General features: G+C 39.3%; 4 protein-coding genes across 12 annotated transcripts; 2 read left to right on the plus strand and 2 right to left on the minus strand.

The window, feature by feature from the left end:
- Window positions 1–20,640: 20,640 nt before the first annotated feature.
- RAD1 (RAD1 checkpoint DNA exonuclease) lies at window positions 20,641–28,611 on the minus strand. 5 transcript variants are annotated; one of them, XM_037799212.1, is made up of 7 exons: window positions 28,493–28,549; window positions 27,994–28,151; window positions 27,248–27,497; window positions 26,164–26,272; window positions 24,140–24,398; window positions 22,123–22,221; window positions 20,641–21,805 (listed from the first exon to the last, which is right to left on the minus strand). In XM_037799212.1, exons 3-7 carry the CDS (start codon window positions 27,443–27,445, stop codon window positions 21,622–21,624), a joined length of 849 nt encoding a protein of 282 aa, XP_037655140.1. In that variant the 5' UTR covers window positions 27,446–27,497; window positions 27,994–28,151; window positions 28,493–28,549; the 3' UTR covers window positions 20,641–21,621. The 5 variants fall into 5 exon arrangements, with proteins under 5 accessions (XP_037655140.1, XP_037655142.1, XP_037655139.1 ...); XM_037799214.1 differs by lacking the exon at window positions 27,994–28,151 and having other exon boundaries at window positions 28,493–28,611; XM_037799211.1 differs by lacking the exon at window positions 28,493–28,549 and having other exon boundaries at window positions 27,994–28,481.
- BRIX1 (biogenesis of ribosomes BRX1) lies at window positions 28,226–37,150 on the plus strand. The gene is made up of 10 exons (XM_037798938.1): window positions 28,226–28,432; window positions 31,660–31,771; window positions 32,949–32,992; window positions 34,327–34,397; window positions 34,675–34,724; window positions 34,837–34,910; window positions 35,080–35,130; window positions 35,274–35,375; window positions 36,523–36,651; window positions 36,863–37,150. The coding sequence occupies exons 1-10, from the start codon at window positions 28,274–28,276 to the stop codon at window positions 37,148–37,150; spliced, it is 1,080 nt and encodes a 359-aa protein (XP_037654866.1). The 5' UTR covers window positions 28,226–28,273.
- A 17,227-nt stretch (window positions 37,151–54,377) lies between these two features.
- DNAJC21 (DnaJ heat shock protein family (Hsp40) member C21) lies at window positions 54,378–109,647 on the plus strand. Of its 5 annotated transcripts, XR_005210943.1 has the most exons (14): window positions 54,378–54,684; window positions 59,095–59,188; window positions 60,750–60,873; window positions 61,163–61,285; window positions 61,747–62,051; window positions 62,954–63,105; window positions 73,171–73,258; window positions 75,747–75,905; window positions 76,320–76,362; window positions 79,648–79,820; window positions 80,184–80,395; window positions 82,439–82,498; window positions 93,640–93,715; window positions 94,283–94,329. XR_005210943.1 is itself a non-coding variant. In XM_037799173.1 (12 exons), the coding sequence occupies exons 1-12, from the start codon at window positions 54,588–54,590 to the stop codon at window positions 94,445–94,447; spliced, it is 1,599 nt and encodes a 532-aa protein (XP_037655101.1). In that variant the 5' UTR covers window positions 54,380–54,587; the 3' UTR covers window positions 94,448–94,766. The 5 variants fall into 5 exon arrangements, 3 of the variants coding, with proteins under 3 accessions (XP_037655102.1, XP_037655101.1, XP_037655103.1); XR_005210942.1 differs by lacking the exons at window positions 80,184–80,395; window positions 82,439–82,498 and adding an exon at window positions 109,511–109,647 and having other exon boundaries at window positions 54,380–54,684; window positions 94,283–94,679; XM_037799173.1 differs by lacking the exons at window positions 80,184–80,395; window positions 82,439–82,498 and having other exon boundaries at window positions 54,380–54,684; window positions 94,283–94,766.
- Window positions 109,648–118,391: 8,744 nt separating this feature from the next.
- On the minus strand, window positions 118,392–121,695 carry LOC119506033 (ferritin heavy chain-like). The gene is made up of 2 exons (XM_037798939.1): window positions 121,668–121,695; window positions 118,392–118,966 (listed from the first exon to the last, which is right to left on the minus strand). Exons 1-2 carry the CDS (start codon window positions 121,693–121,695, stop codon window positions 118,392–118,394), a joined length of 603 nt encoding a protein of 200 aa, XP_037654867.1.
- Window positions 121,696–134,637: the final 12,942 nt, after the last annotated feature.

A 134,637-nucleotide genomic window follows, 5' to 3' on the forward strand; every position in this document is an offset into this window, starting at 1 on the left:
CAACTGTGGCTTTATAATAAGCTTCAAAGTCAGGGAGTGTAAGTCCTCCCACTTCGTTTTTCTTTTTTAGAGTGTCTTTAGCAATTCGAGGCATCTTCCCTTTCCAAATAAATTTGATAACTAGCTTTTCCAAGTCTGCAAAGTAGGTTGTTGGAATTTTGATTGGGATTGCATTGAATCTGTAGATGAGTTTGGGTAGAATTGACATCTTAATGACATTTAGCCTTCCTATCCATGAACATGGAATATTTTTCCATCTTTTAAGGTCCCCTTCTATTTCTTTTAGTAGAGTTATGTAGTTTTCTTTGTATAGGTCTTTTACATCTTTGGTTAAGTTTATTCCTAGGTACTTGATTTTTTTAGTTGCTATTGAAAATGGTATCTTTTTCTTGAGTGTCTCTTCAGTTTGTTCATTTCTAGCATATAGAAACATTACTGACTTATGTGCATTAATCTTGTATCCCGCTACTTTGCTAAATTTGTTCATTAGCTCTAGTAGCTGTATCGTCGATTTCTCAGGGTTTTCTAGATATAAGATCATATCATCTGCAAACAATGACAGTTTTACTTCTTCTTTTCCAATTTGGATGCCTTTTATTTCTTTGTCTTGCCGGATTGCCCTGGCTAGCACTTCCAGCACAATGTTGAATAACAGTGGTGACAGCGGGCATCCTTGTCTTGTTCCTGATCTTAGAGGGAAGGCTTTCAGTCTCTCACCATTGAGTACTATGCTGGCTGTGGGTTTTTCATATATGCTCTTTATCATGTTGAGGAAGTTTCCTTCAATTCCTACCTTTTGAAGTGTTTTTATCAAAAAGGGATGTTGGATTTTGTCAAATGCTTTTTCAGCATCTATTGAGATGATCAATTGATTTTTCCCTTTCGAGTTTTTAATGTGTTGTAATACATTGATTGTTTTTCTTATGTTGAACCAGCCTTGCATGCCTGGAATGAACCCCACTTGGTCATGGTGTATGATTTTTTTAATGTGTCTTTGGATTCGATTTGCAAGTATTTTGTTGAGGATTTTTGCATCTATATTCATTAGGGAGATTGGCCGGTAGTTTTCCTTTTTTGTAGCATCTTTGCCTGGTTTTGGTATTAGATTGATGTTAGCTTCATAAAATGAGTTAGGTAGTGTTCCATTTTTTTCAATGTTTTGAAAGAGTTTGAGTAAGATTGGTGTCAGTTCTTTCTGGAAAGTTTGGTAGAATTCCCCTGTGAAGCCATCTGGCCCTGGGCATTTATTTGTGGGAAGATTTTTGATGACTGATTGGATCTCTTTGCTTGTGATGGGTTGGTTGAGGTCTTCTATTTCTTCTCTGGTCAGTCTAGGTTGTTCATATGTTTCCAGGAAATTGTCCATTTCTTCTACATTATCCAGTTTGTTGCCATACAGTTGTTCATAATATCCTCTTATAATTTTTTTAATTTCTTCAGGATCTGCAGTTATGTCACCTTTTTCATTCATTATTTTGTTTATATGGGTCTTCTCTCTTTTTGATTTTGTCAGTCTAGCTAGGGGCTTGTCAATCTTGTTGATCTTCTCAAAGAACCAACTTTTGGTGATATTTATCCTTTCTATTGTTTTTTTGTTCTCTATGTCATTTATTTCTGCTTTAATCCTTGTTATTTCTTTTCTTCTACTTGGTTTAGGATTGGTTTGCTGTTCATTTTCTAGCTTCTTCAGTTGATCCATTAGTTCTTTGATTTTGGCTCTTTCTTCCTTTTTAATATATGCGTTTAGTGCTATAAATTTCCCCCTTAGCACTGCTTTTGCTGCATCCCATAGGTTTTGGTATGTTGTGTTCTCATTTTCATTCGACTCTATATATTTAGCAATTTCTCTTGCTATTTCTTCTTTAACCCACTGATTGTTTAGGAGTGTGTTGTTTAACCTCCAGGTATTTGTGAATTTTCTAAGTCTCTGATGGTTATTGACTTCTAATTGTATTCCATTGTGGTCAGAGAATGTGCTTTGAATAATTTCAATCTTTTTAAATTTATTGAGGCTTGTTTTATGTCCCAGCATATGATCTATTCTGGAGAAAGTTCCGTGAGCACTAGAAAAGTATGTGTATCCTGGTGATTTGGGATGTAATGTCCTGTAGATGTCTGTTAAATCTAATTCATTTATCAGATTGTTTAGGTTTTCAATTTCCTTATTGGTCTTCTGTCTGGTTGATCTATCTATAGGAGAGAGTGATGTGTTGAAGTCTCCCACAATTATTGTGGAAACATCAATTGCTTCCTTTAGTTTTGCCAATGTTTCTCTCATGTATTTTGTGGCACCTTGATTGGGTGCATAGACATTTACGATTGTTATTTCTTCTTGCTGAATTGCCCCTTTTATTAGTATGTAGTGGCCTTCTTTGTCTCTCAAAACATCCCTGCATTTGAAGTCTATTTTATCTGAGATTAATATTGCTACACCTGCTTTCTTTTGGCTGTAGCTTGCATGAAATATTTTTTCCATCCTTTCACTTTCAGTTTCTTTGTGTCCCTGTGTCTAAGATGAGTCTCTTGTATGCAACATATTGATGGTTCATTTTTTTTGATCCATTCTGCAAATCTATATCTTTTAATTGGGGAGTTTAATCCATTTACATTCAACGTTAAAACCGTGAAGGCATTTCTTGAATCGGCCATCTTATCCTTTGGATTATGTTTGCCATATTTTTCCCTCTCTCTATTAATATCCTTTATTGTACCCATACCGAATCTCTTTAGTACTGAACCTTTCTCCAAGTCTCTCTGTCCTGTCTTTGTTTCTCTGTCTGTAGGGCTCCCTTTAGTATCTCCAGTAGGGCAGGTCTCTTGTTAGCAAATTCTCTCAGCATTTCTTTGTCTGTGAAAAATTTAAGCTCTCCCTCAAATTTGAAGGAGAGCTTTGCTGGATAAAGTATTCTTGGCTGGAAATTCCTCTCTCTCAGAATTTTAAATATATCGTGCCACTGCCTTCTCGCCTCCATGGTGGCTGCTGAGTAGTCACTACTTAGTCTTATGCTGTTTCCTTTGTATGTGGTGAATTGCTTTTCTCTTGCTGCTTTCAGAACTTGCTCCTTCTCTTCTATGTTTGACAGTGTGATCAGTATATGTCTCGGAGTGGGTTTTTTTGGATTTATTCTATTTGGAGTTCGCTGAGCATTTATGATTTGTGTATTTATGTTGTTTAGAAGATTTGGGAAGTTTTCCCCAACAATTTCTTTGAATACTCTTCCCAGACCTTTACCCTTTTCTTCCCCTTCTGGGACACCAATGAGTCTTATATTCGGACGTTTCATATTATCTATCATATCCCTGAGGTCCATTTCGAGTTTTTCAATTTTTTTCCCCATTCTTTCTTTTATGCTTTCATTTTCCATTCTGTCATCTTCCAGGTCACTGATTCGTTGTTCAACTTCCTCTAGTCTTGTACTATGAGTGTCCAGAATCTTTTTAATTTGGTCAACAGTTTCTTTAATTTCCATAAGATCATCCATTTTTTTATTTAGTCTTGCAATGTCTTCTTTATGCTCTTCTAGGGTCTTCTTGATTTCCTTCATATCCCGTACTAGGGTCTCATTGTTCATCTTTAGTTCTTTGAGTAGCTGCTCTAGGTGTGTCTCTTCTGGTCTTTTGATTTGGGTGCTTGGGCTTGGGTTATCCATATCGTCTGGTTTTTTCATATGCTTTATAATTTTCTGTTGTTTTTGGCCTCGTGGCATTTGCTGACCTTGATAGGGTTCTTTTAGGGTTTGTAGACCAGTTGAAGTCCTTATCTCTAATTTATCAGATCTACAGCTTCGTGGAGTACACTTTCTCTAACTAACCAGCAGGTGGCGACCACGAGCCACCTGTTCTCCACAAGCCAGATCTCCCCTGCTTAGCCTTTTTGGTGAGTGGGGGAGTGAGTCTTGTGGGGCCCAATTGGTGTCCCAAGCTTGCGTGTGTAGTTGGTGTTGCCTGTCCTGTATGTGGGGCGTGTTTCTGGGCACTCGGGGAGGGGGGGTGGCCCTAACAATCAAATCTCCCTGATGATCCTAGAGTTTTAAAGCTGCTGCAATAGTCTAATCCTTCAGTTCAGTCCTGCCACAGTTTGTCTCTGCCACTGACCCACAAGTCTTTGGTATTGGCGTATGGCTCCTGAGACTTGCAAGTGGGCCCCTCTTCCAGGCTGTGCACCCCGGGTCCTCTGTTGAGGGATGACTGTGCTATGTCACAGGTGAGTGCCGTCCCCCCAGGGCAGTTCTGGGCTGCTGGGCTGTGTTGGGAGGCTCCCAGTCTGCTCAAATGATGGCTGAATGGGGCTCTGTTAATTCACACTGCTCCCCCTTCCCAGCTCTGGGACATTCAGCTGAGGTTGCAGGGAAGGCTAATGTCCATGCCCAGTTTTGTGGTGTGTGCCTGTTATTTGAAGCACTTCTGTCACACTGGGTTGTCTGGGGCAGCTCTGGGCTATGGGGCTGGCGATGGGCAGGAGTGTTTCCTGTCCACCAGGATGGTGGCTGTGAGCGGACACCCCCCTTTTCTTGGGAAGTTGTGTTGTTTAGTGAATTTTCTCAGCCACTGGATTATTGCCTTTTGTCTCAGAGCTCTCTTAGTTCTGCTCTTGACTTGACGTGCCCAAATTTCAATTCTTTGAAGCTTTCTGTATTGAGCTTCTTAGAGTAATTGTTTTAGAAAAAGCAAAAAGGATTTAAAAAAAAAAAAAAAAAAAAAAAAACACCGGCCCTCCTCAGAGATCTAATGGGTTATTGAAATGCTAATAGACAAAGCAACCAGGGCCATTAAGGAAAGGTGCACAGGGCAGAGAGATCAGCCTTTCTTCGGGATTTGCATATGCGCCTCAAGGCCTGATCTCCGCCCTTCCCCTTTCTGTGTTCACCAGAACTCCAAAAATCCTCTGCTTTTACTTTGGAGCTTCTCGTGTTGTTTTCCTTCTATGCCCGTCTCCTCTCTGCTGGGCTGGCTGCTCTCAGAGTCTCTGGTGTCTGGCCTCAGTCTATCTATGGTTGGAGTTTGAATCAGTAGAATGAGTTTCCGATAAGAGCAGCCACTGCAATTCTCCCTTCTCCTTCCTGGAGCTGACAGCCCCTCCTCCCCCGGGACTGAGCCTGGCAGGGAGGGGCACGGGTCCCCTGGCCGCAAAAACTTACAGATTTCGCTGATCTCAGCAGTTCCACGTTTTCATGAGTGTTGTATGAAGTATGTCCAAAGACAGATTGCTCTGTGGTGTCCAGTCCACGCAGTTCCTGGCTTTTTACCTACTTTCCTGGAGGAGTAACTAAAACATACAGCTCACCAGTCTGCCATCTTGCCCCGCCTCCTTTCAGCTTTTTTTTGACAGTGGCTGTATGCACTAATACTGACATTCATATCTGCCGAGCTCTAGCTCTGAGTTTCAGGTGTCTCAGAGATATGCATTGTTCCAGAGACCAATCAGATTATACGCTAGGGGATCAGCATCTCAAAGTTTAGAGATAGGCATTACAATTCAGGGATAGAGTTAACTGCTGTAAGAGCTTACAATCTAGGGACTATTACAATTGTTATGTCCACGTTAGGCTATGTTCTAAGATTCAATTCTGAGTTTACGCATTGTAGTTAGTCCATATTGGTGAGGCATCATCCCTCTCATCATGTTTTCTCCAACACTTTTACTCCCATATATATATATTTTCCTACAATTTTATAGAGTTATATTCACATACCATACATTTATGCACAGTGTACAATCAGTTGTTCATGATATCATCATAAAGTTGTACATTTATCACCATAATCAGCACTTGAACATACTGATTACTACAAGAAAAATTGGTTTTTTTTTAGCATTAAGAAAAAAATGATAAAAAGAAAAATAACATGTCATACAATACAATATACTAGTAAGGACAGAAAATAACACCACTACCAAGAATCCCATATTCCTCCCTTATATCCCCCTCTCATATACATTTAGCATTGGCATATTGCCTTTGTTACATTTAATGGAGGTATATTACAATGTCACTGTTGACCATAGACTCCAGTTTGCTTTGATTATGTTTTTTCCTGAATACCATCCCCTTTTCAACTCTCTACATGGTTGACATTCATTTGCTTTCCCACATGCAAAAACATTTTTGTATTTGTATATTTAGTAACAGTCATTGGCCACTCCAGTTTTTGCCAAGTTATACAGTCCCAGTCTTTATCATCTATCTTTACCTCTGGTGTCATACATTCTCCTACCCCACCTCTTTCAGCTTTAGTCACAGACATCTTTGTTCAGTGTACTTACAATACTGTGCTACCATCACACAGTATTTTGCTATCTATTTCTGGATCTATGCAGTTAATCCTAAACATTCTGTAGTCCTTCAGCATCAAATGGCTGGTCTCTGCCCTCTTTCTATCTCCTGGTCACCTGTGTTGTCAGCTTTTAACTCCCAAATTTTGTTCATTAATGTCTGTTCATATTAGTGAGACCATATAGAATCTGTCCTTTTGTTTCTGGCTAACTTCACTCAACACAATGTCCTCAAGGTTCATCCACATTATTACATGATCCATGTCTTTGTTCTGTCTTACAGCTGCGTAATATTCTATCTTGTGTATATACCACAATTTGTTTATTCACTTGTCCTTTGATGGACATTTGGGCTGTTTCCATCTCTTGGCAATTGTGAATAATGCTGCAATAAACATCAGTTTACAAATGTCTGTTTATGTCTTAAGTTTCAGTTCCTCTGAGTATATACACAGCAATGGAATAGCTGGGTCATATGGCAAATCTATATTTAGCTTCCTGAGGAACCTCCATACTGTCTTCCAGAGTGGTTGCACCATTCTACATTCCCACCAACAATGAATAAGTGTGCCTCTTTCTCCACATCCTCTCCAGCACTTGTCATTTTCTGTTTTTTGGATAATGGCCATTCTGGTAGGTGTGAGATGATATCTCATTGTGGTTTTGATTTGCATTTCCTTAATAGCCAGTGAAGTTGAACATTTTTTCATATGCTTTTGAGCCATTTGTATTTCCTCTTCAGAAAAATGTCTGTTCATGTCTTTTGCCCATTTTTTAATTGGATTGTTTGTCTTTCTGTTACTGAGATGCAGGGTTCCTTTATACATTTGGGATATTAAACCCTTATCTGATATGTGGTTTCCAAATATCATCTCCCATTGTGTAGGTTGCCTTTTGACTTTTCTGACAAAGTCCTTTGATGTACAAAAGTGTTTAATTTTGAGGAGATCCCATTTGTCTATTTGTTCTTTGGTTGCTCGTACCTTGGGTGTGAGGTCTAAGAAACCACCTCCTATCACAAGATCTATAGGATATTGCCCTACATTTTCTTCTAAGAGTTTTATGGTCTTGGTGCTAATATTTAGGTCTTTGATCCACTTTGAGTTAATTTTGGTATAAGGTGTGAGATGGACATCCTCTTTCATTCTTTTGGAAATGGATATCCAGTTCTCCAAACACCATTTATTGAACAGGCTGCTCTTTCCCAGTTGCTTCGGCTTCACTGCCTTATCAAAGATCAGTTGTCCATAGACGTGAGGGTCATTCCATTGATCAGTATATCTGTCCTTATGCCAGTACCATGCTGTTTTGAGCACTGTAGCTTTGTAATATGCTTCAAAGTCGGGTAGTGTGAGACCTCCGACTTCATTCCTCTTTCTCAAAATATTTTTGGCTATTCGGGGCAACTTACCCTTCCAAATAAATTTAGTTATTGGTTTTTCTATTTCTGTAAAGTAAGTTGTTGGGATTTGAATTGGTATTGCATTGAATCTGTAAATCAGTTTAGGTAAAATTGCCACCTTAACTATACTTAGTCTTCCAATCCATGAACATGGTATGTTCTTCTATTTTTTTAGGTCTTGTTCAATTTCTTTTAGCAGTTTCTTATAGTTTTCTATGTAAAGGTCTTTTGTGTCCTTGGTTAAGTTTATTCCTAAATACTTGATTCTTTTGGTTGCTATTGTAAATGGGATTTTTTTCTTGATTTCCTCCTCTTGTTGCCCATTACTTGTGTATAGGAACACTACAGATTTTTGCATGTTGATCTTGTAGTCTGCTACTTTGCTGTATTCATTGACTAGTTCTAGTAGCTTTGCTGCAGATTTTTCTGGATTTCCTACATATAGAATCATGTCATCTGCAAATAGTGAAAGTTTTACTTCTTCCTCTCCAATTTGGATGCCTTTTATTTCTTTTTCTTGCCTAATTGGTCTAGCTAGAACTTCCAGCACAATGTTGAATAACAATGGTGAAAGTGGGCATCCCTGCCTTGTTCCTGATCTTAGAGGAAAAGCTTTCAGTCTCTCCCTATTGAGTGAGATGTTAGCTGTGGGTTTTTCATATATTGCCTTTATCATATTGAAAAAGTTCCCTTCTATTCCTATCCTTTGAAGTGTTTTCATCAGGAAAGGATGTTGAATTTTGTCAAATGCCTTTTCTGCATCAATCGAGATGATCATGTGGTTCTTCTGCTTTGATTTATTGATGTGGTGTATTGCATTAATTGATTTTCTTGTGTTGAACCAGCCTTGCATACCTGTAATAAATCCCACCTGGTCGTGGTGTATAATTCTTTTAATGTGCTGCTGGATTTGATTTGCAAGTATTTTGTTGAGGATTTTTGCATCTATATTCATTAAAGAAATTGGTCTATAATTTTCTTTTTTTGTAGTATCTTTGTCTGGTTTTGGTATTAGGGTGATGTTGGCTTCATAGAAAGAGTTAGGTAGCTTTCCCTCTTCAATTTTTTTGAAGAGTTTGAGCAGGATTGGTACTAATTTGTTCTTGAATGCTTGGTAGAATTCACATGTGAAACCATCTGGTCCTGGGCTTTTCCTTTTTGGTAGCTTTTTGATGACTGACTCAATCTCTTTACTTGTGATTGGTTTGTTGAGGTCATCTATTTCTTCTTGAGTTAATGTTGGTTGTTTATGCTTTTCTAGGAAGTTGTCCATTTCATCTAAGTTGTCTAGTTTATTAGCATATAGTTGCTCATAGTATCTTCTCATTATCTCCTTAATTTCTGCAGGGTCAGTAGTTATATTTCCTTTCCTAATTCTGATTGAATTTATTTGCATCTGCTCTCTGTATTTTTTTGTTAGCCTAGCCAGTGTTCCATCGATTTTATTGATTTTCTCAAAGAACCAACTTCTGGTTTTGTTGATTCTATTGTTTTCCTGTTCTCAATTGCATTTATTTCTGCTCTAATCTTTGTTATTTCTTCCCTTCTGCTTGCTTTGGGGTTAGTTTGCTGTTCTTTCTCTAATTCCTCCAGGTGAGCAGTTAACACTTCAATTTTTGCTCTCTCTTTTCTTTTAATATAGGCATTTAGGGCAATAAATTTCCCTCTCAGCACTGCCTTTGCTGCATCCCATAAGTTTTGATAAGTTGTGTTTTCATTGTCATTTGCCTTGGAGTATTTACTAATTTCTCTTGTAATTTCTTCCTTTACCCACTGGTTTTCTAAGAGGGTGTTGTTTAGCCTCCATATGTTTGTGAATTTTATGACCTTCTGCCTTTTATTTATTTCCAACTTCATTCCATTGTGGTCTGAGAAAGTGTTTTGTATAATATCAATATTTTTAAATTTGTTGAGACTTGCTTTGTGACCCAACATGTGGTCTATCCTAGAGAATGTTCCATGAGCACTTGAGAAAAAAGTGTATCCTGCTGTTGTTGGATGTAGTGTTCTATAAATGTCTGTCAAGTCTAGTTCATTTATCATACAATTCAACATATCTGTTTCTTTAGTGATCCTCTGTCTAGATGTTCTATCCATTGATGAGAGTGGTGTATTGAAGTCTCCAACTATTATTGTAGAGGTATCTATTTGTCCTTTCAGAGATCGCAGTGTTTGCCTCATGAATTTTGGGGCATTCTGGTTTGGTGCATAAATATTTATGATTGTTATGTTTTCTTGATGAATTAACCGTTTTATTAATATATAGTGTCCTTCTTTGTCTCTTTTAATTGTTTCGCTTTTGAAGTCTAACTTGTCTGATATTAATATAGCTACTCCTGCTTTTTTCTGGTTGTTGTTTGCATGAAATATCTTTTTCCAACCTTTCACTTTCAGTCGATGTTTGTCCTTGTGTCTAAAGTGAGTTTCTTGTAGAGAGCATATAGATGGGTCCTGTTTTTTAATCCATTTTGCCAGTCTGTGTCTTTTTATTGGGGAGTTTAATCCATTTACGTTTAGTGTTATTACTGTAAGGGCAGTACTTTCTACTACCATTTTGTTTTTTGGAATTTATATGTCATATCTTATTTTTTCCTCTCCTTTTACCTTTCCTGATAATCTTCATTTCTGCACTCTTCTCCAACTCTCTCTCTCCTGTCTTTTCCTATCAGCCTGTAGCACTCCCTTTAGTATTTCTTGTAGTGCCAGTCTCTAATTCACAAATTCTCAGTGTCTGGTTTGTCTGAAAATGTTTTAATCTCTCCCTCATTTTTGAAGGAAAGTTTTGCTGGGTATAGAATTCTTGGTTGGCAGTTTTTCTCTTTCAGTATCTTAAATATATCATGCCACTGTCTTCTTCCCTCCATGGTTTCTGCAGAGAAATCTGTACATAGTCTTATTGACCTTCCCTTGTATGTGATGGATCACTTTTCTCTTGCTGCTTTCAGAATCCTCTCTTTGTCTTTGACATTGGACAATCTGACCAGTTAGTGTCTTGGAGTAGGTCTATTGGGATCTATTCTATTTGGGGTACGTTGTACTTCTTGAATCTCTAATTTTCTGTCTTTTACAAAAGTTGGGAAATTTTCAGTGAATATGTCTTCTATTACTCTTTCTGCCTCTTTTCCCCTCTCTTCTCCTTCTGGGATACCCATAACACGTATATTTGTGCATTTCATGTTGTCACTCAGCTCCTTAAGACCCTGCTCTTATTTTTCCATTTTTTTTCACCATCTGTTCTTTTGTGTGTATGAATTCGAATGACCTGTCTTCCAGTTCACTGATCCTTTCTTCTGCCTGTTCAAATCTACTGTTGTGTCCCTCCATTGTGTTTTTCATCTCCTCCATTGTGGCCTTCATTCCCATGTCTTCTGCTATTTGTTTTTTTAAGTTTATGAATTCTTCTTTATGGTCATCCAGTGTCTTCTTTATATCCTTCAGCTCTTTTGCTATATCTTCCTTCATTTCATCAAATTTATTTAGCATTAGTTGCCTCCACTCCTGTATCTCAGCTGAGCTATTAGTTTGTTCCTTTGGCTGGTCCATGTTTTCATGTTTCCTGGTATGGCTTGTTATCTTAAGTTGTCTAGGCATCTGATTTTCTTGATTAGTTTATTTTGGAGCTTGTTTTCTGACTTTTACCTAGTGGTTTTCTTGTTGGTTGGCTTTGTTCTCTGGCCTCTGTTATTCAGTTCAACTTATTCTAGACCTCTAACTTAGGTTCTGTTTAGTTGATCAGAATTTTTCCCCTCTTGTTTTTTCCTGTTTCTTGCTCTGCCTCTATGTAACCTTTTTGTGAGTGGGTCTCCTTAGATATGGTTGGCCCTAGTCAGATTTTCCCAGTTTAGTGAGGCCCAGGTCTCATTGGGAGGGTATGGAGTTTTCCTGAGAATGAGACCCTCCTATGAGGCCTTTAGAATTGGTGCTTTTCCTCTCCTGTCCAGCAGGTGGTGCTTGTCAGCCCACTCCCCCACCAGTGTAAGGAGGTATGTAGACTTTAGTTCTCCTGGTGACTCTGATCCTGTCGGGGGCGTGGCTGACTGAAGCCGGAATCTGAATTCCAGCCCCTGGGGTCTGAGTTCCCGGAAGGAGGGCTGCCAGTTGAGCTGGACCTCCCTCCACTCTCCCAATCCTCAGAACTCCAGTTATCTCTCAGGGGCACTATTCCCTTCTCCCCTCTCCTCTTTGGGGCCTCTCCAGGTAGATTCCTTCGTCAGCCTGAGTTGCCAATTAAAGATGGGGGTGGAGGCCTTCAGTAGTGAATACGGAACTCAAAGACACTGTGGGTACTCTGTCTCCCCAAGCCCAGCCTAGTCCCTCAACCTGGGCTTTCCGATAGAAAATAGCCACATACATTACTTCTAGTTAAAAAAAAAAAAGAAAAAAAAAGAGAGTCTCTTTTAAAAGTCTTTCCCCAGCCTGGAAGTTTTGTCAGTGTCAGAATAGAGCATTTAAAGATATGCTTTGGGCTATTGTCTTATGATTACTCTCCAACAGCTTCAGTTCCACCCCTGCCGGGGGGCTATTGAAATGCAAAAAGATAAGGGATCAGTGAGAAGCCAGAAGGGACAAAATGTAGGAGGAAAAAAAAAAAAGGCTTTTTTGGAGTCTGGGAATGGGTGCCCGCTTTTATGTGCCCCCATTTCTCAGAGCCCAGCCCTTCTTTAGCACCCCAGCTCCCAAAATTAGTTAATTAATTTGTTTAATAAATTCTGCAGTTGAGGCTGGGTTGAGCCTCCCTTCTTGCCCTCAGCAGATTGCTGTTTTTTGTTTTTTTTTTTTCTCCCTTTCAGGGAGCCGGCAGCAAGACAGTCTGTGAGGTCTGGGTGGAGAGGGTCGCCAGACCCCTGGTCCTGGGAACTTACAATGTTCGCTGTGATCTCAGCTTTTCCCCCAATTCCAAACTTGCGTCCAATGTGTGAGTGGTTACTGGAGACCCCGAAAACACTGTTTCATATAGTTCTTGGGTAATTGCCAGCTGCTCTAGGGGAGAGACGAAATTCTGCTCCTCACCACTCCGCCATCTTGCCCAGCCCTCCCCCTTTCCAATTCTTAAGAGTCTGTGAATTTATCTTATCATGGTCATCCATAATTTCCCTACTGGCATATTGAAAGCAAATTACTTTAAAAAACCCATAGTATGTGTATGTACCTGAAGTCTTTAGGAAATGGTCAGTGGTTTAAATTTTGGCAAACAAAACCATTCACTTCCAACCAAAGTAGGGAAACTATGGGTGTGGCACATGCTTGAGCTGAAGGTACAAGAATACTTTTATAGTGTAGTAAAGAATTGGGGCCTCAATTCAGGACATAATAAAGTCTTTATGAACAATGACTAACTCACCAACGAACTATTTTATCTGATCATAGAAACATGACTTAAACACATCCCTACAAAGTAACTTTTCTTTATGATTTATGGTGATTAAGAGTTCTAGTTCAAACCCCCAAACCACCCCTTTCTGCTGTGTGTGACCTGGTTTCCTTCTCTATAAAATGGGATGAGTATAGTACTAGTCTCTCAGTGTCACTGTGAGAATAAACGAGGCCATTTGTGTAAAGTGCTTAACAGAGTGCCTGGGACTATTGTCATCCTGTCATAAATTTATAGCTATTTTTAATTTTTATTGAAACTTGGGCTTTGTTATTACCTTCTAGTTATATTATTGGTGCATGAATCAAAAGGAGATAGTGGCTGGTTACTGTGAAAAGCTGCCACCAAGTGAGTAGAGAATATTTTGCTGGTTAATACCCTAAAAGTGGGCTAAAGCTTATTACCCCTAGAAACATAGATAATGTTATAGACAAGACAGTCTGACACAATCACTTAAATCCAAAGAAGACGATATATACACTATGGAAATCAGTTGGCCACTCAGCAAACAGATTTCAGGCAAGAGGATCCTGCCATCTTGTGGTGGGAGAGTAGTCGGCCCAAGGCTGATTTCTAGTTACCATCCCTAGCAGAGTTTCAGCCCTCTCAGAATTTTATGAGACCCTTGGGCAATTGACTTAATCTGTGCCTCTTTCCTCTTCTAATCTGGAATCATATTATCTCTTGCTTTATTGAGGAGGTTAAAGTACCAGATAGTTTTCTGTATTTTAAACAGCCTAGTAGCCTTTAGGGGGATTTGCATACAAGACCTTATATTGTGCACAAAATTTTGTATCTCATACTTCCGTGGAAAAAAAAATTTTTTTTCAGGTAAATACAGGCTAAGAAAACAAGCCTTTTTTGTTTGTTTGTTTTTTTGTTTTTGTTTTTGCCAGCTTGGGGTATAAATAGGTGATAGATGAGAAACACTTAATACAAACTGTGTATCTGGGTCACAGTTCTTGGACCATATTACTTCTAATTCTAGCCCTTCTGTATTAGGAAGTCCTGATGGCTGGAAATGGGAAAAATAGATCTTTTTACCACTTACAGGGGCTCTGGGCTCTTAATCTCTGTGCCTATGAGAAGAAATCATCTGAAAATCAGGAACTTTTTAAAGGCCCCGAATTAGCAGATTTTCCGCTGTGATTAAAAGCAATCCAGGTATTTCAGATATCCTTGGCTTGCCATCTGAATCATAGCCAAGCTCTAGACTATTCTCTTGTCTCAGATTAAATGGTGGAAAAGCTTTCTGTTCTTTAGGGAGAAAGCCCAAGGCTCTGGTACCATTTAGGAGGCCTGTCAGAATTGTCAGCTTTGGGGGGATATGGCAACCTGGTGAAACAGTCAGTTGCCTCAGGCAGAGTTCATCCTTCCAGCTCAGGTAAGGCTGAGTGACTACTCTGCCGGTGGAGGCAGGGTCAGTGGCGGAGGAAGAGAAGGCAAGACCCAAGAAAAGTGCACAAACGGTTTTCTCCTTTCTTTCTCGGTCATCTGATATCAGCAAAGAGGAAAAATCTATTCCAGACAGACAACAATAAAGCCATCCTTGTTGATAATAAAAAAACTGGACCACAAAATGTGTTTATCAACACTGATAGCTGGGGCAGATCAAAAGCAGAGGAGCAGTTTTCGTTAAGGACTGCGGGGGAGGGGGAGGTGAGGGGAAGGCCCACTTAGCAGCAACATTGCAGGTAAAATACCCCAAAACCGTTAGAAACCAAAATCCTGATCTATAATTTGGGGCATAGAAATGTTGTTTTAGACATATGCTTTGTTATAGTTTCTATGTCATTGGAACCCCATGACTTCTCATTTCCTCTTTTCTGCCTCTATACCCTTCTTTTCAGTTTTGATTTTTTATTTATTCTGGAATACCTAAGCAGTTTGCGAACTGTTTTTTCCACATGTTATACACATGCATGTATTCTCAGAACCAGAAACTTAATTTGACTACCATCAGAAAGTTATCCTTTTTTTAATTCAATTTTTTAGATATATTCACAAACCATAGTCATCCACAGTGTACAGTTGTTCACAATACCATTATATAGTTGTGCATTCATCATCACAATCAATTTTTGAACATTTTCATTACCACACACAGAAAAGAATAAAACTAAAAATTAAAGTAAAAAAGAACATCCCAAAACATCTCATACCCCACATCCCTCCCTATTATTCATTTACTTTTTGTCCTCATTTTTCTACTCATCTTTCCATACACTGGATAAAGGGAGTGGGAGCCACAAGGTTTACACAATCACATGGTCAACAGTATAAGCTATATAGTTATACACTCATCTTCAACAATCAAGGCTACTGGGTTATAGTTCAACTGTTCAGGTATTTTCTTCTAGCTACTCCAATACACTAAAAACTAAAAAGGGACATCTATGTAATGCATAAGAATAACCTCCAGAATGACTTCTCGACTCTATTTGAAATCTTTCAGCCACTGAAACTTTATTTTGTTTCATTTCTCTTCCCCCTTTCAGGCCAAGAAGGCTTTCTCAATCCCACAATGCCAGAGTCAAACTCATCCCCATGAGTCATATCCCATGTCATCAGGGAGATTTACACTCCTGGCAGTCATGTTCTATATAGGGAGGAGGGCAGTGACTTTACCTGCAGATTTGGCTTAGAAAGAGAGGCCGTTCTCTGGGGGTGACACTTAGGGCACAATTTTAAGTAGGCTTAGACTCTCCTTTGCAGTAACAAACTTCATAAAGGCAAGCCCCAAAATCGAGGACTCGGCCTTCCAGATTGGTAGCCCCCAATGCTTGTGAGAATATCATTAATTCCCCATGTGGGGAAGTTTAATATTTCCACATTTTCCCCTAGTCCTTTAAGAGATCTTTGCAAATACATTCTTGTTCTCTGCCCAAACTATCCTGGGATGTATTGGGGCTTCACACTAACCTGTACAAACCAACCAGATTTTACTCCCTATACAAAGTTCCATGTAATTATGGTGTTTGAATAAACTGAGCATACAAGTTAAATTATATAGCATGTTACAAAAAAATATAGGTTTTGCACCTAATAAACATCTCTTCCTTTGGTCAGTACCAGTATCCTTTGGCAGTATCATCCTTTATCCTTTAGTCTGATTTACCTTAGTCCTAACCAAATCTATTTCATTCACATTTTTTATTGAAGTCTGATCTCTTTTTTCAGACTCTTTAACATTTAGCTGCCAGACTCTGGCTCTGAATCTCCGGTGTCACACAGATACCCAGAGTTCCAGGGACAGACCGGGTTATACACAAAGAGCTCAGCATTTCAGAATTTAGAAATAGCCATTACAACTCAGGAATAGATGTAACTGCTATAAGAGCTTTTCTTCCACAAAGAAAGAGGAAGTGGCAAAAAAAGAAGAAAAAGAAAAAGAAAAAAAAATGACAACTAAAATGCAACAAAAGAAAAAATAAAATTAAAATAGAATATGATAAAAACCCAGACAACACCAATGCAAAGAATCCCATACCCCTTTCTTATATCCCCCCTTTATAGTCACTTAGCTTTGGTATATTGCCTTTGTTACAATTAATGGAAGCATATTACAATATTACTGTTAACTATAGACTCTAGTTTGCATTGATTGTACTTTTTCCCCAATACCATCTCATTTTTAACACCTGTTCTCCCTCATGTAAAAACATTCTCATATTTGTACATTTAATCACAATCATTGACCACTCTAGGTTTCACTAAGTTATAGCATCTCAGTCTTTATCTTCTATCTTTCCTTCTGGTGTCCTACATGTCCCTAACCTTCCTCTTTCAACCGTACTCACAGTCATCTTTGTTCAGTGTACTTATGATATTGTGCTACCATCTCCCAGTGTTGTGCTATCCATTTCTGAATCTATACAATCAATCCTGTTGAACATTCTGTATTCCGTCAGCATCAAATGGCCTATCTTTACCCTCTTTCTGTCTCCTGGTATCTTAATTTCTACACTCTTCTCCAAACTGTTTACTATGTATTTTCCTATCTGTCTATAGCACTCACTTTAGTATTTCTTGTAAAGGAGGTCTCCTGTTCATTAACTCTCTCAGTGTCTGTTTATCTGTGAATATTTTAAAATTTCTTTCATTTTTTGAAGGACAATTTTGCTGGATATAGGATTCTTGGTTGGCAGTTTCTCTCTATCAGTATCTTGAATATACCATATCACTGCCTTCTCACTTCCATGGTTTCTACTAAGAAATCTGCACTTAGTCTTTTTGAGCTTCCCTTGTATGTGATGGATTGCTTTTCTCTTGCTGCTTTCAGAATTCTTTGTTTTTGACATTTGACGATCTGATTAGTAAGTGTCTTGGAGTAGGTCTATTTGGATAAATTCTGTTTGGGGTACACTGTGTTTCTTGGACCTGTAATTTTGTGTCTTTCATAAGAGTTGGGAAATTTTCATTTATTCTTTCTGCCCCTTTTCCCTTATTCTTCTGGGACACCTATAACACATAGTGATGTGCTTCATGTCATTCAGTTCCCCGAGCCCCTGCTCATATTTTTCCATTCTTTTCCCTATCTGTTCTTTTCTTATGCTTCTAGCTGACCTGAGCCAACATGGTCATGCACAATTCTTACATTCTTTTTAACTAGCTAACAGGCACTGAAAGATTTCAGGTGGGTTACGGTTAACTACTTTCCTACAATCTGTACTAAGTTAGAAAAATAAATCAAGCCCAGATCAAACTGCCCCACAAGCAGATTTTATTAGAAAACTACTGTTCTAGTTTGCTAATGCTGCCGGAATGCAAAACACCAGAGATGGATTGGCTTTTATGTAAGGGAGTTTATTTGGTTACACAGTTACAGTCTTAAGGCCATAAAGTGTCCAAGGTAACACATCAGCAATCAGGTACCTTCACTGGAGGATGGCCAGTGGTGTCCGGAAAACCTTTGTTAGCTGGGAAGGCATGTGGCTTGTGTCTGTTCCAAAGTTCTGGTTTCAAACTGGCTTTCTCCCAGGACGTTCCTCTCTAGGCTGCAGTTCCTCAAAAATGTCACTCTTAGTTGCTCTTGGGGTGTTTGTCCTCTCTTAGCTTCTCTTAGCAAGAGTCTGCTTTCAATGGCCATCTTCAAAGTGTCTCTCATCTGCAGCTCCTGTGCTTTCTTCAAGTGTCTCTTTTGGCTGTCGCAAGCTCGCTCCACTGATCTTATATAGTGTGCCAGTAATTTAATTCAGACCCACCCAATGGGGGGGGCCAACACCTCCATGGAAATTATCCAATCAGAGTCATCACCTACAGTTGGGTGGTGTGCATTTCCATGCAAATCTAATCAGCACCAAAACGTCTGCCCCACAAGACTGCATCAAAGATAACGGCGTTTGGGGGGACATAATACATTCAAACTGGCACACATACAAAAACAAAACAAAACAAAACAGTTTATGCATCCTGTTTTATAAACTAAGTGAAGCCGTACTTCTCTGTTTCGGTAGTTCACCTACTATTGTGCATGAAAGATTCATTTAAAGTAGACTTGACTATAATTCATTGACAGGGCACTCCTAACTCAGTCAGCAGCATGCAATCAGAAATCCTTGGACAAAACAGGAGGAAGCAAAACCATTTAGGGATCAAGCCTCAGGCACCACATAAATCCTTTTCAAGCAGGGATAGGGACCTACTCTGAAATAACTGTCAAATTGCATATCCTGATTTCCCCAGTTTTACTAATGAAAGCCACTTTTAATATCTATTATACTGATCAACAAATTATTAATTTAAAAAACCTACTTCAAACATTTATTCTGCTAATTATCAAAACCACTGGTGTCCACTAAGAAACGGATACCAGAAACACTTGTAAAAGGTGATTAGAATATTAGCTGTCCCTTCCTGGCATGGGAATTCCAAGTTAGAGCTACTCACTGCTGCTCTGAAGTGAATGAAAGCAATTTGCAAATATAAATAGGAAAAAAACACTAGAAAACTTCTCTAATTTCTCAGGATCCAAAAGATTTTGTTTCAGGTACAGGCAGGCAGAAGGCAGTGTGAAGATAGGGAAGGGAAGAAGGGAATCTACATTGCTTTGAAAAATTCCCCACCCCAAACTGTTGAGAATACCATAGGCTGCTCTCTCAGCAATCACAACTAATTCTTATTGGACTGCTTGATACCACCACAGAAATCCTGTGGCTTCTTATTAAAATGATTGCGTTATAATCCTTATTTTTATTAGAAAAGTAGAATTTAACAAATTTTTATTATTTTGAAACATGTCATACATTTGGGGTGGAATCAATTCTAGAGGAATAAACAAATTAAAAATGGGGGAAAAAATTACCTATTGCCTAATGGTAAGCACAATTTTCCTGAAAAGAAATGAAATAAACCTCACAAAGACAAAACTGAAGTTCTTAAAAATAAAACCGTATTCCTCCATGTGCTACAAAGGAAATGAATTTGCAGTTACCAAAGCGTCACCTGCTCTGCCTGAGGAAGTGCTTCCCGTAGTGGTCATTCATGGGATCTAGAGTAAAGTTAAAGAAGTAAAAAATCCCTAGGTCAAATAGAAAACACATAAAAAGCAAAGTATTTAATCAGTACCTTGATGTTTCAGTGATTCTGAAAGAATTAAATTCATTAGTTTCTACATATTGAATAGCTGAAGATATCACCCAAAATGACATTTTAAAATACGCAAACATGTCAGTCCTTCCTCATTAAATCAATTTAATTGTTTATAGAGGTTCGACCTTTGAAAAATACAATGTTTGATCAAAATGAAATCCAGAGTTAAATAACCAGAATTAAACAGTGACTAATAAGATGCTAAAAGATAATCTGAAAGTGGAGGTTCTTTCATCTAATATTTATTGAATGCCTGTTATGTACTAGGCACTGTTGTAAGTACTAAACACACCACTGAACAACTACAAAAAACATCAAAGCTCAATTTTAAATTTAATGGAAAACTGTAGATCTTAAAATGTTGACTGATTAAATACTATTATAATCATGTTTTAAATTTGTTCTGTTCTTTGTAATATTTGACATTTAGTAGATTCGTTCATTCCCTTCTTGCATATACTACACTTTACAAATCTCCATCTTATTTTGGGCCAGCTGGGCATCCTGACATTGCTTGGGAAACTTGTTATCAGGTACTCACCTGGAGCCAGACGCCCAGAGTAGCACATGTGCCTATGAACCAATGCCTATAGCTGTTCTGAAAGAGTCCTTCCCTGAGGTGCTTCCCTACCATACACTTCAAACCAATTTCCTGTCTTGCTAGGTGGCCTATTTTTAGGTAGGGCATTCTAAATATACCCTCAAATTTTGATGGATATCATTCAATGGTTCTCAGCCATCAATAGTTTGGGGGCATTTTTGTCTGTGGTCACAATGACTAACAATAGTGGGTGAAGGTCAGGGCACCTAAATGAATCCTGCAAGGGGATGACAGTTTTCCAGTGATGAACTGTCCCATCCAAAAGGCCAATAGTGCCTGCCCACTGAGAGACACTGAGCTGTTGTCACCTGGTGCAGTACAAGCACAGAAACTTCATTATATATAAATATGTATATATATATATATACTTTTTTTCCTTCCTAATAGAGAACAAGTCAGAATAATTTTAACAATATATTTTATTAAATACAAAAATATCTACATGGCACAAAAATTATTTCAGTGAAAACTATTTAGAAAAGTACAAAATCTCTTAAGTGATTTTGATTTTCTATTCCTTGGTTTAGTCAGGAAACTCTCATAGGCAATAGAAGGTATCTTATAAGTACTTACTGCAGTACTAACACATTGAACAGTTTGACAAGAAAATCCATAACTCTGAAGACTGTTATATACCCATTCATAGATTTTTTCAAAAGGCATACTTTAAAAATATATAAAGAATTGTTCAGACTTGTTTGGTGATGCCTAAACTTCAGAGTATTTCAAATTATGGCTGTGAATAAATCACATGTAAAACAAGCCCTTCAATGCAATTAAATGCAATTTTAAAAAAATTAGGACCCTTTAAAACAGTGGTGCTTAAACTTCAGCATGCATCAGAATCTTCTGGGGGGAGGCTTGTTAAAATAAAGATTGCTGGATCCCACCCCCAGAGTTTCTGACAAGTTCCCAGATGATGCCAATGCTGCCCATCTGGGCACCACACTTTGTGAACCACTGCTTTAAGATATATTCTCCAGAATTCATACCAAGCAATGCCCATATGCCTTTGTTTTTCCTAATGGTAAATAAATAAAAGAACATCTCCAATATACCTTCATCAAACTTTAAATCTTTAGGCTCCTGAAATGTCCTACTAAGAGCAGAACACATAATTTATTCATCTTGGCTCGTAATGATTCCCATGAGTTCAAGAAACAGAACCATAGCATAGTATAATACAGGATGATGCATGACTACATAGAAACACTTCTTTACAAAATACCTAGCAACTATTAGGGCACAGAGAACTTGCTCCTATCTCCTCTTAGTTTCTCCCCTATAGAAAATCCAGAAAGAAATCGTAAGGGTCCTGTACCCAGAATGAGAACATAACCTATCATGAATGGCTACATAAAAATCGCAGTCAGTTGTCATAATTAAGACTCAGATTCAGGAACAATTTCATCAGGGCAGCAGTAATATTCCACAAAACATATTTGTCCATCTTCATTTTTAATCATATACTGTAATGAGAGGAATCCTCGGTTATCAGTTCGAATAGACACCTTGCAAGATAGGACTAATGCTTTTGTAGATGGTTTCAGTAAGGAAATCTTGTAGCTGTGGAAACATAAATAAAAGACAGTGCTTATAACTCCAAGTAAAGGACAAAAATTAGCCAAGTACTACCAAGTAGCAAACGTAATAATAATATCAAATACTTGTCCAATTTGCTAATATTTTCTTGATTTTTAAAAATTTTATCCACTATTATAACCCCAAATCCCCAAGTATAATCCAGCACCCTACCATTCATTTTTTATAAAATGCTGTGCATTTTATAAACAAACTGAAAGTTTGTTACATTTATTTGATAGAAATTTGGTATTTATCTTTAAATTCATCACCAGTGGCAACCTCTTCTATTAAGAACTGACCTGTTGACCTGGGTCTGATTACAATGAAATGCTTCCATCAAATCAGAATCTTTGGGATAGTCAAGGTGGGAGCTTCCTGCGTTTCCAAAAGTAGATAACCTATAATGGAAAACAAACAACTCATTTATTCATTGGTCCAACAATAGCCACAGTAGGACCCAAATAAAACATTTCCTTAAGAAACTCATTCTGGTGGATAAAACAGACATATAAACAAATATTTACAATAGATTATAAACAAGTACCATAATAAAGGTTCTTACAGGTTGCTGTGTGTGTACAGGGAAAGGAGCAACTAGGAAACAGCTTTGGGAAAAAAAAAAAAAAAAAAACAAAAAACCCACAATAGAAGTCCAGGGGTGCTTGCCTCAATTTCATTACCTTAATCCTACTGATATTGACTTTCCTCATCCCTAAGTTAGAAATATCTAACAGAAGAGAGTGTAGGGGTGATAGAAGACCCTGATCTAAATCACCTGTAAGTCTTGGTCCTAATCCTCTATCTTTACAGACCCACCAAGCAATTAAGGATTTTCTGTACCTTAAGGCTGTTGTATGGTTTCCCTAGCTTGGTAATATCCATAGTTGTGTGAAGACAATTTATAAATGTTTGTATGTTTATCTAATTACAAGAATTTTTTGATCAATTACTATGTGGTTAGCACCTCATACTACATAGCACAGTAGCATAAGGCCTAGATATAGCTTTTCCCCAATCTCCATCTTCTCTCTCCTCTTCTAACATAACCTATTTCTCTGAACTATCTCATTCATAGCCAACTGTGATGATGGTTCTCAAATCTAAGTCTCCAGCCTAGACTCATCTCCTGATCTGTATACCTATACATCTAGCTACCCTCCTGTGTCACAGGCACCTTAAATATAATATATTTAAACTCCAAATCCCACTCTCACTCTACTAAATCATTTACCATCCTGGATTTGAAAGACACATGATCTATCTAGACACCCATACTGAGAGAGAGAATTTAGAAAGGCAGACTGTGAAATACTGTTTAAGCACCTGGAATTTTAATTCATACCACTGATTAAGTAAAGGTTCCACTGATTTATATTTTGGTTAACTGACATTACTTTAACAGACCTTGAGCAAAATTTTTAACTGCCCAATGTCACAAGAATGGCCTGCAATTGTCCTAAAGAAGATGCACAAAGAACAAGTTATACCTCTTATTCCTCATGTATTTAGCTCCTTTACTCCTTAATACTCTGAAATGTTCCAAAAGGGAAGAAACATTTCAATCTTCTTGATAAACTGACTCTAACCCTGAAGAGACTTGCCATTTTATATTTTGCTGCATCAAAATATCAGCAGTTTGATGTTTTTTGACATATTCCTTCCGAAATCTACCCTCCCCTAGGAAACTTATCTTGTCTACTACTCCCCAAGTACCTATGTAGTATTTCCCTAAGTACCTGTAGATATTATTTTGGTCCTTACTGGCATGCAATTTTGTTCTTTCAATGCTGTTTCACATATATCCTCTTCACCTTGATTTTAAGCTATTCCTCCCCATGCTGCTTAATGTGGATATGTACCCACTAGATGACCAACAGATATTTAGTGAATGAACACCTGTACAAAGCCAACTACTTCCTTTTGAATCCTATAGTAACTTGAAAGGAAAGAAAAGTAAGGCACCATATACTCCAAACACCTTTTCTAGAAGTTTAAACCCAATTTCCCTCATGATGTAACTTGATCTACAACAGGAAATGGAACAACAATGAAAAAAAGCACTAGTTTATGAATTAAGAGATTGGGTTTCTCATCTAGAAATTAACACTACCTAACTATGAAACCTTAAATAGTGCATTAACCTTCCTGGGTCTTAAGTTTCCTGATCTGTAAAATTATGAGGTAGGATTAAAAGCTCTCTAAAGTTCTGAAAATTCTAGGAACGTATGTAATAAAAATTCCACACATTAAGCAAATGTGTAAGGGGGAAAATGGTGTATAGAATGCATTAACTATAATTGCACTGCTTTCAAGTACCTGAAATAAGGCTTGTCAGGAGACATGGTGATCTGCAGGACCTCACTCGTCATATCCAGTTCAGAAAATGCCTCACGCAGTCCCTCTGACTGCAGAATAATTTTATTAATCACATTGGTGCTGCAGAAATCAAAATCCAGAGTCTCCTCAGGCTCCTGAGTATTGATTTTACAAACTGTCACCACTCCTCCTTCTTCTAGAAATAGCATTAAAGGGTAACCATAACCTTGGTAACACATCCGAAGTGCAGTTAAATTCCCTGCAATGAAAACAAACCACACTTTGGGCTTAGCTCTAGCTCTGGGTTCAGCTTCTACTCAATGATGAGTAAAACTCCTCAAGAATAATTTATTTTGCCTATTTTCTAACATATAAATGTATCTCCTTATGAAACAGGATTACCTCTTTCCTGATGACAATTTTGTGTGGACAATTCCAAAGATAATTGCAAGAAAATTAAGAACCTGAACTAAAATGTAATATAACTTCTTGAAATAATTTTCAAGCTAGCCAAAAACACCTCAGAAATAGCTTATTGATTTTGTACATATAATTTCAGGATTGAGAATCAACTCGGACCAACACTCAAAGTAAGAATTAGTTATACTATTTCTTGAAGTTTCAATCTGTGCAAAAGTGGATTGCTTTGATATCTTCTCTATATGTCAGTGTATTCACTATGGTAAGGATTTCTCAACCTTTTCTATTGAAAGATATTCTTTACATTTCCTTCAATTTTAACATCAAATTGGAGGAAAAAGAGGGTGGTTGATGGTGGTGTGAGAATGGCCAGAAAATTAATTTTAAAATTGCAAACCACCAGAGAAGAGGGGGAATATGATAGGACACTCTAGCTCCTTCTCCTAACTTGTTGGAGAGCCACAGTGAGGGAGATGGGGAATGCAGATGCTTTTATGTAAAACTAACTGGGGAATATTGCATTAGAAAATGTATAATTAATAATGGTGGTACTGTCAGTACAAATTAAAATATATTTTTTAGAGTCATAACTGAATTTTCCCCAGCTAATCTCTGGATTCCTTTCCTATGAAACAAAATCATTTTTGGGGGAATCCCTTGTACTTTAAATCCATAGCAATTGAATTTCACCATTCTTAAAAATCACTCCCTAAATAAATGAGAAAAATATATCTTAAATGAAAGCATTTGGTGAAATAGACATAAGGATTCATAATGTAGAGCTTAAAGAAAAAAGGCAAGCAAACTAAACATAGTAAACTGGGAGTCAAGAAAACTGGTTTCTGTTTTTCTCTGCCACTAACTAGCCATTTATTTCTAGACAAGTCAAGGAAAAGTAAACATATTTTACAAAGTTAAAGATATTTAAAACATGTTCAAGGTCTTTTGGTCAGTTCAGATTTAAAATCCCTGCAAGACGTGCAAATTAAAAAAAGATTGATAAGTATAATAAAAAATAGCTCCTGGGTTTTCTCAGAACCAACACACAAGTTAAATTCTCCAAACCAGCATAGAATTATAAGACAAACATCTTCTTTGGAAAGTCCCTTTCAGGACATTCGACCTTAAGAGCTAATTAAGACCCTAGTTAAGCATATTCAGATCAAATAAAAATATAGCCCCACTTACACTATAAGACTAACAGGTCCCTGCCCCAACCAACAAAACCTAGCCAACTTCCTTCTTTCTGCTTACAAAACTGCCCACCCACAAACTTTCCAGCCTTGAAGTTGCTTTTGCTTTTTCAGGTGAAAAACTTCCTTGCTACTGTAGCAATCTTGGTGTCCTGAATAAAATGCTGTAAACTGCAACTCAACTCTGAATTGTCTTACGACAAGGTAACTGGAAATATTTTTGCAAGCAGGAAAAGAACCATAAACACACCTTCTGTTAATATTGTGAAAAGTGGGAATAGAGTCTATGATTGTGACCAATGAAAAACGAATTGGCAACTTTTAAAGAGATGTTTAAATTTTAAATGACTTTCCTGAATTTTTTTGACCATAATGCTTGTATGTCGTTATAATGATAATAAGATGGTTCACCTGGCATAGGACTTGATCCAAAAATAGATAAACAGTCTAAAAGGACAGTTAAATTAATTCGAAATGTAATAGACTCTTCCTGAACTGTAAACTCTTGAAATATTCCAGCCTACAAAAAAATAAACATGAAAATGTAGTTATATGTATTAAAGAATGAAAGCTCCCATATAAGGTTGTATATTTCATGTTGTAAGTTTTAATTATATTGCACTAACACCATAAGAATAATTTCTGATTACCAATCAACACATCTTACTTTTTTCAACTATTATTTGAACACTGCTACTCAATGGTAAAGGTATAGCAGGGATTTAGGTTCCATGCAAACTTTATGAAGGGTCCTTCCTCTAGCTTCCTGGATCTAAAACTATCCCCCACGTGACTCTCATCTCCTTTTTGTGCCCATCGATATCACTAAGGTCACTTGGAAAACAGTCAAACAATTTGATAATATATGCATGAAATTAGCTTTCAATTTTTTCTGAAAACAGGAACTATTTCTCATTTTATTCCTCTATCCCTGAGGTCACTGTGCTTGGCACTTAGGTGTTCAAAAAATGCTAAATTGAATCTGAAATCCTATCTGGATCATAAAAATATTACTTTTTAAGAACAAACAGATTCTATTACAATAAATAAAGTCTTTTTTTTAACAGTAGGGAGGTAGTAAAAAGGCAATGTGAAGAACATAAACGTTCTGGGTTCTCATCCCAATTCAGCCACTTACCTAGGGCAAATCACTTAAAACTCCCTGTGCCCCAGGTTACACAAATGTAAAATGGGAATAATATGGACTATTGTGAGAATTAAATGAGTTAAATATTTAAAACACTCAGAAGAGTGCCTGGCCTATAGTTTAGCTTAATAAATATTAGTCCTTATTCTTAGCTTCATAAATATTAGTCCTTATTATTAACCATTATCTCTGAAAAACAAAATGGAAAAGTAATTTGCTTCCAGGAGGCAAAAAGAATTCAAATAATCACATTTTGCTCTCTAACTTAGACTATGTACATTAAGACCTGAATTCATTAAACTGGGTCAGGAATATCATGTCCGGGTTTAAAGGCGCCTATTTCCATACCTGAATGAAAGCATTTGCTTGTACACACTTTGCATTTTCCACTGTGACCTTGATTCCATTTTTTGTAGCAAAACATGTGGCATGTTCTCGAAAATGAATGGCTTTCAAGATATTGGAGAGATTCCTAACGTTGTCAAGGCTGGCCACTAAGCTGTACTTTTCATTCTCAGCTTGGATCTGTTGGGTTAGGAGCGGCATCTTTCACTGCATATTCAGCGACAAGGGAAGCTTCTGGGGCCAAGGCCTGCTCCTGCAGATAACGAAACACTTGAGATTAAACAAGAAAAACGCCCAATTAATGCTGGCGAGATCCGGCGATCACAAACGGCGCTGAGGCGATGAGGCGAGGTGGTTAGGGACCTGGCTTTGAACTCGACCGACCAGGGTTTGAACCCACCTCTGCCACTTGACCGTCTCTTAACTTTGGAAGAAATTACTTGACCTCTCTTGGTTAAAGTATCTTCGTCTCTAGTATGGGGACAACCACTCCTACCTGAAAAGCAGCGAAGAATGAAAATAGGCAACTGACACACAGTAGTTCGACTTGAGGCCAGTTTCGCCAAGGCAATCAGGGATTATGTATCCCCACAGGGTTTGTTTTGCGCTGTCCCGCGCCTGACGCTAACAGAACAGCGGAGAGAGCCGGCCCGGATTCCGCAGGAGGACCAGATAACCCCATCCACCAGTCCGCCCGCGGGAAAGCATCCGTTTCCTTGCCCCGGAATCCCAGGGCGGAGAAGCTCTACCTTTGCGCAGAGGTCTGGCCAGAGGACTCCCCTCGGCCAGTTCACAGGGAAGCGATCGCCAATTCCCGGGAAAACGGGGACGAAGTGGAGTCCCTCTCCCTTCTCTCTCCAATCCTACACGCCGCCTCGGCCACCGTCACCACAGAGCCGGAGGAGGGCTAGAGAGTCGAGACGAAGGTACCACAGAGACAGGAATGAGTCACTACATTACCATAGAGATCGAAAAAGGAGAGCGCGACAGAACCGGAAGGAAGACAAAGAGCAACGACTGTTAGGCAAGATGGCGGTGGCCAAGAGAAAACGGCGTGGAGGCCTGGCGATCCAGGCCAAGAAGCCAAAAAGAAACGAAAAAGATGCCGGGTCGCCGGCTAAGCTACGAGACGTGGCAGAGGAGGCGGAGGAAGAAGAGAGAGATCGTATCCCAGGCCCTGTTTGCAAGGTAGAAGGACCTATCCTCGGGTTGAACTTGCCGCGGCCTCACGCGCCTTTCTTTGCTTACTTATCTGACTTCAGCTCGGTTAGCTTGGGAGTAGCCCGTATGTCACAGGGACTCGGTCTTCTCTTTCCTCCGGGCGGGACTGCGCTGCGCTTGGTCTATGCTGCGTGCACATGGCCTCTTCCGGAGGCGGCGGGCCGAGCAACTGGGCGGGCTTTGGAGTGCTTATCGTGTCACGGGGAAGCGACTTACCGGGTACTATTCCCGTGTTCTGTCCTCTAATTACTTAGTTTTTTGGCAAGGTAGTACTTTTCTTTAGTTTATTTGTCTTTGAGTATATATCCTGTGAATAATATTCTCATATTCTGCCTTAATCGGTCACTGTCACTCAGGGGTCTCGAATCTTGTTTTTCGGTCCTTTAAAAAGTCACTGTCCTTGAGACTGTGACTCTGACTTGTCTGATCAAATCTTTAACTCTAAAAGGATATTGAGAGCTAGACTAGATAGGATGAACTTTGCGTCTATACAACCAACTTAATGTGCTAGGCACTATACAAAGTTTAGGCTTTCTTTGGCTTTGGGATTGGAAAGGTGACTGGAACGGGACCTCTTTCTCCGAAATTTTGGAGTTTAGAAGGAAACTAAGAATGAATTGACATAAGTTGATAGTTTTCATTTAAAAGAAGGTGAACACAACTTGTTGGACTTCACATTCATTCAACTGAGAGCTAAGTGCTGTGGGGACTAGTACTGCTTTTGGTTAATTTGGCTCTGCTGCGTTTACCGTAGTAACAGCATATTGGTAGGTGATAAGTAAATGAGATAAATGTATGCATAAATGTTATTGCATGCTCTGTGTGTTGTAGTGGCAGGCTATAGGAAAGGAGAGAACTCTGAAGAATGAAAAATGAGCGTAAATTCTAGCCCTGCTCTTCATTAACTGCGACATTCAGAGCTCTTTTATCTGCAAATTGAGAGGAAGAAAACGTGAATTACTTTTTGTGCTAGATTTTCGGTATATGTTAGTGCCCTCACTCTTTCCTTAAGGAGCTAGAAAGCAATACATTGTGTATCATCTGAGTCACAATGTGATAAAGTCTTGGAGGTGTAGAGGATAGAGATTGCTTTTTCCCTGGGATAATTAGGTGAGGAATCATGAAGGACTTAGCCTTTGAGCTGGATTTCAAAGGAAGGGTAGGATTTTGACAACCAAAATGGGAGAGAACAGTTCAAGGGAGAGGAATAGACCTGAGCAAAGGTGTTGAAGTGGGAAAATGCTGAAAATCTAAAAAAATAGAGCCAGGTTAGCCTAAGTGTAGGTTGATTTGGGGCAATAATGAGGAAAAATGAAAATATACTTTAGAATACAGTTTTAAGCTTAAATCATTTCTGACTTTCTTTAGAAAGCCTTGAGAGGTAAGATGCGATTTTAGCAGTACTTAAAAAGATTATATTGGTGCTGGTTTGCCATATTGATTGGAGGGACTCTTGTCTGGAAAGTCTTGCCATTTAGGAGATCTGCAGTCAATATGTGGTTATAAGGATCTGATCTAAGATAGTGAGAGTAGGAAGGGATTCAGAGTTGTTGCAAAGAGAAAGTGACAGCATTTAGTAGTGCTTATGATATGGGAGAATAAAGGTAAATGAAGACTGACAAATGACAGAAATACTAAGCCTGGGGGACTGAAAGCATGGTGATATCATCAGAAAAGAAGCATGGATAATTACCCGATTTAAGGTGTAACGTGATGTTTTTAGTATTATAGAGGTGACTTTGAGGTGTTAGTCAAATACTTGGCTGGAGAGAAATTTTCTCACTTTATGTAGAGTTGATAATTGAAGTTGTGGGAGTGATTATAAGATCTGTGTTTTGGAGAGAACAGAAATGAAAAAGAGGGCTAAGAAAGAATTTTGGGGTAACACCCTATTTAGGGTCAGGAGGAGAAACTGGAGAGGTTGAAGAAGAAAATCAAGAAAGGAGAAGAAATCAGTGGGGACATTGCCGAGTGGCACCTGTGGTCAGTGAATGCTAATGAGAGATTGAATTGAAGGGATCAGGATGGTTTGACTTGCTCCTTGGAACTTTTATGAATTTTATGGTCTCTGTCTACTTATCTATAAGGAGTTCCCTTTTCCATAGTCTGTTATGGTATTAGAAACTAGAACTGTTGTTAGCATATCATGCTGTTTCACGCCTCCATGTCTTTATGAATTTGCTCGGTTATTGTCTTTTGTCTGTTTTCTGCCATAAGAACAGTGCTTGGCTTCTGTTAGGAACTTAGTTGATAGTAAATTAACATTAAAGTTCTATTGTGCAAGAAATTTTAAATGAGCCCATTTTTATTTCAGGAGTGGAGAGATTTTAAACTTTCATATACTATAATGAGGTTTATATACAGACATGTTCCAGTTTGCTAATGCTGCCATTATGCAAAATACCAGAAATGGATTAGCTTTTATAAAGGAGGTTTATTTGGCTGCAAATTTACAGTCCGATGGCCATAAAAGTGTCCAAATTAAGGCATCAACACGAGTATGCCTTCACTGAAGAAAAGCCACTGGCATCCGGAAAACCTCTGTTAGCTGGGAAGGCATGTGGCTTCCTTGTTGTGTTCCAACTCCTCGGCTCCTGAGCTTTCTTGTTCTTTCTCCCAGGATGTTTCTCTCCAAGTGCCTGGGGGTCTTGTCTTGGCATATCCTGGAGCAAACTCTAGGCTTCATTTTTTAGCTAAATGTCCTTCTGTCTGCATCTCCAAGCACGTCTAAGCTTTGGTCAGTAAGCATCTGGGCCTGTGTGGCTCTTTTTACAAGTACTTCAGTAAACTAATCAAGACCCATGCTGAATGGGTGGGCCCACACCTCCATGGAAATAATCTAATCAAAATTATCACCTACAGTTGGGTGAGTCGCATTTCCATGGAAACAACCTAATCCAAATATCCCACAAGATTGGATTAAAACATGTCTTTTGGAGGGACATAATATATCCAAACTGGCACAAGACATTACAGTCTTATTTTCTTGTATGTTTCTGTGTAGTGAAATATCTCAGTTTCCCAAATTACACACATGGGAGAAGAAGCAAAGTTGCCACTCTGCCTTAGTCTTGATACATTAAGATGGTGCATTGTTGGAAAAGCTAGATACTTTTTTAAACTATCTTTTAAAAAACCAAGGTAGATTCAGTATGACATTTTAAAATTTTAACCTTAATTTTATTTTTCTTTAGGGCAAGTGGAAAAATAAGGAACGGATTCTCATCTTTTCTTCCAGAGGAATAAATTTCAGAACAAGACATTTAATGCAAGACTTAAGAATGTTGATGCCTCATTCTAAAGCAGGTGCCTTTACACTGTATGCTTTAAAATTTGTATTTATAAACTTGGCTATTTATATAGTTCACTAAAGTCATACTTCATTTGTTTAGTCTTGTCAGGAAAGAACCACAGCACCTCAGAAGCTTATCCTTTCAAATGCCAAGTTTTTCCAATTAAGATTTTGTTAGAAATTTTTTCTGGAATCTATTAGATGTTTTCTTTACTTTGTTAAACAGAATATCCTAATTTTAATTGAAACATTTCAAGATCCAGGAATGCCTTCATTGTGATGTCTTCAGAGATCGTAAGATACATGGGATGCTTTGTCCTTCCAAATGATTTAAGACTGCAATGTATTGCTTTCTGAGTATTGTGTTGTTTTTTTTTTTTTTGAAACCAGGGATAGGATTTGATTCACCCTTAAGTTGGGGCTCAGCCTACTTTTGAATACCAAACTATTTTTTTTTTGCAATGGGGCATATTACAGGAAAGTGAAGAATGTCTAGTCTCAAGTTTAGAACTGTGGTAGTGCTATTATGCAGCTGTTTTTGTGCCTTTGTTGGGAGGTGCTTTGGGTTTAATTCCAGGTAATAATTTAGTTCTTTAGACCAGTTTTCTCAGACTCTAGGTCTGCTGTTGTATCTTCAGATCTCTGAAACTAATAAGAAAAATTTTAGTATGTTTTCTTTTTCTGTGATAATCTAAAACCAGTTTATTAAAATCCATTTTCTTTGGCAATGATGATTCAAACGGTTTTTAGTTTTTCTAATGCTTTCTTTTTCTTTTTTTTTAATTCAATTTTATTAGATATATTCACATACCATGCAGTCATACAAAGCATACATTTAATTGTTCACAGTACTATCTAATGCTTTCTTAAACTGGGATCCTTAAACATACTCATTGGTTTATGGAAATTTTTCTGCTTTTAAAAGAGATTTGATGAATACTTAAATCTGAAAAACAGTGCCTTTAGACTGTTATTCTTAAAGAATTTTTACTCATTTATTTTCTCTGCATTTAACAAAGAATGAAGATTTTTAAAGAAGTCAGTGTTTTCAGGTCTTATCAGTTTGACAATAGTAAATTTTCCTTTAAATTGAGAAAGGAAAAACACTTTAAATTACTTTCTAGATAGCATATGTGAGTTAAGGAAGTAGCTGTGAAGTCTTTTGTTTATTTGCCTTTTTTCTTTTTACAGATACTAAAATGGATCGTAAAGATAAGTTGTTTGTTATTAATGAGGTAATTTTAGAAATTAATTACAATAAAATATTCCTAAAATATTTAGTATTCCTAAAATACTAAAGACAGTTCCTTTATATCATAAGTCAGTTATTTTTAAATTGTTCTGTAAAAGATATTCATGCAGATTTTATTGACTCTTTGATAACCTTTCTTTTAAATTTTTATAATCCTCATTGTCTGTATCTCACAAGTTTAGTGCTCCAGTATATTATTTCTAAATCATTCCTGTGTCTTTCTTATCTTAAGCATATTGAAATTTTCTGAGGAAAAGGATTCTATTTTATTCTTTTATTTTCCCCATAAAGTCTAGTACAGTGCTAAATTCATAGTAAGCACTCACAAAAACTATCAATCAACATGTATAATTTTTTTTTCAAACCATAATTAAATATTTGCAGAAAAGCCACATTGTAAAAAACATTTTGCCAGTATTAAAAGGGATGCATGTGGTATTTGCTCTTAAGGAATTACAAACTAGAAATAAATAGTTTAAATTTTCAAAGTATTTTTAGAGATATTAAACTTGTATTTTTTAAAGTAATTTAGAAGAATTGTATTAAGATAATTCTAGCTATTAGAAAGTCTCCTTTTATTCATTCATTTAAAATGCACCAATATTTTAACTTCTGCTATGTGAAGGCATTATTCTAGGTGCTGTGGAAATAGTATTCAACAAAACAAAGCACCTGTCATCATGAAGCTATTCTAATGGGGGACAGGCCATAAACAAATATTATAACTTCAGGTGGAAATATGGAAAATAAAGCAGGGTATGGGTTTGTGGCAACTGAGGCTTGACTGGAAAGGCCTTTCTGAAGGGACGACATTCAACTTAATATTTGAGCAGAGACTTAGTAAAGGAAAAAAATGGTGGTAAAGCATTCTAGGTAGAAAAAATAGCAAGTACAGATGCCCAGAAGTGGTGCAAACTTAATATTATTTATGTTCTAATATTAGTAGGAAACAAAAGACCTAAGAATTTTTAAGTCATTAGGTTTAAAGTTTCAAGTAGTTTAAATACAAGACTTCTTTTCCTGTATTGTTTTTGTACATTGTAAGTGTCACTTTGTAAACCTTCCAGACTTTGAATTTTAATTTAACTCAGTATAGTTCCACTTTTCACCAATCCCTTGGTGATTTTACAGATTCAAATCAGCAGAACTGATAGTATAAATGAGGAAGAAAAACTTAAATTTCTTGAACTTAAGATCAAGAAGTTAGAAATTAAAATAACCATCATAACAGGTATATTTGATTATATTAGGACTGTATTTTCATGAAATTGGTAGGGCTAATATCTACTTCACTTTTCTGCACTTCGCTTCACCTAGGTCTGTGAAATGAAAAACTGCAATAAATGTATTTATTTTGAAGCCAAGAAAAAACAAGATCTTTATATGTGGTAAGAAATGTATTAACTAAAATTTGGGTGGAACTCATTTGTTTAAGTGGATTTATGCTTTGAACCTTTCATGTTATAGACTCCTTTGAGTCTATATGTAAAAAAAGGGAGGGAGGGGGAATAAAACTCATTTGATTTTGTAAATCTTTGAAACCCTTAAAGAAAAATATATGAATATTATAAAAACATGTGGTGTCTTCTAACTGTGAATAGATAATAAAGCTTTTAATACGTTTTATTTCCAATTTGTTGTAAAAGCTTCCTTCATATTTTTTAGGCTTTCAAATTCACCTCATGGGCCATCTGCTAAATTTCTTGTTCAAAATAGTAAGTTGATGCAATTTTAATTTTTTTTTATAAGAATATTAAAACCAATCTTTTGGAATAATCATGCCAGAGTTGTAACTATCTTTTTGTTGTTGTTATAATTTTTTTCCAGTTCATACCTTAGCTGAACTAAAGCTGACTGGAAACTGTTTGAAAGGTTCTCGGCCTCTTTTGTCTTTTGACCCTGTAAGTTTCTTATTCGGTGTATGAATCTCATTTTCTTATTCTGCATGGTTGGTTTTTAGTGGATATAGCTGTATAATTCAATTTAGCTAACATTTTTTAAATGTGCGCAGTATCTTTAAATAAAGCACTCTGCTTGATGTCCAATGATATGTTCACTTTATTTTTATAGGTTTTTGATGAATTACCACATTATGCTTTGTTAAAAGAACTCTTAATTCAGGTAAATATCTTTTCTAGGTGGTCTTTTTTAGTAATATATATTATGAATGAATATCTGCCTTTGAACTTTTTTTAATGCACCTATCTAAAACATACGAGGTATGTCTAGGAATAAGGCACTAACATATGCTTTTTTTCCACTAGATTTTTTGTACACCACGGTATCATCCCAAAAGCCAACCATTTGTGGACCATGTGTTTACTTTCACCATTTTGGATAATAGGATATGGTTTCGGAACTTTCAGGTTAGCCTTACTTAATTTTTAATTATTCTTTGGTTGGGATATACAGGGCTTGTAGATACAGAAAATGCAAACGATAAATCCTTTTGCTTTAAATAGCATCCTTTTTCTCCTACAGAGACTTACAGCAAGTAATGTTGTAATATCTCATTTATTAAGTGATCTCTATCTGCTTCTTTTCATTGCTGATCAGCTGATATGGGGTATAGGTTTCCTAACAAGCTACTGCATGTTTAGTTTTATAAAAGGAAATGAGCCTGAAGATCCATAAGCAAATAGGGTTCCAAATTTTTGCTAGTGCTGTAAAGGATACAGCAAAGTAACCTCTCACAAGAGGTTAGAATCTACCTGTGGGATTAAGATCTAGAAAAACATAACTCCTATAGAAGGCATTTAATACTACATGTGTCATACGATGACTCATTCATAAGGAGAGGGGATTCTCGAAATCTTCAGTCAGGAAATTTTGGCAGGTTAGTAAGTCTGTAGAAAGAGAGGTAGAAGGGAACAGCAAGAACAAAGTATCGTGCAGCATTAAGAATAAAACTGGACTTCTGCATGTATTGTTACATTGGGTACCTCAAAGAGTGAGTTAAACATTTCCCCTTAACTTCTGAGGGCAGACATCCCTGATCCAACCAGCAATGTTAAATTTGTAGTCAGAAGTTGACTCTTAATTTTACAGGCAGTAGCCATTCAGAAGTAAATTTCACCATGTATCTTTTTGTAATACCTTTTAATCTAATGTAAATTAGATTTATAGAAACAATTTGGGGGTTGATTTAAATTTTAAAAGGATTCCCTATAGCGTGTGTTAGTACATTTTTATAGTGGTGGTAGTTTTTAAAGTCCATTTTAACCATTATTTCAGGAACATGCAGACTGTGAGAAGTAAGAGACTTGTTTACCAAATACAAATTATTCAATTTTAAAAGAACACACACAGAATCTTATGTTTTCCATTGACAACTACCTGTAACTAATATACATTTCAGAAAATGTTGATTATTTGGCACGTGGCAAATTTCATCTCTAGCTTAATTTTATTGAGTATCACTTCTTTTAGATACATTTGTAATGAGATTATAGTCTGTATATCTTTCAAGAATAATATAGATAAACCAAAATGAATTGTTTTCTTTTGTTAAAGATTATAGAAGAGGATGCTGCTCTTGTAGAAATAGGACCTCGTTTTGTCTTAAATCTCATAAAGATATTCCAGGGAAGTTTTGGAGGACCAACTTTATACGAAAATCCTCATTACCAGTCACCAAACATGGTAAGCTGTTTTAGTTGTTCATTGGTTTCTTTGGCCAAATGATTCTGTGAAGTGTTCTATTAACCGTGAAATTAAAGGGTTTGGTTTTTTGCTGCATATAGTCTTGCAAATTACTGTTTTTTTAATGACATGGGAAATAGGGTCATGAGTGAATGCCCTTGCCTTACATAAAATGTTTACTTCAAAGCATGTAATATTTTTCGGTTTTTAGCATCGGCGTATCGTGAGATCCATCACAGCTGCAAAATACAAAGAGAAACAGCAAGTGAAAGAAGTGCAGAAACTGAGAAAGAAAGAACCAAAGACTGTTCTTCCACATGATCCCACTGACGATGTTTTTGCTATACCAGCTGAGGAAAAACCCATAGAAATACAGTGGGTAAAACCAGAGCCAAAAGTCGATTTGAAAGCAAGAAAAAAAAGGATATACAAAAGGCAAAGAAAATTGAACCAGAAAGATGAACAGGGGGGAATGCAAAATGAATCAATGGATAACTAATTTGTTTTTCAGTTATTTTATATTTATTTTGTATTCCATGTGCAAATACTTTCATTTTCTAGAACTGTCTAATAGCTAATTGGTGTGGCATTTAAAAGAAAGGAAAAATAATTGCCAATGATTTCTTTTGACTTCAGTGGTGTCTATGTTTTTCTAAATAAAATAATGCCAGAACTCTTCGGTTTTGTCTTTTCAGAGCTCATTTGGTATTAGAAATTTGGCACACTTAAAATTTAGGCCTGCTTTCTTGGATTAAAATGTTTAGTTTAGCAAAGCTTCTGAAGTTCACACAGATTTATTGGGTCACTGTTACTTGTATGACAAAGCATTAGGCACTTTGAGAGTAGTTTCTGGATTATAAAGTAGGGATAGATGGATAGAAAGGAAAGCATCTTAATGAGGTTTGAATGCCTGAGTTGCCACATAATGAGGCCTTGGAAAAGTCAACCTCTGACCTTATTTTCTCATCTCAGAAAAGATTACAGTAAAACCTGTTAGGATTTTCAGAATCAAATGGGTTAATATATGAGTTGATCTATGTGTTGGCAAGATTTTGTAAATTAAAATTTTATTTTGGAATCAGTGGGCATAGATTTCTTCTTAAATAAATTAATAGTCAAAGAAGAAAAAAATTAGTAGTTAGAGCACAAGAATACATGAAGTTATCCCTCATGAAAACGAAAACTGTGGTTATTGGAAGCAAAGGGAGCACTATCCTTCCTATCTTGAAGGTAGATTAGTACCAGAGAAAATATTCTGGGTGCTGGTGACCAAGGAGATTGGCTGTTGAGAGGATAGGTAGATAATAGGTATTATACATGCATGTACATAACTGGGATGATGCATATCCTATTTTGTCACCCACTTATTTTTACATCATAGTGATCATTTTTCCATGTTTTGTTTTACAGCATATTTACTACATAGTATTCTACTCTGTATCATAAGGTATAAAACTGATAGCGCTGTTGGATAGTTTTGTTTGTTTTTGCTGGTAAGGTTCCTGTAATTGAATATTTTTATACATAAATCTCTTTGCTTAACTCTTGTGGTTTCCTAGAAATGGAACTTTGGGGTCAAAGGTTATGAAATGTTAATGCTTTTTGATTGCTTTCCAAATGATTGTACACATCTAGATATCTGAGTATTTGTTTCCTTGCACCATTGCCAGAGATGAAATAATCTGTCAATTTGATAGGTGAAAAAATGATTACTAGAAACGGGTGATTAGTTTTTTGTTAGATGTGAACTTTTTTTTGTGACTGGATTAATTGTTGTTTTTCCATGGTAGGGTTTTTCCTCTTTTTGATTTGTAAGAGCCCGTTCATAGTAAGATTATTAACTCTAGATATACTTCCGAATTCATTTGCATTTTAATTTGTCTTATTTTACATCTTTAGGCAAAACTCAATCTTCCATTATATTTTTTTTCTTAAAAATTTTATGTCAAGAGAAGACCTTTCTAAGTTTGTCTAAATAGGCTACTAACCTTGATATAGTCTAAATAGTGCGGGTAATTCATGTTAGAGGTTCACCAGAAATACTTGTATGTGGCTAAAGCCAGGTTTTAGTAAGTACAAAAAAAAAACAAAACACAAAATGACCATTATTTAGTTTATTTGGGCAATTGAATATAGCCTTGGATGAAAATAGACAGTCATATTCATCTCAAGAAGTTTTTAGACAACTCAAGAGGTTAAATATAAGTTATAAACAAACTGGGTCAAGAAGTGAGTTGGAATAAAGAAAATACTTTTTGATAGGTATGAAGAGTAGATTTTTAGTGGAATCACCAATTTAATAAATTTGAATTCTCAATTTCTGTATAGATAGTATGTACCAAATTACTTCCTCTTCACAGTCATGTGAACGCCTCATTTGAAAGGATTCCTCTGACATGGATTGTCTCACAAGTCAATCCTGTTTAATAAAGTTCTTTAGACTGAAATTTATATTCCATGTAGTTCTCTTTGAATTTTTGTCACTTTTTCTGCTCTCCCAATTCCTTTTCTGGGTGGGGAAAGATCCCATTTCCCCCATGTTCATGTTTCTTATTAATCCCTATCTATTAGCAAGTTGCCAACTAACAAGTCCATTATAGAATCTTCTTCCTTGGAAAAGAGGCAAGTATATGAATTTTGAGTAGCAAGTTGTTTGGACAGTGGTGTGTTGAAAAATCTGACAAGGCTTAGAGTTGCTTTGTTTTGATTGTGCAGGGCTGGATTTTAGGAACAGAAGGGACAATATTCCTAAGCTACTTTGGTACCCCAACCCTGTACAATAGATGTTTGTTAGCAGCCATCACAGCTAACCCTTGGAACCCTGTATGGTTTATAAATATAACCCACCCCCAACAACTGATGTATGTAAACATTCTCTCCACGTTATAATGAAATATATTGGCACCTGAATGCATTTTATTTATTTTTTTTATTTTTTTTAAATGTAATTTTATTGAGATATAATCACATAACATACAATCATTCAAAGTGTACAATCAGTTGCTCACAGTATTGTCATATAGTTGTGCTTTCATCACCACAAAGTGAACACATTCATTACTCCAAAAAATAAAATTAAAATTAAAATAAAAAAGAACATCCAAAACATCTCATTCCTCTCCTCTCTCCACTGTTCATTTACTTTTTTTTTTTTAATCTTCATTTTATTGAGAGATATTCACATACCACGCAGTCATACAAAACAAATCGTACTTTCGATTGTTTACAGTACCATTACATAGTGGTACATTCATCACCCAAATCAATCCCTGACACCTTCATTAGCACACACACAAAAATAACAAGAATAATAATTAGAGTGAAAAAGAGCAATTGAAGTAAAAAAGAACACTGGGTACCTTTGTCTGTTTGTTTCCTTCCCCTATTTTTCTACTCATCCATCCATAAACTAGACAAAGTGGAGTGTGGTCCTTATGGCTTTCCCAATGCCATTGTCATCCCTCATAAGCTACATTTTTATACAACTGTATTTGAGATTCATGGGTTCTGGGTTGTAGTTTGATAGTTTCAGGTATCCACCACCAGCTACCCCAATTCTTTAGAACCTAAAAAGGGTTGTTTAAAGTGTGCATAAGAGTGCCCACCAGAGTGACCTCTCGGTTCCTTTTGGAATCTCTCTGCCACTGAAGCTTATTTCATTTCCTTTCACATTCCCCTTTTGGTCAAGAAGATGTTCTCCGTCCCACGATGCCAGGTCTACATTCCTCTCCAGAGTCATATTCCACGTTGCCAGGGAGATTCACTCCCCTGGGTGTCTGATCCCACGTAGGGGGTAGGGCAGTGATTTCACCTTTCAAGTTGGCTTAGCTAGAGAGACAGGGCCACATCTGAGCAACAAAGAGGCATTCGGGAAGAGGCTCTTAGGCACAACCATAGGGAGGCCTAGCCTCTCCTTTGCAGCAACCGTCTTCCCAAGGGTAAAACCTGTGGTAGAGGGATCAACCCATCAAACCACCAGTCCCCTATGTCTGTGGTCATGTTAGCAACCATGGAGGTGGGGTAGGCGAATACCCCGGCATTCTCCACAGGCTCCTCAAGGGGACACTACATCTTTTTTTTTTTTTCCTTGTTTTTCTTTTCTTTTTTTTTTTTTTTTAAATTTCCCTTCTTTTTTAAATCAACTGTATGAAAAAAAAGTTAAAAAGAAAACAAACATACAATAAAAGAACATTTCAAGGAGACCATAACAAGGGAGTAAGAAAAAGACAACTAACCTAAGATAACTGCTTAACTTCCAACATGTTCCTACTTTACCCCAAGAAAGTTACATAATATAGCAACATTTCTGTGAACTTGTTCCTATTACATCCATCAGAAATCAACAGACCACAGTCATTCCTGGGCATCCCCATGTGGAGAGCCGTCTCCCGGGACGGGCATAGCGCATGCGCTGTAAACCTGCTCCAAAGTCCCCCCGCCCATCGAATGAGCCAAGATGGCGCCCATATCCTGCTTCCGCTTATGACGTGCACACTCACTATTCCTATCTGCCAATTGAGTGCATATGCGCGGCGCTAGATCATTGGTTATGAGTAGAGTACTTAAGAGTTTGCCCAAGCGAACCTCGGGGAGACAGCCCACTAGGAGCCGTACCTGACGGCCACATCGAGGCTGCTCTCCCGCGAGGCACTCTGCCCCGCGTGGAAACCTGTAACAGAGAATGCTTATCTAGCTTCAGTAAAAGACTTGCTCTCGCAACCGCCGTGTGGCTCGAGTCGTGACTTCCAGCCAGGTCAGTTTGCGTGGTCTGCATCTCTCTCTCTCTCTCATCCCTTGTTTCTCCCCTCGCCGGCCGGGGAGCAGGGGTCGAGCGGGGCGGCGCCGGACAAGTGGTGGCCCGTACGGGGAACGCTCCTCCTCCTGCCTCGCTCTCGACGGTCCCTCTGTGAGGAGAGCAGCGCTGCGCATCGAGCTTACGGCGGACTTCCCGCGCCTGATCAACGCGAGAAGGTGAGTGCGTCTTATTACATGATAGTTAGGGCCCGTGGGTTTTCAGGTGACCCCGGGGGACTCGGAAGAGCTCTCCGAGTGACTGAAGTATAGTGCCGACTGCAATCATGGGGCAGTCCGGAAGTTCACCTCTCTTAGCTCCCTTAAAGAACCTTTTGAAACAACGGGGTATCTCGGTCAGGAAAAGCTCCCTTCAGCGTTTTCTTGATGATGTTGATACTTTTGCCCCTTGGTTTGCCTGCACCGGCAGCCTTAGCCTACCCTCTTGGATGAAGCTCGGTCGCGACATAGACCGAGCGCGCCAGACGGGCGTGTGTATGGACCCGATTCTAGTACCCATATGGGAGACCGTCCGTGCGGTCCTTGAACTAGAATCGGCTGCCGGCCTAAGCCCGTCCTCTGCCTTGCAAGAAGCACGGTGCGCGCTCCAAGAAACCCAGTCAGTTTCGTCAGCGGACGGCTCCTATAAGGGCAAACCGCCGGAGTCCAGTGACTCTGACTCAGAGTCAGATAGCGATACTGGCGAGGAGGCGGAAGCATCCCCGCTAATTGAGTGGGAGGAGCCTCCCGCCACACCCGTGCGGCCTTCCGCCCCGCCAATGTCTACCGCTGCACCCCCAGGGACACCCCAGCTCCCAACTGACGCCTTGGGCGGTCCCACCAAAGGACCTCGCCGAGAGCTCCCTCTAGTGGCCATGCCCAGTAAATGTAATTATCCTTTGCTGCCAGACCCGGAAACCCCGATGGGCCGGTCAGGGGAGGGGCAACCTTTGCCGTACCCCCCGCCCGAGTACACAGGCCCTCAGGACCCTTTGCCATTAGGTAGTGGTGGGAGACATTTCTGGAGATGGAACCCTTTCACAACATTTAGACCTTTTGGCATGCTGGGTGGCTACCAGCCACTTGAGCCGCAGCCAGTCTCAGAAATGTACCCGGTTATTATCAATCCCCAAGGTGGCAATCAGCACGAATCATATGATTACAAACTATTGAGGGAATTGAGGCAGGCCGTCCATCAGTATGGCCCCAATGCCCCTTATACCTTGAACATGATCGAGAACCTCTCTGCTCTAAATCATACACCCGCAGATATTTTTCAGCTAGCCCGTGCTTGCTTGCCGTCAGGCCGATTCATAGATTGGAAAGCATGGTTTGAGGAGTTAGCTGAAGAGCAGGCCGCAAGGAATGCGGCAGGGAGACGTGGCGGGTGGAATGCTGACATGCTGTTGGGGAGAGGCGCCCATGCCCAGAACCAAACGGGTTTCCCACAAGAGGTCTACGCCCAGATCTTCCGCTGTTTTGTGGGTGCCTGGAAAAAGCTAACAGGTAAGGGAGAGGCTCAGGCCTCACTCAGCAATATACACCAAGGCCCCACAGAACCATTTGCGGATTTTGTAGCCAGGATGCAAACCGCAGCTGAGAGAATCTTCTCAGATCCAGGAGTAGCAGAGACTGTGGTTAAGCAAATGATTTTTGAGCAGTGCAACAAGGAGTGCAAAGTTATCCTGGCACAAAACAGAGCAAAAAATTTGACAGAGTGGGTCAGGCTCTGTAGAGATACTGGCAGCCCTTTAACTAATGCAGGTCTAGCTGCCATGCTAGCTAGCTCCCTACAGGTGGCTACAAAAGGCCCGAGAACCTTAGGGGCAAAGTCTAACGGGTGCTATGGCTGTGGCCAATCAGGGCACTTTAAGAGAGATTGTCCCAATAGACGTCAGCCCTCTGCCACTCAACGGTTTGGCGAACCAGGTGCAGTAACCAGGCCGTGTGGCCGTTGCCACAAAGGCCCCCACCGCGCAGAAGATTGTAAATCGGTTTTCGATGCGCAGGGCAGACGCCTCTCTGGCCGCCCCGAGCAGATTCCAAAAAACGGGAAGAGGGGGTCCGCCCTTTCGACGGACCCCCTTGCATGCCATTCGACAACACAGGATCCGATCAAATTCGTGCGTCCCCCGGCTCAGCAGGACTGGACCTCTGTGCCACCTCCAGACTCGTACTAACCCCCTCCATGGGTGTCCAGTTAGTAGGGACCTCCTTCAAGGGGCCCTTACCGGCTGGTACTGTAGGGCTCATATTGGGGAGAGCATCCACGGCCCTGAGAGGATTAACAGTTATACCAGGACTTGTAGATTCAGATTTCACAGGCCGTGCCCAAGTTATGGTTCAATCTCAGCGGGGCACCTTAGTCATTGCAGAAGGTGATAAGCTGGCGCAGCTCCTGCTCTTACCCAGCTTACATGCAGTCTTTCCAAGCAGAATCAGACAGAGAGGGGAAAAAGGGTTCGGATCCAGTGGAGCGATTTTTGAGGGACTCCATATGTCCCTGGAGTCTCGACCTATGCTAACCATTAAGGTGCAAGGCAGATCTTTCTTGGGCCTGCTCGATACAGGGGCCGATCGGTCTATCATAAGACAACAAGAATGGCCCCCCACCTGGCCAACGAGCAGGGCGGAAGAGCCCATTAGAGGAATAGGCCAAATTTCAGCGCCCATGCTCAGTGCAGCTGCCCTTCATTGGGCCGATGAAGAAGGACACCAAGGCAGTTTCCAGCCTTATGTATTAGCCCTGCCTGTGTCTTTGTGGGGAAGAGACATTCTGACCCAAATGGACGTTACTTTAATTAGCGGCTACTCCCCAACCTCTAAGCGACTGCTAAAAGAAATGGGGTATACCCCCGGCAAGGGTTTAGGAGCTTCACTGCACGGACGTGCGGAGCCTATACAAGCTGCCCCCAAGTCTGACAGACGAGGCTTGGGTTTTTCATAGGGGCCACTGAGGAGAGATTCCCACCCACACCTATAAAACTAAAATGGAAAACCGAGGCTCCGGTGTGGGTGCCTCAGTGGCCCTTGCCACAGGAAAAACTTGCAGCGTTGCACGCCCTAGTATCAGAACAACTAGAAAAGGGCCATATCGCTCCCTCCACGTCACAGTGGAAAGGCCCTGACCCGGTGCTCAGCTGGGCCAGAGGCTCTGTTTGTGTTTTTTCCCCAGGAACCAGGACGTCAACCAGTGTGGGTTCCGGAAAGACTGGTGAGAACCGTGACATCACCTGAAGAAGCCAAGGAACAGCTGTCAGAAACGCCAACGAATATACAACCTGAACCATTAGACCAAGCCTCCGACCCTGCTGATGATGGCGACGACCGACAAGACGATAATAGTAGGACTGACCACCCCGCGGTTGCCCAAAAAGAGGATCGGTAACTCTGTTCTTTGCTCTCCTATAGCAATCCTTCTAATCTGCCTTTTTCTTTTTTTAGTGGAACTGTGGTAGCGCAGGAGAGTGGTCTTTGGGGCCTGTGGCATCATCCCCCGACCCTGGCCCCATTCTCTGCTGGGTCTCCCGCCTCTCCTGTGTTTTTCACTCGTACCCTGTCTCTAGGTCTCCACCACCTGCCTTCTGACAGAAATATTTCCTCCACAAGCTTCAACGAGTCCTTCCCCCTCACCAATGACACACTGATCCTCTCTTTTGCTAACCTCTCTGTCAAGGTTGTCAACACCACAGTTGCGGCGAATGCTACTTGTGAAACTGGTAATGGCGAGTTAAGTAAGGGAGTCTTGCTTGAATTTCTTAACGTTACAGGGAAGAGCCGCCAGTCTTGTGAAGGGATCTTGAGTAAAAATGAGACTCAAAGGTGCCTTTTCCTTCCGGGGTTTGCTCCTACAGTCTGCAACCGTTCCAAAGACCCGGATGCCTCGCCGCCCCGCTATCCTAGTGTATCGCCCAAGTTATGTCTGGCTCCCCGTCAAGGCAACCGACTGGGTTGGCCCTGTTTCTCAAGTTGTTTCACTTAACAATATCCCCTTCTCTAAGTCTAGGCGTCCAAGAGGCATACCTTACCCGAGACGTGCTACGCCGCCACAATCAGATGCTGAACTTAAATTTCCAGGCCATTCAGAAACTCCTAGCGGAGATAGATGAACTTGGACTAGAAATAGATGGACTCTGGAGAGTTCTCCAGCAGACGTGTGATACCCGATGGTTATTCGGGAGGCTTTGTGTCACCCCGGTTAGGGTGAACTTGACAGAGGAGCAGCAAGATGTCGCCGAGTGGCTCAAGGACACTTATCTCCCCAACTTCACCAATCTCTCCGACCAAGTGAAATCCGACCTTCAGGGACTTGAGAACATTAGGAAATTGAAGCCTGTTAGTTTCGACCTTTCCACACTGGGCGAGACTGTAAAAAATCTGTGGGACCAAGTCACCTCTTGGTTCTCTTGGCCCAATTTGACTAATTGGATTCTCTTGATGGTGGGACCATTGGTGGGATTAGTCATTGTTAAATCTTTGCTAGAACGCCTGTTTCAAGCGCGGCAGTACCGTGTTACCACTATGATGGCTATGTCCTCCACCTTTGATACCCCCAACAGCGACCATTCTGATGGCCATACCCCATCCTGGCCGCCTCGGGCGGGGCACTCGGGAGCGAGGTTTGTAGCTAAGCGCGCAGCTGTGTCCCGGGTATAACGGGCGACGCCAGCAGTCATAATTTTTGTCTCAGGTAGGTCCCTAAGGCAGAGTCATAGTTGTGGCCAGACTTGACTCTAGCCAATGCATAGGGACGCCTAGTGACGCCTCCGACTCTGGTTAATGCTATCCCTGCCCCCGCCTTTGTCCCCCAGTTGCAAGGCAAAGTACTGCAGGGAGAGTCATGTTGTTTCCAGCTCACGGACTCTCCTGTCTCCATATGAGGTGAGCATTCTGGTCGGTGCTAGAGGCTCCGCCGCTAAATGGCTGAGACCTAGTCCAGACTCCCCAAAGCACCGGAACAAATTATGAGCCATCTGGGTTCACGGGAGCACACTCATCACTGGGGACACTGGGTCGATATAAATAATAAAGGGGGAGATGTGGAGAGCCGTCTCCCGGGACGGGCATAGCGCATGCGCTGTAAACCTGCTCCAAAGTCCCCCCGCCCATCGAATGAGCCAAGATGGCGCCCATATCCTGCTTCCGCTTATGACGTGCACACTCACTATTCCTATCTGCCAATTGAGTGCATATGCGCGGCGCTAGATCATTGGTTATGAGTAGAGTACTTAAGAGTTTGCCCAAGCGAACCTCGGGGAGACAGCCCACTAGGAGCCGTACCTGACGGCCACATCGAGGCTGCTCTCCCGCGAGGCACTCTGCCCCGCGTGGAAACCTGTAACAGAGAATGCTTATCTAGCTTCAGTAAAAGACTTGCTCTCGCAACCGCCGTGTGGCTCGAGTCGTGACTTCCAGCCAGGTCAGTTTGCGTGGTCTGCATCTCTCTCTCTCTCTCATCCCTTGTTTCTCCCCTCGCCGGCCGGGGAACAGGGGTCGAGCGGGGCGGCGCCGGACATCCCCAGAACGTTAAATAGCTTATCTGTTCTTCCTGGATTATTGTTCCCCCTTCCTTAATTGCTCTCTATTGCTAGTTCCCCTACATAGTACATTATAAACCATTTGTTTTACATTTTTCAAAGTTCACATTAGTGGTAGCATATAATATTTCTCTTTTTGTGCCTGGCTTATTTCGCTCAGCATTATGTCTTCAAGGTTCATCCATGTTGTCATATGTTTCACGAGATCGTTCCTTCTTACTGCCGTGTAGTATTCCATCGTGTGTATATACCACATTTTATTTATCCACTCATCTGTTGAAGGACATTTGGGTTGTTTCCATCTCTTGGCAATTGTGAATAATGCTGCTATGAACATTGGCGTGCAGGTATCTGTTCGTGTCACTGCTTTCCGATCTTCCGGGTATATACCGAGAAGTGCAATCGCTGGATCGAATGGTAGCTCTATATCTAGTTTTCTAAGGAACTGCCAGACTGACTTCCAGAGTGGCTGAACCATTATACAGTCCCACCAACAATGAATAAGAGTTCCAATTTCTCCACATCCCCTCCAGCATTTGTAGTTTCCTGTTTGTTTAATGGCAGCCATTCTAATCGGTGTTAGATGGTATCTCATTGTGGTCTTAATTTGCATCTCTCTAATAGCTAGTGAAGCTGAACATTTTTTCATGTGTTTCTTGGCCATTTGTATTTCCTCTTCAGAGAACTGTCTTTTCATATCTTTTGCCCATTTTATAATTGGGCTGTCTGTACTATTGTCATTGAGTTGTAGGATTGCTTTATATATGCAAGATATCAGTCTTTTGTCAGATAAATGGTTTCCAAAAATTTTTTCCCCCATTGAGTTGGCTGCCTCTTTACCTTTTTGAGAAATTCCTTTGAGGTGCAGAAACTTCTAAGCTTGAGGAGTTCCCATTTATCTATTTTCTCTTTTGTTGCTTGTGCCTTGGGTGTAAAGTCTAGGAAGTGGCCGCCTAATACAAGGTCTTGAAGATGTTTTCCTACATTATCTTCTAGGAGTTTTATGGTACTTTCTTTTATATTGAGATCTTTGGTCCATTTTGAGTTAATTTTTGTGTAGGGGGTGAGGTAGGGGTCCTCTTTCATTCTTTTGGATATGGATATCCAACTCTCCCAGCCCCATTTGTTGAAAAGACCATTATGACTCAGTTCAGTGACTTTGGGGGCCTTATCAAAGATCAGTCGGCCATAGATCTGAGGGTCTATCTCTGAATTCTCAATTCAATTCCATTGATCTATATGTCTATCTTTGTGCCAGTACCATGCTGTTTTGGCAACTGTGGCTTTATAATAAGCTTCAAAATCAGGGAGTGTAAGTGCTCCCACTTCGTTTTTCTTTTTTAGAGTGTCTTTAGCAATTTGAGGCATCTTCCCTTTCCAAATAAATTTGATAACTAGCTTTTCCAAGTCTGCAAAGTAGGTTGTTGGAATTTTGATTGGGATTGCATTGAATCTGTAGATGAGTTTGGGTAGAATTGACATCTTAATGACATTTAGTCTTCCTATCCATGAACATGGAATATTTTTCCATCTTTTAAGGTCCCCTTCTATTTCTTTTAGTAGAGTTATGTAGTTTTCTTTGTATAGGTCTTTTACATCTTTGGTTAAGTTTATTCCTAGGTACTTGATTTTTTTAGTTGCTATTGAAAATGGTATCTTTTTCTTGAGTGTCTCTTCAGTTTGTTCATTTCTAGCATACAGAAACGTTACTGACTTATGTGCATTAACCTTGTATCCCGCTACTTTGCTAAATTTGTTTATTAGCTCTAGTAGCTGTATCATCGATTTCTCAGGGTTTTCTAGATATAAGATCATATCATCTGCAAACAATGACAGTTTTACTTCTTCTTTTCCAATTTGGATGCCTTTTATTTCTTTGTCTTGCCGGATTGCTCTGGCTAGCACTTCCAGCACAATGTTGAATAACAGTGGTGACAGCGGGCATCCTTGTCTTGTTCCTGATCTTAGAGGGAAGGCTTTCAGTCTCTCACTATTGAGTACTATGCTGGCTGTGGGTTTTTCATATATGCTCTTTATCATGTTGAGGAAGTTTCCTTCAATTCCTACCTTTTGAAGTGTTTTTATCAAAAAGGGATGTTGGATTTTGTCAAATGCTTTTTCAGCATCTATTGAGATGATCAATTGATTTTTCCCTTTTGACTTGTTAATGTGTTGTAATACATTGATTGATTTTCTTATGTTGAACCATCCTTGCATGCCTGGAATAAACCCCACTTGGTCATAGTGTATGATTTTTTTAATGTGTCTTTGGATTCGATTTGCAAGTATTTTGTTGAGGATTTTTGCATCTATATTCATTAGGGAGATTGGCCGGTAGTTTTCCTTTTTTGTAGCATCTTTGCCTGGTTTTGGTATTAGATTGATGTTAGCTTCATAAAATGAGTTAGGTAGTGTTCCCTTTTCTTCAATGTTTTGAAAGAGTTTGAATAAGATTGGTGTCAGTTCTTTCTGGAAAGTTTGGTAGAATTCCCCTGTGAAGCCATCTGGCCCTGGGCATTTATTTGTGGGAAGATTTTTGATGACTGATTGGATCTCTTTGCTTGTGATGGGTTGGTTGAGGTCTTCTATTTCTTCTCTGGTCAGTCTAGGTTGTTCATATGTTTCCAGGAAATTGTCCATTTCCTCTACATTATCCAGTTTGTTGCCATACAGTTGTTCATAGTATCCTTTTATAATTTTTTTAATTTCTTCAGGATCTGCAGTTATGTCACCTTTTTCATTCATTATTTTGTTTATATGGGTCTTCTCTGTTTTTGATTTTGTCAGTCTAGCTAGGGGCTTGTCAATCTTGTTGATCTTCTCAAAGAACCAACTTTTGGTGATATTTATCCTCTTTATTGTTTTTTTGTTCTCTATGTCATTTATTTCTGCTTTAATCCTTGTTATTTCTTTTCTTCTACTTGGTTTAGGATTGGTTTGCTGTTCATTTTCTAGCTTCTTCAGTTGATCCATTAGTTCTTTGATTTTGGCTCTTTCTTCCTTTTTAATATATGCATTTAGTGCTATAAATTTCCCCCTTAGCACTGCTTTTGCTGCATCCCATAGGTTTTGGTATGTTGTGTTCTCATTTTCGTTCATCTCTATATATTTAGTAATTTCTCTTGCTATTTCTTCTTTAACCCACTGATTGTTTAGGAGTGTGTTGTTTAACCTCCAGGTATTTGTGAATTTTCTAAGTCTCTGATGGTTATTGACTTCTAATTGTATTCCATTGTGGTCAGAGAATGTGCTTTGAATAATTTCAATCTTTTTAAATTTATTGAGGCTTGTTTTATGTCCCAGCATATGATCTATTCTGGAGAAAGTTCCATGAGCACTAGAAAAGTATGTGTATCCTGGTGATTTGGGATGTAATGTCCTGTATATGTCTGTTAAGTCTAATTCATTTTTCAGATTGTTTAGGTTTTCAATTTCCTTATTGGTCTTCTGTCTGGTTGATCTATCTATAGGAGAGAGTGATGTGTTGAAGTCTGCCACAATTATTGTGGAAACATCAATTGCTTCCTTTAGTTTTGCCAGTGTTTCTCTCATGTATTTTGTGGCACCTTGATTGGGTGCATAGACATTTACGATTGTTATTTCTTCTTGCTGAATTGCCCCTTTTATTAGTACGTAGTGGCCTTCTTTGTCTCTCAAAACATCCCTGCAATTGAAGTCTATTTTATCTGAGATTAATATTGCTACACCTGCTTTCTTTTGGCTGTAGCTTGCATGAAATATTTTTTTCCATCCTTTCACTTTCAGTTTCTTTGTGTCCCTGTGTCTAAGATGAGTCTCTTGTATGCAACATATTGATGGTTCATTTTTTTTGATCCATTCTGTGAATCTATATCTTTTAATTGGGGAGTTTAATCCATTTACATTCAACATTATAACCGTGAAGGCATTTCTTGAATCAGCCATCTTATCCTTTGGTTTATGTTTGTCATATTTTTCCCCTCTGTCTATTAATATCCTTTATTGTACCCATACCGAATCTCTTTAGTACTGAACCTTTCTCCAAGTCTCTCTGTCCTTTCTTTGTTTCTCTGTCTGTAGGGCGCCCTTGAGTATCTCCAGTAGGGCAGGTCTCTTGTTAGCAAATTCTCTCAGCATTTGTTTGTCTGTGAAAAATTTAAGCTCTCCCTCAAATTTGAAGGAGAGCTTTGCTGGATAAAGTATTCTTGGCTGGAAATTTTTCTCACTCAGAATTTTAAATATATCGTGCCACTGCCTTCTCGCCTCCATGGTGGCTGCTGAGTAGTCACTACTTAGTCTTATGCTGTTTCCTTTGTATGTGGTGAATTGCTTTTCTCTTGCTGCTTTCAGAACTTGCTTCTTCTCTTCTGTGTTTGACAGTGTGATCAATATATGTCTTGGAGTGGGTTTATTTGGATTTATTCTATTTGGGGTTCGCTGAGCATTTATGATTTGTGTATTTATGTTGTTTAGAAGATTTGGGAAGTTTTCCCCAACAATTTCTTTGAATACTCTTCCTAGACCTTTACCCTTTTCTTCCCCTTCTGGGACACCAATGAGTCTTATATTTGGACGTTTCATATTATCTATCATATCCCTGAGGTCCATTTCGATTTTTTCAATTTTTTTCCCCATTCTTTCTTTTATGCTTTCATTTTCCATTCTGTCATCTTCGAGGTCACTGATTCGTTGTTCAACTTCCTCTAGTCTTGTACTATGAGTGTCCAGAATCTTTTTAATTTGGTCAACAGTTTCTTTAATTTCCATAAGATCATCCATTTTTTTATTTAGTCTTGCAATGTCTTCTTTATGCTCTTCTAGGGTCTTCTTGATTTCCTTTGTATCCCGTACTATGGTCTCATTGTTCATCTTTAGTTCTTTGAGTAGCTGCTCTAGGTGCTGTGTCTCTTCTGGTCTTTTGATTTGGGTGCTTGGGCTTGGGTTATCCATATTGTCTGGTTTTTTCATATGCTTTATAATTTTCTGTTGTTTTTGGCCTCGTGGCATTTGCTGAACTTGATAGGGTTCTTTTAGGATTTGTAGACCAATTGAAGTCCTTATCTCTAATTTATCAGATCTGCAGCTTCGTGGAGTACACTTTCTCTAACTGACCAGCAGGTGGCGTCCACGAGCCACCTGTTCTCCACAAGCCAGTTCTCCCCTGCTTAGCCTTTTTGGTGAGTGAGGGAGTGAGTCTTGTGGGGTCCAATTGGTGTACCAAGCTTGCGTGTGTAGTTGGTGTTGCCTGCCCTGTATGTGGGGCGTGTTTCTGGGCAGTCAGGGAGGGGCGGTGGCTCTAACAATCAAATCTCCCTGGTGATCCTAGAGTTTTAAAGCTGCTGCAATAGTCTAATCCTTCAGTTCAGTCCTGCCACAGTTTGTCTCTGCCACTGACCCACAAGTCCTTGGTATTGGTGTATGGCTCCTGAGACTTGCAAGTGGGCCCCTCTTCCAGGCCGTGCACCCCGGGTCCTCTGTTGAGGGATGACTGTGCTATGTCACAGGTGAGTGCCGTCCCCCCAAGGCAGTTCTGGGCTGCTGGGCTGTGTAGGGAGGCTCCCAGTCTGCTGAAATGATGGCTGAATGGGGCTTTGTTAATTCACACTGCTCTACCTTCCCAACTCTGGGACAATCAGCTGAGGTTGCAGGGAAGGCTAATGTCCACGCCCAGTTTTGTGGTGTGTGCGTGTTATTTGAAGCACTTCCGTCACACTGGGTTGTCTGGGGCAGTTCTGGGCTATGGGGCTGGCGATGGGCAGGAGTGTTTCCTGTCCACCAGGATGATGGCTGTGAGCGGACACCCCCCTTTTCTTGGGAAGTTGTGGTGTTTAGTGAATTTTCTCAGCCACTGGATTATTGCGTTTTGTCTCAGAGCTCTCCTAGTTCTGCTCTTGACTTGACCTGCCCAAATTGCAAGTCTTTGAAGCTTTCTGTATTGGGCTTCTTAGAGTAATTGTTTTAGAAAAAGAAAAAAGGATTAAAAAAAAAAAAAAAAAAACAGGCCCTCCTCAGAGATCTAATGGGTTATTGAAATGCTAAGAGACAAAGCAACCAGGGCCATTAAGGAAAGGTCCACAGGGCAGGGAGATCAGCTTTTCTTCGGGATTTGCATATGCGCCTCAGGGCCTGAGCTCAGCCTGAGCTCTGCCCTTCCCCCTTCTATGTTCACCAGAACTCCAAAAATCCTCCGCTTTTATTTTGGAGTTTTTCGTGTTGTTTTTTTCCTATGCCTGTCTCCTCTCTGCTGGGCTGGCTGCTCTCAGATTCTCTGGTGTCTGGTCTCCGTCTATCTATGGTTGGAGTTTGGATCAGCAGAATGAGTTTCCGATAAGGGCTGCCACTGCAGTTCTCCCTTCTCCTTCCCGGAGCTGACAGCCCCTCCTCCCACGGGACTGAGCCTGGCAGGGAGGGGTGCAGGTCCCCTGGCCGCAAAAACTTACAGATTTCGCTGATCTCAGCAGTTCCACGTTTTCATGAGTGTTGTATGAAGTATGCCCAAAGTCAGATTGCTCTGTGGTGTCCAGTCCACGCAGTTCCTGGCTTTCTACCTACTTTCCTGGAGGAGTAACTAAAACATACAGCTCACCAGTCTGCCATCTTGCCCCGCCTCCAATCTAGTACCTGAATGCATTTTAATGACATCAGGATACTATTTACAACAGTTGTACAGATCTTTTATCTTGTGTAATATGTCAAACCAACTGAAATTTACTGGTTAAATACTATTCCTTAACTGCAAATGTTAATCTAATCTTGGAAAGGCAGGATTAGAGGCCAGAAAGAAGATTAAAGAGTGATGTCTTTACTCATCACTGATAGCAGAATTTCAACTATATTGGTAGTAAGGCATTTAGTGCCATCTTTGGGATGTGATTTAAAAATGAACACATGCTTCCTTTTCTCTCCAGCTGTTTAATTTAAATCACCTTACTGTCGTTTCTCAGCATATTGGTCAGGAACAGCAATATTAGCGCTATAAAGTGGCAGTTGAAGAGAATTAGGAAGAGCCCACGAGCCTGGTGCTCAATCCATACAATCCTGCCACTTATCAGCTGGGGAGGCTTGACGTGAACAAACCACTCGACTGTTTTAAGCCTGAGTTGCCGCATCTGTAAAAACAGATCTCACCTGAGAAAACATAATCAGACCCCAACAAGGAGTCTTCCAGAAACCTCTCCCCTTCAACCCTTACGCTCGCCTGCCCTGTTGGCAACTATCATCCTGCGGCCCGGCTGTAGTCCTCACAATGACACCCCGCTAAGGCCCCGCCCCCGGGGCCCCGCCCCCCGCAGTCCCGGCCCGGTCCCGCCTCCTGCCTGCTCGGCTCTTTCCGGGACAAGAGCCCGCCCCCCGCCCATGCGGAGCCGCCGGCACCGCCCCCTCCGCGCGGCCGTTTTCCGCAGCCCGCGCCGCCCGCCGCCGCCGCGCGCCTCCGCTGTCCCGCGCCGCTGCCGCCGCCGCCGCCGCGCTCGCTGGCTGGCCCGGAGCGGGCGCCGGGCTACCCCGGGAGGAGAGGACAGCCAGCGCCACCGCTGCCGCTTCGGCCCGGGCCCAGGCTACGGCCCCAACCCCACCCCTGGCGCCGGCTTCAGCTCCGGCCCGGGCCCCAGCCCCGCGCCCGGCCGGGCAATGAAGTGTCACTACGAGGCGCTGGGGGTGCGGCGCGACGCCAGCGAGGAGGAGCTCAAGAAGGCCTATCGGAAGCTGGCCCTGAAATGGCACCCGGGTAACTACTCCGCAGCCGCCGCTGCCCCTCGGAAAAGCCCCGACCTTCCGCGACCGTTCTCCCCCTTTTCCTCCCTATAACTCGGGGAACCTGACCCTGCCTCGACCTACTCTCCTGGTAACTTTCCTAGCCTTGGAAACCGTGCCTGCGCCCGCGTCGGGCTCCCGGCCAGGTGGCCCCTGCGCCCCGCTGCACGTGGTCATCCTCCTCGTCCCTCTGTGGTCTCAGCCCCCCACCACCCCCACCCTCACCCCCTGAAGCTCCGCGCGTCCCCTCTCTGTCCAGAGCCCCCGACCCTGGTCTCATTGCCACTTTACAGGGAAAGACGACATTCTAGCGACTTCACCTGCTCCTCCCACCCCGTCGCAGACACCGGCGAGGGAGGAGTCCTGAGCTCTTAACTCAGTCTTGCCAACTTCCCCCTCCTTGTTTGAGTCACCTGCAGCCCGGCTTCCCTGTGTTTTTCCTCTGCCGCCTGCAACCAAAGTGTAATTTAGGGCTCCTTACTGGAATTGAGACACAGGAGCTAGTAAACGTCTTTTACGTATGTACGCGTTTTTCTTTTTTCTTTTAGTAGGCTGTTTAGGGAGACCGGTTATTTCACTTTGAAGATGATTCTGCAGATTTAAAAGTTTTCATTGGGTATCTTCCCTAGTGAAGGGTGTATGTTTCCTGAGAAGTATGCTTCCTTTGGATGTTTTATTTGGTTGTAGACCAGGACTGTGTGATTTTTATTAAGTAGGCTGATCTTTGAGGCTGGGAAAATAAGACACTAGTTGAATCTCAGCTTCCTTGAGGTTTGTAGTGAGAGGCTTTAATACTAGCATTAATCAAACAGGTTTATAGAGTCTCCAATATATGCAAGTCACTACACTGTACCGTGTGTAGATTCTGAAGTGCCAAGATGGGGGCCTCAGAGTCTTGTTGGGAAAACATGCCTTACACACATGGAAAATTAAATATAAATACAGACAAAATAGTATAACATGCTTAACTGGTAGTTGGATTAATAGAGCCCAGTAAATGCCCCAGGATTTCAGGGGAAGGATTGATTACTGTGTACTGAGAGACTGTGAGGCTTCCCCTTCACAGAGGGGCTTGAACTTTAGCTGGATCTTGGAGTAATGGAATTTGCAAAAGTGGACTTAGTAGTATGGGGAAAAACACAGTGATGGGCAAAAGATAGTCCAGGGGACAGTTTGGCTGAAGGCGGAGTGTTTATTGGAAGTCTGGAGCTAAAGGGAAAGGTAGGGAACACAAAGTCAGAAGGTAATGTCTGTAGTTGATGGAACAAGAAATAAAGATACCAGTCCGTTACTGAACGTTATAATGATTACCAACAGAGGAACTAAAAAGTATGCTATAAATATATTGGAGGGGAAGAGATAAAGGAGTTAAATGTTCGTCATAGCAGGAAGTCATTTAATATGTCCAAAATTAATCCAAAAATCATATTTTTAGAATAGAGGAGTAATTACCACAAGAAATTGCATTAGGAATTAGAAGGAGGTTAGTAATTTGTTGCCTCTCTGGGTAGGAAGGGGAGAGGCAGAGGATTAGTGCTTGTAACCTTAGTCATGCATAATTTAAGATGTTTTTGAAGAGTAGTTTTGGATCAGATTGTAGAGGGCCTTGAATATTAGGCTAAGGGCTGTCAAATTTGTCTTTCCAATAAGAGAGATTAGTGGCTGATTTTTACCAAGATTTGTTGGAAAGGTAATATGAAGGCAACCGTGAGTGGATTGAAGATGGGTGGAGACCGAAGTCAGGGCCCCAGCCGGGCTCAGTGTCCGTGGGAAGGGAAAGGCTGGGCCGAAGAGATGTCTCCAAGGAAAAATTATCATTTTTTGGTAAATCAGTGCAAGAAAGAAAGGAAGTATGATAATGTTACTAAAGTATCAGTTAACTACTTGGAAACAACATTGGGCTGATAGAAGCAGAATGTAAATATTTTCTCTGAATCCATTATAATTCCATGGCATCATAAATGGCTTTTGGTTTGAAAATACCAATATGTTTAAGAGATATTTTTCCAAGACATACATAATTTTGATAAATTTTGCCGATTGTTCATTATTTTTTAAATGCTGTCATTCCACAGATGTTTTATTTCGTTCTATGTGCAAGGCATTGTGCTAGATGTTTCTGGAGTTAGGATATAGGGGCTTTGCCTCAAAGATAATTTGTATTCCAAACACAAAGGCTGCCTGTTCTTCATGATATTAAAAGAAAATAAATTACCTTTATTTCTTTTTTTGAGGAACTGAGTATAATTCCCAACAGGGTCAGTAGTGTTGCCTTGGGAGACCAGTCCTTTGGGACAGGTGGGGAAAACAGTCCAGGAATGCATCTCTGAAGAAGTAACATCTGGGTCAAGGTCTGAAAATAGGAATGTCAGGAATATAGTGAGAGGGAGGCAAGAGAATGCATGGCAAAGTCAGAAAAGGGAGAGAGAGGCCCCTGGTGAGGTAAGTTGGGGTCAGATCCTAAAGGTGGTGGCAGGCTGTGTCAGGTAGTTTGGACTTTAACTTAAGGACACTGGGAAGCCATGGAGGAGTTGGAAGCAGAGGGCATGAGATATTTGATATATAGCCATGATCTCTGGCTATAGTCAGGAGAATGGACCTGAGGGGCAAGACTGGAGGTAGGGAAGCCAAGAGGCCAAGGAACATTGAAGTTACCCAGGAAGATAATAGGACCTGGGGATGTGGAAAATCTGAGCCAAGGGCCAGTCCTCTGTGAGTAGGGGGCAGTAGCTGGGAGGTCAGTAGACTGAGAAGGAAGAGAAGAAGGTGCTATGGAGAAATGATCTGAATCTCGAAGGAATGATAGTTTTTACTCGTGGGTACTGAGTAAATGGTCAGTAACCAGGAGGATGCCAGCTCCAACTGACCTGCCATACGAGGACTGTGGCAGAAGGAGCCGCCTCCTGAGAGGCCCGCAAAGAAGGGGTGTTCTCAGGGAGCCTTGCTTTAGTCAAAACCACAGGTTAAAAGATGCAGAAGAGGGAGTGTGTGTGAGAAAATCACAAAGGGTAATGTGAGGATGCCTTTGCAACTTCAATGACTGGATTTGCAATATCTGTACACCTGGCTAATAGTAAATGTGAACTTTATGATTTTATTGTTGTTTGTTTCCTGCATATTACACTCATAGGATTTAGATCTCCAACATTTTGTCAGCTAGTTTAGGTGTATTTAAGTGAAATAAGGAGCCATATGACAGATTGAGAAAATTAAGAAGCTCTGGTAAGAGGTTAGACCTTATTTTCAAATGATACATTGGTGGAATTTATGTGTTTAGAAGCTTTAGCTTTCTCTAAACATCTTTTGAGGAGGCAAAAGGGAATGGGAAGAGATAGGGCAACAAGGTTCAGTACCAGTTAAAAGGAGAAAAAGAAAACCTCTCCAACCATCACCTTTCTTCTTTTATGTAATAAGATTCAGTTGCTGGTTTTTTTCTACCGTACTATTTCTAGGTCATTTAATTTGACTGTGCTTTTTTATCTGATAAATTTTTGAATCTCCATGAAGTGTCTCCTTATCCTAGGCGGCAAGAAAAGGAGCACAGGCTGCTTAGGTGGATGATGCTTAACAGTTAAGTTTATCCTTCTTGAGGTATGTTTCATGGATACTGAGATGAATATTGGAAAATGCCTGAATGTTGCAGGGCTTTGTCCCTGGCCTTACCCTCTTGAACGTATTATTTCACCTTGAAGGAGGGTGAGTATGGGAATTGTGTTTGGGAAAGAGGCAGAGAGAAGTGCAAGCCCAAGATGGCAGCTGCAGACTTTTATAACCTAATCTTGCAAGTAACAGACCATTACTTCTGCTTCTGCTGTCGGTCACACAAATCAGTGCTGGATAGTGTGGGAGGGAACCACCCAAGAGTGTGGGTGCCGTGAGGTGGGGACCATCAGGGTCATCTTGGAGGCCACCTGCCACATGGAGCGGAGATGCATGGTTCAGGAAGCACAGCCAGGGGAAGAATAAGTGATTAGGAAATGTTTTTAAAACCTTATGAGATTTATTTTGATAAAGTTGATAAGAAAGAAAAAGATAAGGTGGGCACTAAAGTCATAATCTAACACTAAGTAAATGTCATCTTTCTATATTTGCTCCGTTTGAAAATGAAATGCATCCTAAGCAGGGTTTTCCATTTGTGGGTCTCCAGAGTGGGTGTTCAGTGGCATACCAAGGCTTGGGGAAAACCTGAAATTTCTTGTACCGAGTAGATGCTTATAAGAGATCTTGATTATCAACGTCATCTGGGAACCCTGTGTTTCTCCTGAGCTGATTTTCTTTGTTTTGTGTATTCTTCATCTATTTATGGCATTTGGGATGGAGGAGGCCCCTTTGAGATTCTGTCTACTTTTTTGATGACAAGATTTCTGTGACTTCGTTTCAATAGATAAAAATCTGGATAATGCTGCAGAAGCCGCTGAACAATTTAAATTAATCCAAGCAGCTTATGATGTGCTGAGTGACCCTCAAGAAAGAGCATGGTGAGCATCACAGTATTCTTCCTATCCTAGTTTATTTGGGAAGTTATTGTCAATATAGGATTTTTAAAAAATTTAATACATAAAATGGTTTTGGGTGTGTCCTAAAGCATGTCATCTGTTATTCATTGTATAAAACCCTATATTTGAGTAGGAAGCAAACTTGGAGACAATTATTCCAACTGTCTGATATGACAGGTGATGAAGCAAAGTTTGGTGATATTACATAGCATTAATTTTCTTACTTAAAGTGCCTTCTCTTTAAATGTGGCCCCCTTTGGTATATGACAAACTTACTGATATGAGACAAGAGGAATGTTGACTTGTTTAATACAAGAATTGTGGTATTTTCCATAGAACTAATTTATGTAAAGAAATTGAGCTAAGCTTCTACATCTAAGACAGATACTTGATTAATGATAATCCAATAATTTAATACCATTTCTAACCAAAGCTTTCTACATTTGAAGTTTTGAATTTTCAGATCCTGGATTAGCTTTTTTGTTTGAAAGAAATAGTTTTTTTGTTCTGACATAACTGTGCAAGATCCTACTGTTAAAAAGAGCAGATGGGTGTTAATGCTGCTGTGCAAATCTTCTACATGTTTTACAGTGTACAGCAAAGCTGGATGTCAGGAGAGAAAGGCTGTAAAGAAAATTGCTTGTCTATTACAAGAATATCAGAGAGAGTATCCCAAACCTTTCTCTACCCAAGAAATCTGGAGATCTGGAATTAGAAATGCCTTTGCCCTCCCTTCAGAACTTTGAAATTGTCTCCTGAATTCCTGTTGTTGTAGCTTCTTCTCTAGATCTTAGGTTGTTTTCTTGTCCCAGGGATTTTCCTTGTCTTTGAATAAAGCTCCTGCCTAGTCAACTCTCCTGCTATCTGGAAGCAATACTATATTGTAACCAAGGATGATCTTTCCAATGCAAGAGACCCTGGTTTCGAGTTCTGTCTTTGCCACTTAAATGGCTTTATGACTACAGAAAAGTTATTTAATACCACTGAGCTGCAATTTTCTGACCTATCAAATGGGGATAATATCTACTTTATAGAGTTATTATGAGGAGTAATTGAGATAATGTGTGAGAAGCTCCTAGGTTAAGTTCACATAAATGTTGGAGGAGTTTTATCCTGGTATGTGATGGTAATTTCCCAGATCACAAATGTATAATTAGTTTGCACTAATTGCATAATCATGCACTAGATTATATCCACTACTGTCCTACTTACTAATGTTTCTTTCATGTGAAATTGCAGCTACCTTTCTGAGAGAGATGTCGAAATTCCCTGGCATATTAAATTCCCCAGCATATTAAATTCCCCTGTTCATAGTAGTGTATAATGACTATTGTATATGATGGATTAGAAGTTGCATTCATAGTTTTAATCAGCAGTTCTGTGAAGGATTAGTTTTTTCATGGTGCTATTTAAAGTTTATTTGCTTGTGCCTTGGACATATTGAAACATGCCATAATAATATTTTAACTCTTTCAAAGTAAGGAGTCCTTTGAATTCTTATGTATTCAGCTTCATTGATGATGCAAATTTTTTTTTTTTTTAGGTATGATAATCATAGAGAGGCTCTGCTTAAAGGTGGGCTTGATGGAGAATATCAAGATGACAGCTTAGATTTGCTTCACTATTTCACTGTTACTTGTTACTCTGGTTATGGAGACGATGAAAAGGTAAGATAAATGAACTCCCTCTTAGTTTCTTATGAAGACTCTCAGATACAAAGAGAAATCTTAAAATTATTGAAAGTGAAACAGTGTTCATTTTGAAAACTGAAAATTGTCTTCATATTTAAATTGTTACCATATAATAAACACCCAGCTGAAATCTAAATGCAGTCTCAGTGACAGTACTTGGTTTTGTAATTCTTAACATTAAAGCTTTTCATTTTGCCTTTTAAATCTTCTTCTGTGTTTAGACTACAAAATTATTCAGATTTGTGTTTTCATTACTGTTTTTTAGGGCTTCTACACAGTATATCGTAATGTTTTTGAAATGATTACAAAGGAAGAGCTAGAATCTGTGTTAGAGGATGATGTTGAGGAGTTCCCAACTTTTGGAGATTCTCAGAGTGACTATGATACGGTAAAAGAAAAATGTTAAAAAGAACAAATAAACATCATTGTCCTTTTATAATTAGCATTTATAAGTGTATCTTTTTCCCATTTCTTTGTTTTCAAAATTTGATTCTGGTTCTTGGTCTTAACCCAGGACATTCTCTTTTTCTCCCCTTTCCCCTCCAGGGAGCAATTACCTCTCTCGTAGCCTCCCCTCTGGACTTTTTCCTGTTAGTTGACTGTGGACCCATTCTGTGGTCAGGAGAGCTGTTTTCCTTTCCTCATTAAATCTCTTCTGAAGAGTACTTTATTCTGAAGAGTAATTTATTCTAGAAAGCCTTAAAATGACTATTCTCCACTGACTAGCAGTAATGCAGTGTATATGAAAAAGGAAACTTGGGGACATTTTACAGATATTGGCTGCCTTTTAAAGAAAACTCCTAGATTTAAAAAAGTATATAGGTTTTTACCTCTTTCCTTTGTCTCTAGGTAGTCCATCCTTTCTACGCTTATTGGCAGAGTTTCTGCACTCAGAAGAACTTTGCTTGGAAGGAAGAATATGATACTCGACAGGCTTCAAACCGCTGGGAAAAACGAGCCATGGAAAAAGAAAACAAAAAGATTCGAGACAAAGCAAGGAAAGAGAAGAATGAGCTTGTCCGTCAGCTGGTTAATTTCGTTCGTAAAAGAGATAAAAGGGTGCAGGCTCATCGGAAACTTGTAGAGGAGCAGAATGCAGAGAAGGCAAGGAAAGCTGAAGAGATGAGGCGGCAACAGAAGCTAAAACAGGCAAAGTGCGTGACACGTGGCTGGGTCAAAGGGAGTATCAGTAGATATTTGATGAAGTGTTTTCATCTTGGATTAAATTGTCATCCTTGCTACCCCCCCCCCCCTTTTCTTTTTAATCCTGGTATTGAACAGTATTTTTTCATCTACTGTGTAAAAATCTTTTATTTTGAATTGGATGTTTTGTTTTAAAGTCCTTTTATGCTTGAGATCCTTTATATACTCTTGTAAAATTTAATAATAACTAACATGAATTGATCTTAATTTGCATAGGGCCCTGTTCTAAGTGCTTTCCTTAACAATGATTCAGTGACGTGAGTTCTGTTTTTATCCTTCTTGTCTGTTGAAGAAACAAGGCAAACAGGCCCCAAACTGCATAGCTAGTAAACTGCAGAGCCAGAAGCAGACCCAAGAATTCAGACTCCAGAACTCTTGCTTTTAACCACTGTATGCTGCTGCTTCCTTATCTGCTCTTGAAACACTTCGATATTTAGTTAATTTTAGTTCTTTTAAAGTGTTGTTGTTAAGAGTTACATAAAATCATTGTGTCCAGAACATTATAGCATTCTTTGAAAGATTATTCATTCTTTAAAAAATTCCACCCTGCCCATTGAAAATTAGCATTTTGACATTTGCGACTTATAATCACCTGAAAACTTTTATTAAGTTAAGAGTTCTATGTTTCAAAGCCATTATCTAGCAGAATAGTTGGAATCAACCACATAACAGCTAACAGATTTAAGTGACTTCCTCCCAAATTTAAACCAAGCACAGGTTTTAACAGCTTGTAAACATTGACAACTTGGGAGAACAAAGCTCTCTAGGGATAGAGCTAAGCCTAGAACCTAAAACAACAGACAGATTGCTTCTCATTCTCAGAGAAAGTGTAACAAGCGTGTTGTGTGTCTAGATTGGCGGAGCAGTACAAAGAACAGAGCTGGATGAAGGTGGCGAATTTGGAGAAGGAGCTCAGGGAAATGGAGGCGCGCTATGAGAAGGAGTTTGGAGATGGATCGGATGAAGATGTAGTGGAGGAAGATGAGTCCAAAGATGGACAGGATGGTAAGTCTTTCTCCATTCGTTAGGAAATTTTAGAAAATAGACTATGCTTGTGTGTAGGAGTTGTGCACTCAGATGCCTACAGGTGCCCGTCACAGAGCCTGGGTGTCAGCAAGAGGGAATCAGAGTGCACAGGAGAACCTGGAGACTACTCTGGGTAGTTGTTGCTGGAGGGATTGTGGACCAGTGTTGCCTAAGTGTTTGTTTTTGTTCTTAAATCTGGATTTTTATTTAACATTTCCCAATTTTTAAATGTGGCAGGTAATTGGAGTTAAAAATAATAATGTATAAGCCAAACAAAAGTAGTCTATTGAAGCAGTCTCTTTCAAGTAATTTTTCTTTTCTGACCCTGTTCTAAATGATTTGTGTTTCTGGCTGTATAAGTTCTATTGACGAGTGTAGCTGACTGGTTATTAAAGAAAATGCAGTTAAGCACTAGGTCAAGTTTTAATAGCAACAATTTTCAGAAAAGCTGGAGTGTAGGAGTCTGTGTGGTGTGTATAAATTCTTCCTCTCATTTCTGACTTTGTAGAAGGGCTCCTCTTTGCATACTGAAATGTTTCTTTTCTCTGCCTTTATTCTTAGAGCACAGGCATGTGCTACCTTAAAAGATAAGGAACAGGCATTGGTGAGAACGTCCATATACTAATTTTCCCTAGTTTCTAGCTACCCCATAAGAAGTAAAAGTGAATGATTCAAGCGTTGTTTACCAATTTTTACCTTTCTACAAATTTGTGGTGTTTCAGGCCTGTCACTAATAGCCTAAGTGATAAAATGGCAAACTTATTTATTCAAAGTGATTAACAAATGAAGTGTTTTTATAATTAATCCAAAGTTGTACATGTGAAAATTACGTAGTATATATTATTTATTATATATATCAAAGTTTATAAAACACTTTATTAATGGAAGATGGCATGATTTTATAGATGTTTACAATTTATAAAGTGCTTTCACATACAAGATCTCACTTAATCTTCACATAATACCCCTTTTGCTTGTGTAATTACTTCCATTTTACTTACAAGAAACCTGAGATTATGGGATATGACTGAGAACATGGCCTTTTTTTTTTTTTTTTTTTTTTTTGCTGTCTATAAGAAACCAACTTTAATATAAGACACAAAGAGGTTAAAAGGGTGGGAAAGATGTGCCATGCTAACACTAATCATAAGAAAGGTGGAGTGGCTATATTACTATCACTCAAAGTAGATTTCAGAGCAAAGAATATTACCAGGTAAAAAAGGTAGTCATTTCTTAATGACAAAGGAGCAAATTTATCAGGAGGACATAACAATCCTAAATGTTTTTTTTTAAATCATTTTATTGAGATATATTCACATACCACGCAGGCATACAAAACAAATCGTACTTTCGATTGTTTACAGTACCATTACATAGTTGTACATTCATCACCTAAATCAATCCCTGACACCTTCATTAGCACACACACAAAAATAACAAGAATAATAATTAGAGTGAAAAAGAGCAATTGAAGTAAAAAAGAACACTGGGTACCTTTGTCTGTTTGTTTCCTTCCCCTATTTTTCTACTCATCCATCCATAAACTAGACAAAGTGGAGTGTGGTCCTTATGGCTTTCCCAATCCCATTGTCACCCCTCATAAGCTACATTTTTATACATCTGTCTTCGAGATTCATGGGTTCTGGGTTGTAGTTTGATAGTTTCAGGTATCCACCACCAGCTACCCCAATTCTTTAGAACCTAAAAAGGGTTGTCTAAAGTGTGCGTAAGAGTGCCCACCAGAGTGACCTCTCGGCTCGTTTTGGAATCTCTCTGCCACTGAAGCTTATTTCATTTCCTTTCACATCCCCCTTTTGGTCAAGAAGATGTTCTCCGTCCCACGATGCCGGGTCTACATTCCTCCCCGGGAGTCATATTCCACATTGCCAGGGAGATTCACTCCCCTGGGTGTCTGATCCCACGTAGGGGGGAGGGCAGTGATTTCACCTTTCAAGTTGGCTTAGCCAGAGAGAGAGGGCCACATCTGAGCAACAAAGAGGCATTCAGGAGGAGACTCTTAGGCACAAATATAGGGAGGCCTAGCCTCTCCTTTGCAGCAACCGTCTTCCCAAGGGTAAAACTTATGGTAGAGGGCTCAACCCATCAAACCACCAGTCCCCTATGTCTGTGGTCATGTTAGCAACCATGCAGGTGGGGTAGGCGAATACCCCTGCATTCTCCACAGGCTCCTCAAGGGGGCACTACATCATTTTTTTTCCTTGTTTTTCTTTCTTTCTTTTTTTTTTTTTTTTAACTTTCCCTTCTTTTTTAAATCAACTGTATGAAAAAAACAGTTAAAAAGAAAACAAACATACAATAAAAGAACATTTCAAAGAGACCATAACAAGGGAGTAAGAAAAAGACAACTAACCTAAGATAACTGCTTAACTTCCAACATGTTCCTACTTTACCCCAAGAAAGTTACATAATATAGCAACCTTTCTGTGAACTTGTTCCTACTATATCCATCAGAAATTAACAGACCATAGTCGTTTCTGGGCATCCCCAGAACGTTAAAAAGCTTATCTGTTCTTCTTGGATTATTGTTCCCCCTTCCTTAATTACTCTCTACTGCTAGTTCCCCTACATTCTACATTATAAACCATTTGTTTTACATTTTTGAAAGTTCACATTAGTGGTAGCATATAATATTTCTCTTTTTGTGCCTGGCTTATTTCACTCAGCATTATGTCTTCAAGGTTCATCCAGGTTGTCATATGTTTCACGAGATCGTTCCTTCTTACTGCCATGTAGTATTCCATCGTGTGTATATACCACATTTTATTTATCCACTCATCTGTTGAAGGACATTTGGGTTGTTTCCATCTCTTGGCAATTGTGAATAATGCTGCTATGAACATTGGCGTGCAGATATCTGTTCGTGTCACTGCTTTCCGATCTTCCGGGTATATACCGAGAAGTGCAATCGCCGGATCGAATGGTAGCTCTATATCTAGTTTTCTAAGGAACTGCCAGACTAACTTCCAGAGTGGCTGAACCATTATACAGTCCCACCAACAGTGAATAAGAGTTCCAATTTCTCCACATCCCCTCCAGCATTTGTAGTTTCCTGTTTGTTTAATGGCAGCCATTCTAACCGGTGTTAGATGGTATCTCATTGTGGTTTTAATTTGCATCTCTCTAATAGCTAGTGAAGCTGAACATTTTTTCATGTGTTTCTTGGCCATTTGTATTTCCTCTTCAGAGAACTGTCTTTTCATATCTTTTGCCCATTTTATAATTGGGCTGTCTGTACTATTGTCATTGAGTTGTAGGATTTCTTTGTATATGCAAGATATCAGTCTTTTGTCAGATGCATGGTTTCCAAAAATTTTTTCCCATTGAGTTGGCTGCCTCTTTACCTTTTTGAGAAATTCCTTTGAGGTGCAGAAACTTCTAAGCTTGAGGAGTTCCCATTTATCTATTTTCTCTTTTGTTGCTTGTGCTTTTGGTGTAAAGTCTAGGAAGTGGCCGCCTAATACAAGGTCTTGAAGATGTTTTCCTACATTATCTTCTAGGAGTTTTATGGTACTTTCTTTTATATTGAGATCTTTGGTCCATTTTGAGTTAATTTTTGTGTAGGGGGTGAGGTAGGGGTCCTCTTTCATTCTTTTGGATATGGATATCCAACTCTCCCAGCCCCATTTGTTGAAAATACCATTGTGGCTCAGTTCAGTGACTTTGGGGGCCTTATCAAAGATCAGTCGGCCATAGATCTGAGGGTCTATCTCTGAATTCTCAATTCGATTCCATTGATCTATATGTCTATCTTTGTGCCAGTACCATGCTGTTTTGGCAACTGTGGCTTTATAATAAGCTTCAAAGTCAGGGAGTGTAAGTCCTCCCACTTCGTTTTTCTTTTTTAGAGTGTCTTTAGCAATTCGAGGCATCTTCCCTTTCCAAATAAATTTGATAACTAGCTTTTCCAAGTCTGCAAAGTAGGTTGTTGGAATTTTGATTGGGATTGCATTGAATCTGTAGATGAGTTTGGGTAGAATTGACATCTTAATGACATTTAGCCTTCCTATCCATGAACATGGAATATTTTTCCATCTTTTAAGGTCCCCTTCTATTTCTTTTAGTAGAGTTATGTAGTTTTCTTTGTATAGGTCTTTTACATCTTTGGTTAAGTTTATTCCTAGGTACTTGATTTTTTTAGTTGCTATTGAAAATGGTATCTTTTTCTTGAGTGTCTCTTCAGTTTGTTCATTTCTAGCATATAGAAACATTACTGACTTATGTGCATTAATCTTGTATCCCGCTACTTTGCTAAATTTGTTTATTAGCTCTAGTAGCTGTATCGTCGATTTCTCAGGGTTTTCTAGATATAAGATCATATCGTCTGCAAACAATGACAGTTTTACTTCTTCTTTTCCAATTTGGATGCCTTTTATTTCTTTGTCTTGCCGGATTGCCCTGGCTAGCACTTCCAGCACAATGTTGAATAACAGTGGTGACAGCGGGCATCCTTGTCTTGTTCCTGATCTTAGAGGGAAGGCTTTCAGTCTCTCACTATTGAGTACTATGCTGGCTGTGGGTTTTTCATATATGCTCTTTATCATGTTGAGGAAGTTTCCTTCAATTCCTACCTTTTGAAGTGTTTTTATCAAAAAGGGATGTTGGATTTTGTCAAATGCTTTTTCAGCATCTATTGAGATGATCAATTGATTTTTCCCTTTCGAGTTTTTAATGTGTTGTAATACTTTGATTGTTTTTCTTATGTTGAACCATCCTTGCATGCCTGGAATGAACCGCACTTGGTCATGGTGTATGATTTTTTTAATGTGTCTTTGGATTCGAATTGCAAGTATTTTGTTGAGGATTTTTGCATCTATATTCATTAGGGAGATTGGCCGGTAGTTTTCCTTTTTTGTAGCATCTTTGCCTGGTTTTGGTATTAGATTGATGTTAGCTTCATAAAAAGAGTTAGGTAGTGTTCCATTTTCTTCAATGTTTTGAAAGAGTTTGAGTAAGATTGGTGTCAGTTCTTTCTGGAAAGTTTGGTAGAATTCCCCTGTGAAGCCATCTGGCCCTGGGCATTTATTTGTGGGAAGATTTTTGATGACTGATTGGATCTCTTTGCTTGTGATGGGTTGGTTGAGGTCTTCTATTTCTTCTCTGGTCAGTCTAGGTTGTTCATATGTTTCCAGGAAATTGTCCATTTCTTCTACATTGTCCAGTTTATTGCCATACAGTTGTTCATAATATCCTCTTATAAAGTTTTTAATTTCTTCAGGATCTGCAGTTATGTCACCTTTTTCATTCATTATTTTGTTTATATGGGTCTTCTCTCTTTTTGATTTTGTCAGTCTAGCTAGGGGCTTGTCAATCTTGTTGATCTTCTCAAAGAACCAACTTTTGGTGATATTTATCCTCTCTGTTGTTTTTTTGTTCTCTATGTCATTTATTTCTGCTTTAATTCTTGTTATTTCTTTTCTTGTACTTGGTTTAGGATTGGTTTGCTGTTCATTTTCTAGCTTCTTCAGTTGATCCATTAGTTCTTTGATTTTGGCTCTTTCTTCCTTTTTAATATATGCATTTAGTGCTATAAATTTCCCCCTTAGCACTGCTTTTGCTGCATCCCATAGGTTTTGGTATGTTGTGTTCTCATTTTCGTTCGTCTCTATATATTTAGCAATTTCTCTTGCTATTTCTTCTTTAACCCACTGATTGTTTAGGAGTGTGTTGTTTAACCTCCAGGTATTTGTGAATTTTCTAAGTCTCTGATGGTTATTGACTTCTAATTGTATTCCATTGTGGTCAGAGAATGTGCTTTGAATAATTTCAATCTTTTTAAATTTATTGAGGCTTGTTTTATGTCCCAGCATATGATCTATTCTGGAGAAAGTTCCGTGAGCACTAGAAAAGTATGTGTATCCTGGTGATTTGGGATGTAATGTCCTGTATATGTCTGTTAAATCTAATTCATTTATCAGATTGTTTAGGTTTTCAATTTCCTTATTGCTCTTCTGTCTGGTTGATCTATCTATAGGAGAGAGTGATGTGTTGAAGTCTCCCACAATTATTGTGGAAACATCAATTGCTTCCTTTAGTTTTGCCAGTGTTTCTCTCATGTATTTTGTGGCACCTTGATTGGGTGCATAGACATTTACGATTGTTATTTCTTCTTGCTGAATTGCCCCTTTTATTAGTATGTAGTGGCCTTCTTTGTCTCTCAAAACATCCCTGCATTTGAAGTCTATTTTATCTGAGATTAATATTGCTACACCTGCTTTCTTTTGGCTGTAGCTTGCATGAAATATTTTTTTCCATCCTTTCACTTTCAGTTTCTTTGTGTCCCTGTGTCTAAGATGAGTCTCTTGTATGCAACATATTGATGGTTCATTTTTTTTGATCCATTCTGCGAATCTATATCTTTTAATTGGGGAGTTTAATCCATTTACATTCAATGTTATAACCGTGAAGGCATTTCTTGAATCAGCCATCTTATCCTTTGGTTTATGTTTGCCATATTTTTCCCCTCTCTCTATTAATATCCTTTATTGTACCCATACCGAATCTCTTTAGTACTGAACCTTTCTCCAAGTCTCTCTGTCCTGTCTTTGTTTCTCTGTCTGTAGGGCGCCCTTGAGTATCTCCAGTAGGGCAGGTCTCTTGTTAGCAAATTCTCTCAGCATTTGTTTGTCTGTGAAAAATTTAAGCTCTCCCTCAAATTTGAAGGAGAGCTTTGCTGGATAAAGTATTCTTGGCTGGAAATTTTTCTCACTCAGAATTTTAAATATATCGTGCCACTGCCTTCTCGCCTCCATGGTGGCTGCTGAGTAGTCACTACTTAGTCTTATGCTGTTTCCTTTGTATGTGGTGAATTGCTTTTCTCTTGCTGCTTTCAGAACTTGCTCCTTCTCTTCTGTGTTTGACAGTGTGATCAGTATATGTCTTGGAGTGGGTTTATTTGGATTTATTCTATTTGGAGTTCGCTGAGCATTTATGATTTGTGTATTTATGTTGTTTAGAAGATTTGGGAAGTTTTCCCCAACAATTTCTTTGAATACTCTTCCTAGACCTTTACCCTTTTCTTCCCCTTCTGGGACACCAATGAGTCTTATATTTGGATGTTTCATATTATCTATCATATCCCTGAGGTCCATTTCGATTTTTTCAATTTTTTTCCCATTCTTTCTTTTATGCTTTCATTTTCCATTCTGTCATCTTCCAGGTCACTGATTCGTTGTTCAACTTCCTCTAGTCTTGTACTATGAGTGTCCGGAATCTTTTTAATTTGGTCAACAGTTTCTTTAATTTCCATAAGATTATCCATTTTTTTATTTAATCTTGCAATGTCTTCTTTATGCTCTTCTAGGGTCTTCTTGATTTCCTTTGTATCCCGTACTATGGTCTCATTGTTCATCTTCAGTTCTTTGAGTAGCTGCTCTAGGTGCTGTGTCTCTTCTGGTCTTTTGATTTGGGTGCTTGGGCTTGGGTTATCCATATCGTCTGTTTTTTTCATATGCTTTATAATTTTCTGTTGTTTTTGGCCTCGTGGCATTTGCTGACCTTGATAGGGTTCTTTTAGGGTTTGTAGACCTATTGAAGTCCTTATCTCTAATTTATCAGATCTACAGCTTCGTGGAGTACACTTTCTCTAACTAACCAGCAGGTGACGTCCACGAGCTACCTGTTCTCCACAAGCCAGTTCTCCCCTGCTTAGCCTTTTTGGTGAGTGGGGGAGTGAGTCTTGTGGGGCCCAATTGGTGTACCAAGCTTGCGTGTGTAGTTGGTGTTGCCTGCCCTGTATGTGGGGCGTGTTTCTGGGCAGTCAGGGAGGGGGGGTGGCCCTAACAATCAAATCTCCCTGGTGATCCTAGAGTTTTAAAGCTGGTGCAATAGTCTAATCCTTCAGTTCAGTCCTGCCACAGTTTGTCTCTGCCACTGACCCACAAGTCCTTGGTATTGGCGTATGGCTCCTGAGACTTGCAAGTTGGCCCCTCTTCCAGGCTGTGCACCCCGGGTCCTCTGTTGAGGGATGACTGTGCTATGTCACAGGTGGGTGCCTCCCCTCAGGGCAGTTCTGGGCTGCTGGGCTGTGTAGGGAGGCTCCCAGTCTGCTCAAATGATGGCTGAATGGGGCTTTGTTAATTCACACTGCTCCACCTTCCCAACTGTGGGACAATCAGCTGAGGTTGCAGGGAAGGCTAATGTCCACGCCCAGTTTTGTGGTGTGTGCCTGTTATTTGAAGCCCTTCCGTCACACTGGGTTGTCTGGGGCAGCTCTGGGCTATGGGGCTGGTGATGGGCAGGAGTGTTTCCTGTCCACCAGGATGGTGGCTGTGAGCGGACACCCCCGTTTTCTTGGGAAGTTGTGGTGTTTAGTGAATTTTCTCAGCCACTGAATTATTGCCTTTTGTCTCAGAGCTCTCTTAGTTCTGCTCTTGACTTGAGGTGCCCAAATTGAAAGTCTTTGAAGCTTTCTGTATTGGGCTTCTTAGAGTAATTGTTTCAGAAAAAGAAAAAAGGATTAAAAAAAAAAAAAAAAAAGGGTCCTCCTCAGAGATCTAATGGGTTATTGAAATGCTAAGAGACAAAGCAACCAGGGCCATTAAGGAAAGGTCCACAGGGCAGAGAGATCAGCTTTTCTTCGGGATTTGCATATGCGCCTCAGGGCCTGAGCTCCGCCCTTCCCCTTTCTGTGTTCACCAGAACTCCAAAAATCCTCTGCTTTTATTTTGGAGTTTTTCGTGTTTTTTTTTTTTTTTTTCTATGCCTGTCTCCTCTCTGCTGGGCTGGCTGCTCACAGATTCTCTGGTGTCTGGTCTCTGTCTATCTATGGTTGGAGTCTCAATCAGTAGAATGAGTTTCCGATAAGAGCAGCCACTGCAGTTCTCCCTTCTCCTTCCCGGAGCTGACAGCCCCTCCTCCCCCGGGACTGAGCCTGGCAGGGAGGGGCGCGGGTCCCCTGGCCGCAAAAACTTACAGATTTCGCTGATCTCAGCAGTTCGACATTTTCATGAGTGTTGTATGAAGTATGCCCAAAGACAGATTGCTCTGTGGTGTCCAGTCCACGCAGTTCCTGGCTTTCTACCTACTTTCCTGGAGGAGTAACTAAAACATACAGCTCACCAGTCTTCCATCTTCGAACATGGCCATTTTTAAATTCAAATTTTGACTTCAAACTTGTGTTCTTTATTAGTTGATTAATCAAAGGCTGTTACTTTTATATGGTACATTGAAAGTATGTACAAAATTGGAAAATAACATCATATACTGAACATTAACCCTGCATAGGGTATAGTTTGATTATTTATAATTTCAGTGAGAGTGTCCTCTAGAATCAATGTTAACATTAATTATTATAAAGAATTAAAATGCAGAAGGTGGAAGAAAGACCTTGAGATCTTTTAATCCTGTAATAAATCCTAAATGGCAGTCAATTTACTTGTTTATTTTACATAAAGATAAAATATGAGATTGAGCAAAGAATCTCAATTAAATTACTTGTTTGGATTTTGTGGACTCTGTTGATAGTAATTATTCCATTGTAATAAAGCCTTGAGATAGGAAAAAAAGTCTCCAAAGATAACATTGAACACAACATGTAATATTGCTATTTTATGACCTAGCTGTCTAATAATGATGGAATTATGTAAACTAAGTCTATTTGAGTATTTAGAGGTAGATCACAGTTGTTAATTGTGTTTGAACCAACTCTTGCTCAAGAAGTAAACTAGAAAACCTTTGTTGAACGACCTATTTCCTGGCTGAGCTATTAAAATGGCATTTGATTTCTAAACTTAACTCATACCCAGGGCTTTGAGAATTTTTTGAATTCCCTTCTTAATAGACTTGTGAAAAATAACCCCAAAAATAAGGTGATTTATTTGGAAGACTTCCCTTACAATACAACGCTACTTTTAAAAGGTCAATTTAAATCCTGATATCATTATTTGGTTTCTTGTAAGGAAATAAAATATTTTGGTTTTAAATCTGCATGTAACTTGATCATTACCAGAGAGATAATTTTTTAACCTACTTTAGGTTTGTATTCTAATCAAATGGGGTTCATAACCACAGGTTTCCCTTTCATAGGTAAAGATAGTGATGAGACCGAGGATGCTGAGCTTTATGATGATCTTTACTGCCCAGCATGTGACAAATCTTTCAAGACAGAAAAGGCGTAAGTTTAATATCTTTGAACTTTTCTTTTCTTTTGAGGCAGTGTGTAACGCTTTGAAAATCCTAAAAGGAATTTGCTTTTAGCTGTTGATGGCACTCCCGCGTGTCATCTCGGGTAATTTCTGTCCAGCAGGGGAGGAAGGAGGGCTTGTACCAGCAGTTGAGCCTGTCGTACTGATTCTCATTCATCCAAATATTCCTAGGTAATAGCTACTTTTCAAGCAGGCTGTAACTCTCCCAGGTAAGCAGTTTCTGCCAACCTGGGAACTTAAATTCATCCTGCCTGAAATATGTTTGCTGACATGGAAGGATTTTATTTAATGGGAACAATAAGAAAGAGAGAAGTATTTTAAAGGATACCTTTTTAAAGGAGGGACAAAAGAATATGGGAGCAAATGTGAGGAGAATAAGCGAGGGAAAATGGAAGCAAAACACCTGCAATGAGGAAGAAAGGAGACTAAAGGATGAAAAGGGGAAGTAGAAGTCATCAAGAGTATTACCAAGTAACTCCCAAGAGGAAAGTAATAGAGAAAAGTAAAAGAGAAGAGACAGAATATCAGAAAGTTAGAAACAAGAAAACAAAATGCAACAATGAAGGAGATTAAAAATTATTTTTATTTGGAAATAATGTCAAAAAAATTGCAAGAATTGTATATAGAGCACCCAGTTTGTCTATTTTACCCCATTTGTACATGCTGTCTGTCTCTGCACATACACACACAGTTTATTTTCCGAATAAGTTACATATATGGTGCCCCTTTACCTCTAAATACCTCTGTTTATATTTCCTAAGAAGAAGCTCTCTCTCTTATTTAACTATAGTACAACTATCAGCTTTGGGAATTTTTTAACATTGATACGGTGCTTTTATCTGGTTTACTGCCCATCTTCCAGTTTTGTCAATTGTTGCTTTATTAAAACATCCTTTATAGCATTTCCAACCCATCACCCTCAATATAAGATCCATTCCAGGATGATATATTGCATTTAATTGTCACTCTAGTCTCATTTAATCTGGAACAGCTCTCTTGTCTTTTATGTCATTGATGTTTTGGAAGAATACCAGCCCTTTAAAATATTTTTTAATAGAATATTTCCCATTTTGGGTTTGCCTGTTTCCTCATGATTAGATTTAGGTTATGCATCCCCAGAAAGAATAAGTACACGTGCATGTTGTGTTGTTCTCAGAGTTTCATATCTGGAGGGACATGTGCACTTGTCTCTCATTGGTGGTGATACTTTTGAGCCACCTAGTTAGTTTTTCTGCTGTGGAGTTAGTATTTTTCCCCTTGCAAGCTTCCCTGGCAGTGTGTTTAATCTGGCAGTAGGGAGACAGTGTTAGACCTGCAAATATCTTGCTCCTCATCAAGATTTCCCCCCTAGGTTTAGCATCCATTGATGATTTTTACTTGTATCAGTCTTTACTGTGGTAGTTGCCAGGTGATAATTTTCTGATGCCAGTGCTGCTACATGTATCATTTGTTTTTTGGCCTGCAGTTGTAAATAAGAACCCTCATTTCTTCCCCATGATCTGTCTCTTATCAGTGTGAATTTATGCATTTTTTTCCCCAATGTTTTCTAATTCATTACTGCCCTTTTCATCCTGAGAGTTTTCCAGATCTGTATAGCTTGAGTCCCTTCAAGCTGGCTCCTGGATCATTTTGACATGTATGATCATTTTTTTTGAGCCCTTACTTGTTGGCACAACAAGGTATTCCAGGCTTATCTTGTACCTGTGTGTCCAAGCCCTGGAATCAGCAGTTTCTCCAAGGAACTTTGGTCTGAAGGAGAATTTTAGTGGGAAGGAAAAGTAGCAACCTAAAGTAGAAAACTAAAAGTCTCAACAGATTGTGACAAAGTAGATAGTAATCCAAGTTCTCTACTTTTTAGTTTATCTAACTCTAGTAACTTAAATATTGCCAACTCTATATTTTGAAGTGTTTATAGTTGCCTATAGATTCAATGAGATAGAGTTTTGGGCAGAGGGGTAGAGTGGTGGGAGTGAGAAGGAGATGAGACCACTCTCGTGCTTCGAGCCCTCATGTCACCATTTCTCAGGTCAACAGGGGTCTTCCTTTCAAAATGTGTATCTTATAATTTCCCAGTGACTCCTCAAAGCCCATGGCGTGGTCTGGAACACGTTAACACTTAGGAAATAATTTAGTGGTTGAAAGGAAACAGTGGAGAAGGCTTTATATAAAAAATCGCAAAATAAAAATAATAAAGAATTTGGCAAAAAAGAAAGAATATATGTTGATAGAATGACAGAGAAAAGGGGGATGATAGGATGTGGGAAGCAGGAACGTGGTCGGAGGCTTCCGTGTACCTGAGGCCTAGGAAATCCGTACCAGGCTCTGTCTCTTTTTATGTCACTTCCGTTTTGCAGAGTGAGTGGGGAAAAAAAGTAAATTTAAACTTGGGTGCATAACTTATTTGGATACATATGAATTAATTGTTTTGCAGTTACTCATTTAAAATTGTTCTTTCAGCATGAGGAATCATGAAAAATCAAAGAAACATCGAGAAATGGTTGCCTTGTTAAAGCAACAGTTGGAAGAGGAGGAAGAAAATTTTTCAGGGCCTCAAACTGATGAAAATACATTGAATGCCAATTCCGAGGAAGAAATGGAAGAGTCACAAAAACAAAAGTACTTCTAAAAATTAAATGCTACTAGACAAAACTATCACATTTAGATGTTGCAGTTAAATGCTGTCTTATCCCAAGGAGGTTATTTTGCTATGCTCATTTTTGCCAGTTAATGGAAACTACATGGTGTTTAACTGGGTATAGATGTGATGTCAAATTAGTTTTTAGAGATATAACTATATAAAAACAGTTTTATACCGAGGCAGTTGATAAGCTAATTATTTTCAATTTTATTTGAACCACTGCTATAACTTCCTAATATGATAATGTTAACATTTTCTTTTAATGTTTTATGATTTAAATTTTTTTTTAGTATTTTACTGCTCTCTGTCTACTTTTCACTATTTTTTCTTTTAACTTAGTAGATCTTCTCAAAGTCAACTGTTTTAATGTTTTGATTTATATTTGTCCTTAGGCTTTCTAAGAAACAGAAGAAAAAGAAACAGAAACCAGCACAGGTATGTTAAAAACTTTTATTAACATTAAATATCAAATGTTAAAGTTGTAATGTTCTAATTTATTCAATATAGTCTATATAAAGGAGAGGGACTTTTATTCTGTAATTTATGTTGATCATAAAATGATTAAAAGGAGTTGAAAATATTATTTTCCTTTTTTGGTCCTTTTCTCTCATTTGTATGTAGCTAACTTGCTTAATTACTATTATCACTGTGTTTTAAAAATTTGCTTGTAGAATTACTCTAGAATTAATTTGCTGAGTGATTAAAAAATATATATATATCTGGACACACCTGATGACTGGCAGAGCTTTTAAATCAAAGACAACCTTTAATATCAGGAATGTAGGAAAATCTAGAGGTTGGTCATTGTATATCTAAGTTTATTCTTTCTACAACGTAAAATGAAATTTTACGAAAGGAACATTTATTTTGAAACTTGTAATCATGATTCTTGAAAAAATGTTTCTATTATTCATAAATTTATGTAACTTAAATATTTCACAGCTGGGGTCCAAATCCAGTGTTGTCTTTTTCAAGAATTATTTTAAAATAAAGCTTCATTAGGTAGTTCCGTATGTGTAATAAAATCTACTGGATGTCTTTAAACCTATAAAAACAAAATGATTTTGTCCATTTTAATAAACATTTATATTATTTGGTGTTTTTAAGATAATGGAATTTATTTTGTGCCACTGTAACATCTAGTTATATGAGCAAATATTAAATATTAGAATAGCTCTTTGAAAAACCTGAAAAAACTTAAAACATAATTGACACTAACAATTTTAGATTTGCCTTCATTTTCCAAATGGTTATAATGTATTTGATAGTTTTTGCCAGTTTCATATTCCAAAAGTGATACATGACACATGTGTTAATTACTGTTAAAATTGTAACTTGGAACACTTTGATTCAGTTATAAAACATCGTAGTTATATGTTCCTTTTGTAATTGACTCATACCATCATCCATCTAAAGACTCTATATAATCATTAGTTTAGAACATATACATAAGAATTAATTGTTTTACCATTACTCTTCCCTTTTGATGCCAGAAGCACAAGAATAAGGACAAGATAAAATTGAAGGGGATTTATGCCTAACCCTAGTCCATCTTATCTCAACTCATGGAGGACAGGTTCTTTAGACTGCACAGATAAACTCATGTATTAGTGTTTTTTTTTTTTAACTGACAAAAATGCTTCAGGTGACCACCCCATTTTTTTTCTTCCAAAGCTATATTCCTTTATAATACACAGTGCATAAGGTTTCTGATTATATTAGGGAGAGAGCCTCGGTGAAGACCTTGTTGGATGAGACACTTTTCCTAGTACCTTTTAAGCTCTTTTGAAAGGGAAGATAGTGTCATGGCATGTACTGATGATTACAGAGCAGGAGGCAACAAATACTAAGAATCTTGAAACTTCAAATTGGGAGAGTTTTTGGTTAAAAAAAAATTGCATTAAGTCAACAAGTATTGTTTAGATAATACAAAAAAAAAAAAATCTGAAATTGAATGCACACAGAAACAAATGATCCTGACTGACAGGAAAGAACCTAAGGCAGGTAACGTTTGAACATAGTGCTATGAATACCTTCCATGAGATAGATTCTAAAGGCAAAAATAACTGCAAAAAAGAACTTGTAACTTCACATAGGTTTGTTGGTGGTATTGGTGAAGTACTTCCAAACTATTTTGTATATATTGTAGGTGGGGCAAATGAGTGAATATCATAATATGGGGAAACAAATTTTCTTTGTGGAAGAAGGGAAATATAGGTAAAGATTGAGGGAAAGAGAAAAAACCCTTTAGTGTTACAGTGGATTTGGAGATATCAATATAAGCTCATAATTAAAAAAAAAATACATGTGTTAGCAGTGTCCACCATGAGAGCCTGGCAGCAGTGACACCCAGTAGCCGTGAGCTCACCTACTGCACAGATCTTGGTTTCTAAGTACTGTTTCTCACTAAAAGGAATCAGGGGTCCTTGGAGAAATGGCTGATAACTGGGCTGGGACAAGGAAGGTACAAAATGAGCAAGCCTGGAACATCTTATGCTAGAATCTAAGGAAATGCTCAAAAATTGATAAGGATACATTAGAAGCACCCAGGAGCCACCTTGAAGGACTTGACAGATTTGGGAAAATTTGGAACATCAATAGTAATAATAATAATAATAATAATAATAGTAATGGGTTATCATGCATTGATTTTATTTAAAAAAAATCATGTATCTATACAGAACCTAAAGAAAGAGTGTGTTGGAGAGAGGAGAAGGGAAAACTTCATTATAGAAGAATCTGAGTTGGTATAAATGGAATGAGAAGTAGAGTAATAAATAGAAAATCATTTCTGCAACCACAAATATAAGAATTTATAAGAATCGTCAATAGATGCCAAATCCATTGGGTGAATGGTTTTTGGGAAATAGGATATTCACAGTTTCACAGTAATACCCCACAGATTACTTGTTACTTAAAAAAGGAAAAAGGTACCTTGCAGTAGAAAAATCCGGCAATATTACCTTAATCAAATGGTCAAACTTAATATCACCAAAAGGTACAAACTGAAATTTGCCTCCTGATGTGATGTACTGAGAAGGACACAGTATTATAGTATTCCTGCCAAAAATGTTTAACCTGAATCTAATCATGAGGAAACAATCACTGAAAGTCCAGTTATGGGACATTCTACAAAACAGTCATCAAATTGTCAACATCAAGAAAGACAACTACTTTAACTACTTGTTAAATTGTATTTTGAAAATTATCACTGTTATGTATATATGTTAAAGTTCACAGTTAAAAAAATGCATTAAAAAAAGTAATAGTTGCTCGTTGCAGATCATGTGGAAAACATAGAATAGTATAAATATCATGCTTAATTCTACCTGTTGAGATTACTTCATATTGAATAAAATTGTGATCAGACTGTAGATATAGATTTTTCTTGTTTTGCCAGTTTGTGGTAAGCTTTTTCTATACAATTGAATGAATATCTTTGGAAACATAATTTTTAAGAGCTTCATAATTTTTCTTTACGTATTGAACCATCTGCTTATTGAACATTTGGATTGTTTCCATTTTTTCCCTAATTTATTATCTCTGTAATGATCATCCATGTTCTTAAATTATCTCCTATTTATTTCCTTAAGATACCCTCTTACCAGAGTGAGTGGGACATTATTATTGTTTATTAAAATTATTTGGCAACATTAACATAAGAAACCAATGTTGTTATAGGATTTATTTTGTAACTGACATTCACATTTTATTACCTAGAGTTATGATGATAATTTCAACGAAAATGGAACTGTAGAAGGAGTAAAGGTTGATCCAGAAGATGTCAACTTAAATCAAGACAGTGCCAAAGAATCGGAAGGTGGTCCCCCAAAAAATGTCAGTGTCACAGAGACCATCAAACAGTGTGGTGACCCAAAAAGTGAAGCGAAAAGGTAAGTCAAAGTTGCTTATTATTTTCTAATTACTTGATATTAATAGTAAGGATATCTTTTCATATATCAAATAAGTTCTCCTTTTCCATGATTGACAAAGTAAATCAGGTATATCTGTGCCTTATGCATGTACACATATACGTATACTCATATGCATACAGATGAAGCATGCTAGGAAGGGAATGCAAGAGGAATGTGCTCACAGACATTTCAGCAATGTGGCTAAATTTAGAAAGAAGTCATTTTGATCCAATTTTTGTTTCCCTTGTCCTGCTGAGGTTCTCATTTTGTCCTGGGGTCGGTAATCCATGACTCTCTTGAGAACAAGGCCGCTGATGTGTCTCTGTGTCCGTCCTCCCCCAGGTGAGGCTGTGCCCTGCTCACTGAAGTGTTAGTGACTGTCTTCCTATGCACATGACAGTCGGGCTGGATGAGGATGTGTCTACAGATCAGCAGCTCGGGGCCCTCCTGCTTGGAGTCCTGGACTCCTGGACTCCTGATGCTGCACAACGCTGCACAAGATAACCCTCTGAAAGCATCTTTGAGGGTCTTGACCACAGGTCACCCAGCTGCTGGTACAACACTGCCCACCTGGAAAGGAGAGCTCCTCACCTCACAGCTTTCACAGCCAGTAGTTTTTAAGTCATTAGAAAGTTCATTTTTAACCTAAGCATATCAAACCATCATATCTACTTGCTTTAGCCTCCCCTGCACTCCTCCACCCCCCCTACCCTGCAAGAATAGTCAGTTTCCTATCAGTGCAAACCTTAAAAATCTGCTATTCTCAACACCCACCTCCTTGTTTATCAAGGAGAAATGGGCCTGTCCTGCTCCTTCAAGTTTTCAGCCCTCCCCACACTAAGGACTGACTCCTTGCTTTAAAAAAGAATTCAGCTATACTCTGTACACAGATTTTATCCCAGCTTACTCATCCAAAAGTTAAAAACAGCACCAATTGAAATCTTAAACTGTATGTGAAAAAACACTTCCAGTGCCAGCATTTAAAAGAAAAAAAAAAAAAGAATGAAGTAAGGATGATGATTTAACCCAACAAGGGAAAATAGTGTTGAGTATCTACTGATATTCCCCTTGTGCCCCACCTTCTGTTCAGAAGAGGATGCAGCCATGTGTTACGCACTTTGTCTGCTTTAGCTTCTGTTGCTGCCTCATTTCGTCAGCTTTTCTCAACGTCTGTGTTCTGCTCCTCCACAAGTTTTTGATGAGCCTGTTTTATCTCTTTTTTGTCATTTTTAATGCAGTTTTATTGAGATATATTGATGCACCATACAATCCATCCAGTTTACAATACACATCACATTGTTGTCTATTCATCACCACAGTGAATTTTAGAATATTTTCATTACTCCAAAAATAAAAACAAAGCCCAAACATCCCATGCCCCTTATCTGCCGCTATTATTGACTCCTAGCATTGGTGTGGTACATTTGTTTCTGTTGATGAAAGGGTATTAAAATTACTGTTAACCAAATGCCTGTAATAGGTGCATTTTTTCCCCATCTACCACTCTACCATCAACTCCTTGTAGTAGTGACACACATTTGTTCTAGTTCATGAAAGAACTTTTTTATATTTGTACTGTCAATCAAGATTCACTGTTAAACAGTTCCGTATTTTAACCTCTAGTTTTCCTTCTAGTGACATACATGACTCTAAACTTCCCCTTTCAACCACAATCACCAACATAATTCAGTGCTGTTAATTACACTCACCATAATATGCTACTGTTACCTCTATCCATTTCCAAAACATTTACAATCACCCTTATTAAAAAATTCTGCACAAATTTATCAGTTCCCCATTTTCTAGCCTCATTCTATCTCCCAGTAACCTATATTCCAGATTTTACCTCTATGAGTTTACATATTATAATTAGTTCATATTAGTGAGATCATACCTTATTTGTCCTTTTGTGTCTGACTTATGTCCTTTAATATAATGTCCCCAGGGTTCATCCATGTTGTTGTGTGCTTCAGGACTTCATTCCTTCTTACAGCTGCATAATATTCCATTTTATGTATATAGTGCATTTTGTTTATCCATTCATCTGTTGTGGGACACTTCAGTTATTTCCTTCTTCTGGCTATTGTAAATAATGCCACTATGAACATTGTTTTGCAAATGTCTGTCCGTGTCCCTGTTTTCAGTTGTTCTGGGTATATACCAAGTAGCAGGATTGCCAGATTATGTGACACTCTATATTTAGCTTTCTGAGGAACTGCCAAACTATCTTCCACAGCAGCTATACCTTTTTACACTCCCACCGGCAGTGAATAAGTGTTCCTATTTCTCCACATCCTCTCCAACACTTGTAGTTTCCTGTTTGTTTAATAGCAGCCATTCTAGTAGGTGTGAAATGATATTTCATTGTGGTTTTGATTTGCAGTTCTGTAATAGCTAGTGAAGGTGAGCATCTTTTTATGTGCTTTTTAGCCATCTGTATTTCCTGTCTGGAAAAATGTCTATTCATGTCTTTTGCTCATACTTTTATTTTTTTTTTTAGTCTTTTTATTGTTGAGTTGTAGTATTTCTTAAGACATTCTGGCTATCAAATGCTTATCAGACATGTGGTTTCTAAATATTTTCTCCTGTTGCGTCAGCTGTCTTTTCATCTTTTTGACGAAGTCCTTCGAAGCACAGAAGTATTCAGTTTTGAGGAGGTACCGTTTATCTGTTTTTTCTTGCATTGCTTGTGCTTTGGGTGTAAGGTCTTAAAGATGCTTTCCTACATTTTCTTCTAGGAGTTTTATGAGTATATTTGGGTATTTGATCCATTTTGAGTTAATTTTTGTATAGGGTTTGAGATAGGGATCCTCTTTCATTCTTTTAAATATGGATATCCAATTCTCCCAACACCGTTTTTCAAAGAGACTATTCTTTCCCAGTTGAGTGGACTTGGTAGCCTTGTCAAAAATCACAATTATATGATGATACAGTGAGTCATTAATTGTATACTTTGGATGGATTATATGATATGTGACTATATCTCAGTAAAATTGCATTTAAAAAATCACTTGAACATAGGTCTGAGAGTCTGTTTCTGAACTCTCAATTTGATTTCATTGATCAATATGCCTATCTTTATGCCAGTACCATGCTGTTTTGACCACTATGGCTTCATGGTATGCTTTAAAGTCATTGAGTCCTCCCACTTTATTGTTCTTTTTCATGATGTTTTTGGCTATTCGAGGCTCCTTACCATTCCAAATACATTTGATAATTAGCTTTTCCATTTCTTCCAAGTAGGCTGATGGAATTTTGATTGGTATTGCATTGAATCTGTAGACCAATTCGGGTAGAACTGACATTTAGCCTTCATCCGTGAACATGAATGTCCTTCCATTTATTTAGGTCTTCTTTGATTTCTTTTGGCAATGTATTGTAGTTTTCTGAATATAGGGCCTTTTCATCCTTAGTTAAGTTTATTCTGTGATAGTTGATTTTTTTTTTTTTTTAAATTGTGATTGTTCACATACCATACGAAGATCCAAAGTTACAATCATTTGCCCCTGGTACCATCATACAGCTGTGCATCCATCACCACAATTAATTTTTATTCTTTTTTTGGAATATTTTCATTACTCCAGAAGAGAAATAAAGACAAAAAAAAAACACAGGAAACTCAAATCCTCCCATATCCCTAATCACCCCCCTCCATTGTTGACTTGTAGTATTGGTTTAGTACATTTGTTACTGTTTATGAAAGAACGTTGCAATACTACTGTAGTATATAGTTTGCAATAGGTATATATTTTTTCCTATATGCCCCTCTATTATTAACTTCTAGTTGTAGTGTCATACATTTGTTCTGGTTTATGGAAGAGATTTCTAATATTTGTACAGTTAATCTCAGACATTGCCCACCACAAGGTTCACTGTTCTATACATTCCCATCTTTTAACCTCCAACTTTTCTTTCTGGTGACATACATGACTTTGAGCTTTCTCTTTCTACCACATTCACGCACCATTCAGCACTGTTAGTTATTCTCACAAGGTGCTACCGTCATCGCTGTTCATTTCCAAACATTTAAGTTCAACCTAGTTGAACATTCTGCTTATACTAAGCAACCGCTCCCCATTCTTTAGCCTCATTCTATATCCTGGTAACTTATATTTCATGTCTATGAGTGTACATATTATAATTAGTTCATATCAGTGAGACCCTGCAATATTTGCCTTTAGGTGTCTGTCTTATTTCACTCAGTATATTGCCCTCAAGGTTTTGTCATCAACCCATTTTTTTTAAGATGGTTTTGTCACATCCCTTATATTCCATCCTAAGTAAACAATCAGTGTTTCCCTGTATAGTCACATATTTATGTGTTCACCATCCTCACCACTATCCATATAAGGACATATGTATTTCTTCCACAAAGCAGGAGGAAGAGTCAAAGAAGGTAGGGAGGCAAAAGAAAAAGAAAAAAGAAAGAGAAAAAAACAAAACCAAACAAATAAACAAAAAACAACATGACATATAGGAAGCAGCAAAAGGAAAGATAACCTTAGATCAAAGTAGAGTAGAGTCAGACAACACCACCAATGCCAAGAGTCTCACACCCCTCCCCTATGCCCTCCTTGTATCTGCATCTACCTTGGTATATCGCCTTTGTTGCATTAAAGGAAGCATAATACAATGATTCTGTTAATTATAGTCTCTAGTTTACATTGATTGTATCTTTCCCCCAATACCTCCCTATTTTTAACACCTTGCAAGGTTGACATTCATTTGTTCTCCCTCATGAAAAAACATATATGTACATTTTATCACAATTGTTGAGCACTATTGGTTTCACTGAGTTACACAGTCCCAGTCTTTATCTTTCGTCTTTTCTTCTGGTGTCCTACATGCTCCTAACCTTCCTCTTTCTACCATATTCATAGTTATCTTTGTTCAGTATAGTTACATTGCTGTGCCACCATCACCCAAAATTGTGTTCCAGACCTCTCACTCCTGTCTTTTCCTATCAGTCTGTAGTGCTCCCTGTAGTATTTCCTGTAGAGCAGATATCTTGTTCACAAACTCTCTTTGTCTGTTTGTCAGAGAATATTTTGAACTCTCCCTCATATTTGAAGGACAGTTTTGCTGGATATAGGATTCTTGGTTGGCGGTTTTTCTCTTTCAGTATCTTAAATATATCACACCACTTCCTTCTTGCCTCCATGGTTTCTGCTAAGAAATCCACACATAGTCTTATTAAGCTTCCTTTGTATGTGATGGATTGCTTTTCTCTTGCTGCTTTCAGGATTCTCTGTGTCTTTGACATTTGATAATCTGATTATTAAATGTCTTGGCGTAGGCCTATTCAGATCTCTTCTGTTTGGAATACGCTGCACTTCTTGGATCTGTAATTTTATGTTTTTCATAAGAGATGGGAAATTTTCATTGATTATTTCCTTTATTATTGCTTCTGCCCCTTTTCCCTTCTCTTCTCCTTCTGGGACACCAATGATACGTACATTCCTGTATTTCGTTTTGTCCTTAAGTTCCCAAAGACGTTGCTTGTATTTTTCCATTCTTTTCTCTATCTTTTCTTTTGTGTGTAGGCTTTCAGGTGCCTTGTTCTCCAGTTCCTGAGTGTTTTCTTCTGCCTCTTGAGATCTGCTGTTGTATGTTTCCATTGTGTCTTTCATCTCTTGTGTTGTACCTTTCATTTCCATGGATTCTGCCAGTTGTTTTTTCGAACTTTCAATTTCTGTTTTATGTACGCCCAGTGCTTTCTTTATAGACTTTATCTCTTTTGCCATATTTTCTCTAAACTTTTTGAATTGATTTAGCATTAGGTGTTTCAATTCCTGTATCTCAGTTGAAGTGTAAGTTTGTTTCTTTGCCTGGGTCATAACCTCGTTCTTCCTAGTGTAGTTTGTAGTTTTCTGTTGTCTAGGCATCTGACCTCCTTGGCCACCCCCATCAGGTTTTCCCAAATGAGAACAGGCTCAGGTCCTAGAAGGAAGAAATATTCAGTATCTGATATTCCTGATGGTTATATTTGATTCTTTTAGTTGCTATTGTAAATGTAATTTTTTTTCTTGACTTCCTCCTTGAATAACTCATTGCTAGTGTATAAAAACATTTTTGCATGTTGATACTATATCTGCCACTTTGCTTGTGTATTAGTTCTAGTAGCTTTGTCATAGTTTTTTTTGGGACATTCTGAATATAAGATCATGTTATCTGCAAATAGTGGAAGTTTTACTTCTTCTTTTCTGATTTGGATGCCTTTTATTTCTTTGTCTTGCCTGAGTGCCCTAGCTAGAACTTCTAGCACAGAGTTGAATAACAGTGGTGACAGTGGGCATCCTTATCTTGTTCTGGACCTCAATGGGAAAGCTTTCAGTCTTTCACCATTGAGTACAATGTTAGCTATGGGTTTTTCATATATGCCCTTTATCATATATAGTTTCCCTCTATTCCTCTCTTTTGAAGTGTTTTTATCTAGAAAGGATGCTGGATCTTGTCAAATGCCTTTTCTGTGTCAGTTGAGATGACCATCTGGCTTTTCTTCTTCGATTTGTTAATGTGGTGCCTTGAATGATTTTCTTGTGTTGAACCACCCTTGCATACCTGGAATAAAACCCACTTGGTCATGGTGTATAATTCTTTTAGTATGTTGTTGAATTCAATTTGCAAGTACTTTGTTGAGGATTTCTGCATCTATATTCATTAGATAAATTGGTGTGTAATTTTCTTTTCCTGTCATGTCTTTATCAGGCTTTGGTGTTAGGGTGATGTTGGGTTTGTAGAAGGAGTTAGGTAATGTTTACTTCTCTTCAATTTTTTTGGAAGGGTTGGAGCAGGATTGGTATTAATTTTTCTTGGAATGATTGGTAAAATTCACCTGTGAAGCATCAGGTCCTGGACTTTTTTTGTTGTTGGGAAGTTTTTGATGACTGAGTCAATATCTTTACTTGTGATTGGTTTGTTGAGGTCTTCTGTTTCTTCTAGTTAGTGTAAGTTTTCATGTGTTTCTAGGAAATTGTCCAGTTCATCTAAGTTGTCTAGTTTGTTGGCATACAGTTGTTCACAGTATCCTCTTATGATCTTTTTTATTTCTATGGGGTCCATGGTAATTACCCTTTTCTCATTTCTGATTTTATTTATTTGCATCTTCTCTCTTTTTGTCTTTGTCAGTCTAGCTAAGGGTTTGTCAATTTTAGTGATCTTCTGAAAGACCAATTTTTGGTTTTATTGATTGTATTTTTTTTTTGTTCTCAATTTCATTTATTTCTGCTCTAATCTTTATTATTTCTTTCTTTCTCCTTGCTTTGGGATTAGTTTGCTGTTCCTTCTCTAGTTTCTCCAGGTATTCAGTTAGGTCTTTGATTTTAGCTCTTTCTTCTTTTTAAACGCAGGCATTTAGGGCTATCAGTGTCCCTCTCAGCACTGCCTTTGCTGCATCCTGTAAGTTTTGATATGTGGTGTTCTCATTTTCAGTCATCTTGAGATATTTACTGATTTCACTTGCAATTTCTTCTTTGACCCACTGATTAAGAATGTGTTGTTTAACCTCTATATATTTGTGAATTTTCCAGTTCTCCAGCTGTTATTGATTCTAATTTCATTCCATTATGATCAGAGAAAATGATTTATGTAATTTCAGTGTTTTTAAATTTATTGAGACCTGTTTTGTGCTCCAGCGTGTGATCTGTCTCACTCATTGTTTTTTTTTAACTTTATCAAAAAATTTAAAAAAACAATACAAACTATTTCAAACAAAACCAAAACAAAAGAATAAGAAAAAATAACCAAAAATAACTACACTGCTTCCAACATGTTCCTACCCTACCCCAAGAAAATAAACAGACTATAACACAACAAAGGAATAAGAAAAATAAATAACTAAAATAATTACATTTCTGCAAACTTGTTCCTACCTTACCCCCCAGAAATTAACAAACCATAGTCATTCCTGAGCATTCCCAGAACATTAAGTTTACCTTCCATAACTTATCTGTTATTATTAGATTGTTGTTCCCCCTTCACTATTTGCTTCTATCACTAGGTCCCCTACATTCTGTAATATAAACCATTTATTTTACATTTTTCAGAGTGTTCACATTAGGGGTAACATACAATATTAGAGATTATTACCTTTTGCCAGGGTTTGCCTCATGTACTTTGGGGCACCTTGATGAGGTACATAGACATTTATGATTGCTATTTCTTCTTGATGAATTGCCCCTTTTATTAATATATAATGTCTTTTGTCTCTTAGAGCATTTTGTATTTAAAGTCCATTTTGTCTGAAATGAGTATAGCTACCGCAGCTTTTTTTTGGGGGGGGGGCGGTTACTGATTGTTTAGAATATCTTTTTCCATCTGTTCACTTTCCAACTATTTGTATCTTTGGGTCTAAAATGAGTCTTGTAGACAGCATATTGATGGATCGTATTTTCAATCCATTCTGCCAATCTGTGTCTTTTGATTGGGGAGTTTAATCCATTACCATTCAGTGTTCTTACTGTAAGAGTAGTACTTACTTCAACCAGTTTATCCTTTGGCTTTTATTTGTCAGATCTATTTTTTTCCCTCTCTTTTTATCCTTTTAGTTACCGTTACTGATAATCTTCACTTCTGTACTCTCCTCCAAGCCTATCTCCTGTCTTTTCAGCTGGCAGAACTCCCTTTAGTATGTCTTGTAGGGCAGATCTCTTGTTAACGAACTCTCTAGGCTTTTTTTCTATCTGTGAGTATTTTAAACTCTCCCTCATTTTTGAAGGACAGTTTTACTGGATAAAGAATTTGGGGCTGGTAATTTTTCTCTTTCAGTATCTTAAATATATCGTTCATACCACTCTCTTCTTGCGTCCTTGGTTTCTGATCAGAAATTAGCACTTCATCTTATTTGGCTTCCTTTGTATGTGGTGAATTGCTTTTCTCTTGCTGCTTTCGAAATTCTCTTTCTCTTTGGCATTTGGCAGTATGATTATTATGTGTCTTAGAGTGGCTCTATTTGGATTTATTCTGTTTGGAGTAGTTGGGCTTTTTGGATTTGCATATTTATGTCATTTATAAGGGTTCAGAAATTGTCAGTCATTATTTCTTTGAATATTTTTCCTGGCGCTTTTTCCTTCTCTTCTTATGGGACACCCATGATGCATATGTTTGTGCACTTCGTGTTGTCAGTCATTTCCCTGAGACCCTGCTGAAATTTTTCCATTCTTTTCTCCATCTATTCTTTTATCTGTTCAAATCCTATATTCTATCTCACTGATTCTTTCTTCTGCCTCTTCAAATCTGCTTGTTGTGTGTCTGTAGTGTATTTTAAATTTCATCTGTAGTGTCTTTCATTTACGTAAGATCTATTATTTTTATGGGTGTTCTTTCAAATTCTTCTTTATGCTCACCCAGTGTCTTCTTACTATTCTTTATCTCTTTAGCCATTTGGTTGAATTTGTTTTGGAGGTCATTTGAACATCTTTGATTAGTTATTCCAAATTCTGTGTCTCCTCAGAATTTTTAAGTTGTTCTTTGACTGGGCCTTATCTTCCTGCATTTTAGTATGCCTTGTGATTTTTTGCAGATATCTGGTCATCTGATTATCTTGATGGGTTTTTCTGAAGGTTGGTTTCTCTCTATTATCTAGGATTTTTTTGTTGATTGGGTTTATATTAAGACACTTTGACAATTGGATCATCGGTATTTTGCAGACAAAACAGGGCCAGATACCTGTGCAGGGAGTGTAGACTAGATTCAGTCTGGGCCCTGGGAGAGGGACTGGAAAGATTCCAAAAAGCTCCCCCATTTTCCCCCCTGCACTTTCAGCCTACCTAACCGATGGCGCTCTTCATCTGCCTAGTCCCCTCGGCCTGTGAAGGTAGGCTTTTATAGCTTTTTGCCAGATCCTCCTTGAGGCAGTCAAAACAGTGGTGCCCGTCAGCATCTGACCAGGAGGGGCTGAAACTGTGGGATCCTGTCTTCTGTCTTTGCCAGCCAGTACCTGGCTCAGTGTTGGGCTGTGTCCCCCTCTGTCCTTGGGGTGGAGGACTCCCGCAGTTATGTTAGTCCACAGCTGCCGCCAGGCAGGGATCAGGCCATCACTGCTGCTTTCCTCATGGGTGGGGTGGACACCAGGAACCTTGGATGGAATGACTCTCTGACCACTGTTTCACAGTCTCTTAGTCCCACACTTCATTGGATGTTGTACTGTCCTCGCCTGGTCCCTGGACCCCCAAACAGTTGATTCAGATAGTTTCTGCCTGGCTGCTCGCTGCTTTGGGGAGAGAAGTGGGCTCTGCCAGTCGCCCCCTAATCCTCCATTTTGGACACCCCTCCTGGGGGCCTTTTTGTATTCTGCACTCCTCAGCAGCTTGTGTTCTGCCCTGGGTCCCTGTGTCTGGATGTACATGGGATTCTAACTCACTACTGTGAGTGGCTTTCTAGTCTGTGTCCCCGGTGAGGGGTAGGAGAGATCCAGGCAAGGTGCAAGGGACCGAGTGAGGGGGAGAGGAGAGGACCAGTTGGTCCAGGATGGAAGTTGCCTGCCTGATATTTTCTCTTTCTTTGACCCAGCATTTGTGGAGTCCTCCTCCAGTCTCTACTTCCTTCAGAGTACTAAGCAAGTGAAATTCGTCCTTTGATTTGCTGAATCTCTGGGAAGGTTTTTTCAGGGCATGTCTTACATTGGCTTGTTGATGATGTTACCCTCCATTTTATCTCTTACAAATGAAAGCAGCCAGCTGACTGTAGCTCATTCTTCTTTTTCCTTACTTTGTCTCAAATCTTTTTGTTTTCTTTTTCCATGGCTGTTTTTCCCAGTGGTTTGAAGCCTGTTATGTATCATATTCTCCTTTCAAGGAAAGTTCTTTTGAGTGCAGAAACCGCCAATAAGCATAGGTAGGATAGACTACCTAGTGACAGAGATAAGAACCCATTTTTTTAAATCTAGGTTTTTTGTTTTTTTTTTTTTTTAAAGAAAGGCAGCAGGTATTAGTTCTTCCTTGCTAGATAGAGGTTTCCAGGGCTTTACATTCAGTGTTCTAGCAGCCTGCTGAGAGGCAGCTGGAGATGCAGCTCAAGTTAGATGCACTAGGGGCCAAGGAGCCCACCTCTGTGCCCTCTGGGAACTCACAGAGGCTTCTCTGTTGCTGATGTTGTGCTATATCCTCAAATACACCTGCTTTTCTTTTTTTTTCTCCAAGCTCTTTAATATTCACTTAAACTGTTGAGGCACAAGCAATAATAATAACTGTGTTTTTTATGTTTCAAGAAAGAATTTTGTACAATAGCTACATGATATGCCAATTTTCTCAAAATCTCTTCTGTAATAATTCATTAACACTCCTGTCCACTGGTTGATTCAGTGAGGTCACAAAAACAGGCAGGAAGGTGGTAAAACTATAAAACTTACTGAGGGCTTAGAAGAATGAAATATTTACTGACTGCATACTAGCCACACTGAACTAGGTTTAACACACTTTACATGAGTTAAATGTGAACATAAGATCTAATTATTAATAGAGAAACAGCATTGCTGTCAGGTAAGCCTATGCTTTAAATGCTTTCACTTTAAATACAAATTATGGCACCTTTATATTTAATAAAGATCTTTGCCCAAAGAAGCATGCAACAGACATTAATTCATGTTTTGCATTTCCAAAGCGTACAACATGACATACAAGCATGCAGCATTAGCACATAGGAACATTCAGTCTGTTTTACTTAAGTTTTGAGTTGTTTTATTCCCACCTACTGGGTACCATTTGGCCAGCATCATGATTCCCTTGTTTTATCACACTGTTACAACTTTAGGTGGGAACCTTAGTGTTCACTGAGGGGAAAAGGCAGGTGAGTTTTTCCTTTTACATAATACCACTATCTTGCAAAAGTGAGACCTAATTTTAAAGTACCAAAGCTTTTACTTAAATAAGAAAATGCACTTGGCTTAATCAGCTCTAAAGTGAAGAGCTCCCTTTCAACAAGCTTTTGTACAAGTCTTAAATCAAAGCAGATTGTTTTCCAGAAAGCCAAGTGATACCCAACTTGTATTGCACTATAGTTTTTAAGGGCATATACAGTTAGCTTCCTACCCTCCCAAAATCTAAGTTGACCCCCTCACTCCTCCAGCAGTCCTTGGTTTTTTTGGGCCCATTCTTTTCTTGCTAAGCTGTCTGCTCCTTGCCCCTTTTTCTACATGTATTCTCCCTCTTAGGGAGAATAAATAAACTGGTCCTGTTGAAGCTTTGAAGAACTTGGGAGAGTGGAAGTCTGTAAGGGGAAATTAGCATTCAATTCATGCTACTCTGTGATATCAGGTGTTCCCATTTTACAAATTGAGGAAACTGAGTCTCAGGTTAGATAACTTGCCTCAGGACCAAAGCTGTTAAGTGGAAAAGCTGGCATTTAATCCTTATGTGGCTTAGTACTTTAAGCCATCCCAGATCATCTAGCTCTGTAGGGCCTGCGTCTCCTGGTCTCTGACCCCTTCCTTCATCTAGAGCTAAAAAATATTCATTTGCTTTCCATGTTATTTCTACATGAGAATTCATTTGAGGAGGAAAAAGCATCCCCCTTGCTAAAAGTCAGACTTTGACAACCACTGATTATAGTTCAGCCTTTTCATTTTACTGATGTGAAAGTGATTCAGAGAATTCAAGTGGCTTTCTCACTGCTGAGGAGTTACAGGGCTAGGAGCTAGGTTAGGAGAAGACCCTCCCACCCCCTATTGTGGATCTAGTGCCTTGCTGATGGGCCTCTCTGCGAGAACTTCGTTAAAAAAGTTTGTATCTATAGTATTTTTTAAATAACGTTTTAGATGTTAGTTTCAGAGATGTGGTTATCTTTCATAATGTGATTGCCAGAAATATTACCTTAAATTTTCTTGAATAAATTTGTGGCATATATGTGATGATATTTTATAAATTAGTGTTACCTGTTGACTTTTATGCCATTGTGTCCTTTTTTGATGCCCTCAAAGCTGGCTGAATACTGCATAATGTTGTGTTACACTCCTAATCAGGATCTTTTGAATGCGCAGGCCATTTAACTTCACAGAGACCCTTGATTTCTGTTTGAGGAATAATGTACCCATGAAGTGCTTGGCAACATTATCATAACTCATTTTTTATAACACATTTGGTCAGTCTGTAAATACAGTTGTACTAAGAGTTTGTTTAGCACAAATGAGGGAAAGTATAAAATGACTAAGGACAATTAAAGGCCACACAGAAGATTGAGGAGAGGAGTGTTCAGGAATAAAGCAGAATAGGGGAAACCTGATTACGTCAGCTGGTTTGAACAGTACTAGGGAAAAAATTCTGCTAAATCAGAAAAACCGTAATCTTTTAATAAAATAAAGTTCCTTACTTTGGTTTCATGAAAAACTTATTACATTTTTATTTTATTTTATTTATTTTATTTTATTTTTTGTTTCACTGAGACTATTGAAACATTTGTCACATATTGGATCAGGTTCAAGAAGTCATGTTTTTGGGGAACCACACTTAATGTTAAAGATTATTTGTGAGTACTATTGGTTGGGTGTGAAGGTGGTGTGCTTCAGTAAATGGCGTGTTAAGTGCTTTACATATCACAAAACACCTGCATAAAAGTCCAGAGATATGTTAGGGTCTTATTTTGCTTTTATTTTAACTGTTTTAATTACTTAATTCCTGTACCAATTTGATCTCTAAAATTGCTCTTTAAAGCTGTTTGAGAAGTGAATGTGAATTAAATTGGTCATTAAAATTAATGAATTAGCCTTTAAAGTACATCTCATTTTTTAGTGGTCTTGGGAACAAGCTGGTCATTAAAAGGGACACACTGTTAAGGATTATGCTGAATTTTTTCATTTATTTTTTAGTGACCCTGTACCCAAAGGAAAGAAAGCCAAAGATATAAAAAGATCTGTCAAAGTACCTGCTGAACCACAAATAATGGTAGGCCAAAATCATATTCAAATCTTTAATGGACCTTGTTTTTTAAGCAATGTGATAGGTTTAAAAGATGCAAGTGTGTATTTGGTGAGCCTTTTTGCCTAAAAGCTCTTTCAAAGGTGTGGGATCCAGCAACAATTTTGCTTGGTGAACTTAGAATTTATGTATGTGCTACTATCATTTTTTCCTTTAAAGTAAAAAATAAAAAGCACATTGGAAATACTGGAATGTGTACTAGAGCAGTTACTATTCTGTTCCAGAAACAGAAATCTAAAAACCTTTGTGATTATAATTACATGTATGTCAAGTTCTGAAGGTTAATTGTGAAGCACGAATTATCCTCTTGTCTAGTCTATGTGGTCCATGCCATTGAATGTCTCGGGACTCCTACAGTTGGTGGGGTTTAACTTCCAAGACTGTCTGCCTTTGTTGAGCCTCTCTTGGTAGCTGTCCATTTCATTAAAATATCTTTATTTTGCAATTGTTGATGTTTAATGTCAACATTGAAACATGGAACATTGCTCTCAGATAATAACACTTGCTTTTATTTACAATTCTTCCCCTTCTCAGAGTGATGTTCTTATCAGCTGTACAACCTGCCATGGAGAATTTCCATCCCGGAATAAACTTTTTGAACATCTAAAAGCCACAGGTCATGCAAGAGCACCTTCATCGTCATCTTTAGACAGTGTAGCAAGTAGTCGAAGCAAGAAAGAAAAACGTAAAAACAGATAGAAATTCTGCCAATACTTTTTCTTTTTGACTGTCTCTAGATATTGAAACCAAAAACTGAACTGAATATCATCTAAAGAGTTAAAATTTCAGTGATCTGCAACTTGTTGCATTGTGGAAGATTATTTTTTATCTTGTAAAAACATGGTTTTGTTTAATATATATTTTTTAAACATTTCACTAGTGACTTAATTCTACTTTTGCCATCTGAATTGACTTGAATTTCTCAAAACAGGTAAATATTGTAAAGTGTGCATTCTTGATTTATGTTGGCTTATATGGACAGAAATGTACAGGGAGAATTAAATTATTTTAACACATACAAATTGCCCCTTCTTTAATTTGTGAATTTCACATTAAGTATTTTTTCATTATTTAATGCTTTTGTATTTTGTTTTTTTTTCATAATCTGTAATAGACTTAGATCTTTTTAAAATCTTTGATTCTTTTTTTCTTCTATCCAATGCTATGTCTCTACTTCTGATCTCAAAATTATTTCAAAATAACTGATTGTCGCTACTGTAGATTTTCCCCCCTCAAGGATGATGATAAGTAGACACTAACCGAACATATAGGTTTATATTTCAAGAATAATATTTCTTCAGGATAGAACCATGTGGTTTAATTTGATATTTTACTGGTAATTAGAAAAAAGTTTCATCTTTTCATTTTCCTCTCTGTGATTTGAACTGTGGAGATGGAAGCAAATGAATTTATAGGGTACTTCAGTCCTGACAGCTGTCAAGTGTGTTGGAACAATGTAGCAGATGACTCAGAATTTATACGGTCTCTTTAGCAAGGAATATGGTTCTGCATAGGGGTTTTTTTCCTTCACTCTTTTCAGAAGTGTTTTTTTTTTTTTTTTTTCCTGTCACTCAATGGAGAAAAACTTTTCTAACGGAAGGTTTTTTTGTGTGTTTTGTTTGTTTGTTTTTGAGTCCACTCATTTTATTTAAAGGATAAGTTACTAAATTAAGGCATTGTCATATTGAGTGCATAAAATTCCTCATGTGTAATTTCTCTGGCTTGCTTGTCAGTTAGGGTGGTAGATGGAGACACTCCACTTCCATTAGATTTATTTAGATTATAGAGTTCTCTCATATGATTTATCATCAGATCATTGGACTTTCCTTATATTAGGTGAAACAGTACAGATGGCTAAAGGCACTACCATATTGATTACAAACATAGTGTTTCTTCAGTATGTGAGTTCTCTGGTATGTTTAAAGGTTAAAGCTATGGCTGAAATCTCTTCCGTATTCAAAATATGTGTAGAGTGAGTTCTCCCATTTCGTCTAAGGTCAGAATACTAACTGAAAGCTTTCCCACATTGATGAAACTCATAAGGTTTCTCTCGAGTTTGAATAATTTCATGTTATCTAAGGATAGAAAAATTAAGGCTTTCCCATGTAGATGGCATTCTTATGGCTTCTGTCCACTGTGTGTTCTCCCATGTTGCCTAAGGGCAGAACTATGAGTGAATGACACTGATGATATTCAGGGGGTTTCTCTCCAGTGTGTGTTCTCTCATGTCATCTGAGGGCAGAGCATTGAATGAAGGCTTAATAAAAGGTTTTTATAGGGTTGACACTTGTGTCATCTATAAGGTAGTAAAGGTGAATAGTTAATCAGTAGAAATATAGAGAGTCATGATAGCAGTATAATCGAGAACATTGATCAGGAACATTGGTGAATCAATTTTTAGGATGGATTAAATAGGCAATTCTTTTCATTGGTCTTGAAAACAATTTTAAACTCACTATCTTTCCCTTCTGAAAGCCTCATGTATCTTGATAGAATTGATGTTGTGGATCATTCTGTGTTATTGATTTAAAAATATGCATTTGAACCTCATCATTTTAATTTTTTCTTTTCCTTTTAATGATGTATATATATTTTCCTTCTTACTTTTTTCTCTCTCTTATATTACTAATTATTCGTAATTGTCCTTTTTCCACCCTTTCTTGATCCCTTCAAGGGGAAATGCTAGCTAGTTTAGTGGTTTAGTTCTCTTCCTCTGAGGACTCATCTCAGCACTCTCTGCCTTCCTCTGTTTTGAATTAAATGAATGGACCATAATTATGAATAGGAAAAATGACCAGGAGGGCCTGTTCATCTAGTTAAATGCTATTGTATAGCTTAAAGTATAAAATTGTCTTGAAGGGCAGAGAACTTTCCTACAAATATCCTTCAGACCGTCTTTTTTTCCCCTTGTACTGATCTTGCAAGGAATTTGTTTCTCCTTCATGTAAGGATTGCTTTGGGTTACTTTATTCTAATTGATAAAATCACCAGAATTTTCAAGGGATTTTTATTAGTTATGATTGAAAGTCAGGAGACCAAGGTTCTAATCCTGTGTAATGCTGATAAATCGTCTTAAGTTCTCTGAACTCTATTTTCCTTATTTCTTAACACACTTCTTAGAATATTAATATTGTCTCCATTTATCATACAGAGTCATTATGATGGGCAATTCAAATAGTGTATATGAAAGCACCATTTACAAATGTTTTATACGTAATGTTGAATTTAAATGTTACGTTCTTTTCAGTTAAAATATTTGCAAAAGAAGTGTATAAGTCAAATGTGCATTAAAGTTACAGGAATGAGCTGCTTAATCTGCTTCAGAAGAGGAAAACAGAAACATGTCATATGTTATGCCAAGGGTAAAATTCAATCTTGGGTGAATCATAGACATATAATTTCTTGCCTGAGGTAAGACAGAATATTCTGAAATTCAAGAGCACACATTTTACATTGATCTTGTTTAAAGGTTGGTGGTACCTGCTTGTCTTGATTGAAGTTAGCTCAGATATCAAGACACAGAGAATGATACCGGGAGAAAGGAGGGGGTTAGAGGAAATCCCATTTTCTTTCATAATTAATTCAATGGTGTTAATGTTGGGGGTGCTCAGTTAGATTTACCTCTTTTTGCAAAATAGGAGCAGTTTCCTTAGGCCCAGCCAAGCATTTTGCTAATTCCTTAACCTTGGTCACAAAGAACAAGCAGAACTGTGAATGAATTGGTACAAGATTAATCACAACTGACAAATCAGTCCATGTCCTGTTGGTTGATGGGGAGCGATACTGGTATCTTGGTATCACTGGAAGACTTACTAAAAGAATTTTTACCAGTAATTTTTGTTTTCTCTAAATCCCCCATGCCCCTCCCCTACTACCACCACCACCAAACACACACATAGAATTTTCAGATTGGAAACTATGCCTCTGGTATTTGTAGAAGCTTTTCCCTTACACAGGAAATAAAATCCTTACAATAAGCTATAGTTTCATCTTAGAACTCCCCCAGTCCCTGAAAATGCTCTGTTATTTTGCGATTTTTGCCTAACCTTCAAAAATTAAATAGTAAATAGAACTTTTAAACCCTTATGAATTCCAAAAAGCATTAGTATTTCTATGGTACAAGTTCAGTTTCCTGTAATCTGAAATGCTAAAGTATCTGTATTCAATACAGTTAGCCCATTCCTTATTTGCTAAATTTGTCTTCATACTAAAATTATAGGCTCTTGGGATTGGAAAAGGAAAGCAATGACAATTGTAAGACCTCTCATTTTATGGAAGAAGAAGCTGAGCTCAGGGAGATGTGAATCCACAGCCACAGGCTGCTGAGGCTGAGCCGGGACTGGAACGTGCAGGTTCCTGGACTCCCAGTTCGGTGGTCCTTCTGTTACACCCCAACATTTGTTGCATGAAAAGAAAAACAATTACTTTAAAGAAGAATCAGGATAATTTTGACAAACACGAAACTGGGGAGGCATAGGCTTGTCTTATCAATATTAAAGCATTTTATAAAACTATAAAAATTGAAGCAGTGTGTGATCAGTGCCAGTACAGACTAGTAGAGATAGGAGAATAAGAGCCCAGAAACAGGCCCAGACAAATGTGGGGACTTGATTTTTTTAAAATTCAGTTTTGTTGAGATATATTCACAGACCATACAATCATCCAGTGTACAATCAATTGTTTACCATACCAGTATATAGTTGTACATTCATCACCACAATTTTTTAACATTTTCATAACTCCAAAAAAATTAAAATAATAAAAATAAAAGTAAAAAAGAACACCTAAAACATCCCATCCCCCCATCCCACCGTATTTTTCATTTAGTTTTTGTCCCCGTTTTTCTACTCATCTGTCCATACACTGGATAAAGGGAGTGTGAGCCACAAGGTTTTCACAATCACACAGTCACACTGTGTAAGCTACATAGTTATACAATTGTCTTCAAGAATTAAGGCTACTGGGTTGCAGGTCAACAGTTTCAGGTATTTCCTTCTAGCTATTCCAGTACACTGAAAACTAAAAAGGAATATCTGTATAGTGCATAAGAATCCTCTCCAGAGTGACCTCTCCACTCCATTTGAAATCTCTCAGTCACTGAAACTTTATTATGTTTCATTTCTTTTTCCCCTTTGGTGAAGAACACTTCCTCAATCTCGTGATGCCGGGTCCGGGCTCATTCCCGGGAATAATGTCACACGTTGCCAGGGAGATATACACTGCTGGGAGTCATGTCCCACGAAGCGGGGAGGGTAGTGAGTTCACCTGCTGAGTGAGTTTAGAGAGAGAGAGGGCCACATCCGAGCAAAAAAAAGTTCTCTGGGGGAGACTCTTAGGCACAATTTTAAGTAGGCTTAGCCTACTTACTTTGGGATGCATTGCTATTTCACACTAACCTGTACAAACCTACCAGATCTCACTTCCTATTCAAAGTTCCATGTAATTATGGTGTTTGAATAAACCCATATAAACCAAATAAACATCTCTTCCCTTGGTCTCACAGAAGTTGAAGTTTTAAAACACAGTCAATATCGTCATTAACCCTTTGGCCTGATTTGCCTTAGTCCTAACAAGATCAGCTTCATTCATATCTTTAATTGTACTCTGAACTCTTTTTCAGCTTTTTTAACAGTTGCTGAATGAGGTAATGCTGACATTCATAGCTGCCGAACTCTAACTCTGAGTCTCAGGTGTCACACAGATACCCAAAGTTCCAGAGACCAACCAGGTTATACACAAAGAGCTCAGCATTTCAGAATTTAGAGGTAACCATTACAACTCCAGAATAGATGTGACTGCTGTAAGAGCTTACAATCTAGGGATCTTTATAGTAAACATTCTCCTGATAACCTGTGCTCTAAGATTCAATTCTCAGAGTTTGCCCTCAATAGTTAGTCCATATCAGTGAAGTGTTATAATGTTTGTCTTTTCATATCTGGAGTATTTCACTCAAAATGCTGTCCTCAAGATCCATTCACCTCATTAAATTTCTCTCAACTTCATTTCTTCTTGCAGCCACTCAATATTCTATTGTAGGCATACACCACAGTTTACCATTCTGTTCATCAGTTGACATACTCTTAGGCCACCTCCATCCATTGCAGATCATGAATACTGCCACCATAAACACCAGTGTGCAAATGTCCATACATGTTCCTGCTCTTAGTTCTTCCAAGTACGTACCCAATAATGAGGTTACGGGACCTTATGGCACTCGCATACTTAGCTTCTTGTGGAACAACCACACTGTCCTCCAGATAGGCTGCATCATTCTACTTCCCCACCAACGGTGAATAGGTACATCCCTCTCGCTATGTTTTTCCAGCACTTGTATACCTCTGTTTGTTTTTTTCCCTTGCAATTTTATAGAGATATATTCACATACCATACAGTCATCCATGGTATACAATCAATTGGGAATATGATTTTTGAGCATTGTGGCAAGCCAGCTTTAAGGTGAAAAATAATATGAATCCTACCTTATACATGACACAAAAAATACATCTACTAGATGTATTAGACTACAAAGCAAAACTTTCAAATGAACATATGTAAGATTATCTTCTTGATTTTTCAAAAGGGAAAAATTTCTTTAAAACGACACAAAAGCACAATACCTACAGGAAAATATGACTGTGAAAATTAAAACTTCTATAGAATAGGCACCACAAGTAAAAAAAAAAAAAAAGCATCAAACTGGGTAGAAAATGTTTGTAATACATATAACTAACAAAGGGTTAGTATCTAGAATACATTAAAAAATAGGCAAAAGAAACTTCCTACAAATCGATGAGAAAATGACAGTCATGAATTAAAATTAGCAGTTCTCAAAGGTTTTAGCCTCAAGACTCCTTTACATGTTTAAAAATTGAGGACCCAATAGGTTTTTGTTTATGTGGGTTCTAACTTGACATTTAGTGTGTTAGAAATTAAAATTGAGAAAATTTAAAAGTATATCAATTTATTAAAAAAATAATAAATCCATTCTATCTATGTTGATATAAATAATGTGGATGATAAATATTTTTCAAAAAGTTTAATGAGAAGAGTGGCATTATTTTACATTTTTGCAAATCTCCCTAATGTATGGATTAATAGATGTCAGCTGGCTCTCATCTGCTTCTGCAGCCTGTTTTATGTATTTTGGTTGAAGTATATGAACAAAATCCATCAGGTAGGAAATCAGAAAAGAAAGGACCCTAAACAGGTCTCAGGTGGCCCCCAGGGTCTTTGTTCTAACACAAAACTGCAGCATTAGAACAGTGGGTGAACTATCTGAACAGAGAAACCCTGAATAGTCTAAAAATATATGAAAAGGATCACTGGCACTGAAAATCAGGGAAATGTGACTTAATTGTTTCATGCTTATCAGATGGACAAAAGATAAATAGTCTGACGAGTGCTGGTGAGGATGGTGAATTAGGAACACATTCACGTCTTTGGGAGTAAAATTCAGTTCAATTTGATGATATCTTAAAAAGTTGAAGATATGCATACCCCAGGGCCCAACAATTCTAGGTATATATCTGGTATATATCGCCTCTCAGGTAGTCCACAAACCAGCAGAGTTCGGCACCACTCCAGACCTGCCGAATCAGAATCTGTTAACAAAACTTCTCAGGTGATTCATATTGAGGTGGTTTGAAGCTATGTATCCCAGAAAAACATGTTCTTAAACTTAATACATATGTGTGGCCCAGCTGAATCGGAATGGGTCTCAAACTTATAACTGAAGGCCTTTAGGGAAGGCCACAGAGAGAGCCACAGGGAGCAGCCAGGAACTGAACGACAATGGAAGCTGGAAGAGAGAAGAGGCTGCCATGTGCATTGTCATGTGACAGAAAAGCCAAGGACCAAGGATTGCCGGCAGCCAGCCCCAGAACACCACAGCCTTCTGGGAGAAAGCATCACCTTGTACATACACCTTGATTTTGGATGTCTCCCAGCTTCAAAACCATAAACTAATAAATTCCTGTTGTTTAAGCCAACCCATTGCATGGTATTTGCTTTAGCAGCCAAGAAATTAAAATTTTTGGTACTGGTAAATGGGGCGCTGCTATTGCAGATACCTAAAAATGCGGAAATGGCTTCGAAATTGTGTAATGTGTAGAGGCTGGAAGAATTGTGAGGGCTCAAAGATGAGTGAGAGCTGTGGAGAGAGTTTGTATCATCTTAGAGAATACATAACTCATCATGAACAGAATTTTGGTAGAAATATGGATGTTAAAGGTACTTCCAGTGATACCTTAGAAGGAAATGATAAATGTGTTATTGTGTTACTGGAGGGAAGGTGATTCTTGTTTGAAAGTGGCAGAGAACTTGACAAAATTAAGTTTTCATGTCAGATGGGAGGCAGAACTTGAAAGTGATGAACTTGTAAATTTAGCTGAGGAGATTTCCAAGCTAAGTGTGGAAGGTACAGCCTGGTTTCTCCTTGCAGCTTGTAGTGAGAGGAAAGGGATAAGTTGGGAAATGAATTCTTATGCACAAAGAAACTAAAAATTGATTGCTTGGAAATTTCTGAGCTATCCAGAAAGTGTGCTCTGAGAGTAGGACCAGAAATGGCTCTATCAGGAATCTCCCTGAGCTTCCAGAAAGCAGCAAGTCCCTGGAGAATAAGGCTCCATGTGAGGAATTAGCTGAACATGGATCCAGTCAGCCATTTCAGTGGAAGTTGGGATTGGAGTGCAAGTATCCAAGAAGGATCTGTGGAAAGTCCTTCTGTCTGTTGGTATGGACCCTTGTGAACTGCACGCAAACAAACAAGGTTTATGCAAAAATTGTGTGAGCAGAACCACTGCCAGTCTGGACCAAAGAGACAGAGAAGGGATGAATTAAAGGAAGACTGACTTCAAGGCAGAACTATGGAAGCCCAGGTCTGGAACAAAAAGATCTTTGGCCAAGAGAGCAGGTCTCCCATGTGTGTGGAAAAGGCAGAGTTCACCCTTGCATTTGGAGGGGGAAAGCCACCTGTCCCAGCTCTTGGAGTAGGTGGGCCTTGTGCTCCACTTTTAGGGAGAGTGCTTCTACCTCACTGCTTGGAGAGGGCAGTGCCTGTGTTCTAGCCTTTGTGGAGAGTCTGGCCACCACCCCAAAGCTCAGGGGGCAGGGTCTGTGTTCCAGCATTTGCAGAGAGAGGCTGCCATTTTGGAGAGGGTAGAGCCTTCACCCCGTTTTTGGGGAGAGCATGGCCACTGGGAAAGTGCTTGGAAAGGGTGGGGCTATTGCTCCATCAATTCTGGAGGACAAAACCTAGATCCCTATTTTTTGTCAGATCTCGAAATCTAATGGAGTTTGCCATGCTGGGTTTCAGAGTTGTATGGGGCACATGACCTGTTTTCATTACAATTTCTCTCTTCTGGAATGGGAATATTTATCCTATGCCTATCCTTCCACTGTATTTCAGAAGATAACTTGTTTTCTAGATTTAATAGAAAGGAGATTGTACCTCAGAACAGACCACACCCAAAACATTCGTGATGACACTTTGTACTTAGCATTGATATTGAAATGACTTAAGGCTTTTGGGATGTTGTGATGGCATGAGTATATTTGCATGTAGAAAGAACATGTCTTTTTAGGTTCCCCAGGGCAGACTGTGGTGGCTAGGAGCTGTGTACCCCAGAAAAACATGTTCTTAAACTTTCCATTCCTGTGGTTGTGAACCCTTGTAAACAGGAACTTTTGATGAGGTTACTTCAGTTAAGATGTGGCCCAGCTGATTCAGGAAGGGTCTTAATCCTATTACTGAGGGTCTTATGGGGAAGGTCAAAGAGAGAGAAAGCTGAGAGAGAAAGCCACAGGGAGCAGCCAAAAGCAGAAAGTCAACAGAATCCAGAACAGAAGGGGAAAGAGGCCACCATGTCTATTGCCATGTGACAGAAAAGCTAAGAACCAAGGATTGCTGGCAGCTAGCTCCAGAATGAAGCAGTCTTCTTGAAGAAAGCATTGACTCAATGATACCTTGATTTGGACTTCTCCTAACCTCAAAACTGTGAGCCAATAAATTCCTGTTGTTTAAGCCAATCCATTGCATGGTGTTTGCTTGAACAGCCAGGAAACAAAAACACATGTGCTCTTGTTTTTTTCTACACTGAGAGAAATTTATTACACTCCTGTGTGAAATCTTTTAAATGTTAGAGCTGTGAGCTGTGGCTGAGGACTCTTCCATAAGCAAAACATATTTAATGAGTTCTCTGATGTCCAATAGCAGAATAATGTCTAAAGGTTTTCCTACTTAGATGGGAGAAATGTTTTCTCCCCAGTGTTAATTACCTTATGTCATCTGAGACTATCAGTGAAGCATTTCCCACTTACATGGCAGGTGTATAGTTTCTTCTCACTGTGAGTTCTTTCATGTAACCTAAGTTTACCACATAATTGGAAGGATTTCCCACATAGATGTCAGCCTTATAGTTTCTCCCCAGTGTGAGTTCTCTCATTGTGCCTCAGTTTTCCATGTGGATGGAAGCATTTCCCACATGGATGGCCAACTTACGGTTTCTCCCCAGTGTGAGTTTTCTCATGTTGCCTAAGTTTATCACGTACATAGAAGGATTTCCTGCATAGATGGTGGACATGTTGTTGCTCTCCAGTGTGAATTCTTTCGTGTTGCCTAAGGGTACCACACTGACTGAAGGATTTACCACATATATTGCAGACATTGGGTTTCTCCCCAGTGTGAATTCCTTCATGTTGCCTAAGGTTACCACCATGACTGAGGATTTCCCACATATTTTGCAGATATTGGGATTCCCTCCAGTGTGAATTCTTTCATGTTCCCTAAGGGTACCACATTGACTGAAGAATTTCCCACACATATTGCAGACATATGGTTTCTCCCCAGTGTGAATTCTTTCATGTTGCCTAAGGTTACCGCAAAGACTGAAGGATTTCCCACATATATTGCAGATATTGGGTTTTTCCCCAGTGTGAATTCTTTCATGTTGTCTGAGGGAAGAACTACCAGTGGAGTCTTTCCCACATAGATGGTAGCCATATGGCTTTTCTCCAGTGTGTATTTTCTCAAGTTTTCTAAGGCCAGAACTACTTCTGAAGACTTTTCCACATAGATGACAGTTATATGACTTACATCCAGTTTGAATTTTCTTACTTTGACCAGTGAATGAATGATAATTGAGAACTCTTTGAAATTGTTTGTTTACATTGGATTTCTTTCCCATGTCAGTCATTGTGGAGTGAGTGAAATATTCTCCCAAATCATTACTTTCAAGGGGATCCTCTTCAGTGTGAGAAATCTGCTTTGTCTGGTTGGTAGATGTGTCCTTCTTAGAGATATGTTGCGTGGTTATCATTTCTTCTTTTCTATGGTCATTTTCCCTGCCTGGACTCTGTACTTGGAGAAGTCTTAATCCTTCTCTCCACAGTTCTCCTTGTTCTGACTGTGAAAACACTTCTGATATGCAGACCTTACACCCCATGAACACCACATGATTGATATTCTCCAGCATAATATCTCTGAACATCTTTCTCTGTTTCATGTCCAGCATGGCCCACTCTTCCTTGGTAAAGTTGATAGCTACATCACTGAAGGTCACTGATTCCACTGGTTTCATTGTCAGTAGTTCTGCCACTAACTATCTTCCTCTGGGTTTTCACTCTCAGACAGTCCAAGCACTAAACATCCAAGCTGTGTCTCCTGGGCTTGGCTACTCCCCGCCATTTCTGCAGCCTAGGGGCCTTTGCCTGCACCACTGGTGGAGGTCTGGGCGCCAAAGTAGTGCCACCAGCGGGGTCACGGAGTCACCACATGTGCTCATTTAAACATTACCCTAGAGAAACTCAGGCACATATGTACAAGGAGACATAAAAGAATATTCACAGCTGACTTGTTTATATCCAGGAAAAGTTAGAAATAACTAAATGTGCATAAACAGGAAAATGGATAAATTGTAGATTACAAATGATTGAGTAGTTAATAATGTATGAACTTAATCTATAATAGCAATGTGGAGAGACCTTGAAAAAATATTGAATGAAAATAAGCTGTCACAGAAAATGAAATGTATGCCATTTAATACATTTTTAAAAAAAATACTGTGTTGATTGTCATTTGTTTAGAGAAAATATAGAAACATCAGTGAGAGAGAGACACATCATCCAAAAGAGTAATTGTTCTGGAAAGGGAGGGAAAGGAATGGAACTGTGACATGCCCATCAAAGGGACCTCATCTGCCTCAGTTTTTTATTGTAAAAATCTGAAGGAACATATCAGCATTTGCTAATTCTGGATAGTAGGTACATGGGAGTTCATTACTCTGGCTTACATTATAAGTATTTAGTCATCCAGGAAAATACAAGTTATTGCTTCTGGGAGGGGGGAAAATCACTCCTACTCCCTAATAGGATACACAAAGGGGGTTGTAAACTACCTGTTATTCCTGGCATATTCCGTAAGCACGTTGTGGCAGAGGCTATTACTTGTTTCTCCCAATATTCATTCTCTCCTTCTTCCTTAGACAAAGAACTCTGATTTTTTAGTTGCACGCAGTCACCCGGAATATAAAGATTACCTCCTCCCGCCTCTTTGGCAGCCAGCTGTGGGTTCTGGCCATTGATCTAAACAACTTTTGGGACATATCCTCAGAGATTCAGGGATGTCTTTTTTCATTCCTCCTGCTGACTAAAATGAAGAGGTAATGGCTGGAGCTGTAGCAGCCATCTGGGACCACAGAGCCTCACAGACAGAGCATTAAAGAGTGGGCACTTCAGTCCTTAACATTGCAGAGCCACCCTACGTGCCCTAGACTGCACTTTGAGAGAGAAATAAAACTTCCACAGCATGGAAGCTGCTACTGTTGTGCCTGTTCTGTCACAACTGACTCTCATCCTGACTGAGTCATTTTTCAGCCTGTGCACAGTTACATAAGTGAGAGGTAAAGTTTAAATAGAAACAGGGGTATGGGCTCTTGTTTGTTTTTTTTTTTTTTTTTTTTTTGTGCTTCTTTTAAATACAGTTTTATTGAGATATATTCACATATGCTACAATCATCCATAGCGTGTAATCAGTTATTCACAGTACCATCATATAGTTGTGCACTCATAACCAGAATTAATTTTTGAACATTTTACTTAGTCCAAAAAAAAAAAAAAAAAGTAAAAAAGAAAAACTAAAACATTCCATCCCTCCATACCATCCTATTTTTCATTTAGTTTTTGTCCCCATTTTTCTACTCATTTGTCCATACACTGGATGGATAAAGGAAGTGTGAGCCACAAGGTTTTCACAATCACACTGCCACCCCTTGTAAGCTACATAGTTATACAATTATCTTCAAGAATCAAGGCTACTAGGTTGCAGTTCAACAGTTTCAGATTTTTCCTTCTAGCTATTCCAATATACTAAAAACTAAAAAGGGATACCTATATAACATATGAGAATAATCTCCAGAATGAACTCTCAACTCCATGTGAAATCTCTCAGCCACTGAAACTTTATTTTGTTTCATTTCTCTTACCCCTTTTTGTCAAGAAGATTTTCTGAATCCCATGATGCTGGGTCCAGATTCATCCTCAGGATTCATATTCTGCATTGCCAGGGAGATTTCCATCCCTGGGAGTCATGTCCCGTGTAGGGGGGAGGACAGTGAGTTCACCTGCTGCATGGGCTTAGAGAGAGAGAGAGAGAGAGAGAGAGAGGCCACATCTGAGGAACAAAGAAGTTCTCTAGGGGATACTCTTAGGCACAATTGTAAGTAGGCTTAGAAGGGCATAGATTCTTAACCCTGAGAGAGCTTAGACCAGATTTCAGCTCTGTTAACTATACAGTCTTGAACAAGTCAGCTAAACTTAAGCCTTAAAAAAAAAAAAAAATCTATAAAATAGTGGTGAGACCAACCTTGTGGAATTGTAAAGATTAAAGTGCCTGGCACTAGCAGGTATTCATCAATTTTAGCTTTTGCTTTTAATAATCTCTTCTGACTACAATTTTCTTTAGTTAATTGTTCACTTTGGCTTGTGAAATAAGCTAAACAAAGTAACGGTAATTTGGAGGGAAATAAGTGGTCAAATCGATTCCTTAGTATGTTTTTTATAAAAGAGAAACTGCTGTGGTATAGACTGAGATTCTTTCTGATCCAAATGGAACACAAATTTTAAAGGCTAAAGCTGATGATATTCTACTTCCAAATGGTTGTGTGATACTGATGGAAATTGTTTTGAAGTTCAGTGATCCTTAAGGATGTTAGAAGGCTCAGTGCATTGGTATAGATAATTACTTTGCCTTTAAAACCATTCGGGCCCCAACGTCATTGATGTATTGATGTCCTTTCAGTTACCAAGTATCTTCTGAAAACAGAAGAGGCTCATATTATCCATTGTCCTCAAAATCATTTGAATATCACCTTGAGGAAGTTTTGAACAATTCTAGAAATAAGAAGGTAACTCTTAGCATGTAGATAAAATGGTATATACTTGCTATCACTTCAGGTACTTGTCATTTTTAATAAGAATGCTGATGCTTTTGTGAGTCCAAAGGTAACTGTCTCAGCATTTTATGAAGCAGAATTTCCGACAGTTTTACCCAACAATGGCGTATTATAATGGAATGAGCTCCCGGTTCCACAAGCGTGCAGTCGCGCTGGCATGCCCTGTTAGGAATACTGCAGATTTTTTAGTGCAACTAAAAAATCTCCCCAGGTTGGTAGATTCCTGAGTGACCACAGGATTCCCTGCAGTTCCAGGGAAGCCCAGCAGCTTGATGCCCAGGGAGCAGAGCCTTATCGTGACATGCAAGAGCACGACACTCTTCACTTGTCCCAGGCACTTGGGTTTACTTTGAACTCTGTTTTATTGGCAAACTTGTTTTGAAGGCACCTCTGTTTGCTCTGACTTCATGGTTCTTGGTTCTTGCAATGCTACCTTCCTCCTAGTCTGCCAGATTGAAAATTGGGAAATGCTTTTTGAGTGAGTCATGCGCTTGAGTTTCTGGGTTGTCAGGGGCAACCAGATTGTCAGGGGAAATTTGTCATATTTCTATTTTGGAATTTTAAAAAATCCTTATTTTTTCAAAAGGAGCAGCAAGTTTTCAAAGGCTGATTTCATTTTTGTTAGTTTGGAAACTTCTTTTTAAATAATGAAATGATAAAATGCTCTTTGCAAAATTTGAGACTAGCAAAAAGAAGACAAACTTCACCTGGAATCCCACACAAATAGATAAACATTTTAATGTGCGCTCCCAAGATTATTTCTAGGAAGATATATATGTGTGTGTAGTGTGTATATATGCATACATATATTTATTTATTTTTTTTACAAAATTCAACTTGTCCTCTAACTACTATTTTTTAACTTGCGTTTCCATTTGATTAGTTCTGTTATCAACTAGTCCATATCAATATCATTTTAAAAAGCTGGATGTTGTTTAATTATGTGATTTGCCATAATTTAATTAACCAATCCCCTATGGGTGGCCATTTAGGTTTTCCCATTTTTCACCATCACTTTCTGATGGATATTCTTATGCTTACCTTTATGCTTTTATAAAAAGTTGTTGGGGAAGTTTGGAGTCAAAGGGATTACTCATTTAAAATGTTGATCTGCCCTGCCAGATTGCCCTCCTAAGAAAGTGTATCTGCTTCTATTCCTGTTAACAGTATATAAGAGAACAGCTCATGTCATAATGTGGGAAGGCAAAGCCATAAATTCTCTCAAAGAAGCATCAATTTGAGCTGAAGTTTGAACATAAGAGAAAGAATTAAAAATAACTTTGTGTAATTCCATTTTCTTCTGAATGACAAATAGGTTTGTCCTTGCTTATCTGCCGATGACATCAGGATGGTCCCCTTATGACAGCTGCAGTCGGTGCTTGGCTGGGGACAGACCGGGTGAAATGTCTCATCCAGAAATTCACGATGGGCATCATGAGAGCCTCACAGTGGTCTCACACCATTTCCACACGACCAAGACCAACCAAATATTTGGGCACTTAATGTAACTCCAGAACATATCAATCCAGATAATAAAATATCTTAACCATTTCATGTTTTGGTCTGTTTGTTTTGGATCCTTCCTGCTACCTTCAGTGAACAAAATGCAACAAGTCAACATCAGCCAACATTGTAAACACCCACACACCTTTGGGAGGCACAATCCTGCTCTGTTTTTGGCAGTCTGCTAATGGAGCCATTTCACTTCTCAGGGAGCTTCCTGCCAAAGCAGTTAGAGATGCCCACTGTGGGTGGAGAAGAGGGGGTCACACAGACAGAGTTTTTTCTCACCCTCACTGAACATTAAAAAAAAATCAGTGCTGCATACATCTGCCTTCTCTCCAAACTTGAATTGTGTTTTGAAAGGGCCACTCAGACACAGATGGTGAATTACTGCAAGGAGTTTTGAGGAGAAATTCTCTTATCAAAAGTGGGCAGTCTCCCTTATGAAATGTATTCCTGCAAAGGAGACACTAAGCCTACTTATAATTGTGCCTAAGAGTCACCCCCAGAGAACATCTTTTGTTGCTCAGAAGTGGCCTCTCTCTATGCCTACATGGCAGGTAAACTCACTGCCCTCCCAGCTACATGGGACATAACTCTCAGGGATGTAAAGCTCCCTGGCAACTTGAGACATGACTCCCAGGGATGAACCTGGACCTAGCATCATGGGATTGAGAAAGCCTTCTTGACCAAAGGGGGAAGAGAAGTGAAACAAAATAAAGTTTCAGTGGCTGAGAGATTTCAAATGGGGTTGAGAGGTCATTCTGGAGGTTACTCTTGTGCATTATATGGATATCCATTTTTAGTTTCTAGTGTATTAGAATAGTTGGAAGGAAATATCTGAAACTGTTGAACTGTAATCCAGTAGACTTGATTCTTGATGAAGATTGTATAACTATATACTTTTATCATGAGACTGTGTGATTTTGAAAACCTTGTGACTGACATTTCCTTTACCAGTTTGAATGTATTATGTCCACCAAAACACCATTATCTTTGATGTAATCTTGGGTGGGCAGATGTATCAGTATTGATTAGATTGTAATTCTTTGAGTTTTCCATGGAGATGTGCCCCACCCAACTGTGGGTGATGACTCTGGATGGTTTCCATGGAGGTGTGGCCCTGCCCATTCAGCATGGGCCTTGATTAGTTTACTGGAACCCTATAAAAGCTCAGACAGAAGGAGTGAACTTCCTACAGCCAAGAGGGACACTTTGAAGAATGCACAAGAGCTGAGAGAGGAACTGCAGTTTACAGAGACATTTTGGAGATGGCCTTTGAAAGCAGACTTTTGCTCTGGAGAAGTTAAGAGAAGACAAACACCCCAAGAGCAACTGAGAGTGACATTTTGGAGAGAAGCTGAAGCCTAGAGAGGAACATCCTGGGAGAAAGCCATTTTGAAACCAGAACTCCAGAGCAGATGCCAACCCCATGCCTTTCCAGCTAACAGGTTTTCTGGACGCCATTGGCCATCCTCCGGTGAAGGTACCCAATTGTTGATGCATTATCTTGGACACTTTATGCCTTTAAGACTGTAACTGTGTAACCAAATTAGCCCCCTTTATAAAAGCCAATCCGTTTCTGTTGTTTTGCATTCTGGCAGCATTAGCAAACCAGAACAGGAAACTTTCCCAAATCTGCCTCCTTGAAGTGTTTCTTCAATTGGTTTTTATACCCAGGTTCAGAGACAAAGAGAGACAATCATTTAATTAACATGCAACAAGAGTGATAGACAAAAGGCTTATCTATATCTGGGAGGTTTGGAGCAATCTCCCAGTGATTCTTTAATTGGCTAAATTGGGTATTCATTTTTATTTTTATTTTTCTTCTTTATTTTGGAGTAATGAAAATGCTTTAAAATTGATTGTGGCAGTGAATGTACAAATATATGATGATACTGTGAGTCATTGATTATCTACTTTGGATGGATTATATGGTGTTGACTATATCTCAATAAAATTTCATTTAAAAAAAAAGTGGGCAGGCTGGTCAGCAGCCATTTATTTGCCGAGATATGGGCATTCTGCAGTCAGGGTCACCCAAAGGGAAAATTGCGCAGCTGGAGAGAGAGAGATGCCTTTGGTGCCTCCTCCACTCTCTGATGAGACCCTTTAACTCAGGGGCCCCTTGGCCTCCAGTGCTCAGAACCCTCAGGTAGCAAGAGGTGTGTCCACAGGAGAGGGCCCAGAATGCAGGCTCCCACCCTAGTCCTAGTAGCTGCCTCTGGGATCCTTCCTTGTCCTGCTGCCATAGGATCTGCCCTAATGGAATGGAGTATAATAAGTAAATTCTTGCAATGAAGACAGTTTGAGAATCAAGGTAGGCATGGGAGGAACCTTTGGAGGTACCTCAAACAACAAGGCAGAGACAGTTATATCCAATTATACACAGGATTGGGCAGGGAGAGTGTGGGTCTTGATGTTAGCTCAACCCGAGTTCAAATTCCAACTCCAGAGTTGACAAGGTCTTTTAACTTGGATGCATTGCAGGAAATCGTTGAGCCTCAGTTCTCTTTAAAATGGAGATGACAACATCTATTTCATACGTTAATGATTAAAAATATATAAAATATTACATACAAATAACCTAGCAGAGTGCTTGTCACACAAAAGCCTATGAAATCCAACTTCCCATTCCATTCCAACACCCCTTTCCCCTTGCAGTGCACCAAGCAACATGACCTAATTGCCAATCTGTTCTTGAACCAGATCTCCCTGTTCAATTTCTTCACCGTTTTACGAGAGGCCACGCGGCCCTCCTTGATTTCATGAGTTCTCTTACCCGGTGCCACTGTCAGGAGGCAGTTCTGGCCACTTCCAGTCTCTGGACCCCAGGTCAGCTGCCTCAATGTGGTTAGAAAAGGGAGGTATCAGGGGCCAAACATAACAGAAATCCATATAAAAATTGGATACTTTTCCTGCCTCATTTAGACTTGGATGTTCCTTTGCTTTAGAAATGTCACCAATCTTCCCAGGATCCTCAACAGAGAATAGACATTCAAGAACCAAGAAAAGTCCTTTATACTTTAATACTTGCTGTTAGTCTGTCTTTTCCTGTCCTGTAATTCACTGAATTGTTTTGTAGTAAATGGAGGACTGTGTAGTTCAAAGTAAAGAAATTGGGCTTTGCAAATAAATGCACCTGGGCTTGAATCCCAGCTGTGCCGATCACAAGCTGTGTGACTTTGAGTAAATTACTTAACCTTTCTGAGCTCTGGCCTCTTCATTTATAAAATGAACATAATGGTGCTGTTTTAGTTTCCTACTGTTGCTGTAACAACCCAAACTTAATTACCACAAACTTAGTGACTTAAGAAAACAAAGTTATTACCTTATAGGTCTAGAGGTCAGAAATCTAATATGGGTCTTGCTGGGCTAAAGTCAAGGGGTCATCAAGCCTAGTTCCTTCTGGAGGCTCTAGAGAATGTTTCCTTGCCCCTCCCAGCTTCTAGAGGCTGCCTGCATTCATTGGCCTGTGGCCCTTTCTTACATCTTCAAAGCCAGTGTGGATGGTCTCCTGCTGCTCCACTGACACTGCTTTTGTTGTCACGTCTCCTTCCTTGACTCACATAAGGACCCATGTGATTACATGGGAACCACATGGATAATCCAGGATAATCTTCCCATCTCAAGATCTTTAAATTATTCACACTTGCAAAGTCCTTTTTGCCATGTGTTCTGGTTTGCTAGAGCTGCCATTATGAAATATCAGAAATGGATTGGCTTTTATAAAGGGGATTTTTCAGGTTACAAATTTGCAGTTCTAAGGCTGTAAAAGTGTCCAAACTAAGGCATCAACAAGAGGATACCTTCACTGAAGGAAGGCCAATGACATCCAAAACACCTCTGTCAGCTGGAAGGCATTTGGCTGGCGTCTGCTGGTCCTTTGCTCCCAGGTTGTCTTTCAAAATGGATTTCTCTAAAATGTCTCTGGGCTTGTCACTCTTAGCTTCTTCAGCTCCTTGCATCTAAGCATCTGCGTGTCCTCTCTTAGCTTCTCTCTCTCAGCTCCTGTGCATTCTTGCTCGTTCTCCCAGGGCATTTCTCTCTAAGCATCTAGGGGTCCTCTCTTAGCTTCTCCGGAGCAAACTCCAAACATCTCCATACATCTTGGTCTGTGTTGGCTCTCGAGTTCTTTTAAGTATTTCAATGAATCAATCAAGACTCACCCTGAATGGGTGGGGCCACTCCTTAATGGAAAAAACCCAAAGTTCTTACCAAAGTTGAGTGAGTCACTTCTCCATGGAAACACTCAATCAAAATGTTCCACCCAAAAATATTGAGTTACAAGATCCTGGCTCTTCTGGGGTCCATAAAAATTTCAAAATAGCACAGCATGAAAGGTAACATGTTCACAGGTTTTGGGGATTAGGACATGGACATCTTTGGGGAGGGGGGTGCAGTATTCTGCCTGTCAGAGAACCTAAGTGTGCCAGTTCAATGTATTATGTCCCCCAAAATGCCACTATCTTTGATGCAATCTTGTGTGTGCCAACATATTAGTGTTGATTAGATTTTGGAATCCTTTGGGTGTTTCCATGGAGGTGTGATTCAGTCAACTGTGGACAAGACCTTTGGTTGGATAATTTCCATGGAGGTGTTGCCCCATCCATTCAGGGTGGGTCTGAATTAAAGTACTGGAGCACTATATAAGCTCAGACAGAAGGAGCAAGCTTTCTACAGCCAAGAGGGACACTTTGAAGAATGCACAGAAGCTGAGAGAGTAGCTGCAGATAGGAGACAGTTTGAAGACAGCTGTTGAAAGCAGACTCTTGCTCCGGAGAAGCTAAGAGAGGACAAACACCCCAAGATCAACTGAGAGTGACATTTTGAAGAGGAGCTGTGGCCTAGAGAGGAACATCCTGAGAGAAAGCCATTTTGAAACCAGAACTTGGAGCAGACACCAGCCACATGCCTTCCCAGCTAACAGAGGTTTTCCAGATACCATTGGCCATCCTTCAGTGAAAGTACTTGATTGTTGATGCATTATCTTGGACACTTTATGGCCTTAAGACTGTAACTGTGTAACCAAATAAACCCTCTTTATAAAAAGCCAATCCATTTCTGGTGTTTTGCATTCTGGCAGCATTAGCAAACTAGAACACTAAGCAAAGGGTTGTGAGGATTGAAGTGATGCTACCTGCAGAGCACTCAGCCTGGTGCATAGCTGCCCTGATGCCAGTTCATAGGCTTTAACTAGACTGTAAACTCCTTGAGGGCAGTCATGGGTCCTGCCCTCCTTTCTGTTCTCTACCATCCCTAGCATAGTGCTGCAACCACAGTACATGCTTAAGAAATACTTCCTGAATTGAATTCCAAGCTGAAGTCGGAGCACATACAGATAAAACAGAATGTGATAAGAGGCCACTCACTGAGTTGTGTCCTACAACAAATAAACTGGGCAGCAGCAAACCATTTGGTCTGATATTGTAAATGCTGCATCTTATCATGGTTCTTCTTGCAGCTGTGTTTATGGGACTATTCCACAAGCACTTTCATATAGCAGAGCCACGACTCAGCTGTGTTTACTCAAAACCATCTAATGAGAGTGCTCACTGTATACACACTTGAGAAATTGAGCAATTAAAACCTCCTGCAGATCCAAACCATGAGCTTTGTTCCAGTCTAGTGTGCTCTATCAGGCTCTAAAATGAATACAAGTTCCTCCTCAGTACAGACATAACCCTTCTGTGCCAGTTTGAATGTATTGTGTCCCCCGAATGCCATTATCTTTGTGGTCTTGTGGGACAGACCTTTTGGTGCTGGTTAGATTTGCTTGGAATGTGCCCCACCCAGCTGTGGGTGGTGACTCTGGTGGGATACTCCCATGGAGGCGTGGCCCTGCCCATTCAGGGTGGGCCTTGATCAGTGGAGCCATATAAAACATGCTGACTCAAAGAGACTGAATGGAGTGCAGCTGTGAGTGATGTTCTGAAGAAGAGCAAGCTTGCTAGAGAGGAATGTCCTGGGAGGAAGCCATTTTGAAACCAGAACTTTGGAGCAGACGCCAGCCACGTGCCTTCCCAGCTAACAGAGGTTTTCCAGACGCCATTGGCCATCCTCCGGTGAAGGTACCCGATTACTGATGTGTTACCTTGGACGTTTTGTGGCCTTAAGACTGTAACTGTGTAGCGAAATAAACCCCCGTTTTATAAAAGCCTATCCATCTCTGGTGTTTTGCATTCTGCAGCATTAACAAACTAGAACACCTTCTAAAGTGAAATCATGCTGCTTTGGGGGGTTAGGGGAGCTTGGAGTTAGGTTAATTAAAAAAAGAAATTTACCAGCTGTATTTTTCCCAAAACTTTCCTATTTTATAGGAGGATCAAAGTCACATTTTACTAGTGCAGTGTGCCAGTTTGAATGTATTATGTCCCCCAAAATGTCATTATCTTTGATGCAATCTTGTGTGGGCAGACATATTAGTGTTGATGAGATTGTAATTCTTTGGGTATTTCCATGGAGATGCACCCCACCCAACTGTAGGTGATAACTCTGATTAGATAATTTCCATGGAGGGATGGCCCCACCTATTCAGCATGGGCCTTGATTAGTTTCCTAGGGCACTACATAAGCTCAGACTGAAGGAGCAAGCTTGCTACAGCCAAGAGGGACAGTTTGAAGAATGCACAGAAGCTAAGAGAGTAGCTGTAGATAAGAGACAGTTTGAGGATGGCTGTTGAAAGCAGGCTGTTGCTCCGGAGAAGCTAAGAGAGGACAAACACCCCAAGAGCAACTGAGAGTGACATTTTGAAGAGGAGCTGCAGCCTAGAGAGGAATGTCTTGGGAGAAAGCCATTTTGAAACCAGAACTCAGAGCAGACATCAGCCACATGCCTTCCCAGCTAACAGAGGTTTTCTGGATGGTATTGGCCATCCTCCAGTGAAGGTACCCGATTGTTGATGCATTACCTTGGATATTTTATGGCCTTAAGACTCTAACTGTGTAACCAAATAACCCCCCTTTTATAAAGCCAATCCATTTCTGATGTTTTGCATTCTGGCAGTGTTAGCAAACTAGAACATACAGATCATGGGAGCAATTCACTAATTCTCCCATTCCTGCTGTTTACTTCCAAGGGGAGGCTCATGGATTCGTCTAGCCCCTCCCTGCCCCTGTACCCACCTGCCCTGGAGGAGAGAGTGTAGTCTGGAAGCAGAGCAGCAGCTCCACAGGCCACAGCAGCAGGGGGTGGCTGTAGAACTTTCTAGAACACTGCTACTGGAGGGACTCAACTTCCAGTTCTTAACGCTTCTTAGATCATAGCCTTGTAAGAGAGATTATCTGATTGGCCCAGCTTAGGTCACGTATCCATCCTGGTCCAATCAGGAATGCTTTGATTACCCTGAAGCCAGTCCCTTTAGGTAGGAGGGAGTAGTCCTGTTTTGAGGACAATTTGTGAGTGAGGACTGCCAAATTTAGTGGAGGTCAAATGGGGGTCAAAGAAGATTCCAGAAAAGGACTCCGGATGCTGGAGTTCTTAGGTGGAGTCTGTGGAGTGTGGTTCTCCAAAGTAAGTGGCGTGACCTAAGAGGCAAAGCCACCAATACCGTGCTGGAACAGTGGGAACGGAGAGTGCAAGGCTGGCAGCGGGAGAGTCCCTGGGATCCCTGGGGAGATGGAAACAGCTGTCAATTCAATGCAACACCAGTGTTTAAAAATAGGTATTTTAAAAGAAATAAACAAGCTAATTCTAAAGTATGTATGACTAAAGGACTAAGAATTGCCAGAAAAATTCTGAAAAAGCATTCTAGTACACAAATAGACAGCTCAAAGGTATATTGGAAAGCCCAGGAAAACTCTCAAATACACATAGGAATGTGATAGATAATAAATGTCACATTGCCTATCATTAAGGAAATAATGGGATTTTCATAAATGGTGTCAAGACAAATGGTAAGCTATCCGGAAAAAAATTAAGCTGGATTCCTTAATTTCACATCTTCAAGCAAAATAAATTCCACATAGATCAAACATTTAATTGTGAAAAAGCAGAACCATAACTATGGTAGCACAAGCATGAGAGATTTTAAAAACAATATTAAAGTGAAGAAGACTTTCTTAGTGTATATGAAGCAGTGGGGCAATAAAAGAACAGACAGATAAATTGAAACATACATGATATATATTGTCTTGAAAAATTCCAGAAATAAATTTAAAAGGCATATACATTTAGAAAAAATGTTTACAGCTTTATAAATTCCTTAATATATAAAGATTCTCTGAAAAGTAATAAAAAAGATCAGAAACCCTGTATAAAAATGGGCAAAGGACATGAAAATGAAATACGTCTTACTTATCTAATGACAAGCATGCTCAAGCTCACTTAAATGAAATAAATGCAAATTAAACTGGCAACAGAATGCCATTTTTAGTTTATTAGATTGCAAAATTCAAGCAGTTTGAAAGTATTCTCTGTTGAAAGGGTATGGGAAGTAGACAACCTGTAAAAATCATAAATGCATGTAACTTTTGACTCCTAAATTCTAGTTCTAGAAATGTATCCTATAGATACTGTCACACTTGTGTGCAATAATTTTTTTGATAACAAATTACTTTATTTGAAGTAATTTGAAAGAACATTGTGGATGTTGATACAACTTATAGAAAAGGTAAAGGTAAACCCAACATGCATGCACTGCTGTGGTGACCACAGAAGTCACCCTGTGGCTCTGGAGAGGCTGGCATAAGGTTTAGGTCTTGTCATCACTGTTTCCAAGAGTGTGCTTGTTAAAGAGGTACCTTGCCAAGCCAGAATCTGGGGCCCCCATCTTGCGCAAGTTGGTTAGATGGTCACCCAAATCTCTGATGGACTTCACCTGCTCATTAAAGTTATGTGTCTCAATGAGGTCACACACGTGGGGGTCGTTTTTGTCAGTGGCCAGCTTGTGCAGTTCAGTAGTGTCTGATTCATCTTTTTTTTTTCCAATTGCATTCAGCTGGCTCTCCCAGCCATCTTGCTCTAGTTTCTTGATATACTGAAGGAAGATTCGGCCACCTCGTTGGTTCTGCAGTTTCATAAGTTTCTCAGCAAGTTCCGTCTCCTCATGAGATTGGTGAGGAATATACTTTGCAAAGTTCTTCAGAGCCACATCATCATGGTCAAAGTAGTGACACATGGACAGGTAGACACAGAAGGCGTAGAGCTCCAGGTTGAGCTGTTGGTTGATGGTGGTCTCTGAGTCCTTGCTGGGTTCTGGCGCATCTGCAACAGGGATGTGGTCATCATGGCAGGTGGTTGAAGGGAGGAGGCGGCAGCTGCACGGTACTGGAGAGGTGGCAGAGGGCTGCTCAGAGTGGCCGGCAGGCTCAGGCAAGAGTCAGGTTCTGTTCAAGCATTGTGGAGGCAGGAAACAACATCAACTCTCTGCGAAGACGTCCGGCCCAAGAATTTTAATTGCAGCATTTTTTTGTAAATGTAAAATATTCGAAATAACCTAAACATCCATTAATAGCTAATATTTGTGATACAACTATGAAATGGGATAATATATAGTTATTGAAAATAATAAGCCTTTCTATATTCTGAAATGGAATACAAGATAGAGTGTTAGGTATAAATGTATGATAAGGTTGGGTTATATAGTGATAGAGCGGTCAGAACAGTGGCTGCCCATGGTGAGGTGAACTAGGTGACAGGGAGAGGAGGTGAAGGTGGGAGATTTTCTTTTCATTACATATCCTTTTGTACTTTTGGTATTTCATACCAGCTGCACATATTACTTATTTCCAGAATTTTAATCTTGTGTTAATCAGAATTTTAAAAAAAATGGCTCCCCAAGATTCTTTGCCTTAATTCACAGAACCAACGAATATGAAGAGATTTCACTCTAGCATAACACAGTTGGCCATAAGATAGGGGCTGCTTTAATCAGCCAAATCCCTTTAAAAAGCAGAAATTTTCCCAACAGATGGAAGAAGAAGAAGCCAGAGAGATTCAGGTACACCAGAAGGATTTGATGCCCCATTGCTGGATTTGAAGATAGAGGAAGATGTCAAGGAATGTGGTTGGCCTTAAAGAGCTGAGAGGGGCCCTTGGCTGACAGCCAGCAAAGGAACAAGAACCTCGGTCCTACAACCATAAAAAATGGAATTTCAACAAAAACTGAATGAACTTGGAAAGGAATTCTTTTCTACAGCCTCAAGATAAGAGCCTAGACCTGCTGACACTTTGATTTTGGTCTTGAAAGACCAAAAGCAAAGAACCCAACTGATCTAGGATGGATTTCTGACTTCCAGAATTATGAGCTATTAAATGGGTATTGTTTTAAGCTACTAAGTTTGTGGCAATTTATTATGCAGTAATAGAAAATGAATACATTCTTTATGATGATTTATAGAAATTTTGTAGTAACTAAAAAGGTGAAAAGCATTTTACTAATATTTATCAAATGTCTGTTACATGCTGTTTTAGTTTCCTGGCTGATCAAGCAAATACCAGGAAATGGGTTGGGTTAAACCATGGAAATTTATTCGCTTATGGTTTTGAGGCTAAAAAAAAGTCCAAATCAAGTTATCAAGGCAATACTTTCTTCCCAGAGACTGGCATTCTGGAGCTGGCTGCCAGTGATCCTTGGCTCCACTGTCACATGACAAAGCACATGGCGGTGTCTCCTGGTCTCTTCCATCTCTTTCAGGTTCTGTCAAATTTCAGCTTCTTGCTTCCAGTGGCTTTCTCTCTTTGCCTGAATTTCACTCCATTTATAAAGGACTCTAATAATAGGATTAAAACCCATACTGATTGAACTAGGCCATACCTTCTTAACTGAAGTAACCTCATCAAAATGTCCTACTTACAATGGGTTCACAGACACTGGAATGGATTAGATTTAAGAACTCATTTTTCTGGGGTACATACAACTTCAAACCACCATATGTGCCATGCACTTCCCATACAGTATCCTGTTTGAGCTTGTGAGGAAAGTACTGTTAGCCTCCTTTTATCGAGGAGGAAGCACAGGCTCAAATAAGTCAGGTAACTTGCTCAAGGTCATACAACTAGAAAGTAAGTGGCAGAATTGGGCATTGAAACTAAGGCTGCATGATCCCAAACCCCAAGCTCTTTCACACCACACTGCTTTCCTGGGAAGATGTCAAACCAGAGCCTCGACAGGGGGTGATAACAAAGGCCTGGGATGGTGGACTCCAGATAAAAAAAATAGCATCCACAATGTTCCAGAAAAAATAAAAGCAGGTAATTGAAAGATATCTCTGTTGCATTAAAAATGCAACTGGAATGAAATAGAATAAGGAATTCATGGCTTAATCATAAGACAAGGAAATAAAGTTAGGGTTTGAGTTATAGCAATTCAATATGAATCTGGGTGAAAGAACAGTAAAACAGGAGGGCTGTTGATGGCCTTAGAGTGTGTTAATAGTCAGACAATGTCCAGAATAGGGGAGGCCCTGCTCTCCTCCAGGCAGTGGTCAATTCTGGATGCTTCACTTCAAGGGGTCACATTGGACAGGAGCATGCAAAGGGCAGTGGGAACTCAAAATTGGGTATTGTCAGGAATAGCCAAAAAATTCAGGAACACCTATTCTAGAATAGAATGGATATTAATTAATGATACTTAACAACGTTTAGTTAGAGAAAAGACAACCTAGGGGGAGCCAAACTAACAGGCTATTTTTTTTTTTTCACTGTGCTCCACCCATCTGAAACCTCCCATTCCCCTCTCTGCTTTTCTAAATCCCAACCTTTCTTCAAGTCATAATTTAAGTGCAAATATACACTTAACATTTATGGAGCCTAGGGAAAGAGAACAAATAGAGACCTGTGTACCATACATCTGCATATTTAAAAGTTAGAAATCAAGCTAAGAAACTATTAAACTTTTTCTTCCTACCTTGATCATTATAACTTTACAGTGACCTGAAAGGCCAGCTTCTCATTTAAAGTTCTCCTATCCCTTGGATTCGATAACAGAAACTGGTGGCAAGGGGAGCCCTGGCCCCTGACCCCTCACCCTCATCTGTTTCCACCCTCAGCTCCATCCTCCACCATCAGGGCCTTGTGTGTATTCATGTAGAAATCCCAGCTCACATGCCCACACTCCTCAACCCCTGCAACCAGCTGCCCCTGGAGGAGACCCATGTGGCCCTAGAAGTGGGCTGGAGCCATGTGGGCAGGGAATTCTGGGGTCCTGGGAACCTGGATTGTGGTCTAGACCACCAAGACTGGATTCCTTGCTCTCTAGGGAGGGGCATAGCCAATGGGAGCCTGGATTGGGAGCCCTCTGAACCTGGGGGACCAGGGAGGGCCCCTGTTGTGTGAGCTCAATGGTACTATTGTTTAAGAGACTCCTTTTCCATGAAGCTTTCCCCAAATCTCCTCAGCCTAAAGTAAATTTTTCTTTCTTAGTGTATACTGTCTCAAGAAAAACATGTTGAGACTTTTGGAAGGCGACATTCCAAACATTTATTAATGGTTGCTTCCCAGGAATGGAAGTAGGAAGGTGTTTTAGTTTCCTGGGGTGATCAAGCAAATACCATGAAATGGGTTGGGTTAGACAATGGGAATTTATTTGCTCATGGTTTTGAGGTTAAAAGAAAAGTCCAAATCAAGGCATCATCAAGAATCCTTGGCTCCTTTGTCACATGGAAATGCACACGGCAGCCTTTCCTAGCTTCTCCCTTCTCTTCTGGGTTCTGTCAAACGTCAGCTATTTGCTTCTGTGCTTCTCTCTCTCCCTTTGTCTGAATTTCATTCCGCTTATAACAGACACCAGTAGTAGAATTAAGACCCATCTTGATTGAGGTGGGCCACATCGTAACTGAAATAACCTCATCAAAAGGTCCTATTTACAATGGGTTCACACCCTCACAAATGGATTAGGTTTAAAAACATGTTTTTCTGGAGTACATACAGCTTCAAACTATGATAGGTGAGTAAGCAGCATGTATTACTTTTAAAGTCATGACAATTTTTAAAAAAAAATACGTTGTTTCACATGCTCAGGAAACTTCATATGCATAGGTCATGACTTCTGAGCTCGACAGTAAGCTTCCTGAGGACATACCTAGTCCCTGAGTCTGTACAGTACCTTATATAGTGCTTACAACATAGAGAGGCTTAGTAGATATGCATGGAATGTATGTAAGTTGACCTCAGACATAGAACTCTATCTGCATCTGTATCAAAGAGGATGCTTCTTGTTGCAAGAAAAAGAAAACACAATTCAAACAAGCTCAACTAATAAGGAAATTTATTTTCTTACAAAATAGTTAATGCAGAAGTTGAGTAGGCTCTGGGTTCTGTCCCTTTGCTATTTTATCTGCCTTCCCCTTCTCCTTGTCTTGACTTTGGTCACAAAATGGCAGCCAACATCATTTAGGACAAAATATGTCTTTCTCTCACATAGTGAGAGAGAAAAAACCCTTTCCACCCCACCATGGAATTAAAGTCCTCCGCTTCAGTTTGACTGGACCAATGTTGAGCCAATGCCCCTCACTGGACTGATAGCAGTAACAGTGGGAATGCCCCGTGAGGAGTGACTTCCTGAACCAATCACCAGCAAGAAGGAAGATACTACTAAGATTGGCTTGGGATAACCAGGAACCACCTCTGGAGTTGGGGATGGGCTGAGCTTCTCCTGAGTCACATGGGGAAGGGCTGTATCCTGAGCAAAAATCTCAGTTCTCTAAGGAAGGGGGAGAGGGTGATACTGGAAAGGCTAACATACGGGTGCACAACACTGTCTAGGAGGAGTTAATCTCCCTCCTTTCCCACCTGCACTAACCTGCACCTCCCAAGGTAAAGGGCTGAGACAGGGTCTGCCACTCTAATGGCCAAGAGGGATGAGAGGAACCACAGGAGGTAGAGAGAGGCACTATAGATGACACTGTCTTGAAAATATAAAGTAAAAAGAGTCAGAAGAAGACAGAGAACAGCAGGAGATTCTGTGGTACCCATGGTAACAAATGGATCAAGTGGGTCCTCAGGAACAATGGGCTGTTGAATGTAGAATCTGCACATTCTTGTCCCAGGCCTGAGAGAATGGCCTCCCTGAACCAGCCCTGTAGGCAGAGACGACTTCCCTGGTTGCAGCCTGAGCAGTCACCCTATGCTCAGGAGGGCCCTGTGTTGGGCTTAATGCTCTTCTGTAGCTGTCTCGAAATTCTTAATAATTTTTGAACAGGGGCCCTTGTACTTTCATTTTGCACTGGACCCTGCAAATTACATAGTCAGTCCTGCTTTGAGGTAAAAGTCTCTCAATTTTCCTATGAAAAGATTCTTTAAATTTAGCCCTCACAGTTCAAAATAGCTCAGCTAACTCATAATAAAACCTTTGGCCACAGATCTGAATTCTATCTACTGGTGAGTTTGCTAGTTTAAGAGTATAAGCTGTGTTGTGTAGTTCTGCTGGTCACTGCAAAGGGCTGAGGATGCCTGGAAGAAAATTGAATCTCAGTATGGGTGCTTTTCCTATACTTCATTTCTTTCCCACATTCCTATTCCCCCCTCACATCATCCAAGCCTGAGCCAGTGCCCCCAAGGAGTAAGAAAGACTGGAGGATAAGAACAGATGTTTCTTTTCATCTACAAAGATAAAGCAAAGTACAGGGGCTGGGTGAGCAGTGTCAGCTTCATCTGTAGAGACCAAGGATGCCATGTCACTGCCCTGAATTTGAGCATGGTTCTTGTGCTTAGCACTGATTTGTTTATGAAGCACTCTCATTACCTTGTTTATAGTACAGGCTCAATCAATAAAATCTTCACTGATTGATCAATTGAGTCCTCACTCCCATACTTTTCTTTTTTTTTTAATTCAGTTTTATTGAAATATATTCACATACCATACAATCATCCATGGTATAAAATCAACTGTTCACAGTACGACCATATAGTTATGCATTCATCACCACAATCTATTTCTGAACATTTTCCTTACATCACAAAGAATCAGAATAAGAATAAAAGATAAAAGTAAAAAAAGAACACCCAAACCATCCCCCCATCCCACCCTATTTGTCATTTAGTTTTTATCCCCATTTTTCTACTCATTCCCCCCATCCCACCCTATTTGTCATTTAGTTTTTATCCCCATTTTTCTACTCATTCATCCATACACTAGATAAAGGGAGTGTGATCCACAAGGTTTTCACAATCACACTGTCACCCCATGTAATCTACATTATTATATAATCGTCTTCAACTCCCATACTTTTTGAGCATCTAGTATGTGCCAGGCTCACCTTTGCTTAGCTCAGAAGATACAAAAATAAGAGATGCAGTTGTAGCGTGCAAGGACTTCTAGTTTAAAGGAAAATAGAATGTTGCAGTGAGATGATCATGGAGCTCTATGAGAGCACAGAAAGGTACTTACCCCAGCTGAGGGGGAGTGGAGGAGAGAGGGAGGGACAGGTGCAAGGGAGAGAGTTAGGAAAGCCTTTTATAGAGAAGTGACCAAACTGAATAGAATGAAAGAAAGATTTAGTTGTTTTAAAGCAAAAAGTTCTCCCTTCTCCATATCTAGGTGAGAAAAAAATTCACGCAGTTCTAAAAGACTCAGCACACCTAACAACAGAGCTTCAAAATACCTGGTAGAATGACAGAAAAAAATAGGCTAGTGCCTAAATATAGATGGAAATGTCAACATTCTTCTCTCAGTAACTGACAGAACAAGTAGATAATCAGTAAGGACATATGAGATTTGAACAAGACTATCAACCAGCTTGACTAACTTGACAGTTATAGGAAGCTCCATCCTAAAGCAGTAGAAACATATTCTTTTCAATTGAACATGGAACATTCACCAAGATAGGCCATATTCTGGGCCATAAAACAGACCATAACAATTTGAAAAGAATTGAAATCATGCAAAATATTTCTTGGTTTATAACTGAATTAAAGTAGAAATCAACATCAGTCTTAATTAGTTTACTGGAGTTCTTAAGAGAGCTCAGAGCTGACACAGACCTAGATGTTTGGAGATGCTAAGCTAAGAGATGAAGCCCAGAGTTTGCCCCAGAGAAGCTAAGTGAGAATCCATGATGCTTAAGGAGAAGGCCACTGGAATCAGAAGCTGAAAGCAATGCAATCCAGGAGCAAAGGCCCATCAGACAGCAGCCATGTGCCTTCGCAGCTGATAGAGGTGTCCCGGACACCATTGGCCTTTTCCTCAGAGAATTATCTACGTATTGATGCCTTAATTTGGACATTTTCATGGCCTTAAAACTGTAACTTTGTGAATTAATAAATCATCATTGTAAAAGCCAATCCATTTATGGTATTTTGCATCTCTGTAGCTTTAACAAACCAGAACATACCGTATAATCCAGCAATCCCACACCTAGATATTTACTCAATAAAATTGAAAAACTGTTTTCATACAAATAAAATTCACAGGCATTTAAAGCAGCTTTATTCACAACTGTCAAACAGTTCCTCAACTGGAGAATGGATAAACATACTTGGTATAGCCATACAATAGAGAACTACTTAGCAATAAAAAGAAACAAAGTTACTGAGGCATACAACAACATGGATGAATCACAAATGTATTATAAGTTAAAAAAGCCAGACTCAAAGCCTACAGACTGCAAGTCTATTTATATGCTGTGATGGTTTGGAGATATGAAAACCAGAAAAAGTTGTCCTTAAACTTAATTCATTCTGGTGGGTGTGAACCCATTGTAAGTAGAGCCTTTTGATGAGGTTACTTCAGTTAGGATGTGTCCCAGCTGAATCACCATAGGTCTTAATCCTATTACTGAAGACCTTATAGGGAAGTTCACAGAAAGAAAGAGAAAGCCAGAGGAGGAAGCCAGAAGCTGAATATCAGTAGAACCCAGAAGAGAAAGGAGAAGCCAGTAGGATCCACCATATACATTGCCATGTGACAGAAAAGCCAAGGACCAAGGATTGCTGGCAGCCAGCACCAGGATGCCACAGTCTTCGGGGAGAAAGCATCGCCTTGATGATGCCTTGATGTTGTACTTCTCCTAGCCTCAAAAGAGTGAACCAATAAATTCCCGTTGTTTAAGTCAACCCATTGCTTTAGTGACCAAGAAACAAAAGCAGGTTTTATTACCAGGAAGTGGAATGCTGCTATTGTAAACAACTAAAAATGTGGAAACAACTTTGGAATTGGATAATGCGTAGAAGCTGGGAGAATTATGAGGTGCTTGCTCGAAAAAAGCCAATTGCTTTTCAGAGACTGTTGGTTCAAATATGAATGCACTGCAAAGGAGAGGCTAAGCCTATTCATAATTGTACCTGAGAGTCACTCCCAGAGGGTCTCTTTTGTTGCTCAGATGTGTCCTCTCTCTCTAAGCCAATTTGGCAGGTAAACTCACTGCCCTTCCCCCAATGTGGGACATGACTCCCAGGGATGTAAATCTCCCTGGCAACATGGGTTGTGACTCCCAGAGTTAAGCCTGGACCTTGTATCATGTAAATGAGAAAGCCTTCTGAACCAAAAGGAGGAAGAGAAATGAAACAAAATAAAATTTCAGTGGCTGAGAGATTTCAAATGGAGTCGAGAGGTCATTCTGGAGGTAACTCATGCATTATATAGATACCGCTCTTTAGTTTTCAGTTTATCAGAATAGTTAGAAGGAAATATCTGAAACTGGGGAACTGCAATCCAGTATCCTTGATTTTTGAAAGCGAGTGTATAGCTATGTGGCTTGTGTGCCCAATGTATGGACAAATGAGTAGAAAAATGGGACAAATATTAAATGACTAATATGGGGGAGGAGAGGAGACATATGGGATGTTTTGAGTGTTTTTTGTTTTTACTTTTTTTTATTCTTATTTTTATTTTTTGGATTAATGAAAATGTTCAAAAATTGATTGTGATGATGAATGCACAACTATATGATGATCCTGTGGACAACTGTTTTACACTTTGGATTATTGTATGGTATGTGAATATATTTCAAATGAAAAATAGTAAAAAAAATATGAGTGCTTCTAAAGTTCTGGGAGAAAGCACCGCCTTTATAACACTTTGATTTAAGCCAACCCATTGGATAGGATTTGCTTTAGCAGCCAGGAAACTAAAATATATGCCATTCTTGAAAAGGCAAAATTACAGGGACAGAAAATAAGTTAACATTGCTGGGGTTAGGGGTGGAAGATGGGGCTCAATATAAAGGGGTCTGTATTAATTCCTAGGCAATTATAATTTACCAAAATCTCTGTGGCTTAAAAATATAGACATTTATTCTCTCACAGTTCTGGAAGCTAGAGGTACAAAAGTAAGAGGTCAGCAGCCTATAGGAAAGAACCCCTCCTTGTAGGAAAGAACCCTTCCTTGCCCCTTCCTAGCTTCTTTGGCTTCCACCATTTTTGGTATTCCTTGTCTAGCAGCTGCATCTCTCCAATCCCTGCCTCTCTCTTCATATGGCCTTCTTCTTTGTGTGTCTCTTTACGTGCTTTGTCTTCTTTCCACAAGGATACCTCTTCTCACAAGTCATTGAAGTAGGAACATCCTAATCAATATGATCTCATCCTAACTTAATTTCATCTGCAAAGACCCTATTTCCAAATAAGGTCACATTGTGAGAATACAGATGAACATGAATTTTTTTTTGGGGGGGTGGGGAGCACTACTCCACCCTCTGCAGGGTTCATGAGAATTTTGGATTGTTAAGGAACTGGTGATTACATGATTCTATGCATTTGTCAAAACCTGCAGAACTGTATACTGAAAAGGGCTGATTTTACTTTATGTAAATTATATCTTCATCTCAAAAATGAAAAACAAACTAGCAAAAAGACTTAGCACAACCACACAGCCTCTCTTGTTGGGTGTGACCAGCGACCCAACAGCAATGTCAGTATACCACAAACACCATGGTCTGTCCAGACACCATTGCTTCAGAGAGAGACATGCCCAAATCAGTGCTGAGGAGCCTGTCCCTGAAATCGCTGAGCACCAGAGGGCAAGAGGCAAGTTAGACATGCTAAGTGAAGGCCGCTGTCTGTTTTAACCCCATTATCCATTTTTAAATACAAACTTCAGTTAGTAAGACCTGGGTCTAATTTTCTTTAAATTTTAATTAGCCTCAAGTCGAAAGCTCTGTTTTAATTGTTGTCCTATCAGTGTTAGCAAAGGGATACTTTGGGAGAGTATGGGGTACTACTTTCCCCTAAGTTAATAACCACCTGGCTGATGCCTAATAATATCATTATATGTTTTTAAACTTTATTTTGAAATACTTTCAAACTTATAGGACAGTTACAAAAATAAAGCAAACCCATACAGAGAACACCAACATACTCCTACCTCACCCCCAGATACCCAGATTCACCAATTTAAACATTTTGCCACATTTGCCATAGCTTGCTTTCCCTCCCTCCCTCCTTTCCTTCTTTCCTCCCTTCCTCTTTCCCTCCCTCTCTCCCTCTCTCTCTTTCTTCCTTCCTTCCTTCCTTCCTTCCCATTTTCGGAACACTTGAGTGTTCAGGTTATATACATCAAGCCCCTTGAACACTTACTACTGCCATGAACATTTTGTAAGACTAAGGATATTCACTTATGTAACCACTGTAAGTACAGTTATCAAATTCAAGAATTTTAATATTGAAATAAAGTGTATGGTCTATATTCTATTTTTTTCATATGTTCCAATAATATCCTTTTGAACCCTTTCTCTTCCCTTGCTAGATACAATCCAGGATTCTATATTGCATTTAATTGTTATTGTCCCTTTAGTTGCTCTTTCTTTCTTTCTTTTTTTAAATTGTGGAAATATATGTATGACATAAACTTTCCCATCTCAACCATTCCCAAACATAACATTCAATGGGATGAATCTCATTCACAATATTGCAATACTCTTGCCACCTTCCATTACTAAAACTTCCCCATCTCCCCAAACCAAAATCCAGCACTCACTATGCATTAACCCCTCATTGCCTCTGCCCCTGGCCCCTGGCAACTTCTATCCTAATTTTCTGTCTCTATGAGCTTGCATATTCTCCAATATTTTCTTTGTAGTTACCACAGGGCTTAAATTTAACATCCTAAACCTATAACAAACTCATTTGCTATGATACCAACTTCAATAATATACACAAATTATGTTCCTATACTTCTCCAGCCCCCCCACCTTTATGTAGCTCTTGTCACAAATTACTTGTTTATACATTATGAATCCCAAACCACTGATCTATCATTATATTTTGTGCATCTGCCCTTTAGCTTGTGTAGGAAGTAAAAAGTGGAGTTACAAACCAAAAAGACAATTGTACTGACATTTATATTTACCCAGATCATTATCCTTACAAGAGATCTTTATTTCTTCATGTAGCTTTGATCAACTCTCTATTGTCTTTTCCTTCCAAATTGCAGAATTCTCTTTAGCATCTCTTGTAGGGCTCATCTAGTGGTGACAAACTTCCTCAGCATTTGTCTATCTGGGAATGTCTTAATCTCTTCCTCATTTTTGAAAGAAAGTGTTGCCAGTTATAAAATTCTTGGTTGGCAATTTTTTTTCTTTCAGCACTTTAAATATGTCATCCTACTGCCTTCTTGCTTCCATGACTTCTGATGAGAAAACGGCAATCTTATTGAGACACTGTTGTATGTGACATGCTGCTTCTCTCTTGTGGCTTTCAGAATTCTCTCTCTCTCTCTCTCTCTCTCTCTCTCTCTCTGTCATTTGACAGTTTGATTATAATATGCAGTGGTGTGGGTCTATTTAGGTTTCTCCTGTTTGACATTCATTGAGCATCTTGGATGTGCATACTCCCGTTTTTTTATTAAATTGGAGAAGTTGTGAGCCATTACTTCTTTGAATATTCTCTCTGCTTCTTCTCTATTTTTTCTCCTTCTGGATTCCCACAATGCATATATTGGTACACTTGCTGGTGTCCCAAAGGTTCCTCAGGCTCCGTTCACTTTTCTTCATTCTTTCTTCTTTCTGTTCCTCAGATGGAATGATTTCAATTATCGTATCTTTAAGTTATGTGACTCTTTTTTATACCAGTTCCTGATCTCCTGTTGCATTCCTCTAGGGAATTTTCAATTTCTGTTACTGTGGTCTTCAGCTCTGTTTAGTTCCTTTTCGTTGTTTCCATCTCTCTATTGATATTCTCTTTGTGTTCATCTATTGTTTTTTTTTTTTTTTTTCCTGATTTCCTTTAATTCTTTGTCCATGTTTTCTTTTTGCTCCTTTTAGGCTCATTTTTTAAAATCTTTGTCTGGAAGGTGCCAGGTCTGGTTTTCTCACTGATGGTTCCCAATGCTTTAATTTTCTCCTTTGCCTGGGCCATCACTTTGTTTCCTGTTTCTTTGTATGTTTTGTAACCTTTAGTTTAAACCTGGACATTTTAATATTTTGAAATGTTATTGCTGGAATTTAGACTCTCAGGCATTTGTTCCTTAAACTTGTATCCAGCTAGTATTATGACATAGCTTTCCCAGTCTTTGCAGATTGGCTTGTGTGAGTGCTCTCCTTCAGGGCCTATCCATACCATGTGTTTGGATAATAGTTCAAGGCCAATGAGTAGGGGCCTCCATGATCCTTTCTGTGGCTATGCCTTGTCTTCGGCATGCACATGTGGCCTTGGGAATTACCCTATTCGCAGCATTCTGAATGTCTTCCCTTCCCTAGGAAACAGTTTCCTCTTGGTTTCAGGCACTGTACTATACGGCCGATAGCTGGCAATTGCTTGCCCCAGGAGGTGTGACTTGCCAGCTCTCCCACAGTGTTCTGTAGGTGAGTTCTGTGAGCTGACTTTTACACACAGGGCAGTTCTGGGATGGCGAGTCCCTTGGGCTACCACCAGACAGATTGATCCAGACATGCATGCTCCCTGTATGTGTGAGAGGCTTACTCTGCTCCCTCCAGAACCAGGACCAGGGATCCACACTGGGATCATGGGCTGGCTCCACACCAAGTGGATGAGTCGGGGATGAGGGGCCAGGAGATCTACTGCTTTTAAGTGGCCTTTTCTTGATTTGGCACATGCCCTGTTACTGCAGTCCATTAACTATTTTCTGGAGTTTTTAGAAAGACATTTGTGCCACTTTTTGGTGGTTGTTTAAAGCTTCTGTGGGGGGAATAGAGCCCTGAAATGTCCACTCCACCATCTTGGTCAGGGAAGGGAACATTACACCTTTGTAATTGAGTCTATTTTAGAATTTTAGGAACTGAGTTGTTATCCCTGTGGAAGCATTTAAATCTAAAACTTCATTTTTGAAATTTTTTAATGCATGGTAACCTTATTAAGCAAAGTTTCCCCTTCATCTTAATCACTTATTATTCATACCTGGCACTTTCCTAATACACCATATGCACTTCATCAAGGGATAAAAAACAATGTAATCTTAGAGTAGATTGACTGAGAAATCTGTATCAGTACATATTTACTGTGGCTTCCTCTGTGCTGAGACTATGCTGTGGAGCATTCAAGAGAAGCACAAGGTATTCATTGCCACGTTTAAGGAAAGAAGGGCTTCAATATTCTCAGATCTATGAGACTCACTTTCAATTTTCACATATCACTGGCACCACTCTGGCCCCTTTACAGCCTCTTACAAACATGCCTATTAGCTGGGAGATCTTAGAACTCTGTACTGAACAAGTCTGCAATGTTCCAAGGTTACAGAGCTCAAAGGTACTTTAAGAACTCACTTCAGCTCTGTTTCCAGGAAAAATGATACCGAAGCACAGCTACTTCTTTAATATTTCAGAGTCATGAACTGCTAAAGCTGAAGTGGACCTTCAAGTTTGTCTATCTAGTTCAACCTGCTCATTTTACAGATGAGAGACCTTGCTCCAGGGCAAGGATCCTCAGCCTCCATTGGTACATCTGTGAACAGTGATCATGAACCAGGAATCATTGCTGTCATTAATATTGATTTACATATTTATTGGTACTTTTCCTTGTTTCAAGAAGGATTTAAGGCAGAACATCTGGTATTAAGAAGCCCACAAGCGAAGAAAAGATTCGAGTTCTGTCTGCTACAGTGAACATTTTTTCTCACTTAGAAATGCAGAAGCAAGGCATATTTGCTTTAACGTAACTAAATCTCCCTATCATTCTATTGATTTTTACAATCTAAATATTTATGTTAATCCTTCATCCTGTCCTCTTCTAAAGAAACATTCTCCATACATATGTTTTCCTTTAAAATCATGCATCTAGACCACATGTCTTTCTGAAAGGTATTTTCAAGACTGGCAAAATATGAATCCTCAAATCTTTAATACAGAAACAAAACCATTTTTTTTTCTCTTTCTTTGCTGTGTTAGAAGGAGTAAATGAAAACACATCCTGCTTTCTTCTACCAAAAACCTGCTGCCTCTCCCCGCAAACACCCTGGAAGCACTTGAGTAGTAATTGAGTAATAGGAGCTGATTCTGGGTGGAAAGATTTGGTTTGAGGAAATATGAGAAGAAGTGAAGAGGTAGGAGGAAGGCAATTCTCCTGGGAAGGGAAGGATCTCCCTGTTAGAAACAAGGAGGCTTGGAGGGAATAAGGAAGGAGGAGGTTGGCTGGAGGCAGCTCCCAGGACCTAGAAGCTGAACCATGGGGAGTTGCCAAGAATAAAGGGGGCCTCCTGGCCAGGTTGGAGGAACGGCACAGGACCACCTGAGGAGCTGGATGAGGTCCCTGCGCCAGGTCTAGGTGGGATTGCTGAATGGAACTAGCTGGAGGCCACCTCGGCTGGGACTGACACCTCTATTATGGTTGATTTATTGTATTGAGGTTCCTCTTCTATGAAGAAAGAGACTTTAAACCTATTTTATTTCTGGTATGGCTTAGTTTCTGTTAGGTCTGAGTCTTTGACCCTTCCCCCATTTCTTTTGATGTAAAGCCAGGCCATCTGTTGCTGTCTCCTCCCCTCCTTTGCAGCCTCCTCCCTTCCGTTCACTGCTTCACCGTCCTTGCTAAGCTTCTTGCTGCCTACCGCCACTTTCTTTCTCATTTCACACCACAACTTTACTGCCTTTGTTAAAAGTCTATCGCCCGTCCCATCCTTTACCCCACTTTGTGCCACAAGTTACTCCCTCCCTTTCTCACCTCTCCTGTTAGAATTTGCAAACCAGGCACTGCCAAGTTACAAGATAAAATACTGTAATTCTCTAGTGGCCAAAAGTCACATATCTTACATTTCCGAACACTGTGTAACCTTCTAGTGGTCAAAAGGTCATATAAAAAAAGAGAATCCCACTACCCATTTACGTGGTTCTCAAGCAGCCTTTCCCTGCTGGCTCAGGGCAATCCTGCAGCTTATCTCAATTAACTCTAATAAACTTTTTGATGCCTGGTATTTGACTTTGTCCCTTGTCTTTCGGACCAAAACTCTCTTACAGTTTCCACTCTCCCCTACCTCCTCACCTTTTTTTCTTTTTTTTTAATTGCTTCAAGTAGCATTCAATGATGCCTTCAAGTTGGGCCTTTTAGCTAGAGCAGACAAAACAAACAGCCAGCTGCTCAGCACTTGTGTGGACAAGGATGAGGTGGTGACACAGGCTGGGAGTGTGGCATGGTAGGGGAACAGAGCAACGATCTGGGGCAAAGAAGGTCCAATGTGTGTCAAGGGTGACAAGGAAACTCCCAATCTACCAAGACAGGCAGGGCTGGGAGAGCTATAGGAGGCAAGAGAGTTGTGATCAGCAGGAAGAGGAGCAGTGCAAAGGAATGGCAGGGAGGCAAGCAAGAGTGGGAAGTATGGTTAAAAGACTTGCAGGGGGGGATAGTGGGTGGAGAAGGATTAACAGTCATCAGGCACTTACACCAAGAAAGGCCAAGGAGGAGGAAGAGTTTACAATGGGTACCAGGGGAAATGTTCACGGTGTCGCTGACCATGTGCATCTTAAACTGGAGGTATGCTTGGGCATCTTCAACCTCCAACTAGTAAAACCATCATGGGTAATGGATGGAATCAATCAGGTAAAGTATACAGAGAGAGAGAGAAAAAAAAAGAAGTCAAGAGGAAATCTCTGGGGTACCCCAGCATGGAGGAGCCAACC

Source organism: Choloepus didactylus, chromosome 11, assembly GCF_015220235.1.
Source record: "Choloepus didactylus isolate mChoDid1 chromosome 11, mChoDid1.pri, whole genome shotgun sequence".
NCBI lineage: Eukaryota > Metazoa > Chordata > Mammalia > Pilosa > Megalonychidae > Choloepus > Choloepus didactylus.

Excerpts from the sequence above, each read along its gene's own strand:
- RAD1 (XM_037799214.1), bottom strand. The coding sequence starts at position 27,445 with ATGCCGCTCCTAACCCAACAGATCCAAGCTGAGAATGAAAAGTACAGC. Across the intron at positions 26,273-27,247 it reads AAGCAAATGCTTTCATTCAG|GCTGGAATATTTCAAGAGTT; the intron begins GTATGGAAATAG and ends ATTTTTTTGTAG. Across the intron at positions 21,806-22,122 it reads AATCAGACCCAGGTCAACAG|CTACAAGATTTCCTTACTGA; the intron begins GTCAGTTCTTAA and ends ATGTTTCCACAG.
- BRIX1 (XM_037798938.1), top strand. The coding sequence starts at position 28,274 with ATGGCGGTGGCCAAGAGAAAACGGCGTGGAGGCCTGGCGATCCAGGCC. Across the intron at positions 31,772-32,948 it reads GATGCCTCATTCTAAAGCAG|ATACTAAAATGGATCGTAAA; the intron begins GTGCCTTTACAC and ends TTCTTTTTACAG. Across the intron at positions 34,911-35,079 it reads CTCTTTTGTCTTTTGACCCT|GTTTTTGATGAATTACCACA; the intron begins GTAAGTTTCTTA and ends TTATTTTTATAG.
- DNAJC21 (XM_037799173.1), top strand. The coding sequence starts at position 54,588 with ATGAAGTGTCACTACGAGGCGCTGGGGGTGCGGCGCGACGCCAGCGAG. Across the intron at positions 61,286-61,746 it reads CTCAGAGTGACTATGATACG|GTAGTCCATCCTTTCTACGC; the intron begins GTAAAAGAAAAA and ends CTTTGTCTCTAG. Across the intron at positions 62,052-62,953 it reads CAGAAGCTAAAACAGGCAAA|ATTGGCGGAGCAGTACAAAG; the intron begins GTGCGTGACACG and ends TTGTGTGTCTAG.
- LOC119506033 (XM_037798939.1), bottom strand. The coding sequence starts at position 121,695 with ATGGAGCTGAGGGTGGAAACAGATGAGG. Across the intron at positions 118,967-121,667 it reads GAGGGTGGAAACAGATGAGG|TACCGTGCAGCTGCCGCCTC; the intron begins GTGAGGGGTCAG and ends CCACCTCTCCAG.